Source organism: Triturus cristatus, unplaced genomic scaffold (assembly GCF_964204655.1).
Source record: "Triturus cristatus unplaced genomic scaffold, aTriCri1.1 SCAFFOLD_255, whole genome shotgun sequence".
NCBI classification, from domain to species: domain Eukaryota; kingdom Metazoa; phylum Chordata; class Amphibia; order Caudata; family Salamandridae; genus Triturus; species Triturus cristatus.
The window spans coordinates 375,015-519,193 of record NW_028187355.1 but is presented as its reverse complement, the minus strand read 5'-3'; the positions used below and the strand labels follow the sequence as shown (position 1 = coordinate 519,193).

At 46.7% G+C, this 144,179-nt stretch overlaps 1 protein-coding gene across 1 annotated transcript; it reads right to left on the bottom strand.

Moving 5' to 3' along the window:
- Positions 1-22,876: 22,876 nt before the first annotated feature.
- On the bottom strand, positions 22,877-85,524 carry LOC146771207 (lymphotoxin-alpha-like). Its single transcript, XM_085640298.1, has 4 exons — positions 85,315-85,524; positions 82,933-82,978; positions 77,783-77,848; positions 22,877-24,034 (listed from the first exon to the last, which is right to left on the bottom strand). The coding sequence occupies exons 1-4, from the start codon at positions 85,474-85,476 to the stop codon at positions 23,604-23,606; spliced, it is 705 nt and encodes a 234-aa protein (XP_085496424.1). The 5' UTR covers positions 85,477-85,524; the 3' UTR covers positions 22,877-23,603.
- Positions 85,525-144,179: the final 58,655 nt, after the last annotated feature.

Genomic DNA, 144,179 nt, shown 5'->3' with positions numbered 1-144,179 from the left:
TGGGAAAGTTGTGGCACCACCGGGCTGATACAAATTTCTGACCACTCAGCAATCCCCAAAGTCTACCGATAATAATGGTGCCTCACTCGTGTGGGAGGCCCAAGTACCCGCGACAGGCAACGGCCCAAAACGTATTGTGGCGACATCAAAATTGGCCATCACAAAACGACCTGGTTTTGCAAGGGGGTCACCTGGGTTTTTGGCATCGTGCTCTGCTGCCAGCTAGGGAAACCTACCAAACCCACACTTTTCTAAAAACTAGACACCCATAGAATTTCAGGGAGTTATGGCTTGCGTGGATCTCCCAACGTTTTCTTACCCAGAATCCCCTGCAAACGTCAAATTTTGCTGAAAAAAATCACTTTTTCCACACATTTTTATATGGGAAAGTTGTGGCATCACCGGGCTGACACAAATTTCCTACCACCCAGCGTTACCCCAGGTCTCCAGATAAAAATGGTGCCTCACTCGTGTGGGAGGCCCAAGTACCCGCGACAGGCAAGGGCCCAAAATGTATTGAGGCGACATCAAAATTGCCTATCACAAAACAAGCTGGTTTTGCAAAGGGTGTCACCTGGGTTTGTGGCCCCGCGTTCGGCAGCCAGCTAAGGAACCTACCAAACCCACACATTTCTGAAAACTAGACACACGGGGGGTCATAGGAGGAATGGCTTGCGTGGATTCCCCAACTTTTTCTTACCCAGATTCACCTGCAAACTTCAAATTTATCTGAAAATATCACTTTCCACACATTTTTGTGTGGTAAAGTTGTGGCATCACCGGGCTGACACATATTTCCTACCACCCAGCGTTTCCCCAGGTGTCTGATAAAAGTGGTGCCTCACTCGTGTGGGAGGCCCAAGTACCCGCGACAGGCAAAGGCCCAAAACGTATTTAGGCTTTTTTCACAGTGAAAACAAGACCCTTTTTTTGTAAAGTACCTAGCTGTAGATTTTGAACCCTAGCTCTGCCGGATCCTAGGGAAACCAAGCACACCTATACATTTTTGAAAACTAGACACCCAGGGAAATACAGGATGGTGTGACTTGACTGGCTCTCACCAGGTTCTCTTACCCAGAATCCCTTGCAAACCTCAAAATATGTCAAAAAACAAAATTTTCCTCTCTTTTCTGTGGAGGAAAGTTCTGGAATCTGCGTGGATCCACAACATTCCACCCACCCCGCTTTTCCAAAAGTCTTCCGAGATAAATGGTACCTCACTTGTGTGAGTAGGCCTAGTGCCCGCGACAGGAAACGGCCCAAAACGCAACAAGGACACACCACATTTTCACAGTGATAACCAACCATTTTTTTGCAAAGTGTCTAGCTGTAAATTTTGAACCCAAGCTCTGCCGGCACCTAGGGAAACCTAGCACACCTATACATTTTTTAAAACTAGACACCCAGGGGAATCCAGGATGGGGTGACATGACTGGTTCTCACCAGGTTCTTTTAACCAGAATAACATGGAGACCTCAAAACTTGTCCAAAAAACACATTTTTCTCACATTTCTGTGGTGGAAAATTCTGGAATCTGCGTGGATCCACAAACTACCAAGCACCCCGCATTCCCCAAAGTCTTCCGAGATAAATGGTACCTCACTTGTGTGGGTAGGCCTAGTGCCCACCACAGGAAACGGCCCAAACGCAACGCGGACAAACCACATTTTCACAGTGAAAACGGACCCTTTTATTTGCAAAAGGCCTAGCTGTAGATTGTGAACCGCAGCTCTGCCGGCACCTAGGTAAACCTAACAAACCTATACATATTTGAAAACTACACACCCAAAGGAATCCAGAAGGGGGTGACTTGACTGGCTCTCACCAGGTTCTGTTACCCAGAATCCCTTGAAACCTCACAATTTGTGCCAAAAACCAAATTTTCCTCACATTTCTGTGTTGGAAAGTTCTGGAATCTGCGTGGATCCACAAAATTCCACCCACCCCACGTTTCCGAAAGTCTTCAGAGAAAATGGTACCTCACTTGTGTGGGTAGGCCTAGTGCCCGCGAAAGGAAACAGCCCAAAACGCAAAGTGGACACACCACATTTTCACCGTGAAAACGGACCCTTTTTTTGCAAAGTGCCTAGCTGTAGATTTTGAACCCTAGCTCTGCTGGCACATATGGAAACCTAGCAAACCTATACATTTTTTAAAACTAGACACCCAGGGAAATCCAGGATTGGGTGACTTGACTGGCTCTCACCAGGTTCTGTTACCCAGAATCCCTTGCAAACCTCAAAATTTGACAAAAAAACAAAATGTTCCTCACATTTCTGTGGAGGAAAGTTCTGGAATCTGTGTAGATCCACAAAATTCCACCCACAACAGTTTCCCCAAAGTCTACCAAGAAAAATGGTACCTCACTTGTGTGGGTAGGCCTAGTGCCCGTGACAAGAAACGGCCCAAAACGCAAAAAGGACACACCACATTTTCACAGTGAAAACCAACCCTTTTTTTGCAAAGTGCCTAGCTGTAGATTTTGAACCCAAGCTCTGCCGGCACCTATGGAAACCTAGCACACCTATACATCTTTTTAAACTAGACACCCAGGGGAATCCAGGATGGGGTGACCTGACTGGCTCTCACCAGGTTCTTTTACCCAGAATAACTTGCAGACCTCAAAATTTGTCCCATAAACACATTTTCCTGACATTTCTGTGGTGGACAGTTCTGGAATTTGCGTGGATCCACAAACTTCCACGCACCCCGCGTTCCCCAAAGTCTTCCAAGAAAAATGGTACCTCACTTGTATGGGAAGGCCTAGTGTCCGCCACAGGAAACGGCCCAAACGCAACAAGGACACACCACACTTTCACAGTGAAAACCAACCCTTTTTTTGCAAAGTGCCTAGCTGTAGATTTTGAACCCTAGCTCTGCCGGCACCTAGGTAAACCTAACAAACCTATACATATTTGAAAACTACACACCCAAAGGAATCCAGGAGGGGGTGACTTGACTGGCTCTCACCAGGTTCTGTTGCCCAGATCCCTTGCAAACCTCACTATTTGTCCCAAAAACCACATTTTCCTCACATTTCTGTGTTGGAAAGTTCTGGAATCTGCGTGGATCCACAAAATTCCACCCACCCCACGTTTCTGTAAGTCTTCAGAGAAAATGGTACCTCACTTGTGTGGGTAGGCCTAGTGCCCGCGAAAGGAAACAGCCCAAAACGCAAAGTGGACACACCACATTTTCACCGTGAAAACTGACCCTTTTTTTGCAAAGTGCCTAGCTGTAGATTTTGAACCCTAGCTCTGCCGACACATATGGAAACCTAGCAAACCTATACATTTTTTAAAACTAGACACCCAGGGAAATCCAGGATTGGGTGACTTGACTGGCTCTCACCAGGTTCTGTTACCCAGAATCCCTTGCAAACCTCAAAATTTGACAAATAAACAAAATGTTCCTCACATTTCTGTGGAGGAAAGTTCTGGAATCTGTGTAGATCCACAAAATTCCACCCACAACAGTTTCCCCAAAGTCTACCAAGACAAATGGTACCTCACTTGTGTGGGTAGGCCTAGTGCCCGTGACAGGAAACGGCCCAAAACGCAACATGGACACACCACATTTTCACAGTGAAAACCAACCCTTTTTTTGCCAAGTGCCTAGCTGTAGATTTTGAACCCTAGCTCTGCTGGCACCTATGGAAATCTAGCACACCTATGCATCTTTTTAAACTAGACACCCAGGGAAATCTAGGATTGGGTGACTTGACTGGCTCTCACCAGGTTCTGTTACCCAGAATCCCTTGCAAACCTCAAAATTTGACAAAAAAACAAAATTTTCCTCACATTTCTGTGGAGGAAAGTTCTGGAATCTGTGTAGATCCACAACAGTTTCCCCAAAGTCTACCAAGAAAAATGGTACCTCACTTGTGTGGGTAGGCCTAGTGCCCGTGACAAGAAACGGCCCAAAACGCAAAAAGGACACACCACATTTTCACAGTGAAAACCAACCCTTTTTTTGCAAAGTGCCTAGCTGTAGATTTTGAACCCAAGCTCTGCCGGCACCTATGGAATCCTAGCACACCTATACATCTTTTTAAACTAGACACCCAGGGGAATCCAGGATGGGGTGACCTGACTGGCTCTCACCAGGTTCTTTTACCCAGAATAACTTGTAGACCTCAAAATTTGTCCCATAAACACATTTTCCTGACATTTCTGTGGTGGACAGTTCTGGAATTTGCGTGGATCCACAAACTTCCACGCACCCCGCGTTCCCCAAAGTCTTCCAAGAAAAATGGTACCTCACTTGTATGGGAAGGCCTAGTGTCCGCCACAGGAAACGGCCCAAACGCAACAAGGACACACCACACTTTCACAGTGAAAACCAACCCTTTTTTTGCAAAGTGCCTAGCTGTAGATTTTGAACCCTAGCTCTGCCGGCACCTAGGTAAACCTAACAAACCTATACATATTTGAAAACTACACACCCAAAGGAATCCAGGAGGGGGTGACTTGACTGGCTCTCACCAGGTTCTGTTGCCCAGATCCCTTGCAAACCTCACTATTTGTCCCAAAAACCACATTTTCCTCACATTTCTGTGTTGGAAAGTTCTGGAATCTGCGTGGATCCACAAAATTCCACCCACCCCACGTTTCCCAAAGTCTTCAGAGAAAAATGGTACCTCACTTGTGTGGGTAGGCCTGGTGCCCGCTAAAGTAAACGGCCCAGAATGGAACGTGGACACACCACATTTTCACCGTGAAAACTGACCCTTTTTTTGCTAAGTGCCTAGCTGTAGATTTTGAACACTAGCTCTGCCAGCACCTATGGAAACCTAGCAGACCTATACATTTTTTAACTCTAGACACTCGGAGGCTTCCAGGGAGGTATGGCTTTCATCGATCTCCCAACGTTTTCTTACCCAGAATCCCCTGCAAACCTCAAATTTAGCTGAAAAAATCACTTTTTCCACATATTTTTGTGTGGGAAAGTTGTGGCATCACCGGGCTGACACAAATTTCCCATCACACAGCAATCCCCCAAGTCTCCCGATAAAAATGGTGCCTCACTCATGTGGGAGGCCCAAGTACCCGCGTCAGGCAAGGGCCCAAAACGTATTGAGACGACATCAAAATTGGCTGTCACGAAACGACATAGCTTTGCAAGGGGGGTCATCTGGGTTTTTGGCCCTGTGCTCGGCGGCCAGCTAGGGAAACCTACCAAACCCATACATTTCTGGAACCTAGACACCCAGGAATTATAGGGAGGTATGGCTTGCGTGGATCCCCCAACTTTTTCTTACCCAGAATCCCCTGTAAACTTCAACTTTAGCTGGAAAAAACATTTTTTCCACACATTTTTGTGTGGGAAAGTTGTGGCATCACCGGGTTGACACAAATTTTCTACCACCCAGCAATCCCCCAGGTCTCCCGATAAAAATGGTGTCTCATTCGTGTGGGAGGTACCCGCGACAGGCAAGGGCCCAAAACGTATTGAGGCGACATCAAAATTGCCTAACACAAAATGACCTGGTTTTGCAAGGGGGTCACCTGGGTTTTTGACCCCGTGCTCGGCAGCCAGCTTGGGAAACCTACCAAACCCACACATTTCTGAAAACTAGGCACCCGGGGGATTCCAGGGAGGTATGGCTTGCGTGGATCCCCCAAAGTATTCTTACCCAACATGCCCTGCAAATCTCAAATTTAGCTGAAAAATCGCTTTTTCCACACATTTTTTTGTGGAAAGGTTGTGGCAGCGCCGGGCTGACACAAATTTCCTACCACCCAGCATTCCCCCAGGTCTCCCGATAAAAAAGGTGCCTCACTCGTGTGGGAGGCCTAAGTACCTGAGACAGGCAAGGGCCCAAAACGTATTGAGGCGAGATCAAAATTGCCTATCACAAAAGGACCTGGTTTTGCAAAAGGGTCACCTGGGATTTTGTTATCGTGCTCTGCTGCCAGCTAGGGAAACCTACCAAACCCACACTTTTATAAAAACTAGACACCCAGAGAATTCCAGGGAGTTATGGCTTGCGTGGATCTCCCAATGTTTTCTTACTCAGAATCCCCTGCAAACCTCCAATTTAGCTGAAAAAATCACTTTTTCCACACATTTTTGTGTGGGAAAGTTTTGGCATCACCGGGCTGACAGAAATTTCCTACCACCCAGCGTTCCCCCAGGTCTCCCGATAAAAACTGGAGCCTCGCTCATGTGGGAGGCCCAAGTACCCACGTCAGGCAAGGGCCCAAAAAGTATTGAGGCAACATCAACATTGGATATCACAAAACGACCTGGCTTTGCAAGGGGGGTCACCTGGGTTTTTGGCCCTGTGTGCAGCGGCCAGCTAGGGAAACCTACCAAACCCATACATTTCTGAAACCTAGACACCCAGGGATTATAGGGAGGTATGGCCTGAGTGGATCTCCCAACTTTTTCTTACCCAGAATCCCCTGTAAACCTCAAATTTAGCTGAAAAAACACATTTTCCACACATTTTTGTGTGGAAAAGTTGTGGCATCACCGGACTGACACAAATTTCCTACCACCCAGCGTTCCCCCAGGTCTCCCGATAAAAAAAGGTGCCTCACTCGTGTGGGAGGCCCAAGTACCTGAGACAGGCAAGGACCCAAATCGTTTTGAGGCGAGATCAAAATTGCCTATCTCAAAACCACCTGGTTTTGCAAGGGGGTCACTTGGGTTTTTGGCCACGTGCTCTGCTGCCAGCTAGGGAATCCTACAAAACCCACACTTTTCTAAAAACTAGACACCCATAGATTTCCATTGAGATATGGTTTGCGTGGATCTCCCAACGTTTTCTTACCCAAAATCCCCTGCAAACCTCAAATATTTTTGAAAAAATCACTTTTTCCTCACATTTTTGTATGTGAAAGTTGTGGCATCACCGGGCTGACACAAATTTCCTACCACCCAGCATTTCCCCAGGTCTCCCGATAAAAATGGTGCCTCACTCGTGTGGGAGGCCCAAGTACCCGCGACAGGCAAGGGCCCAAAACATATTGAGGCTTTTTTCACAGTGAAAGCTGACCCTTTTTTTGCAAAGTGCGTAGCTGTAGATTGTGAACCCTAGCTTTGCCGGCACCTAGGTAAACCTAGCAAACCTGTACATTTTTGAAAGCTACACACCCAAAGAAATCTAGGAGGGGGTGACCTGACTGGCTCTCACCAGGTTCTTTTACCCAGATTCCCTTGCAAACCTCAAAATTTGTCAAAAAAAACACATTGTCCTCACATTTCTGTGGTGGAAAGTTCTGGAATCTGCGTGGATCCACAAAATTCCACCCACCCCATATTTCCCAAAGTCTTCAGTCAAAAATTTTACCTCACTTGTGTGGGTAGGACGAGTGCCCGCGAAACGAAACGGCCAAAAACGCAACGTGGATACACCACATTTTCACAGTAAAAACTGACCCTTTTTTTGCAAAGTGCCTAGCAGTAGATTTTGAACCCTAGCTCTGCCAGCACCTAGGGAAACCAAGCACACCTATACATTTTTTAACACTAGACACCCGGGGGCTTCCAGGGAGGTATGGCTTGCGTAGATCCCCCAACATTTTCTTACCCAGAATCCCAGTGGCGTAACGAAACTTGAGGGGGCCCCCTTGCAAAGCACATGGAGGGGGCCCCCCTTCCCCCAGCGGCCCGGCCCACCATCTACCACTTTGCCCTACCACCCAGAAATCTAGCATATTTTGATTTGAAACCTCCAACATTTAAATGAAATGCCTATATATTGTCTTTCTCTAAGTTCTAATGAGAAAGTGGTAAACACTCTTAACATACAAGCTACGCCATTTGTAACAATACTGTCAAAAGCAGATTATTTAACTGAGGCCGCAATCAAAACAGTGCCAAGGAGCGATCCTATTGTCTCAGGAACTGCCTCTGGCTGAAGAACAAAGAATAACTATGAAGGGTCTGAAATAGAATTGACAATACCTTGAAACTTTGAAAGACCAACCCAAACCTGCAATTCCATAAAAACTCGACTGACAATATACATGAGAAGTACACAAGCTATAACTTAGTATCCTGCGAAAGTCAAGAGAAATAGACTGGTGAATTATCTGCATGCCACACACTAGCGACTGTCAAAGGTTGTGCATGATAACGTGAACTGAGGAAGAAATATCAACCATAATGTCTTTATTAGTAAGCATTGCAAAACAGGCAGGCAAACAAGGCTGAGGAAGAAAACTGTTTGGATGCTTCAGAACATTGATGCAGATGTTTGTCTGTTTTAATTTATCATTTCTGTAGTGTAAACAATGCTAAATACCAGATTTAAGGTACACGTATTACAGACAAGTGCAAGCAACACCATAAATAACACTGCATGTAGAATAAAAACAAACCATATCAGCAAGTACCTAATGACAATCTATACAAACTGGAGTTGGTAGAGCAAAAGAAAAAGTGCAAATACTTTCAAAGTGCAAAATAAAGCAATCACCAGTCCAGCAATATACACAAATCAAGCATGTTTTGTAAAACGATCCAACTTTCTTCTTGCATCAAGGTGAAAATACTTTCAAAGTGCATGGTAAAAACAAGTCCAGCAGCTTCCCTCACAAGGACTGAGCTGAACCACCAGACTGGCCTTACTTCATAACAAATAGAGGCCTCAGACCTCAGTGTGTCAACACCGGCGGTATTTACAATTTACTAAGAGTATAGACACGCCTGCTAAATTACAGATTCACCATTGCCTCCAAATGGCTCTATCGTCACGTGTGACACCGCCAGCCAGGCCTGGATTTTAAGCCAACAGCGCCTTGCATTCTGGGAGTTGTGCTGTGACCATCTAAGTAAGGGGTTAAACATTCCAGCATGCAAAGTGTTGTTGGATAAAAGCTACGAATGGACATGACATGGTGCCAATACCACTTGGCAGCTATATTTTATACAAGGGGATGTTTAATTTCCTCAACACAAGCTGCAGAATTCTGGCGTCAAATAGCAAACACGTTGTGCAGAGAACCCAGAAACTTGCTGTGTTTAGCCCCCGTGTATGGACCTGAGGTGTCATTCTCTAAGCGACCCAGTGGTAAAAGTGGTCGAAGTGGGGGAAAAAAAAGTAGGGGAACTGTGAGAGGAGAATCAGAGGATGGAAATAACCAATGGGTTGGGTCAGTGGGCGGAGTGAGAGGTGTGGCAGAAAGAGCAAAATATCCCAATTTTTAGTATTCGTTTCCCATTTCACTAACCGGTTACAGCTTATTACATTATTTAATTTAACCAATAGATACACATGTTTATTTAAGGTTAAATATGTGTTATTAACATTAAAATACATTCACAAAGTGGGATACATTTCCAATCACGGAATGTCCCAAATATCCGTAAAAGTGGAATCGCAAGCCATTTGTCTCCCAGCCATGGAATTTTTGTCATCAGCACTTCTCCTCCCTTTTTCTACAAGAGCTGTTGAAATTAAATGAAATTAATGAAATGAAATGAAATGAAATAGCATTTATAAAGCGCATGGTTACCCGAAGGCATTCCAGCGCTAGGGCAGAAACCGCACTAAGCTGTGGCAATCAATTAGGGAAAAGCCGGGTTTTGAGCCTCCTGCGGAAGACGGTGTGGTCTGGCTCTTTACGTAGCAGAAGCGGCAAGGAGTTCCAGAGTTTAGCGGCGTTGTAAGAGAAGAGCCGGCCGCCACTTCTGGACCTCTTGATTCTGGGAACAGACGCCAGGTGGAGGTCATTTGAACGTAACCGCCTGTTGGCTTGGTAGGGCTGGACAAAGGAAGAAATGATAACCGGTCCCACACCCCCTAGCATCCTATGGGTGGTGCAGAGGGCTTTAAAGTGGACTCTTTCCTGAATGGAAAGCCAATGTAAAGACCTAAGTACAGCTTTGGCTGACTGGTGGCTTGGAGTACCCTCAAGAATCCTTGCGGCACAATTTTGCATGATTTGAAGTTTCTTAAAGACCGCACAGGAAGCACGGAGATAAAGAGCGTTGCCATAGTCCAGGTGGGATAAGACAAGTGCCTGGACCACAAGCTTTCCTGCTTGAAGGGGTAGCAAAGGCAACACTTTACGCAGCAGTCTTAGAATACCGAAGTAGGAGGCAACAACTTTCCTTGCTTGGGTTTTAAAGCTAAGCTCCGAATCAAGCCAGAAACCCAAACTCTTTATTTTGGATTTGGGGACAGGCACAGGGCCCATACATGCTGGCCAGATAGAGGAAACCTCGAGGGGGGGAGGGATTACCGAGCAACATAAGCTCGGTTTTATCACCGTTCAGTTTTAGATGGGAATGGCACATCCACCTCATCACCTCCTCGAGGCATGGGCCAAGACAAGTAGGGGAACTGCTTTTGTAGCTAAATGCCACCACTAATTGAGTGTCGTCGGTATATGTAATTAGATGCACCCCAAAGGGTAGAACAATGTCTGCGAGAGAAGCCATGTAAACCATAAAGAGAGTGGGACTCAGGGACGACCCCTGAGGTACTCCACAATAAAGGGGCCTAGGGCTTGAAATGGCCTCGCCCTCGAAGACCTGGAAGGATCTACCCTCGAGGAAAGACCACAGTCAATTCAGGGCTGTTCCTGTCACACCCAGATCTTTGAGTCGATGCATTAGGATACAGTGATTAACCATATCAAATGCCGCTCTGAGCTCTAACAATATCACGGCTAGAGAACCACCTGCATCAAGAATCCTTCTAGAGTCTTCCGCGACTGCCAGTAAGGCTGTTTCAGTCCCTTGAGAGGGGCGAAACCCAGTTTGGGATGGATGCAGGAGTTTTCCAGCTTCAAGATGTCAAGAGTTGAAACATGAATGGCAAAATATCCTAGTTTGCAAATGTTTTCCACATAACTATGGCTTTGCCATATTTGCCATATAATACATCATCTGCTGCATAATCTGACGATTTTAACTAATTGGTTATAGCTCAAACACATCAAAAGTTATTTTAAAAATGTGACTTGTGCTGTTGTGAAGTGGTGGCCCTTTTGCAAAGGTTGACTGGTCACCCTTTTCATTGCTGAAGTTGTATGTTCCACTAGTACTATAAGGAAAAATCTTTGCAGAGACTGTTAGCATGTGTAAAACTTTCAAAATAATAAAGTATCAGAAAATTTACAGCCCCACTAATACCAGTGTAGGGTATCAGAGCACTTTACCTCACACATATTACACAGAGACAATCATTCATATGTGTGTAAATCACTGTGTAGGAAATGTTACATAAGACAAAGGGCTACAAGGTGTAGGAGTCACATGACAACCATACTAGTAGGCAGCATAGTTTAACGCCTTCCATGCTCAGGACGGCTCCCGGCCGTCATGAGTCACGGTAGTCGTGTGCTCATGATGGCCGGGAGCCGTCCGACCGTTGCCGCTCCGCCCGCGCGCGGCAAATTCCCCGCCTGTGCGGGTGAATTCATTAGTGGGCGGAGTTCAGACGGCTCCCAGCCGTCATGAGCACAGGCCCACCGTGATTTATGACGGCCGGGGCCGTCCTGAGCACCGGAGCGCCACGCCCAGCACCGCCCCCCCCTCGCACCGCGGCGGAATTTGCCGCGCAGCGAAGGGGTTAATAGTGATTGGTCTGCAGAAACACAAACTCAGAATTAAAAACATAATACCATAGTTAGGGGTTCTCTTTAATAATCAGAATTGATTTCTACCCAAATGAAGCCTTTTTTGCAACATTAGGATAATCGAAGACTGGGGAAAAAACATAACGCTCTAATTTATACCTTGGAGTTTGCATGCAGCTCTTACATGACAGTTAATAGCTCACGGTTCTATGTTAGGATTTTAACTTATTAACTGCAAGTAACAATAGGGTCTCTGTGACAAAAGCAGTAACCCGCTGACCTATTCACATTATGTGCCCTATGTGATTGCATGGCACATGTTCTTAGCAGCATGCACATTACACCTCCGCCATTCCTTTTCATGAGTCAAACCTTCCACTAGACAAAACACCATCTCTCTCTACTAAGAACATTAATCACTGGAGTTATCAAGACGTTTTTATTGTTGCCCAAAAATGTTGGAGGCCAGGAAGGAGGCAGCAAGTGCTTTTAAAACCATAATATACTTACAAACACAACGCCCCCACCTGAAGTTAGCGCCCGGTGCGGTCGCACTGCCCTAGAGCCACCCTGCTCAAGGGTCCTGTGACCTCAGTGACAAAGTCACTGCCACTCTATGGTGTGCTGCTTCATAGGTCTGTCCCCAAGACTGGAGTGGAACTTCATGGATAGTGGTGGACAGGCCTTGAAGGTTAACCTACACTTGCCACCGCTAGGGTCCACCTGCTGGTGCTAAGACACCAGGGCTTTTAAGATCTTGCGGCGCCTTCTAAGGTGTAGCACAGGAATGTGCTCCCTCAGGAGAGTGGTCTGGGAGCCGGTCATTAAGGCTGAACCTGGTTCACCAGTTCCACTTCAGCAGCTCTGACCATAGCGCCACATCCTCTCCCCCACTGAACACCATACTGCCCCACTGAGAGAAACTTGCACTGCACTGACCCGCTATAAACACCTGGATGTGACTCAATTCTAATTACGCACTAGACAAGAGCAATATGCTGCCTAAACATCCTAGAAAAAGCAAACACTCATAGGGAATGCAAGATTAAGTAAAGCAAGTGAAATGTAAGCAGGAGCAACATGGTTACCTTTTTCCTTTTACACTCATTATTCTGAAATTAGTGAGTGCTTTTGCGTGAAAAGGTAAGGCCATTACTACAGGACCCGGAAGGGACCCGTTTCAGTGCCCATTGCTTATATTCTTTCAAAACATAGGCAGTATGGTTTAAAAAGACCACATTCCTAAACACACAGTCACTGTTCACATTTTGTTTTCCAATTCACCCATCAAGCAGGTGCACTTTCCCACACAGGGAAAACAATGTTGTTCAAAGAGAGAAGAGAAAACAAAAGTAGCGCTTCACTGGCAAACACTGTAAAGTGGCGCTACTGTGTTTAGGTGTAAATAAATCAATCTGGACACCTTGCAACCACGCCGTCTTTCTTTAATTAGTTATTTATTTTTCACATTTGGAATGTTTTATTTCTCTCCACCCCGAGGCTGCACTTGTGTCAGAAAAAGACAACGTTTCCAGCAAGAATGTTATTCTTTTTTGGATCCATTTCACAGGGGAGCAAATAAACGAAAGGAGGAAAGAGAGGGTAACACCCGTTTCTAGAAGTCTCGGTTTTCACTAAGTGAGGAGCGAGCCAGAATGAGAGGGAAGACTCGGAGGCCTAGAGGCCGTCACCGTGGCGGGCGCGCACAGTTTAATTTATGGGGACTTGGGGAGGCTGAAGAGGCTTGCTTGCAGGCGCAGCCGTCTCCCTCCGCTGAGAGTGAGGGGGCCCCTGGAGCATGGGGGCCCCCCACACCGCGGGGGCTGCGGGGGCCTGTTTTACGCCCCTGAGTCCTTGCTGGTGCCAGAGATGTCACTGCATCGGTATGAATGAATAGATGCCAAGGAGGCAGTCTCTGCCAGTGGAGAAGATGTCACTGCGTCGGTTATAAGTGAAGAGACGCCAAGGAGGCGGTCTCTACTGGTGTCAGAGATGTCACTGTGCCCGTTATAAGTGAAGAGATGCCAAGGAGGCAGTCTCTGCTTTTGTCAGAGAAGTCACTGCACCAGTTATAATTGAAGAGACGCCAAAGAGCATTCTCTGCTGGTGCTGGAGATGTCACTGCAACTGTTATAAATGAAGAGACACCAAGGAGGCAGTCTCTGCCGCTGTGAGATATGGCACTGCGCCAGTTATAAATGAAGATACACAAAGGAGGCAGCCTCTGCTGGTGTGAGATATGTCATTGCACAGTTATAAATAAAGAGATGCGAAGGAGGCAGTCTCTAGGGGTGTGAGTGATGTTACTGCACCCGTTGTAAGTGAAGAGGCACCAAGGAGGCGGTCTCTGCCGGTGTCAGAGATGTCACTGCACCCGTTATAAATGAACAGACGCCAAGGAGGCAGTCTCGACTGGTGTCACGGATGTCACTGCGCCTGTTATAAGTAAAGAGACACCAAGAAGGCAGTCTCTGCAGGGGTGAGAGAAGTCACTGTGCCAAGGAGGCAGTCTCTGCTGGTGTTAAAGATGTCACTGCACCCTCAATAAGAGAAGAGGCGTCTAGGAGGCAGTCTCTGCTGGTTTCATAGATGTCACAGCACCGGTCATAGGTGAAGAGGCGTCTAGGAGGCAGTCTCTGCTGGTGTCAAAGATGTCACTGCGTCTGTTATAAGTGAAAAGATACCATGAAGGCAGTCTCTGCTGGAATGAGAGAAGTCACTGCGTCGGTTATAAGTGAAGAGATGCGAAGGAGGCAGTCTCTCCTGTTGTCAGAGAAGTCACTGCACCAGTTATGAGTGAAGAGACGCCAAAGAGCAGTCTCTGCTGGTGCTGGAGATGTCACTGCAACTGTTATAAGTGAAGAGACACCAAGGAGGCAGTCTCTGCCGCTGTGAGATATGGCACTGCGCCAGTTATAAATGAAGATACACAAAGGAGGCAGCCTCTGCTGGTGTGAGATATGTCATTGCACAGTTATAAATAAAGAGATGCGAAGGAGGCAGTCTCTAGGGGTGTGAGTGATGTTACTGCACCCGTTGTAAGTGAATAGGCACCAAGGAGGCAGTCTCTGCTGGTGTCAGAGATGTCACTGTGCCCATTATAAGTGAAGAGGCGTCAAGGAAGCAGTCTCTGCTGGTGCCGGATAGGTCACTGCAACTGTTATAAGTGAAGAGACGCCAAGGAAGCAGTCTCTCCTGGAGTGAGGGATGTCACTGAACCAGTTATAAGTGAATGGACACCAAGGAGGCAGTCTCTGCTGCTGTCAGGGATGGGATATCAAGAAGCAGTCGTTTCTGGTGTCAGAGATGTCACTGCATCCGTATAAATGAAGAGATGCCAAGGAGGCAGTCTCTGCCGGTGTCAAAGATGTCACTGTGTCCATTATAAGTGAAGGTACACCAAGGAGGCAGTCTCTGCTGGTGTCAAAGATATCACTGCACCTGTTATAAATGAACAGACGCCAAGGAGGTGTCACGGATGTCACTGCGCCTGTTATAAGTAAAGAGACACCAAGAAGGCAGTCTCTGCTGGGGTGAGAGATGTCACTGCGTCAGTTATAAGTAAATTGATGCGAAGGAGGCAGTCTCTGCTGGTGTTAGAGATGTCACTGCACCCTCAATAAGAGAAGAGGCGTATAGGAGGCAGTCTCTGCTGGTGTCAGAGATGTCACTGCACCAGACATAAGTGAGGAGACACCAAGGAGGCAGTGTCTGCTGGTGTCAAAGATATCACTGCACCCGTTATAAGTGAAGAGATGTCAAGGAGGCAGTCTCGGCTGGTTATAAATGTCACTGCTCCCGTTATAAGTGAAGAAACGCCAACAAAGCTGTCTCTTCTGGTGTCAGAGATGAGATGTCAAGTAGGCAGTCTCTGCCAGTGCAAAAGATGTCAGTGCGCCTGTTATGATTGAAGAGACGTCTAGGTGGCAGTCTCTGCTGGCGTGAGAGATGTCACTGCACCTGTTATAAGTGAAGAAACGTCTAGGAGGCAGTCTCTGCTGATGTGAGACATGTCACTGCGCCGGTCATAAGTGAAGGGGTGCCAATGAGGCAGTCTCTGCCGGTGTCAGAGTTGTCACTGTGGCCATTATAAGTGACGAGACGCCAAGGAGGCAGTCTCTGCTGGTGTCAAAGATATCATTGTTCCCGTTATAAGGGAAGAAATGCCAATAAGGCAGTCTCTGTTGGTGTCAGAGATGTCACAGTGCTGGTCATAAGTGAAGAGACACCAAGGAGGCAGTGTCTGCTGTTGTCAAAGATATCACTGCACACGTTATAAGTAAAGAGACACCAAGAAGGCAGTCTCTGCTAGTGTGAGAGCGGTCACTGCGTCGGTTATGAGTGGATAGATGCAACGGAGGCAGACTCTGCTGGCGTGAGAGAAGTCACTGTGCCAAGGAGGCAGTCTCTGCCAGTGTAGAAGAAGTCGCTGTGCCCAATATAAGTGAAGAGACGCCAAGGAGACAGTCTCTGCTGATGTCAAAGATATTACTGTGTCCGTTATAAGGGAAGAGATGCCAATAAGGCAGTCTCTGCTGGTGTCACAGATTTCACTGCGCTGGTCGTAAGTGAAGAGACGCCAAGGAGGCAGTCTCGGCTGGTGTCATAGATATCCCTGCACGTGTTATAACTTCACGGTTCTAGGAGATCTCAACGTCCACTTTGACGATCCGTCAGACAAATTAGCGGTAGACCTTAAGGAAGACTTAACTTCCCTTAACCTTGCTTTGAAAAACCAACATCCTACCCACATCAAGGGCCACCTCCTGGACCCCATCTTCACGAACATTTCCGAACTGACCGCAACCGAACCCCTCCCTATCCCCTGGTCAGATCATCACCTGATCCCCTTCAAGTACCCGATCTCCACGGAAGCCCCAACCAGATCCCCCCCCCCCAGGCTCCATCCCGCCCTTGGTCAAAACTAGATATAGAAGTCTGGACCGGCAAATTATCAGCCTCCACTCCTATCCTCAATCCAGACCCAACTTTGGCGGATCACCAATTCCGTTCCTGGATCGTTAAATCCCTCGATTCAGTTCTTCCCAATAAATCGCTCCCCAGCAAGAAGGAAACATTTAAATCTCCCTGGTTTACACCTGAGCTGCGCGAACTAAGAAAGAGCTGTAAAGAACTCGAACGCCTTTGGAAAAAGGACTGGAAAACAAAGAGTAAAGGAGAATACAAATCAGCGATGAAGCATTACAAAACTTGCTTAAAAAACACCCAAGCCACTTATTACGAAGGTAAAATACGAGCTGCAGCCAACTCCTCCAAAGAAACATACCGGATCATCCGTTCTTTAATGAAAGCCCCAGATCCTCTGCCCACTACCGATCCCTCAGGCTTCAGATGTAACCAATTAGCAGAATTTTTCCCCTCCAAAATTACCAATATTTTAAAAACACTCCCCTCCCAGACTACCTTTCTAGACCTGTTACACCCTCCCACCTGCCCCGACGCCCCTCACCTTGATGCCTTTTCTCCAGTATCCACAGAGACATTACTTACTACCTCAGTAAAGAGCGGAGCCCCTACAGATCCAGCCCCCATGAATAAACTAAAATTGGTCGCCCCCACGATATCCCCCCTACTCACCAAACTTATTAACGCCTCCCTTACCCAAGGTATTGTCCCTACTAACTGGAAAAGAGCCATAGTCCGCGCCCTTCTGAAGAAACCCCACCTCGACCCCTCTGACCTGGCGAACTTTAGGCCAATCTCTCTCCTTCCAGGCATTAGCAAGGTGGCCAAAAAAATTGTGAACCAGCAACTCTCCACTTTCCTAGAATCCAACAATCTCCTCCGTCACTCCCAGACAGGGTTCAGACCAGGGCAGGGCACCGACACCGCCCTTCTAGCCGTGATCGAAGAAGCAAGAACCATCTTGGATACAGGAGGATCAGTGGCAGTGATCCTCCTGGACTTAAGTGCTGCCTTCGATATGGTGGACCACACCATCCTAGTCCACCGTCTCTTCAGGGCAGGAGTCACCGGCACCGCACTGGCCTGGCTCAAAGCTTTTTTGGAACACAGGACCTTCGAGGTGGCCGACGGACATGTACACTCCAGAGCACTCCCCCTCAAGTGTGGGGTCCCCCAGGGCTCCTCCCTGAGCCCCACACTTTTCAACGTGTATATGTCCCCCCTTGAAGACATCGTGTCACCTTTTGGAATAAAGGTAGTCATGTACGCCGACGACACACAACTAGTCGTCTCCCTAAATCAGTCAGCCCACTGCATGGAGAACCTGGCCTCCTGCCTTCAGAACATATCCAAATGGATGTGTGACTCTCGCCCCAAACTCAACGGAGAGAAGTCTGAGATCCTACTACTTGGTGATCCACACAAACTCCCCATTTCTCTCTCATGGCCGCCCTGTATGGGGACCCCCCCCCCACCCCAAAAAAGGAAATCAAGAGCCTAGGCATTTAGCGGGACCAAGACCTTAACTTCAAAGTCCAAGCAAGGAAAACCGCCGGCACCTGTTTCGGCCTTATGCGGACAGCGAGGAAAATCCTCCCCCTAATCCCCCCTCAGTCCAGAAAGCTCCTAATTCAAGGCCTGATTATCTCAAGACTGGACTACGGAAACGCCCTGTACCTAGGTGCCCCAACCTCAGTCATCAACAGACTGCAGCACGTCCAGAATGCAGCCGCCAGGCTCCTGACCAGGACAAAACCCAGATGCTCTGCGAAACCTGCCCTCAAATCACTACACTGGCTCCCAATCCAGGAACGAATTACCTTCAAAACCCTCTGTATCAGGCACAAAATATTCCACGGTAGAGGCCCACCCATACTGAGACCTCTCATCAAACCCCATCAATCCACTAGGCAGTTGAGGTCAAATACCCTTTCCCTGGCCAGAGTCCCTAGAATAAGAAGAGCACGCTCAGGAGGCCGTCTCTTCGCATTCAACGCCCCTAAGCCCCTAAGCTTCCCCTCCCCATTCGGACGGAAACGGACCTGCTGTCCTTCCGCAAGCAATTGAAAACCTGGTTATTCCCTTAAACGACTTCTCTTCTGTATCTTGACATTCTGGCCATTCCCCCCCTCAGCCCCCCTCCTGGATCTGGCAGGTCGAGTATCAGCGCTGGGATGCCCCCGGGTAGCTACGCGCTCTATACATCCGATTCAAATTCAAATTCAAAGAGACACCAAGAAGGCAGTCACTGTTTGTGTGAGAGATGTCACTACACCAGGCATAAGTGAAAAGACACCAAGGAGGCTGTCTCTGCTGGTGTCAAAGATATCACTGCGCCCGTTATAAGGGAAGAGAAGCCAAGGTGGCAGTCTCTGCTGGTGTCAAAGATATCACTGTGCCTGTTATAAGGGAAGAGACGCCAATAAGGCATCTTCTGCTCTGCTTGTGTAAGAGATGTCACTGCGCCTGTCACAAGTAAAGAGACGCCAAGGAGGCAGTGTCTGCTGTTATCAAAGATATCATTGCAGCCGTTAAAAGTGAGGAGACACCAAGGAGGCAGTCTCGGCTGGTGCCATAGATGTCACTGCGCCTGTTATAAGTAAAGAGACATCAAGAAGGCAGTATCTGCTGGTGTGAGAGAAGTCACTGTGCAAAAGAGGCAGTCTCTGCCGGTGTAGAAGATGTCACTATGCCCATTATAAGTGAAGAGATGCCAAGAAGGCAGTCTCTGCTGGTGTCAAAGATATCACTGTGCCTGTTATAAGGGAAGAGACGCCAAGAAGGCAGTCTCTGCTTGTGTAAGAGATGTCACTGCGCCAGTCACAAGTAAAGAGACGCCAAGGAGGCAGTGTCTGCTGTTATCAAAGATATCATTGCAGCCGTTAAAAGTGAGGAGACACCAAGGAGGCAGTCTCGGCTGGTGCCATAGATGTCACTGCGCCTGTTATAAGTAAAGAGACAATAAGAAGGCAGTATCTGCTGGTGTGAGAGAAGTCACTGTGCAAAAAAGGCAGTCTCTGCCGGTGTAGAAGATGTCACTATGCCCATTATAAGTGAAGAGATGCCAAGAAGGCAGTCTCTGCTGGTGTCAAATATATCACTGTGCCTGTTATAAGGGAAGAGACGCCAAGAAGGCAGTCTCTGCTTGTGTAAGAGATGTCACTGCGCCAGTCACAAGTAAAGAGACGCCAAGGAGGCAGTGTCTGCTGTTATCAAAGATATCATTGCAGCCGTTAAAAGTGAGGAGACACCAAGGAGGCAGTCTCGGCTGTGCCATAGATGTCACTGCGCCTGTTATAAGTAAAGAGACATCAAGAAGGCAGTATCTGCTGGTGTGAGAGAAGTCACTGTGCAAAAGAGACAGTCTCTGCCGGTGTAGAAGATGTCACTATGCCCATTATAAGGGAAGAGACGCCAATAAGGCAGTCTCTGCGGGTGTCACAGATGTCACTGCACTGGTCATAAGTGAAGAGACGCCAAGTAGGCAGTCTCGGCTGGTGTCATAGATGCCCCTGCACCTGTTATAAGTGAAGAGACACGAAGAAAGCAGTCTCTGCTGGTGTGAGAGATGTCACTGCACCGGTCATAGGTGAAGAGACGCCAAGGAGGCAGTCTCGGCAGGTGTCATAGATGTCACTGCGTCTGTTATAAGTGAAGAGACACCAAGAAGGCAGCCTCTGCTGGAGTGAGAGAAGTCACTGTGCCAAGGAAGCAGTCTCTGTCGGTGCAGAAGATGTCACTGTGCCCGTTATAATTAAAGAGACGACAAGGAGGCAGTCTCCGCTAGTGTCAGAGATGTCACTGCGACAGTTATAACTGAAGAGACACCGTGGAAGCAGTCTCTGGTGGTGCCGGAGATGTCCTTGCACCACTTATAAGTGAATAGATGCAAAGGAGGCAGTCTCGGCTGGTGATAGAGATGTCACTGCTCCAGAGATAAGAGAAGAGATGCCATGGTGGCAGTCTCAGCTGGAGCCAGAGATGTCACTGCGCCGGTTATAAGTGAAGATAAGTCAAGGATTCAGTTTCTGCTGGTGTTAGAAATGAGATGTCAAGGAGGCAGTCTTTGCTGGTGCCAGAGATGTCACTGTATCGGTATGAATGAAGAGATGCCAAGGAGGCAGTCTCTGTCAGTGCAGAAGATGTCACTGCGCCGGTCTTAAGTGAAGAGACTCCAAGGAGGCAGTGTCTGCTGGTGTCAAGGATATCACTGCGCCTCTTATAAGTGTAGAGACACCAAGAACGCAGTCTCTGCTGGTGTGAGAGATGTCACTGTGCCAAGGAGGCAATTTCTGCCAGTGCAGAAGATGTCACTGCGCCGGTCATAAGTGAAGAGACTCCAAGGAGGCAGTGTCTGCTGGTGTCAGTGATGTCACTGCAACTGTTATAAGTGAAGAGGACCCAGAAGGCAGTCACTGCTGGTGTGAGAGATGTTACTGCGCCAGTTATAAGTGAAGAGACACCAAGGAGGCAGTCTCTGCTGGTGTCAGTGATGTTACTGCGCCAGGTATAAGTGAAGAGACACCAAGGAGGCAGTCTCTGGTGGTGTGAGCGATGCCACTGCACCGGTTATAAGTGAATATACGCAATGGAGGCAGTCTCTGCTGGTGTCAGAGATGCCACTGCACGCGGAATAAGAGAAGAGACGCCAAGGAGGCAGTCTCTGCCACTGTCAGAAATGTCACTGCGCTGGTTATAAGTGAATAGAGGCCAAGGAGGCAGTCTCTGCTGGTGTGAGAGAAGTCACTGTGCAAAGGAGGCGGTCTCTGCCGGTGTAGGAGATGTCACTGTGCCTGTTATAAGTGTAGAGACGCCAAAGAGCAGTCTCTGCTGGAATGAGAGAAGTCACTGCGCCAGTTATAAGTGAATAGATGCGAAGGAGGCGGTCTCTACTGGTGTAGGAGATGTCACTGTGCCTGTTATAAGTGAAGAGATGCCAAGGAGGCAGTCTTTGCCGGTGTCAGAGATTTCACTGCGTCTGTTATAAGTGAAGAGACACCAAGGAAGCAATCTCTGCTGTTGCCAGAGATGTCACTGTGCCCCTTATAAGTGAAGAGACACCAAGGAGGCAGTCTCCGCTGGTGTCAGAGATGTCACTGCGCCAGTTATAAGTGAATAGAGGCCAAGGAGGCAGTCTCTGCTGGTGTGAGAGAAGTCACTGTGCAAAGGAGGCGGTCTCTGCCGGTGTAGGAGATGTCACTGTGCCTGTTATAAGTGAAGAGATGCCAAGGAGGCAGTCTCTGCTGGTGTCGGAGATGTCACTTCACTGGTCATAAGTAAAGAGACGGCAAGCAAGCAGTCTCTGCTGGTGTCATAGATGCCACTGCACCTGTTATAAGTGAAGAGATGCCAAGGAGGTGGTCTCTACTGGTGTAGAAGATGTCACTGTGCCCGTCATAAGTGAAGAGACGGCAAGGAGGCAGTCTCTGCTAGTGTCAGAGATGTCTCTGCGACAGTTATAAGTGAATAGATGCGAAGGATGCAATCTCTGCTGGTGTGAGAGATGTCACTGCAGCAGTTATAAGTAAAGAGATGCCAAGGAGGCAGTCTCGGCTGGTGTCAGAGATGTCACTGCAGCAGTTATAAGTGAAGAGATGCCAAGGAGGCAGTCTCGGCTGGTGTCAGAGATGTCACTGCTGCAGTTATAAGTGAAGAGATGCCAAGGAGGCAGTCCCTGCTGGTGTGAGAAATTCAATTTTCCGCATTACCAATCAGTATATGCAGATGGCTGTCTCTTATCATGTAATATATCTCTAATTTTATACTTACTGGGGCTGTGAACAGGAGTTAGTCTCTGGTCTGGTCCGAGTCTGGTGGCACAGTGGACTAAAGCAGCCACTGCAGGGGCCTGTGTTTGACCCCATGGTCACAGGTTCAAAGCCCGGCGGGTCCACTCAGCCTTTCATCCATCTGAGGTCGATAAAATGATTACCATTGAGTTGGGTAACAATAAACATCTGTTATTCAGCGCCAGGACACCTACGGGTAATCATGCGCTTTACAAATACACCTGTATATACATGTTATTGTATATCAAAGTATCAAGAACAAAAATATTGTGTGAAATAAATATTGTGGCCAAAATGTTGTTTACAAAAATATCTCTCCATTGGGTATAGATTTTCGATGATTAACTGTAAACGATATTCAGGACACAATATTTATGTCAGAATATTTTATCCTCGAGTGGTGTCAAAATTATCCCTTTGTGTCATTTATGAATAGATTGGAGATATGCATTGGTTTGACTTTACCTTGGTAAAAAAATAATAATAATAATAAACAGATAAGGAAGGTCACTGTTCAAAAATATTTTTTATTATCGAATAATAAATAAGTCATAAAATATAAATAAACATCAATGTAATCTTCATTTTGTAATAACAACTTTCAATGTGCATTGTACTCAGCTCGTTCCCCTCTCATTATCTTTTTGTGGCATTTTATAGAGACAGCTCTCATGTTATTGCCCCTGTTGCTGATATGAAGAAATCTGATTGGCTGTGGACCTTCCAAACATCCTCCAGTGCTTTGGCTGGAGGACTGAGCACCGTTGAGGAAGATCAACACATCTTGGAAACCCAATAGTATTTCGCAAATATTACTATCATGTTCCTTGCTTGAGGAATGACAATGACATATTAGCTTCATTTCGTTTTTCAGTACATTCAGAATACTTGTGTAATGTGTAACTCTTCCACAGGGGAAACAGCCTTTACAACGAGGTTTTTACTGCGTTGTGCCTTTCCCACGCATTTTTTAGGATGCATAGTTTTACAGCGAATCTCCCCCCACAAATACATTGTTTTTAAATCTAAAAACAATGCGTAGTACTGGCATGTATTGTAAATGCATTTTCGCTGTAAAAACATGCATGCAAAAAAAATGCGTGGCAAAGGCACACGATGTATTTACATGCGTTGTACCGTCGTACAACCCTTCCACAATGGTAGCTTATCTCACGTGATGCGGAGCACACCTGCACGTGGCACGTTAGCTAAAGCCAAGCCCAGGTCGGATTGTCCTTCCATTTTGTTCTCCGTTCTGTCAAAATAAATAAATAAATTAAGTCATGTAACATAAATATGCGCTCAAACGTGGCTGGTGGCATTTCCTCTGCCTCTACCCTAAGCTGGCTTTTTACACTGCAAACAACCCAAAGTAAGTTGAGTCATAAGAGACCACTAAGTGAGAAAGATGGTGCTCCATCTGCGTGGACAGCTGATCCCGATTATCCAAGTGGAACACCGCGCCCTGGTATATGGTGCGAAACCAGCGGCTGGTTGGCCTCTTGCCGTGTGCTGGTGTTGCTTCAACAAATGTCTTCTGGGCGCTCATCAGGGGAGAGGGCTCAGGGTAGGACTTGGAGAAACGCATGATGATGTGTGAGACGTAGAGAGCCCCTGCTTCGGGGCTGCTGCTGCCACTGAAGACCACCTGGGCGTAGACGAAGTACATCCCTGTAGATGGGATCACCAGGGAGTTGTTCTGAAGTTGAACGTGGCCACGTGTGAATGCATGCGAGGTGCTGTCTGACCATTTCACTGATCTCCCATTCTTCTCAGATATACCTGCAACCAATCATAAAACAGAGGTGAGTACAGGGTTCAATAGTGAATTTTGGGTTATTTTGAGCATAAAAAGCCAAGACAGGCATAAGCAAATCACAGTTATAAGTGGTCTTCAGCTCAACATCAGCACCATGATTAACAGTAGCCTTTAACCCAACATCTACATAGCAAAGAAACTGGAGAGCATTTGTTAAACGCAAAGATACCTGCTCTTGGGTTCCATCAAACCATCAATGCTTGATTTGGAGGTACCTGCCCAAAATTCACACTAAACCATCAATACTTCCCTTGAAGAAACTCACTCTAGTGCCCCACCACTCCATCATTAGATGATGAGGAGATACCAGCTCCTGAGTTCCATCAGTGCTTGACACAGAGATACCCCACTCTAGTGCTTTATGCATAGATACAATATATAATGCCCACTAATCCAACAGTGCTTGATGCAGAAATATTTGCTCTACTGTACCAACAAGCCAATACATGTGTGAAGCACAGATGCCCAGTTATTCTGCATCTCTTCATGACACAGACATACCTGCTGTAGTGTTCCACCAATCCATCAATGTTTGATGCCAGATATCTGCTGTACTGTACCAACAACCCATCAATGCCAGTTGCCCAGATACATTCTGTCCTGCAGCACCAATCCATCAATGCTTGATGCCAAGATACCTGCTGGATTCTGCCACCAACCCATCAATGTCTGATGCCCAGATATATTCTGTCCTGTACCCCCAATCCATCAATGCTTCATGCCCAGATACCTGCTGGACTCTACCAATCCATCAATACTTGATGCCCAGATACCTGCTGTACTGTACCACCAATCCATCAATCCTTGATGCCAGAAACTAACTGTACTGTACCAATCCATCAATGCTTGTTGCCCAGATACTCGCTGTACTGTACCAATCCATCAATGCTTGATGCTCAGATGCTCACTATACCAATCCATCAATGATAGATGCCCAGATACCTGCTGTACTGTACCACAAATCCATCAATGCTTGATGCCCAGATACTCACTGTACTGTACCAATCCATCAATGCTTGATGCCCAGATACTCGCTGTACTGTACCAATCCATCAATGATTGATGCCCAGATACCTGCTATACGCTACCAACAATCCATCAATGCTTGATGTCCAGATACCTGCTGTACTCTACCACCAATCCATCAATGCTTGATGCCCAGATACTCACTGTACTGTACCAATCCATCAATGCTTGATGCCCAGATACCTGCTGTCGTGTACAACAATCCATCAATGCTTGATGCCCAGATATCTGCTGTACTCTACCACCAATCCATCAATGATTGACGCCCAGATACTCAATATACTGTACCAATCCATCAATGCTTGATGCCCAGATACCTACTGTACTCTACCTCCAATCCATTAATGATTGATGCCCAGATACCTGCTGTACTGTACAACAATCCGTCAATGCTTGATGCCCAGGTACCTGCTGTCCTGTACAACAATCCATCAATGCTTGATGCCCAGATACCTGCTGTACTCTACCACCAATCCATCAATGGTTGATGCCCAGATACTCACTGTACTGTACCAATCCATCAATAATTGATGTCCAGATACCTGTTGTACTGTACCAATCCATCAGTGTTAGATGCCCAGATACCTGCTGCACTGTACCACCAATCCATCAATGATTGATGCCCAGATACTCGCTGTACTGTACCACCAATCCATCAATGCTTGATGCCCAGATACCTGCTGCACTGTACCACCAATCCATCAATGCATGGAGCCCAGATACCTGCTGTACTGTACCACCAATGCATCAATGCTTGCTGCCCAGACACCTGCTGTACTATACCATCAATCCACCGATGCTTGATGCCCAGATACCTGCTGTTCTGCACCACCAATCCATCGATGCTTGATGCCCAGATACCTGCTGTACTGTACAATCAATCCATCAATGCTAGTTGCCCAGATACCTGCTGTACTGTACCACCAATCCACCAATGCTTGATGCCCAGATACCTGCTGCACTGTACAATCAATCCATAAATGCTTGATGCCCAGATACCTGCTGTACTCTACCACCAATCCATCAATGGTTGATGCCCAGATACTCACTGTACTGTACCAATCCATCAATAATTGATGCCCAGATACCTGTTGTACTGTACCAATCCATCAGTGTATGACGCCCAGATACCTGCTGCACTGTACCACCAATCCATCAATGATTGATGCCTAGATACTCGCTGTACTGTACCACCAATCCATCAATGCTTGATGCCCAGATACCTGCTGCACTGTACCACCAATGCATCAATGTTTGCTGCCCAGATACCTGCTGTACTGTACCACCAATCCATCAATGCAAGAGACTCACGTCTGAGCATACCCTGCCAACTTATGGCGAACAAAGCGGTACAAAAGGGGGTGGTGATGGACGATCATCTAGCTGAAGACGGCTGAAATGCCAGAAACCGCTCCTAGGAAGCTTGTTTCCGGTCCAGGGAAGGCATGGCTTGGCACTTCGGGCTGGACTGTTCCCATGAGGCACAGGGTCAGACTGATTTGCATATGGCCATATCTGAACTAGGGTGGCAGAGTGGGCTAAAGAACGTTGATGGATCAAACCCGGATCTGTTGACTGGGTGTGAGTGTTTGATTGGTTCTGATGCTCCGTCCATCACCACCCTCTTTTGTACCGCTTTGTTCGCCATAAGTTGGCAGGGTATGCTCAGACGTGAGTCCCTTGCTCACTTTGCCACTGGATTCAAGCAAGCCTGGCTGAAGACGGCTGAATGCCAGAAACCGGTCCTAGGAAGCTTGTTTCATGTCCAGGGAAGGCATGGCTTGGCAGTTCGGGCTGAACTGTTCCCATGAGGCACAGGGTCAGACTAATTTGCATATGGCCATGTCTGAACTGGGGTGGCAGAGTGGGCTAAAGAACGGTGATGGATCAAACCCGGATCTGTTGACTGGGTGTGAGTGTTTGATTGGTTCTAATGCTCCGTCCATCACCACCCTCTTTTGTACCGGGAATGCTAGTGGCACCCATAAAGTTTATTGGGATGATGGACTCCTATACTCAGAGAGTAGAGACCCCAAGCCTGGTGCATCCAGGAGGTTGGTTATACCTCTGAAGTTTAGGGGTTTCCTATTGACACAAGCCCATGATATTCCCCTAGCAGGACACCTGGACCAGAACAAGACATGGGACAGAATTGTTCCTCACTTTCACTGGCCCCACATGTCTGAAGACACAAAGGAGTTTTGTCGCTCCTGTGTAACCTGCCAAGGCAGTGGCAAAGCAGGTGGCACTACAAAGGCCCCCCTGATACCACTACCTGTGGTGGGGGTTCCCTTTGAGAGGGTTGGGATTGACATTGTTGGTCCCATGGATTCTCAGACAGCATCTGGGCACATATTTATACTGGTGGTGGTGCATCATGCCACCAGGGACCCAGAGGTAATTCCCCTAAGGACCACTGCAGCACCTGTGGTGGCAAGAGCTCTCTTGAGTGTGTTCTCAAGAGTAGGCTTTCCTAAGGAGGTAGTATCTGACAGGGGTGCTGTGAGAAGTTGGCCTGGCATATGCTGGTCACTAGTTATAGTGGCCACCTTGCACCAGTCCAATTCGACTCTTAAGGTGATAGGTTTAAAAGACAACCTTTAAAGAAAGCTATCCTAGTGGTAGCTGTGGAGAGCAGCCTTCAGGCTAAGTCTTGAAGGAGTGTTAAGCTTATTGTTTTACCATAGATAACCTCTTGAATGACCAAATGAAAGAGTAGTCCACACAGGTATATATATAAAATATATGTATTTATTCTAAACAGAATCCCACAAGTCTCTTTATGAGGCTGGAGGTAAAGTTACAATTCAAACAAGCATTTATAGATACAATAAATAGCACTGGAATCACAGGACCAAACCATATATTAAAAAAGTGGTATAAGAACCACGACAATTCTACAGACAATGCCTAGGGCATTTAGGATCGCTGGCCCCTTGAGAATCCACCCCAGGTGATGAGTAAAGGGACCAACGGGAGGCGCGTGCAGTGGAAATAGCTGCTATCGGGATCTCTATTAAAGCCTATGGAGAATGTCGCGGTTTGATTTAAACAGATTAAAGACACTTCTAGCAGGAGTTCAAAGTTAAAAACTTAGAGTTAAGCTTTTGAGGAGCCCACTACCACGGGAGTACTGAGGGACCACTGTTACCTGCCCCAGGGAAGCCGGGTGCATAGGTCGTTTTCGATGTCGGGTCGCGGGCTGATTTTCAATGGGAAAATGTACAAAACTGCTGCTAGCCAAAAGCGTTGATGATGCCGTGAAGAATGAAGTTGTAGATCTTGTAGAGGAGAACCTGAAAGCACAGGGGACAGATTCTGGGTCACGGCACAGTGACCAGGGAGCTCAAGGAAAAGAGCCCTTCAATGTCGGGTGCTTCAAGTGGAAAAGGTATAGCTTGGATCTGCAGCCACGGACTCCGGGAGGCTTCAAGGAAGGCCAGCTTCTGGAGGGCGACTGTCCCACAAAGGATGAGGGTCGCTGCGGTGTTAGTGTCTGGATTGGATCCACTAAGCCGTGGCAACCGCAACCCACGCAAGATAAACAAATCAGCTACTGGTGCAGACCCACGAGGTCTGAACAAGGTCTCCTTCAAGGAGACTGTAGAGCAGGACTGGAGCAACTAGGGGAACTCTTAAAAGTAAAGATTGTCCTCCGCTAGGGCCCACAAGTCAAGAGACAAGGGACCGCAGAAGGCAGCAATTTGGAGTGCGTAAAAGGGTGCCCACGGGCCACCGGAGTGAGCTAGGGCACTGATCTTTGGCACAGTTGCTGCTGAGAGGTTTAGTCAATATTGGGCCAAAGCACAACTTCTCCACTGGTCAGGGTCATGTGCTACGGAAGAGGTGGCCGGTGTCCTGGGGTATTGGAGATCTCGGCACCCACGGGGTCCACGGTGCTCAGACTTGCTGGGCACACTCACTAGCCTCTGGGATGCTAGGAAACCCACCTCAAGGTTGAGAGGAGTCGTCAATGTCCGAAGGAGCAGCGAAGTTCCAACCGGGTCACTTGCAGTGTTTCAGGTGCCTGCCAAGCAGGGGGGTAACTCCTTTACCCCAAGGGAGATTTCTTCAGTCAGCTGGGCAGCAGCTCGTCGAAGGTCAAGTCTGTGAAGTCCAAGATTAATCTGATTCTCTGGGGACACGTTATTCACCTTTATCCACAAGATTAGGGGAGTGTCCAGATCAGTGTCCACCAATGGGAGTTGAGGCGGGAAAGGGTGGCTACACCCTCTCCCCTGTGTGTGTTTCCCACCTGGGCGAGGGGCAGGATGCCCCTGAACTGGTTCTAGGCGGTGTATGCAGAATGTAGGCTCTGTAGCCGCCTACGTGCAACTCTGAAAGGCATCCTATGGTGCACCAACCCAGTTCCAATCCACATAGCCTGTCTGGGAAGGTGCTGGAACCTCCATGCAACAGGATCCCTATTGTCCAGCTGCCGAGGCTGGGGTTTTGCCCAGCAACAGGCAGCCAGAGTCGTGTGGGTGGCGAGTAGCATCCATTTTGTGATACGTGTGCACTTTTAAATTGGTGTCTAAATTCTGCCGCTTTTCCCATATCGCCCCTCTAGCAGGGGGGAATCATGCCCTCATGCCCATGGCTGGACTGGGGGTATGATTCCTACATGTTTGACACCAAACACGATATGGTTCTATGTAGCCATTCTCAAGTTATCACGCTATTGCGATATACTTATAATGCGGTTAAGAGTATATGGTATGGCTACACTACAAACAACCCAGCAATGATTTTTACGAGGGTTGCAGAGGGGCCCTATTCAGGTAGGGGTCCCCACTCACACATATCCCAGCACCCTGCCTTGTAGGATTAGCAAGGCCTGCTTGAGGGGTGACCAATGAGAATACATGTGTTGTACATAGGTGGGATACAGGGTGCACCACCTTACCCAGACTACAGTAGTGGTCTGGTGGTGTCATTTGGTATGGCTGTCCCAGGGTGGCACAATAAGTGCTGCAGCCCTGGTAGGCCTCTGAGGGACCCATGCCCTGGGTACCTAGGGTACCATCTACAAGGGGCTGATAGGGTGTCCTCAGTATCCAATTGGAATGTACCTAGGGTACTCACATCAGTTTAGAGAAGAAGCAGATAGGCTGGGGTCCTGGATAGTAGGGCCACAGCCTGGCTAGAGTCATAAAACAGTCAAAACATCAGAAAAAAGTTGGGGGCAACTATGCAGTCGATGCCACTCTCCTACATAACAGCCCCCCCCCCCCCAACGCAGGGACATTAAACTAACCTTGACCAGTTGAGTCTTCATGGTCTAAGTGGAAATATCTGGAGAGGCCATCTGCATTGGCATGGTTGCTCCCAGGTCTATGTTACACTGTAAAGTCCATCCCCTGTAGGGAAATGGACCACCTGAGTAGTTTGGGGTTTTCACCCTTCATCTGTTTTAGCCCTAGGAGGGGCTTATGGTCTGTTTGAACAAGGAAGTGAGTGCCAAACAAGTATGGCCTCAGCTTCTTCAAGGCCCAGACCACAGCAAAGGCCTCCTTCTCTATAGCTGACTAACGTTTCTCTCTGGGGGTCAACCTTCTGCTAATAAAAGCTACTGGTTGATCCTGGCCCTCTTCATTCAGTTGTGATAATACAGCACCTACCCCCACCTCAGAAGCATCAGTTTGAACTATGCATTCTTTTGAGTAGTTGGGGCTTTGGAGCACTGGAGCAGAGCACATAGCCTGTTTTAGGTCATCAAAAGCTTTCTGACAGCTGACAGTCCACTGAACCTTTTTGGGCATCCTCTTTGAGGTTAGATCATTCAAGGGGGTCACAATGGATCCATATCCCTTTACAAACCTTCAATAATAACCAGTCAGGCCCAAGAAAGCTCGGACCTGAGTCTGGGTGGTTGGAGCAACCCAGTCCATGATGGTCTGGATTTTGCTCTGAAGTGGTTGAACCTGGCCTCCACCTACAAGGTGACCCAGGTACACAACCTGACTCTGCCCTATCTGGCACTTAGTAGCCTTGATAGTGAGCCCTGCCTTTTGCAGGGCTTCCAAAACTTTCCTCAGGTGGATCAGGTGATCCTCCCAGGTGGAGCTGACGACAGCAATATCATCTAGATATGCTGCACTAAAGTCTTCCAGGCCTGAGAGGACTTGGTTCACCAACCTTTGAAAAGTGGCAGGTGCATTTTTCAAACCAAAAGGGCATTATAATCAATTGATAATGCCCACCAGGGGTAGAAAATGCAGTTTTGGCTTTTGCAGACTCAGCTAACCGTATCTGCCAGTAGCCAGCTGTCAGATCAAATGTGCTCAGATACTTGGCTGAGGCCAATCTATCTATGAGCTCATCTGCTCTGGGAATTGGGTGAGCATCAGTCTTAGTGACTGCATTGAGTCCCCTGTAGTCAACAAAGAACCTCATCTCTCTCTTACCATCCTGGGTGTGAGGTTTTGGTACAAGGACTACTGGGCTAGCCCAAGGGCTCTCTGAGGGCTCAATCACTCCTAATTCCAACATCTTTTGGACTTCTGTCCTTATGCAGTCCCTGACATGGTCAGGTTGCCTGTAGATTTTATTCTTGACAGGCAGACTGTCCACAGTGTCCACTTCATGAGTGCACCAGGGGGTCTGACTTGGAGTCAGAGAAAACATATGTCTGTAAGACTGAAGAACATGTCTACTGGCTGCTTGCTGCTGGTCAGTGAGGCTGCCTGCCAAAGCTACTCCATCAACTGACCCATCGTCAGGGATGTGAGAGAGCAGGTCTGGGAGAGGGTCACTCTCTTCCTCCTATCCCTCATCTGTTGCCATGAGCAAGCCCATGTCAGCCCTGTCCACATATGCTTTCAGTCTATTAACATGAAGTACCCTGTGGGGACTTCTGGGAGTGCCAAGGTCCAGGTTTGGAAAAGAAGGGAGAGGTGACCTCTCCCTTCTTTTCCAAAATGGTATGGGGTCCACTCCATTTATCTTGGAGAGCTGCTGGGGCCACTGGCTCCAGCACCCATACCTTCTGTCCTGGCTGGTACACCAACAGTACAGCCTTTTGGTCATGCCAGGCTTTCTGTAATTCCTGACTTGCCTCCAGGTTTTTAGTTGCCTTCTTCATGTACTCAGCCATCCGGGAGCAGAGCCCAAGTGCATAGTCCACAATATCTTGTTTAGGGGGTTTGAGAGGTTGCTCCCATCCCTCCTTCACTAGACAGAGTTGCCCTCTAACAGGATGGCCAAACAAAAGTTCAAAGGGGCTATAACCAACCCCCTTTTGTGGCACCTCCCTGTATGCAAAGAAAAGGCAGGGCAGAGGAACATCCCATTTTCGCCTAAGCTTTTCTGGGAGCCCTTTAATCATACCCTTTAAGGTCTTGTTGAATCTCTCAACAAGACCATTGCATTGAGGATGGTAAGGGGTGGTGAACCTATAGTTGACACCACACTCCTTCCACATTGCCTTGAGGTAGCTACTCATAAAGTTTGTTCCTCTGTCAGACAATACCTCCTTAGGAAAACCCACCCTGGAAAAGATTCCCAGGAGGGCCCTTGCCACCACAGGTGCTTTGATGGTCCTAAGTGGAATAGCTTCTGGGTATCTGGTGGCATGATCCACTACCACCAGAATGAACCTGTGCCCAGATGCTGTTGGAGGGTCCAGGGGACCAACTATATCAATCCCCACCCGTTCAAAGGGCACCCCCACCACAGGCAATGGTATCAGGAGGGCCTTTGTGGACTTGCCTGCCTTGCCACTGGCTTGACAGGTACTGCAAGAGCTGCAAAAACTCTTACAGTCCTCACTCATCTGTGGCCAACGAAAGTGAGCGACAATTCTGTCCCAAGTCTTGTTTTGGCCTAAGTGTCCTGCTAAGGGAATATCATGGGCCAGTGTGAGTAGGAAACCCCTAAACTTCTGAGGTATGACCAACCTCCTGGCTGCACCAGGCTTGGGGTCTCGGCCCTCAGAGTATAGGAGCCCATCATCCCAATAAATCTTATGGGTCCCACTGGCATTCCCTGCAGCCTCAGCAGCAGCTTGCTGTCTGAGGGGTTCATGAGTGGGGCAGCTCTGCTGCTCCAGGCTCAAGTCTGCCCTAGAAGGTCCCCCTGCCCCCAAGAACTCAACCTGATCTGGGGCAGTTCCTTCTTCAGGAGCTAGATCTTCTTCTGCTAAAAGAGTCTCTACAGACTGCTCCTGGGGGGAAGGTTCTGCCTTACCCCTGCTACTCCTCCTCTTGGAAGGTCCTTGGTCCATTCTTCCAGGATCCAAGGCCTGTTCAGTTCCTGTCAGCTTTGCTTTTGACCTGGTCAGGGCAAATACTTCAGCTGGTACACCCAACATTGCTGCATGGGCAGTTAGCTCCACCTCAGCCCATGCTGAGGCCTCCAAATAATTCCCTAGCAAACATTCAACAGGTAGGTCTGCACTCACCACAACCTTCTTTAGGCCAGTTACCCCTCCCCAGGAGAAGTTTACAACTGCTAGAGCATGGTTAGTACTAACGTTGCTGGCATTGGTCACTTGGTAAGTTTCCCCAAGTATGATCTGGCTAGGGTCCACAAGGTCCTTAGTCACCATGGGGACACTGGCTCCTGTGTCCCTGTAAGCTAATGACTCCCTTCCGTTTATTTTAGGCTGTTGCTTGTATTTGCCCAGACCACTGGGACTCACAAATAGGGACAAGTCCCCATCACAAACTAAGACAGCCTGAGTAGGAGTTCTGACTAGGCCAGAATCCTCTCCAGATCCCAGGGTCAACCCTACTATGCTCTTGTTCTGTGTACCACCACCTATAGCTGGACTAGGGGGAACAGGTGCCTTAGGGGCAGGTGTGGTACTTGTGGAGTCTTTGGCCTTATTACAATCTGAAGTCCAATGGGTTTTCTGTTTACAGACTTTACACCATGGCTTCCTTGGTTGTTTAGCTTTAGTAGCTTGGGTATTATCAGATGCAGATTTTTGGGGGCCTGTTGAAGACTGCTGGTCTTTTCCCTTTTCCCCACCCATCTCAGAGTTCTTGGCATCTTCCTTTTTAGTTGCACCCCCCAAGGGCTGGACCTTCTGCTTAATCCTGGTTCTGACCCATTTGTCTGCCTTCTTTCCCAATTCTTGGGGAGAGGTCAGATCTGAGTTCACCAGGTGCTCATGTAAGAGCTGATTCTGACAATTATTAAGGATCTGCCCCCTCATTATGAGATTATACAATCCTTGGTAATCATTTACTTTACTGCCAGTTAACCAACCTTCCAGTGCCTTGGGAGCACAATCCACAAAGTCAACCCAATCTTGATTCTGTGCTTTCTGGGTGTCTCTGAACTTTAGTCTATATTGATCAGTGGTTAAGCCAAACCCATCTATCAAAGCATCTCTCAAGATATTATAATCATCTGCATCCTCTTCTCTGACAGAGATGAGCTTGTCTCTACCTTTGTCTGCAAAGGAGAGCCATAAGATTGCTGCCCACTGCTCTACTGGGACCCTCTGAACTTTACAGGCCCTCTCAAGTGCGGTGATCTATTTGTGGATATCATCCCCTGACTGATAGGGGGGCACAATCTTATGTAGGTTCCTATTGTCAGGAGCTTTCTCTCTAACTCTAGGGGTATTACTGCCACCAGGGGTCTCTAGACCCCATTTTCTTGAAGCTTTCTGAAGCTCCAGGGATTCCCTGTCCAATGCTAACTGTTCTCTCCTGAGCTGTAGCTTAGCCTGCTCAAACTGGATCAGTCTGCATTTCCTCTCTTGGGGGGATTCTCTTCTCTGAGAAGAGGCAGAGGTCCCTTTGGATCTCTCAGAATGGTTGGACCCCACTGAGGGGGATCTGTTCCTTCTGTTTGGATCCACCATTCTCCCTTTAGGGATGGAGAGAGTGCCTCTTGGGCCATCACCTCCATGTTGTGAATGGTTTTGTTCATCCAGGTCAAGTTCATCTTCCTCTTCCTGGTCCTCATCAGAGTCCACCCCATGGGTGTCATCTTCTGGGGGATGCCCACCCAACCTGTCTACCCCATCAGACACTAAAGTCTGCTTAAAGTCTGCTATGAACAGGATTTCCCTGAGACGTTGAGTATTGGCACCTTTGTTTGTCTTAAGTTGCCTAGTGGTGCACATCTCCCTAAGCTCAGCAAATAAGAGATGCTCATATTTGTCGACTGGAACCCTATGGGGTCCTTCCAGAGCCTTATGGGCACCTGAACTTAAAGACATTTCTAGTGTAGTGGTACTGGTGTATCTACCCACACTAGGTGTGGCCTACTGAACCCTTTCTTGAGTTGTAGTCAAGGTGTGCTAAACCCTCTACACACAACTTCTAAGTTCAGTAGAACTTATTGTATTCTAGCTTGAATTTATATGTACCTTTAGTACCAAGTGGCTTTCACTTTAGAAATTCAATTTGTTATCTGGTAAAACAATGGCAAGCTTGAATCCAACCGCTGCACACCAATGTGAGAAGTTGGCCTGGCATATGCTGGTCACTAGTTATAGTGGCCACCTTGCACCAGTCCAATTCGACTCTTAAGGTGATAGGTTTAAAAGACAACCTTTAAAGAAAGCTATCCTAATGGTAGCTGTGGAGAGCAGCCTTCAGGCTAAGTCTTGAAGGAGTGTTAAGCTTATTGTTTTACCATAGATAACCTCTTGAATGACCAAATGAAAGAGTAGTCCACACAGGTATATATATAAAATATATATATTTATTCTAAACAGAATCCCACAAGTCTCTTTATGAGGCTAGAGGTAAAGTTACAATTCAAACAAGCATTTATAGATACAATAAATAGCGCTGGAATCACAGTGCCCCGGGGGGGACCAAACCATATATTAAAAAAGTGGTATAAGAACCACGACAATTCTACAGACAATGCCTAGGGCATTTAGGATCGCTGGACCCTTGAGAATCCACCCCAGGTGATGAGGAAGGGGCCCCACGGGAGGCACGTGCAGTGGAAATAGCTGCTATCGGGATCTCTATTAAAGCCTATGGAGAATGTCGCGGTTTGATTTAAACAGATTAAAGACACTTCTAGCAGGAGTTCAAAGTTAAAAACTTAGAGTTAAGCTTTTGAGGAGCCCTCTACCACGGGAGTACCGAGGTACCACTTTTACCTGCCCCAGCGAAGCCGGGTGCATAGGTCGTTTTCGATGTCGGGTTCGCGGGCTGATTTTCAATTGGAAAATGTACAAAACTGCTGCTAGCCAAAAGCGTTGATGATGCCGTGAAGAATGAAGTTGTAGATCTTGTAGAGGAGAACCTGAAATCAGAGGGGACAGAGTCTGGGTCACGGCACAGTGACCAGGGAGCTCAAGGAAAAGAGCCCTTCAATTTCGGGTGCTTAAAGTGGAAAAGGTGTAGCTTGGATCTGCAGCCACGGGCTCCGGGAGGCTTCAAGGAAGGCCAGCTTCTGGAGGGCGACTGGCCCACAAAAGATTAGGTTCGCTGTGGTGTTAGTGTCCGGATTGGATGCAATAAGCCTTGGCAACCACAACCCACGCAAGATGAACAAATCAGCTACTGGTGCAGACCCACGAGGTCTGAGCGAGGTCTACTTCAAGGAGACTGTAGAGCAGGCCTGGAGCAACCAGGAGAACTCTTAAAATTAGAGATTGTCCTCCGCTAGGGCCCACAAGTCGAGAGACAAGGGACCGGGGAAGGGAGCAATTTGGAGTGCGTAAAAGGGTGCCCACGGGCCACCGGAGTAAGCTAGGGCGCTGATCTTTGGCACAGTTGCTGCTGAGAGGTTGGCTCAATATTGGGCCAAAGCACAACTTCCCCACTGGTCAGGGTCATGTGCTACACAAGAGGTGGCCGGTGTCCTGGGGTAGTGGGGATCTCGGCACCCACGTGGTCCACGGTGCTCAGACTTACTGGGCACGCTCACTGGCCTCTGGGATGCTAGGAAACCCACCTCAAGGTTGAGAGGAGTTGTCGATGTCCGAAGGAGCAGCAAAGTTCCAACCGGGTCACTTGCAGTGTTTCAGGTGCCTGCCAAGCAGGGGGGTAACTCCTTTACCCCAAGGGAGATTTCTTCAGTCAGCTGGGCAGCAGCTCGTCGAAGGTCAAGTCTGTGAAGTCCAAGATTATTCTGATTCTCTGGGGACACGTTATTCACCTTTATCCACAAGATTAGGGGAGTGTCCAGATCAGTGTCCACCAATGGGAATTGAGGGGGGAAAGGATGGCTACACCCTCTCCCCTTTGTGTGTTTCCCGCCTGGGCGAGGGGCAGGATGCCCCTGAACCGGTTCCAGGCGGTGTATGCAGAATGTAGGCGCTGTAGCAGCCTACGTGCAACTCTGAAAGGCATCCTATGGTGCACCCACCCAGTTCCAATCCACATAGCCTGTCTGGGAAGGTGCTGGCACCTCCCTGCAACTGGATGCCTATTGTCCAGCTGCCGAGGCTGGGGTTTTGCCCAGCAACAGGCAGCCAGAGTCGTGTGGGTGGCGAGTAGCATCCATTTTGTGATACGTGTGCACTTTTAAATTGGTGTCTAAATTCTGCCGCTTTTCCCATATCGCCCCTCTAGCAGGGGGGAATCATGCCCTCATGCCCATGGCTGGACTGGGTGTATGATTCCTACATGTTTGACACCAAACACGATATGGTTCTGTGTAGCCATTCTCAAGTTATCCCGCTATCGCGATATACTTATAATGCGGTTAAGAGTATATGGTATGGCTACACTACAAACAACCCAGCAATTATTTTTACGAGGGTTGAAGAGGGGCCCTACTCAGGTAGGGGTCCCCCGTCACACATATCCCAGCACCCTGCCTTGTAGATTAGCAAGGCCTGCTTGAGGGGTGACCAATGAGAATACTTGTGTTGTACATAGGTGGGATACAGGGTACCTGTATCCCTGTAAGGGGGTGCAAGCACCACCTTACCCAGACTACAGTAGTGGTCTAGTGGTGTCATTTGGTATGGCTGTCCCAGGGTGGCACAATACGTGCTGCAGCCCTGGTAGGCCTCTGAGGGACCCATGCCCTGGGTACCTAGGGTACCATCTACAAGGGCTGGCAGGGTATCCTCAGTATCCAATTGGGTTGTACCTAGGGTACTCATATCAGTTTAGAGAAGAAGCAGATAGGCTGGGGTCCTGGATAGCAGGGCCACAGCCTGGCTAGAGTCATAAAACAGTCAAACCATCAGCAAAAAGTTGGGGGCAACTATGCAGTCGATGCCACTCTCCTACAGGTGCAAACTTCATGTCTAGTTACTTGACTGCTATGTGAAAGGAGTGTGGAGTGAACTACAAGTTCACCACACCCTATCACCCACAATGCAATGGTTTAGTTGAGAGAATCAACAAAACCTTAAAGGGCATGATCAAAGGACTCCCAGAGAAGCTTATGCGAAAATGGGATCTGCTCTTGCCCTGCCTTTTATTTGCATACAGGGAGGTGCCTCAAAAGTGGGTTGGCTACAGCCCATTTGAACTTGTGTTTGGACACCCTGTCAGGTGTCCATTGTGCTTGGTGAAGGAAGGATGGGAGTTACCTCTCAAGCCCCCGCCGGACGCTGAAGTCTTTGCATCACCAGAGGTGGATTTCCAGACTTCCCCGAGGCTACCCTGAGACCACAGCAAAGCTGAGGCCCGTGGCTATCGTGGGTGATGTGGAACCGTGACCCCTGGACACCGTGAACTTTTGCAGCAACACTATTGTCCTGGTCCTCCTCGAAGTTGTGCTTTGGGCTCCGAGTAGCCCCAGTCTTGAGCACCTCCTGCACCGAAGATTTCTGGCCTCCACTCCATGAGTGACCCATGGGCCAGTTTCAAGTGTGACCGCTTGAGGCTCCTTCGCAATCACTAGCCCATTGGCTAGCAGGTCCCCATGAAAACAACTCCTCTTCTGCTTGGGCTTTCCTCGTTGCTCCAGACGTGCCCTGACTTACACTTGCTGGGTGAGTCCTTCAGACCTTGCTGGTCTGCACCGCAGTCCTTTCTCTGAATTCCAGTGACTTGCTGTTGCCAAGACTTGTTGGGTCCAATCTGGTCACTGACACCGCAGCAATCAACAGACTTCGTGGGACAGCTTGAATCTGGCTCATGGACTCGTTGACGCCTCCTGGACATCGTGGCTGAAGAGTCAAGACACCCATCAACTCACCTGAAGCACCCGACATCTGTGGGCATTGGTCCATCCTGTCCTCGGTCGCTGGCTAGTGACCCAGACTCTGTCCCCTCTGCTTTCAGGTTCCTTCCATCCCAGATCCAGGCTTGGATCTCTTCGGACACTTCTTCTCTTCACGGCAGCAGCAGTTCTTTGCAGGCTCCCATTGAATTCGACGACGCGACCCAACACCAAAAGACACCTATGCACCTGGCTTCCCTGGGTGAGGTAACTCGAGTACTCCGGTGCTCCTGTGGGTGCTAGCCCTAGAACTTCTTAAGTCCAAAAGGGTTTGGTCCTGACTCAATCCTAAGTGTCCCTAATCTTTAAATTTCCAACCGCGACATTGCCCATAGAAGATAACGGGAACCTGTGGTTGTGTTCACACACTGGATACAGTCCCTGTGGGTCCCCTGTGTCACTACCTTGGGTGGTTCCTTGGGGTCCCAGTGATTCTACAGGCTCTAGGCCTTATGTCTAGTCCAGTCGTGGTTCTTATACCACTTTTTTGGTATATGGTTTGGTACACCTCTAGGGCCCAAACGTTTATTTGTGCTATTACTGATGATTGCTCAATTGTAACTTAAGTACTTCGAACTCCAGTCTCATAAAAAGACTAGAGGGGTGTGTGTTAACCTAAATACATATATTTTAAATATATACCTGGTGTGGTTGTCTTTTCATTTGATCATTCAAGAGATTATAGACTGGTTAAACAAGCTGCTTTACATTCCTTCAAGACTTAGCCTGAAGGCTGCTCTCCATAGCTACCACTAGGATAGCTTTCAATAAAGGTTGTCTTTAACCTATCACCATAAGGAGTTGTTTGGACTGACACAAGGTGCCCACTAGAACTAGAGGACAGCATATATCAGGCCACCTTCTCACAATCATTGACTGTTTTTCTGTGAAATTTCTTCTAAGTGTCGATTTCTCCAAACTACAAATATTCTTTAAAAATCATACCAACTGTGAAAACATAATTACTTACCTGTTTTAGATAGAGGTCCCAGTACTGAGCCTAGGAGCCCAACCCTGGATTACAAAAGTAACAAGAACATACTTTACCTGTAACTTGAATTTTCTCCCATAGGGAATCATTGACTGTTTTTCTATGAAATTTCTTCTAAGTGTCAACTTTTAAAATAGCAAAAAATTGCCTAGGAATCACAACAGTAACTAAAACTAATTTACTCACTTGTTTCCAAGACCTGTCCCAGGACTGAATCTAGGATCCAGGCCTGGAATTAGAAAAGTAATCCTGAAAGTAATCTATTGCAAATAACTTAAAATTCACATTGAGCTCAATGTATTATTGTGTTTGAAATTGTGTTGCATATTGCAACAACCTGTAACTATTACCTAAAAAAGTCAATTACATATTGCAAAAGTATTTAACTAAAGCCTCTCATTCTGAGAAAGTACATTTTAATACCTATTGTTGGTTCTAAAATAAAACAACCATATCTTTTTCATACAAACCATTCGCCTAGAGTTCAGTTCTTGAGTGTGTGAGACTATTTGCTGACTGAGTGTGTACAGTAAATGCTTTACACTGTCCTCTGATACTGCCTTACTGCTCGACCAAGCTACCACTTTAGAGAGTAAGGTTATATCTAACTTTAACCTCTGCCAAATCTCTGGGGACTGTGGACTCTGTACACACTGTACCTATTTGGAAACAGTATATACAGAGCCACTTTCTCGCATTGGTGGAGCAGCGGTGGGATACAAACTTGCATTTGTTGGACTACTTGGTTACCATCTGATTACACGACAGAACTCTTAAAATTGCCTTTAGAATTCTGATTGGTCTTTTCCAAAATACTAAAAGTCTTGTCAGGGCCCTGCTTAAGTCCCATTAGAATTTTAGAAAAATAAAAGTCACTATAGTGAGGGTAGAGGATTAGAACTGTCAGGTTAGAATGACTCAAACAAACCCAGCTATTAATGAAAATAATAACATGGACCTGGTGGAGGAGCTCGACCTCACACCTTACTTACACTTGTCTTTCAAGGAATTGAGGTCCCTATGCAAAAGTAAAAATTTACCAATGGGCCTGCATCCAACCAAACTAGGGCTCCAGGAGCTCTTGGCTGAGTATGCTAAGGACAACCCATCTGAACATGGTGATTACCAGTCAGATGAGAAAAGGGAAGAAGAGGAGGAGGATAATAATCCACCTACACTATTCCCTAGAGAGGAAAAGGCCCCCATACCCTCGAATCCAAGAATTAGCATCTGGGAACCTAGAGTTCACACAGGTGAACCAGGTACCAGAGAGATCACTGGGGGACCCACCAGTGAAGAGGGCAGCCTTTTAGCAAGGCTGGCCAAAAGGTTGGATCTAGAGTCCAGGGTCCTGGCTCTAGAAAAAGAAAGGAGAGAGATGGGTTTAGCATCCATCCATGGTGGCAGCAATAATAAAAACCAGGATAGGGAGGAAACTTCAGATCCTAAAATCCACAAAGGGATTGTCCCTAAATTTGAGGAAGGTGATGACATCACCAAATGGTTCACAGCCTTTGAGAGGGCTTGTGAAATAAGAAGAGTAAAGAAACCTCTCTGGGGGGCACTTCTGTGGGAACTGTTCTCTGGTAACTGCAGAGACAGGCTTCTGACCCTCTCTGGGCCAGAGGCAGGATCCTATGACCTCATGAGGAAGACTCTGATTGAGGGATTTGGATTCACTACTGAGGAGTATGGAATTAGATTCAGGGGGGCTCACAAAACCCATACCCAGTCCTGGATTGACTTCGTAGACTTCTCAGTAAAGACACTGGATGGTTGGTTAGGTGGACATGGTGTGCATGATTTTACTGGATTGTACAATTTGTTCATGAAGGAACATATATTAAGTAATTGCACAAATGAAAAGTTGCATCAGCATTTGGTAGACCTAGGTCTAATTTCTCCCCAAGAATTGGGAAAGAGGGCAGACCACTGGATCAAGACTAGGGTGACAAGGACAGCCACTGGGGGTGACCAGAAGAAGGTGGTCACAAAACCTCCCCAGGGGAAAGATGGTGAGAATCCCTAAGATAAAAAGTCTGAGTCTTCCAAAGGGCCCCAAAAACCTGTTCAGGGGGTGGGACCCAAACTACTCCCTATGGGCCTCAACCCTATAGGGGAAAGAACTTAGATCCCTTAAAGGCCTGGTGTAATAACTTTAAGAGGTCAAGACACCTAACTGTAGATAAATCTTGCCCCCACAACAAAGCCCCTAAAGCACCCAGTACAGCTACTCCTGGGGCAGCAAGTTTACAGATGGGATCAGAAGTGTAACCTGAGAAAATCTGGGAACACACTGAGGCAAGTCTAGTCTCACTGAGGGAAGTGGAGTTTGCCACTGTAGCTGTGTGGCCACCCAACTTAAAGAAATATTTGCAGTACCCCTGGGTGAATGGAACTAGGGTAGAAGCTCTGAGGGATACAGGTGCCAGTGTCACTATGGTGAGAGACACACTGGTTTCCCCTGAGCAATATTTGATTGGGAAAACTTACCCAGTCACCAATGCTGACAGTGTCACCACTAGTCATCCCATGGCCATGGTGAAATTAGGCTGGGGGGGGGGTTACTTGCCTGAAACAGGTAGTGGTCTCTCCAAAGTTGCCAGCTGCATGTCTGCTAGGAAATGATCTGGAAACCTCAGCCTGGGCTGAGGTTGAGCTGAAGGCCCATGCAGCCATGCTGGGCATCCCTCAATTGGTGTGTGTGCAAACCAGAGCACAGAGCAAGAGGAAGGGTGAAAAAGTAGGTCTGGAGCCTGGAATAATGGCCCAACCAACCAAGAGAAAAGGTAAGTGTCAGAGTTCCCCCCTACGACTTACCGTCAGCTGGGTGGGATGTTCCTGCAGAGGCGATAAGAACCACCACCCCGTTCCCCGCCTTGCCCTAGTCGGGGTGTAGCTCCGTCTAGGATAAGGGGGTACCCGGGGTGGAAGCCAGATAGATGCACGGTCTAGAAGGCGCTGGACACACGCTGTGAGGGAAAGAATGGAACACCGTTAGCGTTCTGCTCGTTCCTTCACCTTCCTCTGTCCTGTGTCGTGCGAATGAGGCCCTGGTTTACCTGGTACGAGGGTATGCGAGCCGCTGGCCTCCTTAGTCTGTTCCAGTACCGATGGTATGCGAGCAGCTGGCCTCCTTAGTCTGTTCCAGTGCTCTTGGACAAAAAAATGATATAACCAAAACCAGCGCTCCTGCGCAAATAATAAAGAGCCCAATCCAACTGGGGCACGGGTGAACCAAAATTATATAAACAAAACCAGCGCTCCTGCGCAAATTATAATGAGGGTGAAAACCCCCGTTCGACTGCACTCCGTCTGTGCGCCGTGGAAGCAAAGTTACTAGTAGAAACGGCAAGGACCGCCGTTCTTCTGTAGGCGAAGCGCCGTTTGTGAAAGACAGTACCAGAACCGTCGTTGTCTGCTGCTGCGTCCTTCCGTCGGCTGGTACTCGTCTTCTCCGGAGTGGCGTCTCTCCTTTCAGGGCGATGACTTGAATTCAAAGCGATCAGTTGCCGGAGTTCCCGGCTTTTGTGCGCGGTCAACCGGAAGTGAGTCTTTTGGCCTTCCGTTGTCGACCTGCAAGAGCTAGACCGCTGACCCTCCTGTTGAGTAGCGGGTGGCGGAACCATGACAGTAAGAAGATTGGGGAACCAGCTTCTGTACAGCAGAACACTCAGGACCCCTCTCCACAGAGAGAGGACTTGGAAACCCCTGAGGGAACTGAGCCCATGAAGCTTGACCCTTACCAGGTTAAACTCTTGGGCCCAGGGGGACCCTCTAGCGAAGAGCTGTGCCAGGGTCAGCGAGACTGTCCCACTCTTGAAAGCCTGAGGCAGCAAGCTGTTTCAGAAGCAAAGGGAGTTGTCAGTGGTACCCACAGAGCTTATTGAGAAGAGAGATTACTGTATGCTGAGGCAAGAGACCCCACTCCTGGAACCACCAGGAGGGTGGTAGTGCCACAGAAGTACAGGGAGTTCCTCCTAACTTTGGCTTATGACATCCCCCTAGCTGGACATCTGGGGCAATCCATAACTTGGGAAAGGCTAGTTAGTCACTTTTACTGGCCCCAGATGCACCAAAAGGTGAAGGAGTTTATCAGCTCCTGTGTTACCTGTCAAGCCATTGGCAAGACAGGGGGCCACCCAAAGGCCCCCCTGATCCCACTACCAGTGATGGGGGTACCCTTTGAAAGGGTAGAAGTGGACATTGTGGGTCGACTTGAACCTCCCACAGACTCAGGGAACAAATTCATTCTAGTAGTAGTGGATCATGCTACTAGGTACCCTGAAGCAATTCCACTTAGGACTACTACAGCTCCTGCAATAGCCAAGGCTCTCCTGGGTGTCTTCACCAGGGTAGGGTTTTCTAAGGAGGTGGTTTCAGACAGAGGTTCCAACTTCATGTTTGCTTACCTGACACACATGTGGAAGGAGTGTGGAGTGCAGTACACGTTTACTACACCCTACCATCCACAAACCAATGGCCTTGTTGAGAGATTCAACAAGACATTGAAAGACATGATCATGGGACTCCCTGAGAAACTCAAAAGGAGATGGGATGTCCTGTTGCCATGCCTGCTTTTTGCTTACAGAGAAGTACCACAGAAGGGAGTAGGTTTCTCACCCTTTGAACTTCTGTTTTGTTATCCTGTGAGGGGACCACTTTGTCTTGTAAAAGAGGGCTGGGAGAGGCCTCTTCAAGAGCCCAAACAAGACATAGTGGACTATGTGCTTGGCCTAAGGTCCAGAATGGCTGAGTACATGGAAAAAGCATCCAAAAACCTTGAGGCCAGCAAGGAGCTTCAGAAGCACTGGTATGACCAAAAAGCTGCACTGGTTGAATTTCAAACTGGGCAACAGGTGTGGGGTTTGGAGCCAGTGGCACCAAGGGCCCTCCAAGATAGATGGAGTGGCCCTTACCCTATCCTAGAGAGAAAGAGTGAGATCACCTATTTAGTTGACCTGGGCACTAGCAGGACACCCAAAAGGGTTATCCATGTGAACCGCCTTAATCTCTACAATGACAGGGCTGACATCACCATGCTGATGGTGACTGATGGGGAACAGGAAGCAGAGAGTGAACCTCTCCCTGATCCCCTCTCCTGGATGGTGTAGACTCTTCAGACACCCTCTCTGCCCAACAGCAGACTGACTGCAAGCAAGTCTGGCAACAGTATGCTAGCCTCTTTTCCCTGATCCCTGGTCTGACCAACTGGTGTACCCATGATGTGGACACTGGTGACAGTGCACCTGTCAAAAACAAGATCTATCGCCAGTCAGACCAAGTCAAGGAAAGCATCACAGCTGAAGTCAGCAAGATGCTGAAGTTAGGGGTCATTGAACCCTCTGAGAGCCCCTGGGCTAGCCCAGTGGTTCTGTCCCCAAACCTCATCAACAGGGTGGAAAGAGAGAGATGAGGTTCTGTGTGGACTATAGAGGGCTCAACTCTGTCACCAAGACAGATGCTCACCCTATTCCAAGAGCAGATGAACTGTTAGATAAATTGGGGGCAGCCAAATTACTCAGTTCCTTTGACTCTGTTTGTTGTAACGCTTTTCGCCCTAAGTGGGATGGGTATTCCCAGACGTGGGACCCGTGCTCATTACGCCACTGGAGTCAAGCTATCCTGGCTGATGACGGCTGATAGCCAGAAACCGGTCCTAGGATGCTTGATTCCGGTCCAGGGAAGACATGGCTTGGCAATTCGGGCTGGACTGTTCCCATGAGGCACAGGGTCAAGACTGATTTGCATATGGCCTTGTCTGAACTGGGGTGGCGTAGTGGGCAAAAGAACGATGGATTTAACCCAGATCTCTTGACTGGGGGAGAATGTCTGCATTGTCAGCATTCCGTCCATCATTTGTTTGTTGTAACGTAATTCCTTGGATGTGGTAGCTGTTTCTCAGGCTCCCTCTCCGGAATCGAACCCTGATTCCCCGTTACCCGTGGTCACCATGGTAGGGACAGAAAGTACCATTGAAAGTTGATAGGGCAGACATCCGAAAGTATCGTTGCCGTCACGGGGACGTGCGATCGGCCCGAGGTTATCTAGAGTCACCAAAGCGGCCGGGCGAGCCCGGATTGGTCTTGGTCTGATAAATGCACGCATCCCGGGAGGTCAGCGCTCGTTAGCATGTATTAGTTCTAGAATTACCACAGTTATCCTAGTAACAGATGGAGCGATCAAAGGAACCATAACTGATTTAATGAGCCATTCGCAGTTTCACTGTAACGGCCTGTGTACTTACACAAACATGGCTTAATCTTTGAGACAAGCATATGCTACTGGCAGGATCAACCAGGTAGCCTCACCTGCTGACGGGATGGGTTTTGGGGGCCGCGTGCCCATCTCCCCGACCGGCAACCATTACGCACCTCTCCCTCTGGGAGCCTGCTGGGGGACGAAGCCCACCCGCCTGGGCAGGAGGGCTCGCTGGAGGGTGGAGAGGTGCAGTCACATGGGCACTGGCAGGCCCAGCCGTCTCAGCCGGAAGGGAGAGGCGGGCCGAGGCACAGCCTGAGCGAGACGCAGGGGTGCCGGAGCCTGGCAGCGGTGGCACCCCTCGGAACGGTCATTCCGAGCTGCTGTGGAAATGTGCTGGGCGGAGACGGGTGACAGCATGGTGCACGGGGCCTACGAACCTGCTGGGCAGCAGCATCCGATCCCTTCCGCTCGGGTCAGACCACTGTGGGGCACGAGCTGCCAGGGCCACTCGGCCTTTGCTCTGCTGAGTAGGGTGAAGGGCCTCCCGCCAGGCGGCAGGCCCTCGAGTCGGACAGTCCAGGCAGGGTGGAAGCTCCTTGCTTGAAACAACAGCAGAGGCTGGCCAAGCAGTCCATCCTTAAATGGACCGAGAGTGCCCAATCAATCAGAGTACGGCTGGGGCATCCCCTGGCAGGCCTCCCTGTGCAAGGGGTATGCTGGCTTAGCATCCCTGCCTGCTCCCGGGGCAAGCAGGCTCGGAGAAAAATGACCATAGGGAAGGGGCTGAGAGACAGGTGCATTCCCGGGCCCCTGGGAGCCCCGGCGGGCAAGCCCGGGTGCTGCCTTCCCCCCATCTCGACATCGCCGGACCTCACGGAGGTCTGACTGAGCAAACTCGGAGGAAAAGGACCATCGGGAAGGGGCTGAGAGGCGGGTGCATACCCAGGCCCCTGGGGGCCCCAGTCAGTGGGCCCGGGTGCTGTCTTTCCTCGTCTCGGCATCGCCGGACCTCACGAAGATCTGACTGAACAAACTCGGAGAAAAAAGGACCACCGGGAAGGGGCAGAGAGGCAGGTGCGTACCAGGGCCCCTGGGGGCCCCAGCGAGTGGGCCCGAGTGCTGCCTTCACCCGTCTCAGCAGCACCGAACCTCATGGAGGTCTGACTGAGCAAACTCAGAGAAAAACGACCATTGGGAAGGGGCTGTGAGGTAGGTGCGTACCAGGGCCCTCAGGGGCCCCGGCTAGAGCTCCTGAACCCAGCCAAGCAAGGGGAGGCTCCCCAGGCACATCGCAACCCCATCCCAGGTCTTTGGCAGAGCGGCAGGCCAGGGGACAGGGCCCAGGGCCGGAGAACCCAACCCAGGGCCCGGCGGGGCCCCTGTACCTAGCCGTGGCTTCCAGAGGCGCAGGGGAAGCCTTCCCAGGCCCTGCCGGACCCCGTTCCGGGCACCCTGCCACGCAGCTGGACCGAGGACGGAGCCCGGGGTGAGGAGGCTGCACTCCCTGGGCCCCTAGGAGCCCCTGAACCCAGCCGAGCAGGGGAGGCTCCCCGGGCACGACGGAACCCTGCCCCGGGCCTTTGGGGGAGCAGTGCTTATATCCCCCCCAGGTGCTGGGCCCCCTTGGCTTGGCCCCCCCCACTGGGGGGTTTGTATGTATTATGCCTCAGTCCCCATTGGCCGGGGGGGCTGGCGACTATGTGGCGGCTGCAGCAGGGGGGCGTGCCGGAGCTCCCTGCTCTGTGGCGTGAGAAACTGGTTTCATCTGGGGGGCTCAGCGTCGATTATGGCGCCGGCCCTTTAGGCACCCTTCGGCGCCGGCCTCTGCTCTAACCCTTGCATTTGCCCCACTCCCGGCTTTCCATACTTGTATTCCTTATCATAAATAAGCCAACGTAGACTTGTTCTTGTGGTGGTCATTGTTGGTCGCAGTTTATTATGCCTACCCGCATATATATATTCCCTACTGTTGTATATCCTGCCATAAATCATTATTGCTGAGCTGTCATCTTGTGGCTTACTTTGTTTGCATCTCGTTATACATTGTGTTTAGAAAAATCATATGTACATTGGACAAATTGCATATTAGACTGACAGTTCGTTACACAGGTCATTTGCAGACATGTATTGTCTCTTGGCCCTACAGGGTTGTTGCTTTGTTCGGTTGGATTTGCCCTTACAGGGGTGTAGCTTTTGTCCCGGAGTTAGGCCACAACTCGCTACCTTGCTGATTCTTGTTGTGCCCTGCCCTCCGGCGGGGGCGGGGCAGCGAGCGCTGTCTCCGATAGCTACCCCCTTGTGGTAGGCCAACTCACCCAGCTGTAAGGCATCCCAGAGTGAGTGGTCCTAGCCACCGCCCATAGTCCAACTCACCCAGCCGTAAGGCATCCCAAGGTAAGTGGTCCTATTCCGGCGCACCGCCCTCCAGTGTGCCTCCGTACCAACCATTATCCCTGTAGTTTCTCTTCACGCCGCCAGGGAGGCTTCCGTCTTCCTGCGGCTCCCTCCTCCGTTGGCTCCTTTATTTGTAACCCGCCAATGCCATTGCGCCCCAAAGGTTGCTCCAGAATACCCCCATGCCCTTATTGGACAGGTGCACCCCGTCCTTTGCATAGAACTCGGGCCGGCCTGTGTGGATGAGGCCGTGCCTAACTGACTCCAGCCCATTGGTTCTGCAGAATTTGCTCACGGTGAGGTTCAGTTTTTACCTCGAGTTCTCAACTGCGCTCTGTGAATGCACCCCATGCCATCCGTTCCTGCTGATCAGTTCTGACCATATGATGGAGGTGTCTCGGAATGCTCTGCCCACCTCCGTCAGATCTCTTTGTATATCTTGAAGCAGGTCCCACCTACCTCGTTTAGCCAAGTCGTTCCCCCCTAGGTGTATGACCAAGATGTCCGGGTGCCCACTGGCCTCTGCCCTCAGTTCAGCGAGCCTCGCCGGCAGCTGTTCCCATTTCATTCCCGGTTGGCCAAACCTCCTTATGCAGGTGTCCGTCAGCTGTCGTCTTGCCTGCACCCCTCCTGCCGCCACCAGGAATGCATTCGAGTTATGAAAGAGTGGCCTACCACCCAAACCAAGCGCGGTCTTCTTCCTGCTGGAGGAATGACAAGTCATTGAAGTGTTCGGGCGGGAGGGTGTTGTTACTATCTTACATGAGCTGGGGTCTTATGTAAGTCTGGTAGGCTTTTGACCGCCATCTCCCTACCGCCTGTATCACCGCTTCGGACATCCCATTCTGTGCGGCTGTCGTAGCGGCCCCTATCCTAAATGAATGGGACCTGAAAACCAATGGAGGCAGTCCCACTTTGCTGAGTGAGAGGCGTATGATTGAGGTGAACTGGAATCTGCTGAGGTAAGTACCGTCCCTATGTTTGAACAGCGGGCCTTCGCCGGCCGGGCGTATTGCCATGAAAGCAATCAAACAGCACACTGCGCAACACTTCCTGTCTTCGATGCACCGCAATATCACCACTGCCCCTTTGCCAGCTTGGTCTGTCTTTGAACGCTTTAGTAGCAGCTCTATTTCCCCTGGTCTTGGTGTGACATCCCCTGCTTTTAGGCAGCTTTCTGCCGGGCCAACCCTCACGGGTGCTACCAGCTTGCTTACGCGGAACGCCCCGAAGAATGCGGTGGCGAAGGCTGCTCTGAATAGTTGGTGCTCTAAACTGTCGTTCGTGATGTCTTGCAGCACCCCCAGCAAGGCCCTCAGTTTTGCGAAGTCTATCGGGTGTCAGGTATCCCTCCTTGCGCCCTCAGTTCGCCTCCACCCCTTCATCGCCGCCTTGATGTAGTGTGTGGCCACGGGGTCCAGCCCAGTCTCTAACCTAGAGTTGTATGCCACGGTAGACAGGTGGGCTTGTGTCCATGACCTAGACTTCTGGGAGTTTAACGTCCACCGTATGAACTGTTCTGCTGCCCTGCGCGTCGCTCCTATTTCGCCCAGTGACTGCAACGCACCAAGATGGCGACCGGAGAGGAGCTCGGGAATGGAGCTCCGTAGGCTGGGGATCATAACGGACAAAATATCCCTGTATTAGCCCTCGCCAGCCCTTGCGGCGTCAGGCACAGGATTACAGATACGGGATTCCCTTACCGTAGAGCCGCATCACAGAGACGGATACAGGATTTCCTTACCGGAGAGCCGCATTGGCTGGAGCCCCCCGGGTCAGGAGCAGGACGCTGCAGTGCAGCAGGCTTTCTGGTGACGACCCTCCGGGACGACCTAGCTCTCGCCCACATCGTCTCTGGCTGTGTGGAGCCCCCAAGTTTAAAGCCGAGACCGGAGGCACCCCGCGGCAGCATTGGCAGGTCTCCGAAATTTGGCTGGGTTGGAATACAGCGCCGGAGTAAGACTTATCGCGGGAGGCATCGCAGGAGGCAGCTCCGCTCATGCGAGGAGGGATGCGGCTTGGTGACCCACGGATGTGCCTCATGGCGACGATATAAACGCAGGTATTTCCTCCTCCTCGTGCCGCAATCTCAGATCCTCCCCTCGGACGCCTGCATCTCTCTGCTTTGGTTCCAGCAGATAGCACGCAGCGTATTTGGCCCATATCTAACCCGCTCTCTTAAAAAGAAAAAACGCATGAAGATCTTAGCTGCACAAATTCAGTCCGTGAGGCAAAAAAAAAAAAAATTAAATTAATAAAATAAACAACGACCACGCGGTCTCCACTTCGGTTTATGATTATAGACAGAGGACTTTAAATTGAGAGTCAGGATCATGGAAAGAGTGATAGGACAACTCACTGGAACCCTAATCATCACTGGTCTTTCGGCAGCCATCTTGGAATGGCTTTCCTATTAGCTATTTCAATCTTTAGCACTTCCCTATCTGTCACCCTTTGATTACCTAAACTTCCACATCACAGAGCCAGCTCTGGCCATACTTCTCTGACAACCACTTCCCAGCAGGTCTTTTCCCTGGAAACTCTTGCGACACTTACACAATCCCTCTACTAGTACCCCTCTCTCTATGCAAGCCCCTCTTCAAGGGCTCTATTCCCTCTATCTCTCCTACTTCCGATCCTTCCTCCCCTACCTCGACCGTTGTTCCTTTTAGTGCAACACGTCTCTTTACCTCTCACACTCTCGGTCCTCCCCTCCACATAAAAAAAAAAAATTATTAATAATAATAACCTTCCTACCTATCCTTGGCCTCTTTCGACCTCTCCTCTGCGTCCACGCCTCTCCCCTCCCATCTCACCTCCCTCCTCTCCGTACGTCACTCCACTGGGGTGGACGTCATAGAGTGTGCAGGTACACACACCTACAGCATCATCTATCCCCCTAACCTATCTAAACAATCTGCCAAACGCTTCAAACATAATTTTATTAAATTTCACCCTAAAACGCTCTTCGCGGACCCTTATTTCTCACCTCGTACTGGAATCACTACCACAGATTTCATTTTCCACACGAAGAGAAGAGCCCAATGGAGAAAAGCATTCCTAGCCTCTCTCACGATCTCCTCTACTAGGAAAACCACACATGGAACAGCCTTCGTTACTTCCCCCTCCCAACTATTTCATGCGACAGCGACCATCACCATCTACAATAACGGCACCATCCTCATTCAGGCCTTGGATCATAATCTAAAACTCTTAGATACCATCTTCCCCACCATTAAAAACCGTGTGTCTATATCACAGCTGCCCTCTCCTCCCCCCCACCGTGGCAACTCAGCCTGGATTAACCCCCCCATCCTTATTCATAATCTCTCACCATCTCCGCCTGGCTCCAGTCCTTCCCCCACTCAACCTACCCCCATCTCCCACACTCAGCAATTAACCTCACCTTTGCTGGAGCAGAGTTTTCTGTTAGAAAATTCTGGGGCTTTTTGAAGCTCTGGCATGTCTATGCGTTTTATTAATTTATTAATAATTAACAACTAATTATTTGTCTTGTGCAAGTGCGTTCTATTAATCAACCTGTTTGTCCTAACACAAGAGAAGGTTACACGAGGGTTAGCATGCGTGTGCTGTTTTTGTATTTACAATAACGTGCAAGTTTTCATGTTTAAACGTTGCTGTGTGCTATTTATTTTGAGCACAAAATGCTGTCCGAATTAATGCTCTATATGTTGCAAAGCTAGATAAATGCATACACATAAGGGTGTTAGTGGGGTTAACACTGTCTAATCATTATGATGTAGTAATTTTTATTTTGTCTCTTTAATTAAAGATGGTCTATTGTGGCCTATGGAGGTCTTTATGAAATAACTGAGAATAATTTGAAGCCTGGCTGAGCTGTGGTGCAGGCGAAATCTGTGATGTGACAAGGGAGACCCCTGCTGGAATTCGGTTACAGACAACTGACCGTAGTCCTGGTATGGAAATTTCCGTGAGGACATCAGCAAGCTTGGAGGATCTCCAAAAGAAATGAATTGTCCTTGGTGAACAAAGGGCTTCTGAAAGAACATTGTGCTAAAGCCGGTTTGCCGAGGGAAATGAACAAGATGGATACTTTAATAGTTTCTAATTCTTGGTTCCTGTTCCGTAGTTTACGTATTGTGACTTTTCCTGAGCGGAGATTTCAAGATGTTGCAAAGTTACATCCCTTCCTTCTCATTCTGCTCAGTGATACAGTTTTACTTGTCGAATTCATGTGTGTTTTCATTGTATTTTGCATTATAAAACTGCTAGCTTAGGGAGGGCTCTCCCCACTCTTTTCCGTCGCCTTTGCCGCGTGAACTTGCGTTGCTGAGGACTGATGCTGAGGACCTGGTCCTGAAAGACTTTACCAAGAGACTGGTCCTGACCCGTTCTGACACTTAGTTAGAATAGGTAACTATGAGAAATGATTTATTTGGATTTTACTTTGACTAATTTTAGATAAAGCAATATAACTTTTAAACATGGTGTTGAATATTTCTTTTCTTGTCAATTATTGAGTATTTCTGATCATTGTTTATAGATTGTTTATATTATGTTAGATAACCACTAAACTGGTCCTATCGCCTAGATATAGATGCAGGGTGTTTTAGAAGTTTTCTTCCCACAGGTTTGCTGCTGGTAGAGTATTAGAGTGTATGTTAGTGAAATGGGCCCTAGCGTATGATGAATATATGTGCGTGTAACTGTGTGATTACTCTATCCGTGGTAGTGGGCATATTTTAGGTACCCTGATCTGTATCAATTTCTCTGGTAGCAGAGGATGGTTTAGATGGTTGTCTTGATCTGATAAGATAAGATTGCTTGTAAATTAGCTTATTGATTTTTGATTTATTTTGATGTTTTTGGTATATGTACTAATACTATATGTTGGAGTCGTAATGTTGAGTTATATGTAGTGCTTCTGGAATTTGGAAGCTGGAAGCAGTTCCGTAGTAGGGCAGAGGAAGGTGTATATGCTGCTCTCGGGAAAGACGGGATTGTAAGGAATTACGTGTGACAATAGAAGTTGCGCGTTCACATTGTCTGGGTTCGGAATCAGTGACATTGTATGTTACTATTTAGACATTTCTGGTATATAAGGAGTGTGAATTATAGTGAAGGTTATCTGTGAAACTCTGGTCTTAAGTCCCAGGGATCCGTAAGGATTGCCGTTAAAGCTTATTGCGGGAGGAGTAATAGGTATTCTCTGAGCTTGTTTGCAGAACTGGGCGGAGGTAAGCTGCTTAGTTGTTGTGAGTTATAATTCTGTACAGAGGCAGATTGTGCGCTGTTCTCAAGAAGCAGGATTTTGTGTGTATGTACTATATTTTTCTGGTATGAATGTGCGTGAATGCATATACATTTATTGATTGTAAGACTCTTTGGATACGTCCTAGAGGAAACAGTTATGAGATGTATGTAAAGTTGTTGACTCTTGAGAAATAGACACTCTTTTACTATTCTGTGGTTAGCGAAGCAGACAATGGAGATGTTTTTATGTTGTAACTAATAGATTTTGTAGAAATTTTGACACACGAAGTCTACTGAGAGTTTTTGTAAAGGAGGGGTAGACGAGTGACAGAGACAGGAGACAGAGACTGCAGCGGCTGCTGACGTCAGAAGGTTCGCGCACTGATTGGATAGTAACTCAGAATAGGGTTCGCGCTAAGATTGGTGCGTTAGTGTGAGTTGCGCAGGGATTGGAAGAACTGTTTAGTGACGTAGACGCTCCATACGGAAAGAATAGAGAGTTTTGGTAAGCGTTAAAATGTATTACCAAGAAGAGAAAAAGAAGAAAACCTTCTTTGGAAAAGTTAAGAAGTGGTTTAGTAAGGATAAAGAGGTTAAGACAAGAGAGGGTGAGTTGCTACCTCCAGCGAAGACACCTGCATCCTTCATGGTTGCGAAATATGGATTACATACCTGTATATGGTTGCAGAATTGGGTTAGGTATACTAAAGAAGATGGTATTCTAGCATTCCCAGAACATGGTTCATTTAATATGGCCGTGTTGAGAAATTTACGGGAAAAGATGTTATGCTTAGACCCGAAGCCGAGACCTACACAGTTCGAGGCTTTAGTGGAATGGGAAGAGGAAGTTCATGACAGAGAAAAGCAAAGGTCTGGAGGGTATTACAGGTACATGTTTGGGAGGAGACATGATCGTGAGACACATCAGGATAGAATGAAAAGATGGCGAGATGCTTGTATGACAGAGGGATTATATCCTATGAGAACAGTTGAAGCTTCTGCTCCTTCAGAAGAAAGGGTTTCTGAGTCAGATAGGAGAAGATATGGAGAGTATGAGGATGAGATTTTAAATGACATGATTTACAAAAGACCACCTCCATATAGATCAGAACCAGATGAGAGTACACCAGATGTTTCTCCGATAAGAGATACAGTTGAGAAAGAAAAAATGACACCTGAATCAAGAGGTAGTAGTTCTTTCAGAGAGAGAGAGAATCGAGGTAGTGAGGAAAATGCCAGAGCCAGACAATTAGCGAAGACAACAACAGAGCTGACTGAGAAAATTAAAGAATTAACGATGAATCTGGAAGCTGTTACGGTACCTGTAACTATAGGTCCGGTTATGCCTGTATTTGACAAGCAGAAGACAGGTGAGAATGGACTGGTGATTCCATATGTTTGGAATGATTTGACAAATTCAGCTGGTCCTTCAGGAGATTCGGATAAAAGAACAGGGAGAAATGACCTGAGACAAACCAGACATGATACATGTAGTGAATTAATGGATGTTAGTGAACCTAGTTGTTCAGGAATGCCGATTTTAGAACCGCAGAAAAAAGTGGTTCCAGTAAGAAAAACAGCGGAAATAACAGTGGACGATTTAAACGATTGGATGAAAGTTCTTCAGAAAAAGGATAAAGATGCACAAGTTATTGATGTGGTTAAATTACGTATAGAATTAGAAGAGCTTGTGACAGGAACAGTTCCGACAGAAATCCTGAAAAGTCATCATGATGGTGAATTATTGTTCATGTGCAAGAGCATAACATGGAGAGCAAGAAATACACATGATAGGCTGAGAGCGATAGCAAATGAGCAAGGGGTTGACATTGATAGAGTAAAGGCTTTGCAGAAAACGTACAGGATGGATTTCACTGAAAAAGACATTGAAAATGTGAATACTTCTGGTAGAACAGGACAGATTAAAGAAATGGTGGCATTATTGCGTAGATGGGGTGATGTAGAAAAGTGGAAGGATAGGTGGTATAAAAAGAGAGAGGAATCTGAAGATAGAGCAACTGTTTCAGCAGCATTTCCAGTGAGAGAAAAAGAGAAACCAGTGGAGAATTATCCCATGAGAGAAATACCTGGAGGAGGGTATGTACATGTTCCATGGACCAGACAGGATATTTTATCATTTACGAATGATTTCCCTCGATTGAGAGAAAAGCCCGTCGAGTGGTATAGGCAGGTAGACAGGTTTGTGAAATTGTCAAAAGTGCTGTGGGTTGACCTGAATAGTCTGTTTGATATAATTGTTCCAGCAGACTTGTGGACTGAGTGTAAAATAGTTGTGAGTTGGCCTAGTGAGGAATATCCAAGAGATCCAAGAACAGGGGCACCAGATCCAGAAGTAATGAGGAAGTACGATCAGGTGATGGTATACCTGAAGAGTAAAGTTCCTCCAAAAGAGACAGACTGGGTTAAGATAGATCGAACACAACAGGAAGCAAAAGAATCAGTTCATGCTTTTTACGAAAGGCTAATACTGGCATTTAAACAATTCAGTGGAGATGAACACCTGGGTGACAAGGATTTGAGTCATTTTGTATACAGATTTGTATATGGTCTAAGACCTGAAATTGGTGAGAGAATTCGTGAACACACAGTGGATTGGCAGAGTAAGAAAGTAGATGAGATTCTGAGACATGCAAAATATTTCAGTGATGAAATTGAAGCAAAACAAAGAAAGTTGAAAGAAAAAGCAATGTGGGCACAAGTGAAAGTTGCAGAAAGACAGGAAGCACAGTTAGTGGAACAGGCAAATAATCCAGGAAATAATACAGGGAATAGACCAAGGTTTGCAGGAAAAGGAAGGGGAAATCTTGAGGAAGCAAAGAAAAAGTTCCCGTGTCACAACTGTGGCCAACTGGGACACTGGAGATCTGAATGTCCTAATCCACCATTAAATGAGGGTAAATCCTTAAATCAACAGGTGCAGAATGAAAGGAATAACCAGCAGCAACAGCAACAACAGCAGAAAGTTGTGAGACAGCAGCAGAGTCAAGAGCCAAAACCACCTTTACCGCAGAATAGAGGGGTACAAAAGTACAGTCAGGATTCGGGATTCTTCAATGATGAGCAGGTAAACAAACCAAGACGTACTAACAAGGTACAACAGTACTTGTTAAAGAGTGAAGGGAGTGAGTCTGAGGGTGATTATTGACGGTGCCGAGGAGAGGAAGAAGAGTGCATACTTGGTGCAACTCTAGAAATAGACCAGGCAGGACCATTTGTGGATGGGAAAATAAATGAAGAGAGTGTTACTTTTTTAGTAGACACAGGTGCGACAAGATCAACTGTCAGGTCAACAGATGTTAGAAATCTTCCTCTCTCGGATGAAGCAATCCAAGTAGTTGGTGTAGCAAATACACAAATCAGAACACGTCTTACTGAACCAGTGAAAGTACAGATAGGGAAATTTTCAGACATGCACAGATTTATTGTCTGTGACACGAGTCCAGTGAACCTGTTAGGTAGGGACTTATTATGTAAGATGAACTGCACGATTTTCTGTACACCAGATGGAATAGCTTTTGAGACACCAGATGATGATGTTTTCTACCGCATGACTCTAGAAAATAGAGAAAATGAATTAATTGGTGCATTTCCAGTGTTCAATCCGGAGGATCTGCCTCAGGTGCTGAGAGACACAGTGAAAAGAGCAGTTTGGGATTTTACAGGAGAGGATGTGGGATTGATGAATAATGTAGATCCAGTGAAAATTGCAGTGAAAGAGGGAATTGCATATCCTAACATTCCTCAGTACAAAATGACACCAGAGATAATTGAAGGGATAACTTCTATAATTGAGAAAATGATTCAGCAAGGAGTCCTAAGAGAACTACTGAGTAGTCCGTGTAATTCACCGATAATGGGACTGAAAAAGCCTAATGGCAAATTCAGGATCGTGCAGGACTTGAGAAAAGTTAATCAGATTGTGTTGGCATGTTGTCCCATCGTGCCAAATCCATCAGTGATTCTGTATCAAATTCCACATGACGCTGAGTGGTATACAGTGATTGATTTGTGTCATGCATTCTTTTCAATTCCATTGCATCATGACAGCCAGCCGATTTTTGCATTCAGGTTTGGCCAGCGCATTTTAGCATGGTGTCGTATCCCACAGGGGTATACGGAGAGTCCTTCGATATTCAATCAGTTATTGAAAAATCGTTGGAAAGTCTGATCATGCCTGAAAGCTCAGTGCTAGTGCAATACATTGATGACCTACTTGTGGCATCAAAGACACGTGAAGCTTGTGAAGTGGATACCATAGCTTTACTGAATCATCTGGCAGATGGAGGGTTAAAGGTATCCCCAGCCAAATTACAGTTTTGCAAGAATGAGGTGCATTATCTTGGACATAATATTGAGAAAGGTCTGAGAAAAGTGACTACTGACAGGATCAAAATAATTAGAGAAATGAAAGCTCCAAAAACCCAGAGAGAAGTGAGAATGTTCCTGGGTATGGTGGGATATTGTCGTCAGTGGATAATTAATTTTTCCCTGATAGCAAAGCCATTGATTAAATTGACAAAAAGTGATAGGACAGATCCATTGGATCTGGATGCAGAACAATTGGCAGCATTTGAAGAGCTTAAAACAAAAATGTGTGAAGCTCCAGCTCTGGGTATGCCAGACTATGAAAAAGAATTTGAACTGTACTGCAGTGAGAGAAATGGATGTGCACTTTCAGTGTTAATCCAGAAACATGGACAATTGAGAAGGCCTATTGCGTACTTCTCATCGACACTTGACCCTGTAGCTGTGGGTTTACCAGGTTGTCTAAAATCTGTGGCTGCAACATGCAGAAGTCTGGAACAGAGTGAGGGAATCATAATGGGGTATCCTGTAAGGGTATTCGTACCTCACAATGTGGCAATTCTTTTGACAAGAAGCAGAACTCAGCATATGTCAAATAGTCGGTTGACTAAGTATGAAAAGGTGATTCTGGGAGCATCAAATGTGACTCTTGAGAGATGTACGAATGTGAATCCAGCAACACTTTTGCCGGATATTGAGAATGTGGGTATAAAGATGGAAGATGATCATGATTGTTTGGATGTGCTTGAGTACTGTACGAAACCAAGACCAGATATCAAGGATGTTCCCTTGCCAGAAAATGATCATGTGTTGTTTGTGGATGGATCATGTCTGAGAAATGATAATGGTGTGCTATGTGCAGCATATGCAGTGTGCAAAGTTTCAGAAGTTATGGAAGCATCACCATTGAAAGGAGTAAAATCTGCGCAAGTTGCTGAATTAGTGGCATTGACAAGAGCTTGTGAGATTGGGAAAGATTTGAGAACAACTGTGTTGACTGATAGTCAGTATGGATTTGGAGTGGTGCATGATTTTGGCCAACTGTGGCTACAAAGAGGTTTCTTGACATCGAGTGGAACTCCGATAAAAAATGCTGAGCTGATTGGGAAATTACTTGAGGCGATACAGCTGCCTAAGGAGTTAGCAGTTGTAAAATGTGCAGCACATGTTTCAGGAGAGGATTTTATCACTGTTGGCAACAGGTATGCTAACGATGTGGCACAGTATTGTGCGAAATTAAATCAATCAATTAACAGAGAAAGAGAAAAGAAAGAAATGTCTTTCCCTTCTGTGATGTTTACTAATGTCCTAGAAACGTGGGATGAAGTGAAACAGTTACAAGATGAGGCAGGAGAAGAAGAGAAACAAGATTGGGTTAAGGCAGGATGTGCTCCAAGAGAAACAGACCATGTTTGGGTCTACAGAGATGGCAGACCAGTGATGCCAAACTCAATTTTGTCGTCAATGGCAAGGATGTATCATGGCCAGGGACATCTGGGGAGGGATGCGATGATTAGGTCCTTTAAACAGACCTGGTACAATGCAAAGTTTAGGACAATTGCGGAAAGCATCTGTCAAAGATGTTTGATTTGTCAGCAATTTAACACTGGGAAAAAGACAGTGGTGAGTTTAGGGACAATTGGCAGAGAAGGAGGTCCTTTCACAAGAATGCAAATTGATTTCATTGAAATGCCCCAGGTGAATAGACTGAGGTATGTCCTAGTGGTAGTCTGTTTATTTTCAAGGTGGGTGGAAGCTTACCCGACAAGAAGGAATGATGGATTGACAGTGGCAAAATTATTGTTGAGGGAGTTGATTCCTAGGTTTGGGTTTCCAGTTACAGTTGAATCTGACAGAGGTAGACACTTTCAAAATGAACTCATTGGCTTGATTTGTGAAGCATTAAAAATACAGCAGAAGCTACATTGTGCATACCGACCAGAGGCTTCTGGTGTGGTTGAGCAGATTAATGGCACAATCAAAAACAGAATTGGAAAAATGTGCTTAGCCACTGGCATGAAATGGCCAGATGTTCTGCCTCTAGTCTTGATGACTATGAGATCTACTCCAGATAGAACTACAGGATTGAGTCCGCATGAAATCATTATGGGACGTGCAATGCGCCATGCATTCGTGCCTGTGAATAAATTGATGACAATAACTGATGACATGATTTTGGATTACTGTAAAGGCCTGGCTGACGCAGTTCATTCTGTGTTTCACCAGGTTGGAGAAGAAGCTACCACACTTGAGAAGAAGCAAGCCCATGATCTGAGTCCAGGAGACTGGGTGAGGATTAAGGTGCACAGACGAAGAAATTGCTTGATTCCAAGGTGGGGAAGGCCGAGACAAGTTATTCTGACTACAACGACTGCAGTAAAGTGTGCTGGAGTAAGACACTGGATACATGCAAGTCATACTCTGAGAATTCCAAGCCCGAGAGAGGGAACTGGTGAAGAGTATTATGAAGAGTCAGATTCCAGTGATGGTGAAGATCCTGAAGATACGGAATCAGTGAGAAAAGAAGCAGAGAGAGCTTCAAGATATTCACTGCGAGTATCAGAGGGAAGATCAGATTCTGTAAAAAAGCCTGAAGTTTTGAGTAGCAGTGGAGGAAAAAGAAAAGAAAAGAGAAAACACACAGAGACTACTCCTGAATCGGAAGAGGAGGAAATTGAAGAACCACTTGAGATTATTCTTGAAGAAACAGGGTCAGAAAAAGATAGAGAGGGACAGATTGCGGAAGACCCTCGAGGAGGTGTAGGGAACATTGATGAGGAGCTAGGTGAAGGGATAAGTAGACAGCAAGAAGATTGCGTGTCGGAGACCCGAGGAGGGACAGAAGTAGGGAAGTCTCAAACAGTGGTGAAAGAATCTGTGGAAGAAAAGAAAACTGCTAAGAAACGAAAGCAAGAGGCAATTGAAACAGAATCGGATGATGAGAATGAACAAACAGAAGGTCGAGTTCTGAGAAAGAGAACTTCGATTGGAGAAAGGAGTGTTAAAGAAGTGAAGCCGAAGAAGGTCGTGAAAGGAGATCGTTGGCCTAACAACAGAGTGAAAAGACTAAGATACAGGATAATAAAAGCAAATACATCAGAAGCTGAACAAGTGAATGAAGTATCTAGTCAAACTTCAAAAGCTGAAGAAGAAGAATCAAAGAAAACAAAAGAGCCAGTAGAAATAAAAAGAGTTAAAAGACCCAACCAAAAGTACAGATCACCGGAATGGTCTTATGTGACACTGTCTGAAGAAGGAAAAGAAGAAACAGTGACTCAAGATAATCCGGAAGTGGTCTTGAGAGAAGTGGTTGAGGAAGATACTGGTGAAATCCTGAAAGTACTCTTGACTGACATTGGAGAAGAGTCAGATACTGAGGATTTGAATGTTGGAGATCTGATACAATTTGATGTTGAAGAAATTGGAGTGAAAAATGATGAGTATCCAAACTGAGTAAAAGAAGGATTCACTTGGACTGAGTGAACAGAAAGATCTTTGAAGAAGCTGAAGAGTTTGGAATAAACGTTGGAAATTTGAAGAGTTCTAATTTCAGTAGTGGAGTAGTAGAAGTTAAAGCAGAATGGCTAACATAGAGAATAATCAAAATAGATGTGCCTTCTTTAAAAGGTGGTGCAAGATGTGCTGCTGTTGTACTGGAATATTAATGCTTCTATGGGGTGTTTTAATTTTATTAGTTACTTTTAAGGTTGAATTTGGGATGGACACAGAAAATATGACTAATATAGAGAAGAATTCACAGAAAGTAGTTCTAATTAGAAATAGTTACATACACGAAGATAGGTCAATTAACAATTTTTCTAGTAATGTTTTTTCTAAACTGTTATATGAATATGTGAAGACAATGGAAGTGAGGGATTGCTATGTCTGCATGCAGTTACCTGCATCCGTTTCAGAGGGTGTTACTTATCACCATTTACCAGCTACATATGGTATTTCTTGTAGTATTTTAAGTAGTGTTTTTTATTTGTTAGGGAAAATAGATTATAAGATGTCTAACAGAGATAGTATTTTTGGGCATTTGCCAATGAACAAAGAGCTGAATCCAGCTAAAGAAGCTAACACTTTTGGTGAGATTTTTATTGAAGAAAAAGGACTAACATTAGATTACATTTTTAAGAATAATTTAACTTGCAGTTTGAAAGAAGAGGAGAAAGCTTTCCTGGATATGGTAGAGGAAAGGAGAGTGAACATGCATGAGAAAGCAGGGAAATATGAAGTGAGTGAGACAATTTGGGACATTGAAATGGGAAAAGAGTTGAGAAATGGGGCTAGTCCAACTTTGGCTCTAGATGCACCGCAGAAAGGTAAACTATGCATTACCAGAAGGAAATCCCAATATGATACATATTTTGTGGGGACTAGTGAGTGCCATGATACATACTTCGTTGCGACTGGTTGGGGTTTCAGAGGTGGAGAAGATACAATTTTTCCAGGAGTGTACTATGTGTGTGGGAACAAGGCTTATTACAAGTTGCCTGACCATTGGTATGGCACATGTTATGTGGGTTTGGTTTTTCCTAAGATTTTTCATACAGATAAAATAAGTGATGTAGAAGATATTAACCTATTAAAACGTTTTAAACGAGAGACTTGGTCTGAAATAGTGGGTGACATTTTTGGGGTTTTGATTCCAGCAGTGGGAATTTCTTTAAATGCTTATGGAATTCGGAAATTGTCCACAGTGGTTGATCGTTTATCGACAAATACCGCAGGAGGATTTCTTTTGGTAAATACGGAGTTAAGTGCCGTACGTGCCATGTCTATGCAAAATCGACTTGCCCTTGATATTCTTTTGGCTAAGGAGGGTGGAGTTTGTGGAATTTTGAAAGTTCAACATTGTTGCACTTACATTCCTGATGAAAGTAAAGACCTGAAGGTCTATATCAAAAATATTACTGATTTGCATGAAGATTTAGTACCACTTGAAACTGGGAGTTTATGGACTAAACTAGCTAATAAGATGATAGCTGTTAAGGATTTTATTGCAAAAATAGGTAGTACTATTATAGGTAGAATATTGTTTCCCTTGTCTTGTATAATTGTTGCTTTGCTGATACTGAGATTAGTGTGTGTGTGTTGTAAAAACAGGAGAGGGAAAGAGAAATTGAAAAATGAAAAGAAATTTAAGAATTCGAAAAATTCGAAAAGAGAACCAGAAGAGATTGAATTAGAAGAATTGAGGGAGAGTGTTTATTTAGAGACTAAGAGAGATGATGAAAGAGTGACTGGTGTTTAATGTTGTGTAAGGGGAAAAGACATTTCTGATTTTTTTTTTTCCTAAAATGGGACTAAATTTTCACTAATTTCTTTTTTGGGTTTATTTGGTGATAAAATCACCAAAGGGGGGATTGCTGGAGCAGAGTTTTCTGTTAGAAAATTCTGGGGCTTTTTGAAGCTCTGGCATGTCTATGCGTTTTATTAATTTATTAATAATTAACAACTAATTATTTGTCTTGTGCAAGTGCGTTCTATTAATCAACCTGTTTGTCCTAACACAAGAGAAGGTTACACGAGGGTTAGCATGCGTGTGCTGTTTTTGTATTTACAATAACGTGCAAGTTTTCATGTTTAAACGTTGCTGTGTGCTATTTATTTTGAGCACAAAATGCTGTCCGAATTAATGCTCTATATGTTGCAAAGCTAGATAAATGCATACACATAAGGGTGTTAGTGGGGTTAACACTGTCTAATCATTATGATGTAGTAATTTTTATTTTGTCTCTTTAATTAAAGATGGTCTATTGTGGCCTATGGAGGCCTTTATGAAATAACTGAGAATAATTTGAAGCCTGGCTGAGCTGTGGTGCAGGCGAAATCTGTGATGTGACAAGGGAGACCCCTGCTGAAATTCGGTTAAAGACAACTGACCGTAGTCCTGGTATGGAAATTTCCGTGAGGACATCAGCAAGCTTGGAGGATCTCCAAAAGAAATGAATTGTCCTTGGTGAACAAAGGGCTTCTGAAAGAACATTGTGCTAAAGCCGGTTTGCCGAGGGAAATGAACAAGATGGATACTTTAATAGTTTCTAATTCTTGGTTCCTGTTCCGTAGTTTACGTATTGTGACTTTTCCTGAGCGGAGATTTCAAGATGTTGCAAAGTTACATCCCTTCCTTCTCATTCTGCTCAGTGATACAGTTTTACTTGTCGAATTCATGTGTGTTTTCATTGTATTTTGCATTATAAAACTGCTAGCTTAGGGAGGGCTCTCCCCACTCTTTTCCGTCGCCTTTGCCGCGTGAACTTGCGTTGCTGAGGACTGATGCTGAGGACCTGGTCCTGAAAGACTTTACCAAGAGACTGGTCCTGACCCGTTCTGACACTTAGTTAGAATAGGTAACTATGAGAAATGATTTATTCGGATTTTACTTTGACTAATTTTAGATAAAGCAATATAACTTTTAAACATGGTGTTGAATATTTCTTTTCTTGTCAATTATTGAGTATTTCTGATCATTGTTTATAGATTGTTTATATTATGTTAGATAACCACTAAACTGGTCCTATCGCCTAGATATAGATGCAGGGTGTTTTAGAAGTTTTCTTCCCACAGGTTTTCTGCTGGTAGAGTATTAGAGTGTATGTTAGTGAAATGGGCCCTAGCGTATGATGAATATATGTGCGTGTAACTGTGTGATTACTCTATCCGTGGTAGTGGGCATATTTTAGGTACCCTGATCTGTATCACCTTCAACGCCTGGTGCCTCTATCTCCCCTACCCCACTTACTCCCCAGCCACCTCCAACACCACTGCCTTATAGCTCTCCCTCCCTCACGAGCACCCCTCCCCTCCATACCCCCCCGGCACTGCACCTGACCCACTAACCCTACTGCCCAGCACGACTGCTCCAACCTGTGCGCCCCCCTCAGAGGGGGAATCCATTCCTCTGGAGCCCTCCGCTCCTCTCCCCCCATATAATCTTTATCCCTCTGACTCGTTCCCTTCAGCCACCTCCCTATCGCATGACCCGGCCTCATCTGACACCTACTCCCCTCAACGTTGTCTCCCTACTCCACAGAGACTGTGTGATAATAATGTCTCACCTCCCCCCCCTTTTGGCTACTACGCTCCTTTCTGAACAAACCACCCTCCATCCTTTCCCCATTCCTGTACAACGAGCAGCATCCACAACCTTACAACCCCTCACTCAGCCTCCGACAGACACAACACACCCTCCTACATCTCACTCATCCGCATCAGACCCCAGAACAGACGAAATTATGATCACCTTGCACCAAATTAAAGCGGAGTTACATTCGTTCAAGGTGATGCTGTCGAGGCATTCACTGCGCTTCACACCATCTAAGTCATATAAGTCACACGAGCACTTGGACCTCATTCCACCTGCCTCTAAAATGCCCCCTCCATGTTGGAAAACAGTTCCTTCCCACAACGCTCGTACACGCCCTATGCGTACCACCAATTTACTCTCGGAGAGCGATCTCCTCTCTCTTCTGCACTCTTACGAACCCTCCCTCCCCAATTCCCTTCCATCCTCTCAGACTACCATCCCGACTATCCCCCTCAACCCTCGCAGACCCGCCACACACAACAACAGAGGAGTCTGTGCTAATAACCTTAGAAGAATCCTTGCACCTCCAGATCCCTCTTCTTCCATCTCTGCACCCCATCTGAAATGCACTCTTCTAAACTGCCGATCAGCCTCCAGACATGCTGCCGACATAGCTGACCTCATCATCTCCCAGGAGCTTGACATCCTATTTCTTACGGAAACCTGGTTAACAGATTCATCCACCCCAATACTCGACATCCTAGTTCCTCCTAACTACGACATCATTAGACTCGATAGATCTGACAAGATAGGGGGCGGTATAGCTTGTATACATCGCAGCAGCATCACCATAAACAGAGCCATTTCACCCTTTTTCACATCATGCGAATACCTATGCCTAAACATTTGCTGCAAGGGCAAACCTGTTTGCTCATTCCACATCATCTACCATCCCCCAGGAGACAACCTCCTCTTCATCGAACACCTCATGGATTTGATCTCCTCTAACAACGGGCGGCAAAATACCCAAATATTCCTAGGCGACTTCAATCTCCATTGGAATGACATTAATGACTCAGGGGTCAACAGTTTCAAAAACTTCCTGGATGATCTAGCCTTCACCCAATCCTGCAGTAGTCCTACACACATTAAAGGATCAACCCTTGATCTCATTATCTCCAAAGCTGACGTCATCCAGGTGGACTCGATCCACCCATGCGACTGGGTGGGGCATCACATTATTGCCTTTCACATCAAAGAAACCTTTAAATTCAACTCATCGCAACCCACAAAACCAAAGATCTGGAAAAGAGACCTGAAAAAAATCAACCCCAACTCACTTCCCGCCTCCAGCTATAACCTGCTCCAGCCCCCTGTAAACACCTCTGACGTCCATGTTCTCACGAATCACTATCTCAACGCTATGACCTCGATAATTAATGAGGCCGCCCCCCTGCAACTTAAGAGAGCTCCCATTAAAGATTCCAAGCCCTGGTACAACGCTCTACTTAATGAGGATAGAAGAGCCCTCAGATCCTCAGAACGCAACTGGAGAGCAGTCCCATCGGCTCTCCACCTGAAACTCCTTAGGAAAAAGAGAAATGCATACTACAAAAAAATTAAGCGCACTAAAGCGGACTTCTTCAGACACCAACTTGACCAAGCTAAAAACAGGCCAAAAAAGCTCTTCGAACTTGTCAAAAATCAAACCAAGGAAGCTCCCCAACGGGCCCGAGATCTAGATCGCCCACAACCTAACTGTCAAGAATTCTCCACCTTCTTCAATCTGAAGACTGACAACCTCATAAAGGATCTCCTTAATGACAGCCCATTACACACTGCTCCTCATACGGTAATCACCCCGTTATTTACACCCATCCCATGCCACTCCCCCCCCTAAGGCCGACACCAAAAACGAGGCAGCCTGGTCTTCCTTTGAGACGTACACTGAAGACGACCTGGGCAAGATTCTCAACAACCTGAAACCGGCCAATCATTTCACTGACCCCCTCCCGGCTAATGCAGTCAAAGCCCTTTCACCTTGGCTCCTTCCACTCTGGACCAAAATCATTAACAGCTCACTCCAACAAGGCTGCATCCCGGATTCCCTCAAAGTAGGCCAAATCTCACCTATCCTAAAGAAACTCTCTGCTGATCCTACTGACCTCAACAACTACCGTCCCATTTCCAATATCCCCACTTTGGCCAAATTGCTGGAAAAATGTGTAAACCGACAACTGACCAATCACATAGATCACTTCAACCTACTAAATAAACACCAATCAGGCTTCAGAGCGGGTCACAGTCACAGCACTGAATCGGCCATGACACACATTCTTGATGATGTGCTACAAATCCTTGACCAGAATGGTTCGTGCTTACTCATCTTACTAGACCTCTCATCAGCCTTTGATACGGTCAAACACCAGAAACTATTAGATCTCCTGGAGCATAGGATGGGTCTGTCTGGCACAGTGGTAAAATGGTTTACATCCTTCCTGCATAACCGTACACAAAAATTCAAGGTTAACAACGCGCTCTCCAATGCCTCCCCTGTATCTCTTGGGGTGCCGCAAGGGTCCGCACTCTCACCGTCCTTATTCAACTTGTTCATGGAACCGCTCACTGAAATCCTGAAAACTTCCAATGTTCAATTTCATATGTATGCGGACGACACACAACTATACCTCAAGATCAACTCCATAGAGGACGTTAATTTGCTCAACTCCACACTCATGATCACCCAGTCTTGGTTATTAGAAAATCATCTCAAACTCAACGCATTAAAAACAGAATTCCTCCTCATAGCACCACCGGCCAAGATCCCTCTAATGCATGACCTGATCAAACAGCTCTCCGCGTTCAACGTACAACCAACTATCGTGGATTCTGCAAAATCCTTGGGGATCACTCTCGACAACAACCTCATGATGCAAAAACACATCAGTAACGCCACAAAGAGAGCTAATTTCCAGAAAAGTACCCTAAGGAAACTGAAACCCTTCCTGCCACTCGAGGACCTCAAGTTGACAGTACAAGCGCTAGTTCTCCCTTGTGTGGATTACGGAAGCGTCTCCCTGTGTGGACTACCAAAAGCTGCAACAGCGCTCTTAAGAGCGTCTATCAACGCCGCGGCAAGACTCATCACTGGCTCGAAAAGAACTTCACACATTACCCCGGACTTAAAATCCTTGAACTGGCTTCCATTTGAAGCTAGAATCCACCTAAAAGTGGCGTGCATGACACATAAAGCCTTACACCACAACTCTCCCAGCTACCTCGCGCAGAAACTGACAATCTCTGGTGGTCTACGCACTTCCAGGAGTGTCGAAAACCTTTTACTGAAACCTCAAAGGTTCAACAAAAAGAAAACATATAATTGATCCTTCTCTGGGATGGCGCCCAAAATTTGGAACACTCTTCCACCCTTCTGCCTCCCCTTTTTATCCCCCTTGTGGTATCTCTTGCGCTTGCACCCCACCGCTGGGTGCCCCCCCCCACAGGAAGAGCAGATGTGTTGGAACTTGCATGCCGCCCCGTAGGTACATTCATTGGCCTAGAACTTCCAGCAGATAACTGGTGTCCCACTACTGTGTGGCGCCTTCCACGAGCTGAATTGTTTGGTCTTATGAAATGGCCTCCCCTTCCCCTTGTGGGAGGGGCCCTCGAAAGGACTGCTCGTTTCTACCCACCCATGCTTTGGCCTCCCGTGCCACCATCATCTTGTGTATGAATCCTGAAACATCCTCCTTGTTCCACTCCATCTCTGGGTATGTCTGCATTTTTAGCCTGAACCCTTTATCATATTCCAGCCATGCATCACCTGGGAACTGTCTCTGCGCGTCGTGGATGTTGGACTCGTAGAGCCAAAGGTCGGCTGCGCAGCGCGGGAATTTCTCCACTATAATACAGGCCATGATCCGGAATGCGTCAAGCCAATTATCAAAGCTTCTCTACTTACGCTCTTTTCTCCGTTCCATTTTGTCCTCATCCTTCTTATCACAGGTGGTCAAGTCGAGCCCATCTAACTGTATCTCCAGGAGTGAAAAATATCAATGAACTTCTTCCTCCAAATCCTCTCCGTGACCGCCGGTGGTATGAGGCTAGCTAGCCCTGTGGCCCTGGTCGTTAATGACGCTGGGTCCGGTGAGGTGTGCATATATGCATCAGGTACCGCTAGTGTGGGGGGGAGGATGGGCGCCGGGGGAGTACTCCCCCAAGCCAACGTGGGATACCCTATCTCGCTCTGCCCCTCTATGACGCTCTGCCCCCCTAATCGCTGCCAGCGCACGTGGCCTGGGTCTATCAGATGTCAAGGTAGCCCGAGATCTCTTCCTCTGCTTGGACCCCCAACCCATCTGGCCCTCCTATGCCGCCTTGTGCCTGTGCGCCTGGTGACCCTGCTTGCCTGCCTAACCCCTGCAGAAACATTGGTGCCAGAGTCTTGAAATATTCCTGTAAAATTGCATTGATATGCTCACCATTAGAAACTGTGTCCGTTGACCCCCTGGTTGGCCCCGCCGCCGCCGTGCTGGCTACAGGTGACTGGGTCTTCCTTTGGAGGGCCTTCTTAGGTGCCCCTGCCTCCGCGAGCTTGGCCGGCGCCCTCCTCTGTCGTTTGGCCACTGGTGCGACGGGCACCGTCTGGCACTGGTGACTTGGCCCCTCCTCGTCGTCTTCCTGTAGGCAGGTGTGCAGCCAGTCGTGTCCGTGGACCTCTGAAGCCGCCCGGATCCGCCGCATCAAGTCGTTGAGGTCTTCCTGCTTCCTCTTGCCCCTTTTTGCCATCCTTCTGGCCGCTGCCGCTGCTGCCTGTGTGCGGGGTGCTGCCGCAATTAAATGCACCAAAAACACTGTTGCCTAACCCCTTGAGTGGGGTTGGACGCTGCTGGTTATGCTGCGGGGTGCTGCCGCACACGTATGCACCAAGACACCTCCACAGTAGTTACTCTAAGCACACCGCCTTTGAGTAATTAAAGCCCGTAATGTTTTAAGAGCTCCAAGCCCTCGTGAAGTGTGTGCCCTGCGAGCGTTGGCTCCCTTGTACCTCCGTATATGCTGAGTTCACGCCCAGCCTTTGATCCCAGCTGTAGCCAATGCCCCTCGTTTTCTGTCCAAAACAAATCCAAACTTAGTCAAGTCAGTTACCACTGCTTACTCCTTTAATTGTAGAAACAGAAGCACCAGGGATTGAACACATAACCTTGAGAGTAAGAGTCTCAGCCCTTAAACTGGCACAGCTCCTCTTTAAAGCTTGAATCTGTGTGTATAACCTTTTACTTGCCCAACTTCATCTTTAAAAATATCACTGGGTTTCTTCAGAATAATCTCCAAAGAAGACATCAATTGAAATGCTATTGACAGTTAAATCTCTTAATTGAATAGGGCGATCTGAGCCTAGACATAAAATCACACCCAACTTCCCCAAATCAAACCATCCTACTATGTTTTTACCATCAATAGCCACATACATTTTTGTAAGCACCTTGCGGCCCTCAAATTCCAACGTATCTTCAAAGAAGCCTAACATGGAAATATCAAAATTACCAAACGCCTTGGGGTTAACATCAGTTTTCATGAGTTTAACACCCCTCCAATTATTTTTAAAAAAAATATCGGAAAGGATGGTAATCGGTGAACCTAAGTCCACCAATGCTTCAAAAGCTACGTCACTACTAATACAATACCCAAAGGAGCCTTAAAAGGAATGGTAATGTTGTTTACAGAATCATCAAACAAATCATCATAAACAGTAAGAAGTACATTTCCTAAGTCATGCTCTGCACTAGAAATATTATTAACACTAGAGTTTGAAATTTTCTTTGGTGCTTTGCACACCGATGAAAAATGAACCAACTTTGCCACATTTGATGCATTTTCTTTTTAAAGCCGGACAGTCCGAACAATTGGCCAAGTGTGTTTTGGCACCGCATCTGTAACAACTTAGAATACTGTCTCTGTTATTTTTGGCATTTCCCTTATTGGAAGATTGTATGGCACAAACAGGAGAAGAGGAAGCAGCATTTCTAGATTCTTCAGCAGTGATGACCTTTGAGGTCAAAATAGACCTTTCAATTCCTTTCGCCAAATCTAACACTTCACCTAATGTAGGATTGCGACAGGCAAGGAGTCTTTCTTGTACTTTTTTTGACTCACAATTGAACACAAATTCATCTCTAATGGAGAAATCTACATTTGCGCCATACTCACAGTTTGCTGCCAAAACTCTAAGAGCTGCAACACATTCTTCTATGGTTTCATCAGGAAGTTGTTTCCTTTTGTGAGAAGAATGTCTTTCAATTAAAACATTAGGTTCATCCTCAAATTATTTCTCTAGTCTTGCTACAGCTTCCTTATAAACATTCCATCCATCTCCTCCACTACTGGGTGGTGCTATGGGGATGAGATTCTTGAACATTTCAATTGCTGCCGTGCCTAGAAAACTAAATAAATTTGCTTCCAATCTTTCAGGTGAAAATGTAGTGCCATCAATGGCTATTATGTAGTTTTCAAATGATTCAAACCATTTCTTCCATGGCAATTTTGGTTTGCCTGGAATCTGCAAAAATATGGCAGGCTGATTACAAATTTGAGAACGTAAATTCTTTTTTTTAACTACACTGTATAGTGGATAAAGTATTAATCAGTCAGACTTAAGTACACATATCACTCAAATACAGTGTGCATATCACTGTAGAAGAAACATGGACAAATAATTATACAGGAAATGCCCAAGTAATATTATCACAAACGTGTGCAAATCACTGTAGTAAAAGCTAATGAGAAATGTTCCTTATTAAACATGTACCTCAATATGGTACCATTAGAACTTTTCTTAAAACCTCCAACCTTCTAGTAAGTGAGCGAATCACTGATTGTACTCAAAGTGTGCGAATCACTGGATCCGCAAGTAATATTTAAAACACACCACAACTGAAGCTAGTCAGCGCGAAGAACTGAAATGTTCCAGAAGAAGCCGCAGTAAGCCTTGCTGTAACGGATCACAGCGTTTCCGAATGCAAAGCTGGTTATGGAAAATCCAACAACATTAAAATGGCCTCCAGGTGACGTAAAAAGTGCAAAACGTCCTCCCAAGATGGCCGCCAGTGATGTGAGCTGCGTAGAGGCACGTCTGACACGTCAGCGCATAGGTAACTTGGCAACAATCGTCAGGGAGAGACGTCACAAGGATCACTCGCGTGAACAGCTCAGAGCGCGTTGCAAGACTATAGCGCGAGCAATGTCACGAGCGAGCAACAGATCCTTCAAGTAATAATTTCAAATTACAGTACCTTGACTTTAGACGAGGAAGTAGCCGTGAAGAAAGTGTAGAATCATGAAGAATACCTCGACGAATATATTCCAAATTTGTAGAAGAGGTAACTTCAGGGATTCTTTCTCAGGTTAAAAAAAAATGCAGTGGGTCGGCACAGATTATTAAAAACCAATCGTCGCCATTGTAATGAAGCGAGTAATCCGTGGTTTATATAAAAATTATTCTTCTTTATTTAAAGTACCATGAAAGGACCCACTGGTGCAAGAGCGAAGGTATCCAACTCAGTCAACCTCCAACCGCTTCTCAGCCTTTCAAACACAAGCTCTTGCATCAGTGAATTCCATATTACACATGCAAACTCCAAATGACATACACAATAAGGTAGTGACATAAGGAACTCTAAACTCTATAATAGAGATAAAGAAAAGACACAATACCACAAGGTTGCTTGTTTTCTAGTTGTGGGAGGACGTGACCTGGCAGTTCGGTCTGGACTGTACCCATTGAAGCAGGGTTAAGGCAGATTTGCCTATGGCTAGGTCCAAACTGAGATGGCGTGGTGGCAGTGGCGTAACGATAATTGAGGGGGGCCCCCTGCAAGGTACGTGGAGGGGCCACCTCCGGACTCTATCAGGAGCTTCCCGGCCGAAGTGTAGTGCTGAGGGGGCCCCCTGGACCTTAGGGCCCCCCCCCGCACTGCGGGGGATACGGGGGCCTGTGTTACACCCCTGCGTGGTGGGCAAAAAACGGTGGCTTGGGATGCAGCCTGAGTAATCCCCAGTGGCTGAGATTAATTCAAGCATTCCATCCATCACTTTATGTTTTGATGCACCAAGAGGAACGGATATACCCAGACCAGGGACCCGTGCTCACTGTGTTTATTTATTTATTTATTTACGCAACTTTTATAGCGCGACAAATACCCGAAGGTGTCTCGGCGCTGTGGAGCAACTAAAGTTCATCATCCTACCGTCTTCTCACTGGTTAAACAACCATGTTTTCAAAAGCCTACGGAAACTAATCAGATTCGGAGCGGCTTTAATGGCAATTGGCAAGAGGTTCCAAAGTTTTGGAGTGGCCACGAGAAAGCGCCTGTCGCCCCAGGAGACTGATCTTGTACGTGGCACCGGCAAAAGGCTGGTATTGGCCGATCTTAATTGCCTACTGGGGGTATAGAACTGAAAAGCTTCGATCAGGAATCTGGGTCCAGTGCCATGTATGGCCTTATAAGCAATGCAGAGGGCCTTGAATTTAACGCGGCTCTCAACTCTCAGCCAATGAAGCTGACGAATACCAAGGGTGGTAGATTTGCGGCGAGGGATGTTGAGGAGAATCCTAGCAGCCGCGTTCTGAATAGATTGCAGCTTCGTTATGACACGCTTCTGAGTATGGAGGAAGAGAGCGTTCCCATAATCTATTTTTGAGAAGACTAAGGTAGAGACCAGAGTCTTCCCAGCTGACGGAGGGAGATATGGTAGCAGCTTCTTAATCTTTTTCAAGATGTAAAATGAAGATGACACAACCTTATTGATATGGAGGTCAAAGACCAACTTGTTGTCAAAAATCACTCCCAGATTTCTGGCTTTTTCCACTGGGACAGGTGGATGGCCGAGCTTTTCTGGCCACCAACCGAGGGACCATTCAGGGGAAAGTTTTCCAAAGGTCATGATCTCGGTCTTGTCCGAGTTAAGCCTGAGGCAATTCAAGGCCATCCAAGTACTGACCTCGAGCATAGCTTTCTGGAAGTTGGCTGCTACAGTAAGGCCATCCTTATGGATACCCAGCACCAGCTGGGTATCGTCTGCGTACGATGTTAACTGTATCCCATAGGCCTTTATTATCCTCGCTAAGTCCGCTACATAGATGTTGAAAAGCATAGGACTTAGCGAGGAGCCTTGTGGGACTCCACAAGGGAGTGCAGAGATGGGAGAATAAAAGTCTCCGAGCCTTACTGTCTGGGTACGGTTTGCCAGGAAGGATGAAATAAGATCCTTGGCCCGACCATTTATCCCCAGAGCTGTGACACGGTCGACAAGAGTGACATGGTCGACCGTGTCAAAGGCTGCTGACAGATCCAAAAGGATAAGAACAGCCGCCCCTCCCTGATCCATGATCGTCCTGATCTCATCAGAGGCCTTTATCAAGGCAGTCTCTGTTCCATGCCCTTTCCTGAACCCAAACTGCGTTTCGTCGAGAAGTTGGTGGGTCTCGACGAACTCTGAGAGCTGCTGATTCATCAGATATTCGCATACTTTGGCAGGAAAGGGCAGGCACGCAATCGGTCTGTAACTTGCGACAGCAGTAGGATCTAAGGAAGGTTTTTTTAAAAGGGGTTTAATAACAGCCTTCTTCCATATACTAGGAAATTGGCCTGTTAGGAATGGATGTATGACGTTACAACGCACACTTTTACAACGCATGCACTTACAACGCATTTTTTACAACGCATAATCCATTACAACGCATGACATTACAACGCATGACACTACAACGCATTTTTTAAAAATACCTTTACAACGCATTGCCATTACAACGCATACTACCTTTACAACGCATACCATTACAACGCATTATATTAAATTACATTTAAGGTAAGTATTAGATATTATAGGGGTAAAAATTACTATTATAACTCCAGGGGGTGCAACAGTAGGGTAAGTGTTGGATAGTATAGGGGTAAAAATTACTATTCTAACTCCAGGGGGTGCATCAGTAGGGTAAGTGTTGGATAGTATAGGGGTAAAAATTACTATTCTAACTCCAGGGGGTGCAACAGTAGGGTAAGTGTTGGATAGTATAGGGGTAAAAATTACTATTCTAACTCCAGGGGGTGCATCAGTAGGGTAAGTGTTGGATAGTATAGGGGTAAAAATTACTATTCTAACTCCAGGGGGTGCATCAGTAGGGTAAGTGTTGGATAGTATAGGGGTAAAAATTACTATTCTAACTCCAGGGGGTGCATCAGTAGGGTAAGTGTTGGATAGTATAGGGGTAAAAATTACTATTCTAACTCCAGGGGGTGCATCAGTAGGGTAAGTGTTGGATAGTATAGGGGTAAAAATTACTATTCTAACTCCAGGGGGTGCAACAGTAGAGTAAGTGTTGGATAGTGTAGTGTAATATTATGCGTTGTAATGGTATGCGTTGTAATGGTAGTATGCGTTGTAATGGAATGCGTTGTAAAGGTAGTTTTTAAAAATGCGTTGTAATGGTATGCGTTGTAATGTCATGCGTTGTAATGGATTATGCGTTGTAAAAAATGCGTTGTAAAGGTAGTGCGTTGTAAAAGTTGCGTTGTAAAGGTTGTTCCCCGTTAGGAATATATTATTGCAGATTTCCATCAAAGGGAGGGAGATCACTTCTGTGAGTTTCTGCATCACGGACGGAGGACAGGGGTCCAAGGGGGAGCCTGATTTAACAGTGGAGATGATTTTAATCACGTCCTGATGTGAAACAGGTGAGAAACAAGGGAAGGAGTCAGGATTAGGGTGCGACAGTACTTCTTTCCTGCTGTCACCTCTATGTTCAGTTCTGATGTCATTTTCAAATGAAGCGTAAATATCTGCAACCTTAGTGGTAAAAAAGATGGCCAATTCATTGCAGAAAGTCTGTGAGGGCTCCACTCCAGGCCCAATGGAGGGGGTGGACAAGGTGGTGACGACGGAGAAAAGTTCTCTGGCAGAGTTGGCAGCAGTCTCGATTTGTGCTGAGTAAAAAACTGTTTTTCGGGCCAAGATCGCCTTTTTATAAATCATAAGAGCGTCTTTATAAGTTTGTCTAGCTGTGGGACAGTAAGCTTTCCTCCAGCGCCTTTCTAAATTCCTACAATGTTGGCGATGTAGACGGAGATCTTCATTATACCAGGGGGCCGAAGGAGATACTCTATTGGGTTGCGTGAATTTCTCTGGGGCCATTAGATCAGCGGCACTTCGGATCCAGTCCTGAAACTCTGAAGCTGACGGTGACAAGCTATTTCCTCCCTGAGGACAGGAGGAGGCCAAGAAATGCAACATCTGAGGGAGATCTGCAGTTTTCCAGGCCCGGGTACCTATCTTAGTGCGAGGTCTGGGGTGCGGCAAGGCAGAAGATCGTGTATCTAGTTGAAAAATAATAGCCCTATGATCTGACCATGTAATTGGAATAATGTCTGATACAGTAATGTCAGGATCATTAGTAAATAGCCCGTCAAGGGAGTGTCCAGCTTGGTGTGTGATACCCTTGACTAATTGGTGCAGTCCAAAATTGGAAAAATCAGTCGTAAGTTGGGCGGTGTCTGGGTTGTCCTGATCTTCCAAAAAGAAGTTGAAGTCTCCCAATATAGTAAATTTATCTGAACAGATGACATTGTCACTCAGGTCAGAGAGGGTAGAGAGAAAAGAGTTACGGGGGCCAGGGGGTCGATAGAGTATTATACCCTTTAGTGCCCGCTTGGGATTAATACTGATAGCAAAAACCGCTGATTCACAGTTAACCGAGTTTATAGGATCGAGTGTGGTGCGATATTTATCCTTGTAAATAATTGCAAGGCCCCCACCTCGTCCTATAGGCCTGTCATGTCTGGCGACACTATATCCAGCCGGAGTAGCGTTGCAGAAATCCGGGCCACTGGAATTGGGCTATACCTGGCAGACAAGCACATAATATGGGCAAAACTGGTCCTGGGTGCTTGTTTTCTAGTTCAGGGAGGACTTGGCCTGGCAGTTTGGGCAGGACTGATCCCATTGGAGGAGGGTCAAGGTTGATTTGCATATGGTTGGGTCCAAACGGAGGGGGCATGGGTATGAATTGTGATGTGGCCCTGAGCGATCAGCAGTGGCTGAGATTAATTCAAGCCTTACATCCATCACTTTGTGCTAATGCATCACTCCAAAAACCATACGTAAGCACCATGAAAAATCGAAGTCTCGCTCTGTGGAGAAGAAATCCTTCTGAGGCTTTACCATAAAATGTGCATTTCTCAAACTGTTAGCAGAGCATTATTCACACTTGCTTACAGCACTTGAGTCAATTTTTGGTCAGCATAAATAACTCTATACAAATAAAACATCTCCACTTCCCAGTCTGATCCAGTGCTGGGAACTGTTTAGGGGGAAGAAGAGGTCACTTATGTTGAGACCTACCTTGTAGGTGTGCTGCCGGCTTCTCTGGACTGCTGGCTTCGTGTCTCCTTGCCAGGAGGTAGGAGGCTGCGGAACACAACAGCATGATGTTAAACATGGGGTGTCTGTGCCTAACAGATTCACAGGCATCATCTTATCAACAGGGCAGCATTTGCTCCTAGCGCTGGCCGCCACAAACCAGCACCCTGAGCACCCATCTAATCACTGCCCCTACAATGCAATTTAATTTTATTCTCTTCAATTTTTCAAATTGTTTTTTCCCTTCAAATGTGATGCCAGCTTAATCTAGGGTTCCTTGTTTGCCGATATCGATAGACACACATAGGCCCAGTTACTAAATAAATGGAGCGGTATCTGTGAGGGACATCACTCTGTTCATTCATAAATAGTCTGGAGAGGTTTCATGTCAAAATGTAGACCAAAGAAACATCCTGCTGCCAGAATATCATGGCCGAGATATCGAGAACCAAAATATCAAGGAAGTAAGTGCATATAGGTAAGTATAGATTCACTAGTCTTTACATACACATACCTTGAAGAAACATGTATCCTCAAGCTGCAGTTAGGTGGTCCTGAATGTCTTGTTCATGATATTATTCTGGAGTCCATAGAATTCCCATTCCTGGATTATCTGGGAGCGGGAACATTGGACCCGATTTTACAGACTGAAAAATCTGGCTGGTAAAATTGCTTATGTTGTAGCCGCCAGACCCTGGCCTTGGGCCCCTGGTCAGTGGCATAACAATAGCTCCTGTGGCCCTTGTGGGGTGGGGGTCGTGCACTCCAAGGGGCCCTCTCCGGCACTGTGCATGGGCGGCGGGCCCCTGAACTGAAAGCTCCTGACTGGGTCTGATGTATGGGGGCCCCTCTATGTATTTTGCAGGGGGTCCCCTCAAGTTCCATTCTGTTATACTTGCTGCTCAGCCAGTGTGAGTGTGGTGAGGAATGTTGGTGAGTGAGAGAGTCAGTTCGTGTATGGGCTGAGCAGCAGGAAGGCTGCTTCTGGTGGCGCTCTCTGTACTTTCTCTATTTATACTGAGTGAGAGAGTCAGTTCGTGTATGGGCTGAGCAGCAGGAAGGCTGCTTCTGGTGGCGCTCTCTGTACTTTCTCTATTTATACTGAGTGAGAGAGTCAGTTAGTGTATGGGCTGAGCAGCAGGAAGGCTGCTTCTGGTGGCGCTCTCTGTACTTTATTTATACTGAGTGAGAGAGTCAGTTCGTGTATGGGCTGAGCAGCAGGAAGGCTGCTTCTGGTGGCGCTCTCTGTACTTTCTCTATTTATACTGAGTGAGAGAGTCAGTTCGTGTATTGGCTGAGCAGCAGGAAGGCTGCTTCTGGTGGCGCTCTCTGTTCTTTCTCTATTTATACTGAGTGAGAGAGTCAGTTCGTGTATTGGCTGAGCAGCAGGAAGGCTGCTTCTGGTGGCGCTCTCTGTACTTTCTCTATTTATACTGAGTGAGAGAGTCAGTTCGTGTATTGGCTGAGCAGCAGGAAGGCTGCTTCTGGTGGCGCTCTCTGTACTTTCTCTATTTATACTGAGTGAGAGAGTCCGTTCGTGTATGGGCTGAGCAGCAGGAAGGCTGCTTCTGGTGGCGCTCTCTGTACTTTCTCTATTTATACTGAGTGAGAGAGTCAGTTCGTGTATTGGCTGAGCAGCAGGACGGCTGCTTCTGGTGGCGCTCTCTGTACTTTCTCTATTTATACTGAGTGAGAGAGTCAGTTCGTGTATTGGCTGAGCAGCAGGAAGGCTGCTTCTGGTGGCGCTCTCTGTACTTTCTCTATTTATACTGAGTGAGAGAGTCAGTTCGTGTATTGGCTGAGCAGCAGGAAGGCTGCTTCTGGTGGCGCTCTCTGTACTTTCTCTATTTATACTGAGTGAGAGAGTCAGTTCGTGTATTGGCTGAGCAGCAGGAAGGCTGCTTCTGGTGGCGCTCTCTGTACTTTCTCTATTTATACTGAGTGAGAGAGTCAGTTCGTGTATTGGCTGAGCAGCAGGAAGGCTGCTTCTGGTGGCGCTCTCTGTACTTTCTCTATTTATACTGAGTGAGAGAGTCAGTTTGTGTATGGGCTGAGCAGCAGGAAGGCTGCTTCTGGTGGCGCTCTCTGTACTTTCACTATTTATACTACAATCTTAATAAATATAACTTAAGCTGGAGTTGGATCATCGTTTCGTTACAACACATTCCTATACCCACCCTTAGCTCGTATGTACCACCTGCTCGGAGCAAGTGACAAATGTGAGCACTGAACAGGCTAAAGCCACATAATCAGCACAAGCAGCAGCAATACACACGCGCACACACACACACTCACACACACGCATAGGGCACCAGTTTAAGTTAGTCACCAAATTCGAATAAAAAAATAAAATAAAAACAAATGGTGGTTTGCCAAAAACATGATTTGACTATATTTATTAGTTACTTTTAGCTAGACTAGCGCCACCCAGGACACACCTGCACACAGAGCGTTGCAAGTTATTCACATAGCAGGAAGCAGGAGTGCAAGGTGCACATGCACCTGCAGCATGGGAAGAAGTAGTGCAAGCTTCCCTCACACACACATAACAGGAAGTAGATGTACAAGGTGCCCACAAACACACACACACCTGCAGCATAGGGAGAAGCAGTGCAAGCTTCCCTCACACACACATAACAGGAAGTAGATGAACAAGGTGCACACACACCTGCAGCATAGGAAGAAGCAGTGCAAGCTTCCCTCACACACACATAACAGGAAGTAGATGTGCAAGGTGCACACAAATGCACACACCTGCATCGTAGGAAGAGGCAGTGCAAGCTTCCCTCACACTCACATAACAGGAAGTAGATGTGCAAAGTACACATTAACACACACCTACAGTATAGGGAGAAACAGTGCAAGTGTCCCTCACACTCACGTAACAGGAAGTAGATTGCAAGCAGCTCACACGCACACACCTGCAACATAGAAAGAAGCAGTGTAAGCTTCCCTCACACAGAATGGGGTACAACATACATTAGCAGCAGTACAACAACCCTCAGACTTTGAAAATATACAATAGGGGCAAAATAATAAAATAGGGGCAAAAGCTGCACAAACCTTTCCAGAAATATTAGGTACCACACAAAATAGCAGCACTGCAAGCATTCCTCAAACAAGTTCAACACAGGCAGCATCAGCACAAGCATCCCTAATGAATACCCCACTTACAGCGGCAGTGCATTCATCATACAAGTAAAGCACAGAACAAGTCAGTGCAAACAGCTGTAGCACTCTTCTGCCACAGCTCTGGCTTTGTGATGTTGCTGCCTAATGATGTTGTTGGCTTCCTGAAGAGCGTATTTTTTATGAGTTGTGGAAATTCATCCGCCACAGTCAGGAGGGGTGTAGTGTCTGCGCTGTCCAGTTCTCCCCGTGTGTCCTGTAACTACATATAGTATCACCTTGTGCTAAATCTGAGGGTTGATGGAGGGATGAAGTTGTTGACTCTGGAGCCAAGAGATCAGAGTAACTGCCCCAGGAATACAAAGTGAGTCTTATCTGAGGCACTGAACCTGTGTGTCCATAGTGAATATACTCCCACCTGCCTTGTGATGTCTGGCCATGTCCTACTCATGCGTAGATATAGCAGATCAGTATTGTCATGTGGTGACACACTGTGTGCAAGGACCCTTGCCTCCGTCTTCTCCGACCACGGTACTCATTTTAGCTACTTCTAGCCTCAATCTGGCGCCCCCTGCCTGTGGCTCTTCAGGTGGCTAGTACCCAAGCGAGCGACAAAGTGTCACTGACCGACAATTGGAGCACCTCTAAGGTCCACTTTGAACACATAGAACAAAACGCATTTAGGAGTGGTGGGATTACATCATGGCCACCCCTGAAACCCAAGATGTGACCCAAATCCTGATCCATGATCGTGTATGTGTCTACCTGGGAAGTCAGTGCTTGGGGAGGTAGGTGTCTCATTAGGGACCTCCAAATGTATATTTATTTCATTTTATGTACTTTGTGAAGTGTAGACAAGGCTTAGTAAGGCCAGAGCGTTGAGCCAGAAGAACTTAGTACACGCCAGATTTTCGTGATATCCACATATTTAGGAAACAATGAATAAAAAGGCCTCGTTATGTAACTGTTGTGATACTTATTGCACCTGATGAAATTTGCCTTTGCTGGGACAGTAATTACCACCCAATTAAGAGTTTTTTCCCCTGATAATGAGGAACAACATGCTAATTTTAGTGCTTACTGCACCAGAATGTGCAGGTTCTGGTATTTGCCAGTCATTGTGCTTCAGATCAATGTTGGGGGGGTTTGACCTGCCAAGATTCATCCGATGCATGCGATTTTTATTGCAATACTAATAATTCTGATATGTACATTTACAGGAATTACCACACATATCAGAAATGAACAGCAAACGTGCAATAAGGGTTTAAATGGGAATCCCTTAAATGAGTCACTGATTATCCTGAAAGCCTGGCAAACGTCCAGCCCTGAAGACGCTCTTGATCTACAGTATCGATACACATCTGGGAGAATGGCCAGGGGACCTCTAAGGCCAACGTCCAGCCCTGAAGATGCTCTTGATCTACAGCATCGATACACATCTGGGAGAATGGCCAGGGGACCGCTAAGGCCAACGTCCAGCCCTGAAGATGCTCTTGATCTACAGCATCGATACACATCAGGGAGAATGGCCAGGGGACCTCTAAGGCAAACGTCCAGCCCTGAAGATGCTCTTGATCTACAGTATCGATACACATCTGGGAGAATGGCCAGGGGACCTCTAAGGCCATCCTTTTCATAATCAGAGCTCCATTAAAATGCCAGAACATGGTGTGCCCTGAATAAGAAACTCAGGTCAGAATTGCCATATGGGGCCGGAAGCCTCTAATGTCTATGGGATCTGCCACACAGGAGAGCAAGCAAAGTGAGGCATTACAGGAACAGAAATGGCGTCAGCACCTCAAGGTGGGGGACTGACGGGCTGGCTCAAACTTCCATGAATACCCTTCTTTTCATTGATGGTGACCTCAAGAATAGGTCTTAGTCTTCAAATGTTGCCTAAATGGGAGTATCAGAGGGTGAGGGAAATTCTCAGTTCCACAAGTTTTGATATGTATCATGAAGTGAGCATCAAGGAAATGTAGTTTGGTGAGTCAACCTACCTTCCGAGTGGGCGTGGGCGCGTAGAGCTTTGTTGCTGGATTCTTTCTGAAAGAAATGAAAAGAATGCAAATGTTAAGTACGGGCATTAAAGGGACACTACACCAGTAAATTAGCCAACAAGATGCACGCAAAACATTCAAATATGTAGTGTAAACTAGTGGTGATGCCAACTTTAGCTGCAGAATGTTGTTTACATGTAGTGTTTTCTTGCATTTCAACTGCAGCTGTTGTAAACATTAGCTGAAAAATAAAGGTAGGTGCCGAGTCAATGCAAATATATAAATATATGTATATATAGCTCGCACACCTGCTAGAGTAGAGACATCCTTCCTACTCCTTTTATCACCATTCTGAGCTTTTTTGGCAGGAGGAGACACCTGCCAAAGGCACATCTGCCTCAATAAAAGTCATAACAAATATCAACTGTGTGATCCTGCAAGAACTCCAGTAGAAACTGGAAAAAGCATGCCTCCTGAACTCTAAAATCCTGCAGGAATTCATTCTTTTTGTAGCAGAAGCAGGAGAGCGGCCCTGCCATCAGCACTCTGAGACCCTACAGGAAGTCCAGCATTCCAGCTTGGGAGGTAGCCTGTCTTCTGAACTCTGAGGGGACTCTTCCTTCACTCTGGGAATCTGCAGGATGCCCAGCCTTCCTGCTGGGGATGGAGCCTGCCTTCTCAACTGAGATCCTGCAGGAATGCATTCCATCCTGCTGGTGAGGGAGGCTGCTTTCTGCACTCTGAGATCCCGCAGGAACTCCTCCTGCACTCTGAGATCCTGCAGGAATCCCACCTTCCTGCTGGGGAGGGAGTCTACCTCCTACACTCTGCGGTCCTGCAGGAACGCCTCCAGCACTCTGAGACCCTACAGGAAGTCCAGCATTCCAGCTTGGGAGGTAGCCTGTCTTCTGCACTCTGAGGGGACTCTTCCTTCACTCTGGGAATCTGCAGGATGCCCAGCCTTCCTGCTGGGGATGGAGCCTGCCTTCTCAACTGAGATCCTGCAGGAATGCATGCCATCCTGCTGGTGAGGGAGGCTGCTTTCTGCACTCTGAGATCCCGCAGGAACTCCTCCTGCACTCTGAGATCCTGCAGGAATCCCACCTTCCTGCTGGGGAGGGAGTCTACCTCCTACACTCTGCGGTCCTGCAGGAACGCCTCCTGCACTCTGAGACCCTACAGGAAGTCCAGCCTTCCTGCTGGGGATGGAGCCTGCCTTCTGAACTCTGAGGGGACTCTTCCTTCACTCTGGGAATCTGCAGGATGCCCAGCCTTCCTGCTGGGGATGGAGCCTGCCTTCTCAACTGAGATCCTGCAGGAATGCATGCCATCCTGCTGGTGAGGGAGGCTGCTTTCTGCACTCTGAGATCCCGCAGGAACTCCTCCTGCACTCTGAGATCCTGCAGGAATCCCACCTTCCTGCTGGGGAGGGAGTCTACCTCCTACACTCTGCGGTCCTGCAGGAATGCCTCCTGCACTCTGAGACCCTACAGGAAGTCCAGCATTCCAGCTTGGGGGGTAGCCTGTCTTCTGCACTCTGAGGGGACTCTTCCTTCACTCTGGGAATCTGCAGGATGCCCAGCCTTCCTGCTGGGAATGGAGCCTGCCTTCTCAACTGAGATCCTGCAGGAATGCATGCCATCCTGCTGGTGAGGGAGGCTGCTTTCTGCACTCTGAGATCCCGCAGGAACTCCTCCTGCACTCTGAGACCCTACAGGAAGTCCAGCCTTCCTGCTGGGGATGGAGCCTGCCTTCTGAACTCTGAGGGGACTCTTCCTTCACTCTGGGAATCTGCAGGATGCCCAGTCTTCCTGCTGGGGATGGAGCCTGCCTTCTCAACTGAGATCCTGCAGTAATGCATTCCATCCTGCTGGTGAGGGAGGCTGCTTTCTGCACTCTGAGATCCCGCAGGAACTCCTCCTGCACTCTGCGATCCTGCAGGAATCCCACCTTCCTGCTGGGGATGGAGCCTGCCTTCTTAACAGAGATCCTGCAGGAATGCATTCCATTCTGCTGGGGAGGGAGCCTGCCTTCCAGCACTCTGACATCCTGCAGGAACTCCTCCTGCACTCTGCGATCCTGCACTCTGAGATCCTGCTGGAACTCCTCCTGCACTCTGTGATCCTGCAGGATCCTGCATAAACTTCTCCTGCACTCTGCGATCCTGCAGGAACTCCTCCTGCACTCTGTGATCCTGCAGGAACTCATCCTACACTCCGCAAACCTGCACAAAATTCTCCTGCACTCTGCGATCTTACAGGAACTCCTCTTGCACTCTGCGATCCTGCATTCTGAGATCTGCCGGAACTCCTCCTGCACTCTGAGATCCTGCTGTAACTCCTCCTGCAATCTTAGATCCTGCTGGAATGCCTGCCATCCTACCTTGGTGTTGCGGTGCGCGAGGACCAGAAGCGTGGTGGCAGTGCCTAGCGCCAAGATGCACATGAGGCTGGTGAGCTGCCAGCAGCGGTCCTGCGCCCTGGGCTGCACGCGGAGCCGCCCCTGCTCTGAGCCCGTCACGGCGTGCTCGGTGACAGGCTCCATGGTGGCTCGTGCGAGTGTCTCCACGTAGCGCCTGGTGCCGGCTGGGTTCTGGCCTCCGCCGCCTCTGCGCTTTATAGGCAACCATCCCTCTCGGAAGCTGTGAAGTCTCAGAGGGGGAACCCCGCAGCTAGGAGGAAGCCGGCACGCCAGGGGGCGGGGCCGGGCACTCAAAGTACCGGGAAGAGGATGCTGCGAGTTTCAGAGAAAGTGCCAAAAACGGAGAGAGTGTTAGGCCGTTGAAATACGGGGAAATGCAGGGGTTGGGGCGGTGTGGGAAGGTCACGACAAAGAAAAGCACCAATATGGAGGGAAAAATTGCTGGGGGGAAAACGGGTGTAATTGAGAGGAGAGGAGAAACGTGCACTGCCCGAGAAAGGTAGAGAAGGGAGAGACAGGGATGAAATAAACAGGAGCTGTGCACAGAGGTGGAGGTGGGTTTGTGAGGTCAAGTGCCATAGGAGTGGTGATAAAAGGGCAGGTTAAATGCAGCAGGAGAGGGGCAGGTAAAAGGGAGAGAGATGGTGATGAAAGATCTAAAACCCCTCTAATGGCTCTCACAATGTACCTCTATTCTGACCTGCACCATGCACTGCTGTCTGTCCTGAGAGCTCTGTCACTACATCTCTATCTTGACGTTCAACAGGTACTGAAAAATCTACCCCTTTCCGCAATGCCCCTTTGCCCTAGTGCCCTAATAGGGTGGGTTGCATTTTTTCACGCCTAGCGCTTGCAATTCATGCTAGAATTTTGTGTATCACTGTGAAGTTTACTTAAATGGTCCTCTGCGTGGAAACTGAATGTGCAGTATCCCCTCGCTCACGAAAGGCACGCGAGATGCCAGCTGCTGGGCAGAAACCTTATAAAGAACTGGGCGAGAGGTCAGACCCTGGGCCAGTGCACCGGCGACCGCTTCCCATCGTTCAACCTTTATGGAAGATGTCATAGCAGACTTGGGTTCGAGTGACCAGCTGGCATGGAGACAAAATCTGGGCAGTGACTGTAAAAAGTTCCGGAAATGAGGTCAGAATTCAGGCAATAATTCAGGACAAAAGACCAATTTCACAGACACATCTGAGGAGGAGAAGCAGCAGTCCCTGCATATAAGTTTGTGAATAGCATTTTGTAGTATGTGAGTAGTACTCCCTTATGCACTACAAAGGCAGTTTGGATTAGAAGAGAACAAGAGGAATTAAGGAGAATAGATTAAGGGTGGGTATGGTAAGGGAGAAGCATACTCCTGTGTCTGGCTTTGCACGTACTCCTAGGAAATCACATGATTCTTGATTACACCTATTTACTACCTGCCAGAGGCCAGGTAGGGTGCGTCGTGCTTTACTTATTTGATTGCGAGGCCTGGGTCCATTGGTCATCGCCTTGTCAGTCCATTGCCAAAAAACCAAAGGGAGGCCACAGGCAGCTTTCGATGCCCTGAGGCACCCCAAGCAAAAACAAGGAGCACAGAGCTAGCTGTGTGGAAATTGCTGTGACTGGCTGGGCAATTTATAACCCAATCGTAGGTCAGCTCTCACTCACACTGGGCTGCCATTGGATGATGTATATAGCAACATTATTGGCTGTCAAGGAGATGCTCTGAAATCATGTTGTAAAGCCGTCCATAATGCACTCAATTATGGACAATGGACATTCTCCTGCAATAATGGATAGTCCATGTATATAATGGACAAGAGGTCCCCATAAAAGTATGTGTGGGGGAGAAATGGGTCGAGACTCAGAGGCACTGGGGGGGGGGGGACAAGTGGTGAAAGGCTCAGTTGACCTCGTTTTTGGAGAGTGGCCCTTATTTTTCGTCATGAGACTTTGACTCCGAGCAGGAAAGTGAAAAACACACAAAGTGAAAAAAAAGGCAGAGAAGCAGCCCTGATCCTCCTCGACCTTTCGGCAGCTTCAACGCCATATCTCAATAAATGCTGATTAAAAGACTCCACCACATCTGCATCCAAGGAGACGCACACAGATGGTTCACTTTCTTCCTCCCTTCCTTCCTTACACAGAGGGTCTGCCTACCAACTTTCACCTCTAAACCAAAGCATATCTTCTGTGGTGTCCCCCACAGGTCATCCCTAAGCCCCACACTCTTCAACATATTTATGACCCCGCTGTCCAACATCATAAGAGCTTACAGTCTCAATATAATATTCTATGCAGACGACACCCAAATAATTTTCTGGTTCACTGATGACCCCACCACCACCAGGGCTAACTTCCACAGGAGCATGACAAGCTGACCATAGACAAGACGGAAGTCCAGATCTTCAGCAATGCATGTGAAACGACTCCTGGTGGCCATCTAACCCAGAATCTACACCCACACCAGCCGACCATTCCAGGAACCTCAGATTCATCCTCAATAACAAGCTTACAATAAAATCAAAGATAAACTGTGCCATCTCCCCCTGCTTCCTCACCCAGCGCCTACTACATAAGACCTCTAAGTGGCTATCCCTACACACAAGATCCACGTGACACCGGCCCTAATCAACAGCAGACTGGACTATGGCAACACTCTCTATGTGGTAATTGCCGCACACCTCCTCCAGAGACCTCAAACCATACCAAACTCTGCACCCTGGCTCATTCTTGACCTCCCCCGATGAACCCACGTCACCCCTAACCTAATGCAATTCCACTGGCTTCCCGTATAGAAGAGATGCCAATTCAAGCTACTGACTCACGCACACAAGGCTCTACACAACCAAGGACCCACCTACAGCAACCACCTCCTGAACTTCTACCAACCGTCTGGAAGACTATGCTCTGCCACGCTATCACTTTCCCACATTCCCCGTATCTACCGGAACAGAAGTGGGGGACACCCTTTCTCCTACATTGCAGCAAAAACCTCAAACAGCATCCCCACACAGCTCCAGACCACCACATCACTTCCGGAATTCCAAAGGGTCCATAAAACCTGGCTGTTTGAGCCTTCCGGTACCTGAAAGTGCCTGGATACCCTATTGGGGGATTAGCAGCGCTATACAAATCCTGATTGATTGATTGAGGTGGAATCAAGATTACTTAGCCCTGGTATTCGGCAAGGTGACATGTAATGGCAGTGCCCGTGGGCTTCTGACCAAAACTTCTGCCACAGTGCTTAATCTTTTTCAAATTAAGAACTGATCCCACCCACATCAGTGCAGGAGAACAAGCTTGCATTTGGATGAGGATTTTTTATTTTATTTAGTGATTTAATTTAGTAATGAAGAATGTGTGCTTACTTTGCGGTTTACATTTTTGCAGGAACCTGGTGTCCAGGTATTAAGTCCAACAAAGGTGGGGGGCACTAGAGAGCCCATGGCAAAATGGCTAGTGTAGCTCTGCCGGCCAGGAATTCTAATCCGCCAAAAATCCGTCCATTTGACGGCCAACTGTCCTCTAAACAAGGGGCATACTATCTACCATGCTTTTGGTGGCGGCACAATGATCTAAAATCAGCACCCACGACAGACATAAGGCCGAGATACTGCACGAGATCTGTGACACTGTGTGGGCTGAACCGGCTAAAAAACTGGCTTTGGCCAGCTGGCTATAGAGCAGAGTGCAGGGCTGTGAGGCGTATGGGCGCGGCCCCTGGTGCTGAGAGGTGCCGCGGTGGAGGTTTCCACCTATTACACGTTGTGGTACCCAGTGCTGAGGAGTCGAATGAGACGGAGCAACAACGCATAATCCCTGAGCGCATTGATGGCTGCCGGAGGTACATCCTGTAGCTTCGAGGCTCCGCCTGAACCTTCAGCGGGCTGCAGTGGGCAGTTAGGTGCGGGCGCTGTGGACCTCTACTGCCGACAGTGCATAGTATGGCTGTGAGGCTCTGGGGGACCCTCTCATGCGGCACTGGGTCGTGAGGGCCGCAGTGGCCTGTTAGGATCAGCTAGAGCCCTCCGAGTGACGTTTTCAGGTGCAGCGCCCAGGCTGCCAGCAGTGAGTGCGATGCTGCAGAGATAGGCACATTTAAGGCAGAGTGCTGGGAACAATGAGCGGGCAGTACGGAGCCGCACCTACAATGTGTCTGTATCCCTGTTCAGCGGTACTTTGATGAAGCGCCTAGCGGGGGGCCCTTGGCTGCCACGCAGTAAGTGACTCTCTCTGTAAGCTGCCGGGGCCAGAGCGGTGTGTGAAGTGCTGCCTTTATCAGCGCATTGGGAGAAGAGCACTAGACAATAAAGGGGGCTCTGTGGGGGCTGTACCAGTTATGTAGGTCCAACCCTGGTCACTGAAAATCTAATGGAGTGTGCACGGGTGGCCCAGGGGCCTGCATTATACCCGCATGGGCTAGGAGAGCCGGGGCCCACAATTTGATGACTGCAATGAACACTGGCATAATAAATACCAGAAATCTAGAGACTAAAACATTCTGTACCTCATTATAAGCCACAACTTTGGAGGTGCTATGAGTGATTGTTGCTGGCCCCCAAAGCTCCCTCTGTGGATTGGGACTAACTATTTACTGTGCAGTGCCTGCTGCACATCAGACACATGCGAGACCAGCAATCTTTGCACTGCACAGTAACCTAGTGCCGCGGGAGACTGAGAAGGACCTTCCTAGATACTGGGGAGACTCCTCGCGGAGGCTGGGCTCTCCAACGTGAGGTGTTTCTGGAGACTCTAGCTGCCTATTGACCTGTACCTACTTAGCTCTCCTCACACTTGTGCATGTTGGAGCCACTGCATTAGCCACCATGGTGAAAGCGGGCAAGCAGCGGTCCCGGCTCACCTTTGAAGCCAGGCACCTATCCAGACCCCAAAAACATGCTCCATCAGACTCCGAACAGGAGCTACAAACTCAGGCTGTTACGTCATTACAGACCACACCCCTTGCTATGCAGCAAAGCCTACAGTCAATCGATGGGAAAATGAACCCATTGAATCTGAGAATGGATCATATGACAATGAAACTTGACAAACAAGCGACATGAATCACAACTGCAGAACAGCGAATATCAGCCGCTGAAGATGACACACAGTCAGTCGCAGCTCTGGGGCTTATTAAGATGTAGAGCGGAAGCCTCTGCCCGACACCAACTTGGAATCAGGACCGACTGATTACGATGCGACCGAACACTGTTCTAAGTCCCATTGTTCCCTATGAGAGCTCGTGTTCCACCCGACAACCGGCTTTCACACAGGCTCCCATGGGGAAATGGGGTGAGTGCGGAAAACCATGCACCCTGTCGCAGGCACCCCGTGATGCCTGCCACACAGTGCAGGGCTTTACAGGGGGGTCCCTTAGGTACCTCCTCTGCCAACAACAGTAGACTGCGGGGGCTAGAGGCCCTGCCAGGGGCCTCCAAAGTCACTTACCGACAGAATTTCCATGTCAGACAGGCCGACATGGAAAGGCTGTCGGAAATCAACATCATAATCCCGAGGACGGAAATGCTGTCCATAGGGGTGTACGATGCTGTTGCGACCAACACGGATTCTCTGAGAGCCGGTCGGAACAGATTCGGAATGATTGCGCAGTTTATGATCCGACCGCGAACATTGTAATCGGTCAGATGGAATATAACCTGACCGAGTTGGTTGGAAGGGCACTCCCTTATCTGGACAGTCATCATGTGCAAGTCGCACTCTTTCACAAAACGCATCTCACACATTACACGGAACAGGGTATAAGGGCAAGATGGTCTGCAGTCCGGGTAGCTTCATCCTACTCATCATATTCAAGGGGCTCCTCCTATTGATTAAGAAGGGAGTTCCATTCACGATCACACATTCCGAGATGGATGATCAGAGACAATATGTTATTGCGCAAGGAAGTCTATGTGGCACTGCAGTAACTATTATAAACTTGTGTGGCCCCAATATAGATGAGCCTGAGTTTCGGATCTGGTTCTGATTGCACACTCTGAAAACTTCTGCCATATGGGGCGGGGACCTCAATACCTATCTAGATCCAGCACTGGACAGGTCTGTTACAGCAGACTGGCAGGGCAAACAGTCCGCCCGGGTATTGTGTGAGGGTGTGGAAGCTTACAGGCTGATTGATAAATGGAGATTATGGCACCCAGGGGACAAGAAGGCAGTTTCACATCTTCGATACATGGAACATGGTTCAGACTAAACTACTGGTTGGTGACGAGGGAGGACATGGACAAGAGAAGTACGCCACATGCTGAGAAACTCTCAGATCATGCCTCGGTGATATTGGAGATTGCAATCCCCACACACACCCATGCAGTGTCAGTGGAGGCATCTGGTCACAGCCCTGCAAGATCTAGCATTTCGAGAAGGAATATGTACGGTGATCACTCAATCTTTTGAAGAAAATAAGGGCTTTGCAGAAGGGGCAGATACACTGTGGGAAGCATTCAAAATCACTATCAGGGGAGCATGTCTTGGGTTACAGGCAGGAGTTTTAAAGTCCATTCAATCTCACTTACAGTCCATACAGAATACTCTGAGGAACTTGGAACATGAATATGAGACCCAACCAAACCCCAGAACCTTGGCAGAAATTAGAGAGCAGATCATTGACTACAATGACACTTGTACCGTCGAAGGGTTGCAGCATCAAAAATAAAAACCATGGGCACATACACATGCTGTAGCCATAGAATCCCAAGACGGAGACTTATATCATTAAACGCCAACTATCCTGGTGCTATTTGTAGACTTCTATGCATCGCTATATGGGGCCCTCGATTCTGAGACAGGGGTAGAGACAGCAACAAATGTAGATGATGTGGCCCTAGAATGGCTCTCACCAGGGCAAAGAGGCAAGATAAGCGAAGCTGTACTGATGCTCCCTAATGGAAAAGCCTCAGGCAGCGATGGGCTCCTAAGTGAGTTTTACAAAGAATTTGCAGACATACTGGTACCCCACCTACATGGAGTGTACACAGAGGACTATGATCAAAAATACAGCCACCGTCCCAAAGAGAAGCTCTGACAAACCACCTTAATGGTGCAAATCCTATCAGCTGCCATCGTAAATTAAAACGTATGTTCAGATTTTGGCAAAAATTCTAGCCGCTGGGCTTCAGCCACTACTCATCATGATGGTCTTACCTGACCAGTCAGGTTTTATCCCCACCCGCTCCACTGCGCAAAACCTACACACACTCGTCGCGGTCCTACACCAACTAGACCTATGGATCCGGGCGGCGGTGGTTCTACTGGATGCCTCCACAACGTTCACTCTACACAATGGGCCTACATGTCCACGGCTTTCCACCGTATGGGAGTGCCACAGGCTTTTGTGCAATGGATCCGCTTGCTGTGCACAGACAGTGAGAGTTTGTATCAATGGTAACACATCAGACACAATAAAATTATCCAGGGGAACACGACAAGGGTGCCCACTGTCATCAATCTTATTTGCTTTGACGCTGGAGCTCTTAACGTGTTTCATACAACATAGACATGTGGAAGCAGCCCTACGATTCCACCAACGACCTCTGGCCATATACTTACATGCCTATGACATGGTGCTATGTGTACGCAACCCAGCTAAGCATCTTGCACCGGTTATCCATGAGTATGTTAGATATGAGCTATAGTCTAGATTGACTCTGAGAACTGAGCCCCATACATTGGACTTCCCTCTAGACTGGGTACGGAGCCTATCAAATATTTAGGTATATGGGTACATAGAGACATGGAATTAGTCATTAGACAGAACTATGGCAGTGCGGTCTTGAAATTAGAAGATCAGGTGACCCAGTGGTCACAACTGCCCTTGTCACTTGCTGACAGAGTGGCGGTCGTGAAAATTAGTGTTGCCTACATTTTTACAAATTGTCATCAATATCACCCTCACTTTGACACAGTCCTACTTTAAGAACCTCAGCTCCTACATGATAACCTTAGCCTGGCAGGTAAACAGCCAAGAATTAGCTGGAGCACACTCACTCATCCATATAAACAAGATGGCTTTGTAGCCCCAGAATTGCACCTCAATTACTTATGCACTGAGGTGCAATTTGCCCACTACTGGTCTAGCTCTAGAAAGTGATGATGCACCCCCCATACCTCTCATGGCCATTCTTCCACATGCGTGCACAGACATTACACAGGTGAAAATCAACACCATACATAGCACCATGAGGGCTTGGCATGCGTAGGAAGCTGGCTCTGTATATACTATACCAAAGTGAGGTATAGTGTGCACAGAGTCTAGTGGACCCCAACGGTAGGCAGAGGTAAAGTTAGATAGCACCTTTCTCTCTATTTGTGGTACTGTGGTCGAGCAGTAAGGAATTATCAGAGGCCATTGTTAAGCAATTGTTGTACACACTCAATCAGCAAATGAATTCACCCACTCAAAGACTGAACTTCAGAGCAATTGGTCTTGTAGAAAAATATTCTTTTAGTTATTTTATTTTCTAGAACCAAGCAAGCCTAGCACAGGTAAGCAATACATACTTTACAGTAGTAATGCAGTTTGAAAACAGTTTGAATTACAATTGTATATGCACTTTGTTTTGATTACAGTAGAGCTACTAGTAACGCAATGCTTTTGATATACTGGACATAAACTTTGTGGTGGCTTTTGACTAGAATGTTGAATAAATTTCTTTGCAGATTACTTTTCTTACACAGTGTAGTATACCTGGATACTGCACTGGGACATTTCCTGTAAACAAGTAAGTAAAAGCGTTTTGCTTATTTACTTACAATTTTAAAGGATTTCTTATATTTTTCAACTCCACACTAAGAAACTTTTCATGGAAGAACAGTGAATGTTAGCCTACAGAGAAATATAGGGTTATTGGTTCACAGGTAAGTATTCGGTTTGGGGAGTCGGTATTCCGGCGTTAGACTCAGGGGTCCCCCAGGGACAAGGATGCACTCTTGTTACACCCTCACCCTAGGGCAGCCGGGTGCAGAGTGCTGAGGCTCAATGTTATCCAATGGGGGAAAGGGGCCTCCGGTTGGTGGCTGCTGATGAGCAGGCCACTGAGTTGTGGGAGCAAAGCTCCTGGACTTAAGCTCAGGGCAAATGGGTGTTCAAGCCAGCACAAAATGTGCACCCTCAGCGGTCATGGGGTGGCCGGGTGCAGAGTTCTGTTTTGGCGTCGGGTGCCCTGTAGCTTTGAATGGGGATTCTCTGGTTTGCAAACACACTGCAGGCTTGGGGACGAAGGTCTTCTGGGTGCGACCACCACTTAGAGAGGAAAGTTGAGATGCTGGGGCTTGGCTAGGCACCATTGGTTGGGCCACCCAAGGCCATGCGGTGTCAGTTGCAGGGGTGCTTTTTAGGGTCAGATCTTCTTACCAGCTCCTGGTCGCAGATGGGGGGACCTTCCGGTTTGAGGCTGAAGGCGTCGGCTGGAGGTTTGAGGCAGGTCAGGGATCACTGGATCTTGGGTCACGATCGCCGGGCAGACCTCCTCTTGGTGTTGGGCCACTTGAACACGGGCCATGGGCATCTGGTGCAGAGTGGTGCAGACTCGTGGATCCTGCCGGAGCTGGTCTTGACTTTGGAAGGCAGGGCATGTCCTCAGAGTTCTGAAGGCAGGACACACCAGGGTTTCGCTTCTGCAAAGTTCGAGGTGGGGACAGGCCAGTAGGGCTGGGGCCAAGTCAGTTGGCGTCCTCCTCTTGTTAGCTTTAGCACGGCTGTTTGGTCCTTCTTCTTTTCTTGTTGTAGTTTCTTGTCTGAGGAAGCAAGGTTCGGGGGTGCCTCTAAATACTAGATCTAGGGGCGTTACACGTAAGTAAAAGGTTGGGACCAATGGGTCCCTTCCTTGGGATGGGTACACCCCCTATTATGCCACCCTTCAGTGGGAGGGGTGCATTTGCTTCACTCTGGTTGGCTGGGTCCCCCATCTGCAAGATGGCGGGGACTGAGAGTTGTGCTTCACTTCGCATCCCCAACCTGAGGGGTGGTGTTAGCAAAGGTGAGCACACCTCTCTTCCTAACTTGTTTTTCCCGCTGGTTCTCCTGCCCAAAGTGGGGGTCAGAACCAGTGGTGATCAGTTGATGAAAGCAGTAAGTGGCCTGGGGAAGCTCACAAAGGCGGCAAGCATTTGAAGCTTCCCCTTCGTGGACCCTGCCCAAACTGGGGGAGGAGGCTTGGCACCTCGTCCTAGGATGTGCATTATTTCAGGCCCCCGAGAGAGGCAGGCTCTTGACCCAGGGGTCCAGAAACATGTCTGGTGGTGGCAGCTGGGAGCAGCCACTCAGCCCACACACTAGTGTTGGTCATTTTCAGGGGACATCTTTAAGATGCCCTCTGTGTGCACTTTTCATTAAATCCCATACTGGCATTAGTGTGGGTTTAATGTGCTGAGAATTTTTATACCAATCTTCTCAGTTTTCAGAGTAGCCATTATGGTGCTAGGGAGTTTGTAATGACAAACTCCCAGCACCATGTACTCTTAATGGCAGCACTGCACTTACAATGTCTAAGAATGGACTTAGACACTGTAGGGGTACAGGGCTCATGCACCTATACTCTCACCACTGGTATATGGCACCCAGCAAGAGGGGTGGCTGATCTAGGCCACGGCATTGTGTTGTAGGCATGGCACACAGAGATGTGTGCCATGGCGGCTCTTCACTTTGTTCTGCACCAATACACGCAGCCTGCAAAGGCAGTGTGTGAGTGTAAAGGTACAGGGCCTCTAAGGGTGGCACAATAATTGCTGCAGCCCTTAGAGGCCTTCCGTGGTCACAGGGCCCTGAGTACCTGCGGTACCATTTACCAGGGGCTGACCTGTGGCCAGAGATGCCAATTGGGTTTGGGTACAGTTTTGGGGGAATGAACATAGGCCCTGGGAACCTGCTTAGCAGGAGCCCAGGGCACACTCAGTCAAAGAACATCAGCAGGTTAGCAAAAAGTGGGGGCAACCGTGCAGAAAGAGGGCACTTTCTAACAGCGTGCACTTAGTATTCGGGCGAACAAGTTCCCTCTACACACACTAGCATTTCCGTTGCTCCACCACCTGACTGTCTCACTTACTCAGGAACCCAAGGCGCTGTCCACACTAGCGGAGGCAGCATTGAGGACAATGCAAGATATGTACGCGGTAGTGAGTTTTATAGAACTCAATGACATATTGCAAATGCAGAGTCGGGCCCCACTGCGGATTTTTATGTATCATCGACTTTGTTAGGCCATGAAGGCACTTTACCCACAATTTCCAGATGAACCGCCAACATTGTGGGCACTGCAGACACTACTTACATGTAGCACATGAAAAAGTCTTTTTACCAGATTATACAATGCCTCCCAGAAAGACAGAACTATAGGCCTGAACACCACACTAGAAAACTGGAAAAACCTCCTGGAGACCCCACTCCCTTTAGAGGACTGAGGCTTTTGCTATGCAATAGCAAGCAGACTAACGTCTAATTGCAATTTAAAGATTATACATTTTAAGTACCAGCAAAAAATGTATTATACTCCTCTACAGTTGCACAAGTATGCACTATGCACAATGCGTTCACTGCCGAGCAATGGCGGTGGACTTCATTTACTTGCCCTTGGGCGTGTGGCCTCATTCATTATTTCTGGGTGCAGGTGACCCAGGCACTGTCGAATATGGTGATGGAGAAATTAGAATGTTTCCCCCACATGTGTCTCCTTGGCCTTGTTAAGCCTCTGCAGTCGGCAAATTGGAAGCTGGTGGAAGTAGCTTTATTACTAGCAAAAAGGATGGTGGCTATTCACTGGGAGATGAGAGCAGTTCCTGATTTTTATCCGTGGATTATGGACATGGCTTACTGTAGAGATCAGCTGGACTTCTACGTTGAGGAACTCCTACAGCCCTCAAGACCAAAGCTTAGATAGAGTCCATATACAGCATACCTTTTGTCAACAGCTAGGTGCTCCAAAACAATCAATCAAACAAACAAACAAAAAAACACAAAAAATCTAAATCCTTCCCTATTATCTCTTCACTATCCTTTTCAATCCAAATAACAGACTAACATGTCCACCACTCAAATTAATTTCATATTTCACTATACTAATTCACCACTAATCCTTTATGGGTTCCGGAGTAGCATGCTACTCGCTGAAAAAGCACTTCAGCACCTCATCAGGGGTAGCAAGAGCTATATAAATGCAAACCATTTTACCTCCTCTACCCCTTCGCTATCCTTCTCAATCCAAATAACAGACTAACATGTCCACCACTCAAATTACTTTCATATTTCACTATACTAATTCACCACTAATCCTTTATGGGTTCCGGAGTAGTGTGCTACTCACCGAAAAAGCACTTCAACACCTCATCAGGGGTAGCAAGAGCTATATAAATGCAAACCATTTTACCTCCTCTACCCCTTCGCTATCCTTCTCAATCCAAATAACTGACTAACATAGCCACCACTCAAATTACTTTCATATTTCACTATACTAATTCACCACTAATCCTTTATGGGTTTCGGAGTAGCATGCTACTCGCTGAAAAAGCATTTCAACACTCCATCAAGGGTAGCAAATGCCAGTGCTTAATTTGTAAACAAATAAGTGCTGGGGCCTTCATGATGAGGCCACCGCAGTTTTCACCAAACATTGCCAGTACCAGAGCTGCCAATAACAGAACTTACACAACTACTAACCATCACACTGCTACAAGTGTGAGAATTCAGACTGTTCAAGGACCCCAAGCTTTAAAAATGGTTTGGATGGCTGGTATTAGTTGTTTTAGATTTGTATTGAATTATCAAATAACTGTTTTCCTGGTCATCTTTAAATGAGCAGCTGTTCCAAGTGCCGGTGCAGGCAATTAAGTGCAGGTGCCGAGCACCGGAAAGCACCGGCTCAAATTAAGCACTGGCAAACGCTATATAAATGTAAACCTTTTTCCCTCTTCTTTCCCTCCACTATCCTTCTCAATCCAAATGACTGACTAACATATCAACAACTCAAATTACTTTCATAATTTCACTCTACCAATTCACCACTAATCCTTTATGGGTTCCGGAGTAGCATGCTACTCCCCGAAAAAGCGCATCAACACCACATATGTGGTAGCAAGCGCTATATAAATGCAATTACAATACAATGCAATACAACATCAGCTGAGCTCTTAAATATTATGGACATTACCCCTTCAAAACAAAGTAACGCATCAGCAGTATGTTTAATTTTACTGGATGTGGCACTGCGTGATGCTTATGATATGGAAATTGTATTGGTAACATGATGACACTGAAGTTGCATTTGTTATGTATACCGGGAAAATCTAATAAGAAAAAAAAGTCCACGGAAAGTTCTTCAGGAATATGACAGGAGCCACTCAAGTGAATTGACTTTAAGTACATCTTAGGCCCTTAGGTACAGCGCCATCGGTATAGGCCCAGTCAGGGTGTTTTCCTCTCACCAGCTTTCTAACCATTGGCTTTGATGCAGGGCAACGGCAAAATTTTCACATTCTCCTTATGTCACAGATTCGTAATCACAACAACTCATTCATACATTCATTCATTGGTGGGGCCCATAACACCAACATGCACTCGCCATTCGATAAATCTCACTCGAATCTGTACACAGGAGAAAAGCGCTGGACATGTGGGTACCTTATTACCTATCAGGATTAATTTGCTTGACATTATATACATTTTATACATATACATCTTTAGAATCCTGACCTTAACATCAAGGCACTCAACCAGTTGGTCGATGGACCAATTAGTTGGACTGGTTGATGGTGAATTAGAACCAGCTAAAACACAATTAAAGCCTAGGAAACATTTGGTATTTTTCTGTAATTAATTAAAGAACCACAAACTCATTTCCTATTATTCCAATAATTGTTTATCTAATAATAAATTCTCTGCATTAGCATTTACTCACTACAGCTCATACTATAAATGTAGTTTTATTTTAAAGAGAAATAAGATATTTAGGAAATAAACATGAATTTAGAAAACCCAGTCAATTAATTGCCAATTTGTCAACGATGATGTGTTCTGATCAAAGAGAGAGTCATCCGCATTCTCAGGTACAACTCCCAGGACAGACTGTCTGATTCACGGCCAAGGATCAAACCGTTAGATAAAATATTGAATGCACCGCAAACCTCTCCCAGGAGCCAAATAAACCCAAGGCAAACCATTAAATCGCCACCAGCTCAATGCTGACCCAACGCTATGAAAGATCAAGCCCGATGACCACCCCCCAATGGCGGATGAGGTCTTTATATACCCTTTTTCCCTCTTACTTCATATTAACATGCAACATTTTAGGGGTAGAGAAAATGTTCTGATTGGTCAGTTCGGGGTTATCTTTAAGGTTTTCAAAGTTTCCCAGGGCAAACTGGTTCTTCATGATGACTTGGCATAGGAAGGCGCAAATTAGTAAGTTTCATTTAGCTCCCAGGCGAAAGTAGCGAATGTAACAGTTCGAGGAAAATAAGTCATCTTTCACAGGTTCAGTATTGTCCTTCCCGCTGTTCCCACATCGACAACTATTGGCAGGCGAACAAGTCCCTATCCTTAACAGGGAACACAGTGTCAAAAGTTTGGGTCGCCTGGTGATCTCCAGAGCCATCCGGTCATGCGCAGAAATAATCGCGCTCACATGGTGGCATCTGTTTCAGAGAACGCCATCTTGGGTACTGCGGCCTAGTAGGCCCGAATGCCAACTTAAGCAAAAACAGACATAACAGTAATTAAAATATAGAAGTGAAGATTCTAATGTTTAAACCCACACTAATCCCAATGTATATTAGTATTTCCCTAGCTGTAGAAACATTTAAAGCGATAATACTCACCATTTAATGATTTTCAAAGGCACAAACATTCACAAAGCAACATAAATCATGCAATTTTCTATTTCACCACAATCTATGTTTAGTTTGCGTACCATAATTAATTAATTGTTCTGCCATGCAATTAGCATTTTAGTCCCACGTGTATCACATGTTTATCAAGGTGCAAAAAGTTGGTCAATAATTTTCACTGCAAACAGGTTATTGGAATTAAAATTTAGAATGATTACGTAATTAGTTTCATGCAATTTAAAGGAGGTATACAAAATGTTGTTTTACCTGCTCCATCAGCTTCCATTCTGCAACCAGACCAAACATTCCTTTACACCATTCACTCACACCATTCGAGATACAAGCTCTCACGTAGTGGGAATTTTCACTTTACTACTTGGGCATAAAGACCTCTGGAAAAGGTAAAGTTGCAGTTAGAAAGTCTGCAAAGTTTGCCAACCTGCAGAGAAAAGCTTTACAAAAGATGAACTTACAGAGAAATACTCTGCATGCACTGTTTTTAGCTGGACTGAGTTTGGCTACAGTGAAAATTTACTTTCTGTGCTGTGAAAACTCTTTTTCAATAAGAAACAAGCATTAAAAATGCAATGCTGAATGAATGAAATGAAAAGCTTTAATTACTTCAATGAAACCGTGCAAAATAATAAGAGAATTTATTGCATTAAAATAATTTTGATTAAAATCAACCAAAAAGTGGTCAAAAGTGAACTTGTTTAATTCAGTTCATGGTTAAACTCTTTTGTAAGTTTAGTGCAGCACTGGCACTCTCTCTGTTTTGTTTAGTTTATATGACTTGGCCTTGCTGCCATTGAGTCAAAACCCAAGCTTGTTTTGCTAGTTGTCTGGCGGGTGCATACCCGCGAGGTTTTGTTAGATGCCAATTTAGGTTAATAGGTTTTTTTTGGTTTTCACATACGGTTAGCAGTAGTTGACTGCAGGTTTCAAAACTACTCACGGTGTTTGTCTCAGTAAAGAGACGTTTCTAGTATTAGTTTTTGAGCTTTGTTTCTACTATCTCTATTCTGTCTTTTTTTCATTATATCATGTCCTCTAGCGACACATTTGCATACAGTGAGGAACACATACTGAAACTGATCAATGACCCCCCATTATTTTCTTCCGCCGCCTTAAGCACAACAGCTAAAATTAACAACGAATCTGACAAACTTATAAGACTAAAGAAAAAACAAATCAGGACAGACCTACATGGGCATTTTCTAATCGAACATCTGCGGGCAGGAACCATCCCAGGAGGCCTTCAGATACGCAACGTCCCAGTCATATTCACAGAGGATCCTATCTATAAAAAAGGTTACAGTCAGATCGAAACGAAATGTAGCAGAGATCTAATGGTCCTGACTGTGGAGACAGCACAAAGACTCTCAAAACACCAGTTGGAGGAAATTGCCGGTCTAGAGACTGAAATTAAATCTAACCAACTCATTACGGACGCTAAGGCACTTCTTGAAAAAGTCGAGAAGGAAATTCTAGAATTTAAGGACTATACAATCAATCAAAAAGGTACCCAGTTTGAGAAAGATAGGAAGAACTTCTCATTGGAAAAAGTCTATCCGTACCTTCAATTGGATTTTTACACTAGACCAGAATCACGCAGATTCCTACCGGATTACCAAGGAAGATCAAGACAAAAGTTCATCACCTTTTCCGATACCACTTCATCATCAAGTGGGAGTGATACATACAATACCAACATAAGAGGTGAATCCAATAGGCGCGGCAATTTCCAACAAAATTACCAACCGAATTTCCAACAACCGTCTTTTTTAGGACGGGGCCGACAGAAACAACGCGGCAGGGCGAGATTTACCAACCAGCCATGGGAAATGTCCACAAGACGCCAAAATTACAAAAATTGAGGACTCAAGAGGTTGATTCCATGTATGAATCCTTGGAACAGAACACTTCGCCCATTTTTAATCTCTCAGACAAAACTCTGACACAGGACGAATTTAGTGTGTTGGAGAAGGGATTACCATCTAAAGCAACTAATTTTGTTCAACTTAAGACGGAATTTATCGAATTCTGCCGTAAGATACGTCTGATTACTTTCTTTATTGACAGTCCATTAAAAGAGAACACAGAAACAACGGGATTGAAGAAAAAATCTATGTTTTGTCCTCCAACGGCAAAAACTCCGAAAGAAGTGATCCTATTTGAGAAAGTAGTCCTATCAGCTATCACTGAAGTTGAACATCAAAGGAAGAGATTTGTTAAATCTAACATAACTAGAGCTCAAAAAGAAGCACTGTTTGCCCTAAAAAATGATCCGTCCATAATAATCAAACAAGCCGACAAAGGCGGATCAATTGTCATCTGGGCCACTGAACGCTACACAACGGAAGTGATGAGGCAACTTTCAAATGAACAATGCTATCGGAAATTGAACAAAGATCCAACTGCTGAACTTCAAGGGAAACTCTTCAATATTCTACAAAAAGGTTTTGAACAAGGGTTCCTGGGAAAAAAAGAATATGATTTTCTAAAAAACAAAAATCCCCGTACACCGATCTTTTATGTACTTCCAAAGGTGCATAAAGACGAGATGTGTCCCCCGGGACGCCCGATAGTCTCGGGTTGTGAGTCACTTAACTAATCAATATCTAAATTCGTGGACTTTTTCCTTAAACCATTCATGCAAGAGGTTAAATCGTTCATACAAGATACCACAGACTTTTTAACTAAACTAAACACAATGGAATTCGAAGAAAACGTACATTTCCTTGCTACGCTAGATGTGACCTCACTCTACACGGAGATCCCACAAGATGAAGGTTTGGCCGTGTTGGAGTCATTTCTTAATAGCAGACCCAAACCTGAAAAGGTTCCGACGCAATTCATTATGGAACTAGCCACATTTGCCTTAAAAAATAACTACTTTTGTTTCAAAGAAGACTTCTTTTTACAAATTAAAGGCGTCGCAATGGGGTGTCCTTTCGCCCCAGAGCTGGCAGTCCTTTTTATGTCCAAATACGAGGACCGATTCGTATATAATAACAACCCCTTCGCAATTCACATCGGGAATTGGGTCAGATACATCGACGATGTCTTCCTAACTTGGACTGGAGATGAAAACCAACTACAAGAGTTTGTTCACTGGCTAAACAACAGAACACCAGATATAAAATTCAGCCTGAACTATTCCAAACTTAAAATGCCTTTTCTGGACGTTGAGATCTATCCAATCAATGGCTGCCTAGTTACCACACTATATAAGAAAAAAACGGATAGGAATAAAGCACTACATTACTCAAGCAACCACCCACGCAGTTTAAGGGACAATCTGCCGTATGGCCAATTTTTGCGAATCCGTCGGAACTGCACATTCAAGGATGAATATTTGTCTCATGCTGAAAATTTGAAAACCAACCTACTATCCAGGGGCTATCCCAAAAAACTATTGAAGAAAGCCATCAAACGAGCCTGGTGGACCCCACGTGAAGCACTTCTGGAAAGAAAAGATAAATCTAAAACAAACAGGATTGTGTGTGTATCCACATACAGTCCCACATCGAATTGGCTAAAAAAGACCATTTCCCAAAATTGGCATCTGGTCAAAAATCTTGATGTCTCACTCAAAGAACCTCCGTTATTTGCTTTTAAAAAAGACAAGAGCATTGCCAACCAGTTAGTGCGAGCTGCACTTCCAAAAACTAAAAGTCCGAACATAAGAAGTTTCCTAAGCCTGCCTCCAATTCAAGGCCATCATAAATGTGGGACATGTGTATGTTGCGATTCTACCATGGAAGGCAACCATTTCACCCACAGGGGAATTCATTGGAAACATAACACTTTTTCAAACTGTAAAACAAAATATGTAGTATACGGAATTCTTTGTCCATGTGACAAGCTATATATCGGGAAAACAAATCAGGAGATAAGGCTAAGAATTCAACAACATAAATCAAGGGTACGCAAGAATGTGCCTAATGCCCCGCTGGTCAATCATTGGCATCTTAACAACCACACAGAAAAAGATGTGAGATGGACTGTGATCTCAAAATTCACACAAGATAGCCGAGGAGGTGACTTGGACGCCAAACTGGTTAAAAGAGAGGCTATGCTCATTATCAAGTTTAACATGTCAGTATATGGCTTGAACGAATTATCCAAGATTTTTAATCTGTGAACCTCTTAAATTGTTCATATGGACACTCTCAAGCTGCATAAAGTGACCACGGCTCTGTCTCCTGGCATCCAATACGGTGCTGAATCAAACATATACAGTCAATGCGGCCGTGCGGATTATGAAATGTAGGGCGCTTGTTGACAATATACTTTCCACCATACCTCCCATTACTCTTGGAGATTTAGCCCCGTCATTCTGGGACTGTTGTCGGGTCAATTCTCGTGCAGGCGACTCGTAGAAATCTACAGTTGAGATCTTCCTGAGCCCTGTGAATGCAATTAATCCTATGCAGCCCAAACTATGTACGCGACAAGGATTTGTCCATCAGTTTGATCCTTACTAAATATAATGATTGTGGAACAGCTATATATTGTCGTCTCCACACAACTGCCTTACATCGTGATCATATTGTAGTGTTTACATATATTGCACAATAAAGTTTTTCAACATACACATTTTCATTAAACTACATCCCCCTAATCCCCCTCGACTCTGATTGGCCAACATGACGGGCCTCTGGATACATCACGGGCATTTATGTGTGATACAAAATAGACACAATCACATCAACCGTTGCAGGTCCTAGTAAGTATTCTGCCTTTTTCCGCGGAGAAATGTCGATTTAAGGGACACAAACCGGTCTAAATATACTGCTGCAACTACATATCCCAGAATGCCCCAGTGCTCCGCCCACCAATCTGGGTGGCGTCACGGGTGAACAAAATGGTTACCACTTCCTCGTCTAAGTATTCGACTATGGCGTTGATTGCACGGTTCGCGATGGCTCCGCTGGCGTTGGAATAAACTGCTGAAGAGGTAAATACGTCTCACAGATCGTTAAAGATAGCGTGTTTGAGAGTAACCGAGATTGTTGAAATAGTTCAAACACCCGAGTTCTCATGCCTTCGTTTGTTATCCGCTCTTAGGACACAGTCGTAGAGGGATTGATACAATCAGCACGCCGCTTTAAGATAATCGGGAGCACAGTCAACTCCTACCAGGAGGAGCGAGGATTTAAATGTGCCTGTGAGACATCTTTTTTCCTGACAAGTAAGATTTCGATTATTAGACAACTGCACCTTGAAGCCGTTAGGCATCAGCCTAGACTTTCCATCGTTTCCCTTTTCCTCTCTCAACCTTATCCTTTCTGCTGTCCACAGGAATCCCGTTGGACTCTTGTTTCATATTCAAAGCCTGGGTTGCGTACTTTCAAGTTGTAGGTAAGGTTCCCAAATAAGGTGGACGGTTAATCTTTAGATTCTTGAGGGGCCAATTGGTCTAATTCAGTGTTGTGTCCGTTTTTGTTCCCAGAGAGTGTTGGTCCTGATGAGAATCCCCGGTGAAGGGATTCGAAACGCGTAGACCTATCTTCGCCTTTGGCCAATCATCTGCTAAACAACTAAAAATAAGCTATTAGAAGTACTGCAAGTGTTATTTGCTGATGGCCTGATGTATTTTGTACATACAAGTGTAAATCGTTTGTTTTATGGTGTATAGTTAGTATGTTTGTGAATTTTGAGTGTTGTTGTCCGAGTGATTGAGGTACGCTAGTGGTGGTGTCATTTATATGTGTTAATGTAATGTAAATATTAACGATGTATAGTTTGATTATTTGTGAAATGCTTTAATTACTTCAATGAAACCGTGCAAAATAATAAGAGAATTTATTGCATTAAAATAATTTTGATTAAAATCAACCAAAAAGTGGTCAAAAGTGAACTTGTTTAATTCAGTTCATGGTTAAACTCTTTTGTAAGTTTAGTGCAGCACTGGCACTCTCTCTGTTTTGTTTAGTTTATATGACTTGGCCTTGCTGCCATTGAGTCAAAACCCAAGCTTGTTTTGCTAGCTAACTATACAATACCATCAGCAAAGCAAATGGCTTTAACTTAATCAAAGGCGAGACCAATTGCATTTTCAATGCTTGTTTAACACATGCAGTGGCATTACTTCACATGGGCGCATTCTGTCTGAAGTGCAGGCTACTTTTTTTGCCTGGAAGTAGTGCTGCGCTACAGCCTACAATGAGGCGCTTTAGTTGCAGCGCCGGAATTCTGGAATTGCCTAAAACAGCACGTTCGATTTTTGAGAATAAGAGCGCCGGCATCAGAAACGAAAACATCGCCCCTCAATAAATGAGGCGGTGGGAGGGGCATGTGCAGGACTACCTGGATAGGGTACGTGGGTGAGGTCCGGGGCACTAGGAGGCAAGTGTGTAACCCCTGACTGTAGAAATTGGAAGTGACAGTGTTCAGAGAAGCGGGGGAGGGGCCCGTTGCACTTGGGTAGAAGTGTGGTCAGTGGGAAATGGGCATTCAGGCGTGTGCGGGAGTGCAGAAAAAAGAGGTAGCGCTTATTTTCAAAGGAGATTCCAAGCGCTTTTGACCCGAGGCAGGACATACTACTAGTCTTTGCCCACTACATAGGCAGTAGAGAGGGGAGAGGAGGAAGCGCGGTGCTTCTAGTTTTGGAGTGAAGGGGCTCCTTGAAACCATTGGACACGGTGTATCTGGCTTGCACCTGGGGGGGGGGGGTCGAGGGCCACCAGGCTTGAGGTGCACCGGGCTTCATGCATCCATGCGTGCCCTGACTTCATATAACTATCCCCACTCCAGGCTATCAAATGCTTTTTCTATATCTACAGCAAAGATTGCCGCATCCCTCGGTCCTCCTGGTCAGTCATTGCTGAATATCACCTGCTGTGCTACGGCTCGGGATAAACCCAGCTTGATCTGCGTGTATCAGCATTGTCATTAAAGGCAACAATCGGGTGGCCAAGATCTTGCTCAGAATTTTATAGTCGATATTAAGCATCAACAATGTGCAGTACACTGACCTGTCATGGGCCAGTTTATTTGGTTTCAAAATAGAGACTATTACCGCCTCCCTAATAGTATACGGGAGAAAGCCAGCCTCTTTAGCTACCGTATAAAGGCTTACCAGTCGAGGTGTCAGCTCAGTAGAATATGCAGCATAGAACTCTACTAGGAGCCCATCTGTGCCCAGAGTTTTATTGTGCACCATATGTTTGATGGTGGCTGCAGTCTCCTGCGCTGTGATGTCCTCTCCCTGGTTCCTTGCTTCCTCCTCCGTGATCTGTGGCAGCGGAAGTGCCGTCAGATGTGCTTGCATCTCTTTTAGGTCTCACGTGGGGGAGCTAGTATATGGTGCTGAGTAGTAGTCAGCAAATATGCCGTTGATCCCTACCTGCGAATGCACCCTGGTGCCCTCCCCACCCTCCAGCTCCATAATTGGCGAACCTCATTTATCTGGGTTCGCCAGCCATGCCAATAGGGAACCAGATTTGTCCCATTCAGCGTGTGTCATGTCTGTGTACTGCTTATAATCAGAGCTCTGAAGCAGTTCTATCTGTGTCGCTACTGCCTCTCTGGCTACTAAAAGGTTGGGTTGGAGCTCAGGGCGGCCTGACCGGCAGGTCTCTACATCGCACAGGAGCCCTTCAGCAAACTCCTCTTCTCTGGAAGTTATAGTTTTTAAGCATGAACGTAGAAACAATAATTGCTTGCCCGCCTCCAATAACAATACCATTATGTTTATGTTTTGTAAAGCGCATGACTACTCCAAGGCTTCCCCGTGCAGCTGAGTATTGTGCTGAGAGATGGACCTTTGGTACATTAATGGGGAAACAGCCATGTCTTAAGTTTCTTTCTGAAGGAAAGTTCATTTTCCAGTGCCCAGAGACTGGATGGAAGATTGTTCCACAACTTCATTACTATGTGTGCAAACAAGCTTTCTCCCCATCTCATCATTTTTACCCTGGTTGTACTGAGGAAATGAAGATGTGAGGATCACATGTGTCTAGTTGGAACATAAGTGCACTTGTCACTCAGTAAACTAAGTGGCAAGTCGCTAGTCATGTAAACCTTAAACATGGCCTAGAATAGATTGAAGAACATTGATAGTCTATTAAAGCAAACATACGAGGTGCTTAAACAGCGCACATCCTGAACTCAGGTATTTAAAAGTGCTCTCAAATGTGATAATAAGAAAAAGCAGGCTCTGTGAAATAAAATGTTTGCCTAGGATCACACATTTTGGACAAGCAGGGAAGCCAGCATTGATTTCAGGCTGTTTGGTTTCACATTTTGAAATTCAGGCACCAGATGTATCTCACTCTCCCTCTCTACATGAAAGGTCACACTTGTTTCTTTTAGTCTTGGAACACAAACAGAAGAAATTACACAGACTAAGCAGACCCGACTAGGGCCCCCCTGACCCAATTGTCAAGCCATGAATGCATTTATTTGAGGGATGTCCCACCCCAAACAACCCCACTATGAAGCAACGCCTGTGTTTAATTGAATGCTTCGTGGGGTCACTCCCTCCATAGCAAGTGACCCCACAAAGCAGAGAGTACTCATTCAGCATTCAGGTGCTTTTGCAAAGTAGTGTGCAACTACAGTGTTTTAGTATCTTGGGTGCTCATAGCATATGGAGGTGTAATGATGGAGCTTTGTTGTGTCCCACAAGCAGCCCACTACACTTTCCAGGGAGGTGAGGTCCTCATGAGTCGAGCCAGTTTCATCACTATTATAGAGACCAGCGCGGAGGTGCATCAGTAAAGCTATTCAAGGTGCCCTTTGTTGCACTAATACAAGTCACCAGGCTCGGCCTGAGGTCATTATGCTCAGCTCTGCATCCGGATACATCCCATAAATACCAAATAAGGGTAGTACCTAGATGCTTTTGTTTCAAGTGACATTCCTGGGCTGGAGTTTAGATTTCATCCCTAAAGACGCATGTTCGAGTCATCCATCCCACAATATTTCATTTATCTTGACCAGAGTTACGTTAACACAAGAGGCATCTGCAAGGAACCGGAGGATGAAAACGTTTCTCCTGAGGACCCTCTAGTTTCATGACAGCAGAGGTAGGAATACCGAGTATTTTATCATGCCAACAATTAGTGTTGCATAGTTTGCATTTCTCTCAATACAAGATGAACATACCTGAAGAGTCACAGAGAAAACGTCCAACCTATGAGTCAGCTATGAGTCAGCCGTCAGCTTTGGGTTCGGGTGAGAAGATTTGGCAGCGGCAGCCATCACCTGCTGCACCCACTCTGTCACCCAAAGAGACTGGCTTGGTCCCTCACATGGATTACAACCAACCATGCATGGCCCTCTTAACAGATGACAGATACTACAGAATTCTGACTCAAGACCCAACCCCACGATTGAAACAGACAATAGAATCAATGCTAGAAGAGGTCGAAACAAACTACTGGATATCAAAAAATGAAGCAGACTTTTTCAGAACCCAAACACCAAAGATACCATACTTCTATTCACTACCAAAAATTCACAAAAATAAAACACCACCTCCAGTACACCGGATCATCTCAGGTATTTGTTCCATACTAGAACCATTATCCCAATTTGTCAACCAATACCTAGTACAAAATACTCCTATATACCTAAAAGACACACGGGATCTCCTGAATCAACTTAAAGACCAGACATTTCAGGAAGGGGCAACATGCATGGTAGGACTCGATATAGAGAACCTCTACACGAGCCTACCACAGGAGGCCACTAAACAAATCATAGAAGATATCCTTTTTAAACAACAATGGAGTCACAACACCCCAAGACACTTCATCATGGAATGTTGCCTTCTAGCGCTGACAGAAACCTATTTTGAATAGGAAGGCACCCTGTACCTCCAGACCCACAGCACATCTATGGGCAGTACATTTGACCCTAGTTTTGGCAGGCCTCTACGTTAGTACCTTCCAGGAGAAACACATCCTAAACAACACCAACCCCTTCAGAAACAAGATTCTATTCTGGAAGCGCTACATAGATGACGTACTAATGATTTGAAAGGGAACACCGAATTCTCTACCAGAATTTCATCAATGGCTCAATACACAAGACCAATTCCTCAGGTTTACCTACACAGCGAGCGAACAGCAACTAGACTTCCTGGATATCACCATCTATATAGAAGGCGGTAACATCAACACAAAAACCTTCTACAAACTCACAGAAAAAAATAGTCTGCTGTCCTATAACAGTTTTCACCCTCGTCATCTAAGAGAGAATCTTCCTTATAGCCAATCAGTCGAAATTGCAACAATATACAGGATTACAAGGTACAAGCAAAAGATCTGAGCCAAAAGCTAAGGCAACAATAATAACCAGACAAAATCATACGGAAATGCCAGAAAAGAGCACAACACCGACATAGGGACAATCTCCTAGAAGCGAATACCAAAGAAAATAACCCAGATGTCCTGACGTGTGTCACAACCTACAGTACAGTCACTAACCTAGTGAAAAAAGCACTCAAAAAACACTGGCGTATTGTAACATCAGGAACATTTAACTGGCCAAAACCAAGGTTTGCCAACAAAAGAACCAGGAGTATCCAGGACCGGGACCTGCTAGGCCACACAAGACAGCCACAAAAAAGTCCCCCAAGGAGAAACAGTGACTTAAATGTGATACTTACCACCTATCCTTGGTCATTACCTATGTGGATCCTGCTCCGTTTGCAAACTCACTAAAACTACCAAGAGGCTAAAACTAAGTGTTAATTTTGAATGGACGATCAAATACCACACCAATTGCAATACAACTCATATTATTTACATGATTACCTGTGCCTGCAGTCTTAAGTATATTGGTATGACCTGCAGGAAAGCAAAACAGAGGATTGTGAGCACCGGAGTAACATCAAATACGGAAATTCCACCACCAGGATGAGTGCTCACTTTCTCAATATGAAACGCATTACCGAGAACATACAATGGGCCATTTTGGAAACCCTTCCCACAAAGAACTACAATGCAGAGAAGATCCTCTTTGAAAAGGAACAGCTGTGGGTGGTTTCTATGATATTATACCCTGGCTCTCTGTAATACATTGAAAGTCCCAGTTACAAAATAACAAAGAGCACAAATCAGAATAATAAAACTATGCATAACACAACACAAAACCATGTCATCCCCAGACGTTAGACCAAGCTTTATACTTATAAGAGGTACACCACCTCTAAGGAATGTCAGTGGACGCACCATATAACACACTATAACATTCGGTGCCATCATTTATTGTCACTGAACCACCCCGTCAAGGTGACCACTTTCAAAATAAAGACAGGTGCTTCCCCACTGGTTTTGACCTTGGCCAATCCGCTTATTAGAGGAAAATTATTTTTTAGTTTTTTGTGACGTGCTATCTGGAATTATCAACACAAATTCCTTTCTAGAGAAAAACATTTTTGGTTGTGATTTTAAAGATGCTAGTCTTTTTTCATAACATATCACCAAATAGCCATCTTTTTTCCATCTCTACTACATTCTTGAGGTTAAATAAGCAGGGAAACGGCCACTACAACGCGGACGTTTCCACGCTTGACCATAACCACGCATGCATTACAACGCATGCTTGGTTACAACGAAAAGCCTTTACCACGCATACCTTTACTACGAGATTCGTAGTAAAGGCATGTGTGCTAAAGTTAAAAGGAACAAAAAGCGGGGTTGGGCGGTCTCCCCCCCACCAAAAAAAGCGTGGGATTAAAAAAGGGGGCTTGTGGGGGCTCCCCCCAAAATAAAATATGAAAAAAACGCACCTGTTTTCGTCTTTTAAAGAAAGAGATGTGGAGGCAATCGGCGTCGTTAGGGGAAACGGAAGGACACTTCCGCTTCCTCTTAACGACGTGCAAAGTCACTAAGGAAGATCGAGGGAACCCTGGTCAAAAAGGAAGATCATCCTGGAGCCATTCTGAAGTCATTCAATGACTTCAGCTGAGCTATTCCTGCAATTATCTGGGGACGTCATCCCAAACCATCCTGAAGTATGCCTATAGGGGGAAATATTTAAATGGAATGACACTTACTGTAATCACAAAAACTACTCTAGGATGGTGTTCTGATGACTTCCACTGGCAGGGAGTGATGACCTTTTACAACTCCACGAATACTAATTGACAACTTTGGGATGAGTGGGAATTACTACAGCATGGGCTCCAGACAATTTAAGGATGAGTGTGGATTATTCCTGGATGATCCTATTACCGCTTTAGGATGGAAGTTGATTACTCTGGAATGATCCCATGATAATTTCAGGATGAGTGTGGATTACTCCAGGATGATTTAATGATAACTCCAAAATTAGCATAGATTATTTAGGATTATATTAGGACAACTACAGAATGAGCGTGGATTACTAGACAATGACTACATAAGGTCTTTAAGATGGTTATGAAATACTCTTGCAGGATTTTATGCCAACGGCAGGCCAAGTGTAGATAGCTCCCAGGTGATTTAATGAATAAATCAGAGTGGCTGTGGATCACTAATAAATCATTACGGGCTGGATTACACCTTAAACTTTCCATGTTACAAGCACATTAGCTGACTGCCAGTATTCCCTTGCAGGGTCCCACTATTAGTTTAGGAATATGGATGTGCTGGTAGGGAAATATTTAGAGGATCACCTCCGCAATGAACCTTCCTGTCAAAAACAAGCCTCTTGAATGCAATATGCCTTCTTTATACAATACCATGAATTGTTTGCAATTCCATGAGTTCTAAAGTAAGACCTAGATTTATAAGTGTAACTTAACGCAGCTCAGCACCCACATTTGCTGCGTTGCATCACAGGGTGAGAGCAGGAAAGTGCCATGTCTACCCCTCTCCCTTGCAACACTGCACCATTAGGCAGTCGAGCACCATGCACACACATTTGCACTATGGTGCAAAGGTGTTTGCGAGAGTCTAGCTTTCGTTTTGTACTGGAGGGGCCCACTTGGAGTACAAAAAATGCTATGCCTAGAAAAACCTGAAAATGTTTCCCATTGTGGATGAGTGTTGTAACAAATACCAGTTTGCTCTCGTTTATAAATCCTGAAAAGATTTTGTGTCAAGTCCGCATTATAAAACTTAAGCAAACCAAAAACAAAACTTCCATAAATCTGGTCCCAATAATAAGAGCAATATTCTCCTACTCTGGAAAGATTACTTTTTAAACTCTACCATGAGATGTGGGCACTGTACAAAATAAATCTCAGAAACATTTCTTTTGGCTAGCTTTGTGCTGTAGAAATACCATATGCATACAAAAATAGTGGCTTCAACAATGTTATACTTTGCATTCAGATAAGATTAACAATTTGTGCAGCTAATCCCATACTCCTGACTCACTGGGACTTGCCTTACTTTGAGGTACAGAGCATTATCTGAAGCTGTTTAATGTGGTGACCAGTGGCAAAAGACTGAAAAAAGTAATAGTTAAATGAAAAAGCACCAAAGGGGATGCGTTAACATGTAATTTTATTGATCTAAAACACACCTTTGGCCCCATAGGAGCCAGGATACTGAACAAGAGAACATAAAGAAAGTCCAGGACGCTCTTCAAGAGGGGAAAAATGCCAGAATATTACAAAAAGAACAAAAGGGCTTAATGAAAGCCAGCAACTTCAATGTTTGTTTTTAGATTCAGAGTTCTCTTTAGTCCTCTTCCAGTATTGCAAATCTTTATAGCCAGCTTCCTTCTCATAGTTCTGTTGTCCAGTGATGGCCAGCCTTCATCCCTGCACATAGACTTCATAGAGTCTGGAGGAAAAATAAATTAACACACATCAGTATCATGTTAACACCACTATTTTAGGTTTTTAATAGGACTTGGTTGCCTTTAAAATGTTCCAATCCTTTTATTTCATATAGTGTGCCCGCTGAGATATGGTTACAAGGGATCATAAGTTTAACATTAAGGTTACTTGGTCAAAGAGGTAATGGTGAGAGCAAGGCATTGATGAAGAGGTGGGCAGGAGGTTAAGAAAGAAGACTCACCTGTCCAGGTGAAGAAACTGCCGCTGTTCGTCAGACGCTGTCATGCTTCCTCTGCAAACAGAAAGCAATCACTACCAGATTTCATTTACAAAACCATCATGGAGGCAGCCATGTTGAGCCTGAACTCTACCTACTGTATTCTTATTTGGAAAACAGTCTAAAAAATTACCATACTGACCAGGGTTCAAACATTTTTGTAAGACTGAATCTCAATGCACAGCCACGGTTTCAGTGGCTTTCACATGGCCAAGTGATAGTGCAGGTCAGAAACAGACGTCTAAGACATCCTGAGACAGGAGAGAGATATCCTGTGTGTTCTTTTCCAGCTTGGGGAAGTGACAAGTTCGGCATTTAACAGTTGACTGATTCAATGTTGTCCCTTTACAGTTGCATGACTGTGGCACCAAGCCCCTTCACCACTCATTCAAACAAATATGCCTCTGGAAATACTATCAGGGCAGTGTGATAGCTTTCCAGGATACCAGTGATCTATCTGTTCCATAACTATCAAAGCATTTCAAATTCGTTGAACCAGGATCCATTCTACATCCTCCTTTCAGCGTCTAAAAAGGTAATACTGAAGATGGCCATAATCTATGACACAAAAGCTGGTTCACAAAAAACAAGGCCCTAAACACCCAGCATTAAACAGAACAAGGCTCAAGGAGAGCAAGGTGGGGGCATTGTCAGTCACGCCCGCTCCTATTGCTGACAGGGAGCTGGGTGGAGTCAAGTGCGGATAAATTGGCGGTCCGTGACAAGAACGTGGTTCGCGTTCAGTCACAGATCTGCCTAGCATTTCCTGCACCCCCTTGGTGTTGTCGACTTACCTGCCCGGGTCCTGTTGTCCTGCAGTCGGGAATTTGTGGTACCTTGATTAGACGTCTCTGACATGTTACAGCTCCGACACGCGGGTCTTCCTATTACAGGTCGTTGATCTCTTCTTCCGGGTTCCTGTCTGCATCTATGTTCCCTCGGCGGAAGTACCTGCTTGTGTAGCTCTGTTTCTTCGCGCCGGAGTTTCTTCAGCCTCTCGTCCTGTACAGAATACAATTAGAGAAGAAAGATATATTTAATCAAAGAATCCTCGCCTATCAGGTATATGGTAGGATGATGATGTTATATATGGTTAGAAGGACATCGTTACTTATCTGATTTATCTGATCCACGGAGAGTGGAAAAACGGTTATTCTTTTGTTTCCCTTATTTAACACGGGCTGGATATAAAGAGAAAATAGATGTAAGTTAGTTTCCTGATTTCTTAAGGAGAGGCTATATTCTTATCTGACCCAGCAACTTGTGTAGATTTTTCATATTACATCCCATCTAGGAAAATATGTGTTTTGCCTAGTATTAACTAGGATATATATTTTTGGGGTCTACTTGAGTGCTACAGTGGCATTTGTTAAGGTTAGTCTCTCTCATTGTTTTTGGCAATTATACATATAACTTCTTTTACCATAAGGTGAATAACTAAGATCACAAAAAAAGGGCCACTGCCCACTCTGCAGAACCAGGCAAACAAAGATGTGGGCTCTCAGCCATGCTGCAAAAGCAGGGCCCTGGTTGAAGGTGCATAACATTGGCTCAAATACAATATAACAGTGCATAGGATAGCTGCATAGAACACATTTAATTCATGCTACATACACTAGATGTGGAGCACTGATCTGTGCCAGACACAGGAGCTCACATTTATAAGGGGTCACTGGTCCGTGCTTCATACTCTGGCTTCACCCACATACCTAGCCTATGTTGCACAGTAGTGTTTAGGGGGACAGTTGTAGAGTGAAGTGGTATATAGTAGAGTGGCGTAGAATACATTGGCATGGAGTCCAGGGGCCTAGAGGGGGGAGTTGAGGGGTGCTGAGAGCAGTAGTAGCAGAGTGGTGGTGTCATGGATTAGTGGTGTCCAGTGGTAACACAGAGTAGTGGTGTTGAGTAGAGTGGTGAAGTGTAGAGTGAAGAGGACTGGCATAGAGTTGTAGAGCAAACTTAATCTACCCTCCTTCTGAGACTGGTAAATGGAGAAATATGAAAGAGTGTAATAGTAACAACTGTAAGATATAGCGCTTAAAAGAAGGAAGTAAAGTGTAAAAAATGATTTATACTTTGGTGATAGCAGACCTTTAATGTAAGAATGAAGAAAAATCACCATATGGTACCCTCACTGAACTGCAGAATCATTTGCAATGAGAACGGCGGCCCGTGAAATAATAGGACTCCTTGCCACCAAATGTGATTTCAATACAAGGCACGGAGCCTACCTGACTCATAGCTTTATTTTAAGTCTTGTATTTTATATATACACACACATATATATATATACACACACACACACACACACACGCATATATTCACACACGCATATATACACACACACACACACATACACATTTAGATATATACAACTTTGGCACCGTTTAATAAATATTCGCAAACTTTTCCAAAAAAGGTTTTCCAGTGATTCTTGTTGCACATGGAAAGTTTCGGGGGATTTGTAAAGAGGGGGCTGAGAAAAATGGCGTTGGAAAATAGGGGGCGTTTGCAATGTTAAGTCCCATCGGAACCTGTCAACACTACTACAGTCCAAACTGAAAAGAATTACACCAAACTTGGTAGAAAGGTAGATGTTGTTATGCAAATTGTGCTTTTTGTTATTTGGTGCCACCAACCACCTGCTCGATGCTCATTACAATAATATAGGGGGGCTATGAAGCCCCCCAGCCACCCATACAGGTACTCAGACAACCTATCAATCACCCATACAGCCACTTATGTACCCACTCACACACACACACATACAACTACTTAGACACCAACTGATAGACTAATACAGACATTTACACAACCAGTCACTCACCCCTACATTCTCTGAGACAGCTAATCACTCACTTATACAGCCAATCACCCACCCACTGAATCATCCAGACAGGCACTCATATACCCAGCGATTCACCAAAACACCTTGGAATATATATTTAACACTCAAACTCTATAAAACAGTCAGTCACTGGATGATGTCATGAGTGATGTCAATAGAGATGTCATGAGTGATGTAATATGTGAGGTCATAAGCAGTGCATTGCGGGGGGGCGTGAGTTATAGTGATCTCAGCTAACTATAACTGCTGAATTTCACAAGTTTAATATTAGTGAAACCTTAGCCTAACTATAATGGCCCTGGAACCTTTGTTTTTTTCATTGAATATATATATATATATATATACGGGAAACCTCACCCGGCCCGGACAGGATTGACAGATTGATAGCTCTTTCTCGATTCTGTGGGTGGTGGTGCATGGCCGTTCTTAGTTGGTGGAGCGATTTGTCTGGTTAATTCCGATAACGAACGAGACTCCTCCATGCTAACTAGTTACGCGACCCCCAGCAAGTCCCAATGGGTTGAACATTACTAAAGACATGTATAACAATTTATAAATACTACATAAGAAAGTTATCAATGATATAACGAATGAATAGTATTATTGCTGTATTGAGTGTGTAGTGCTATACATCTATTCAGGATCACTAGACAGGTATTAAGTACATTAATGAGTCAAAACCAAGATAACTGTATCTTTTATTTATTTTTAGTCAGCATCAAAGAAGTTGAGTACCATAACATTCTTTCCCGAAATTTTTTCAATTTATTCCATTTCTGAATTTTGTATATGACCATTTTGCACATTAGGGTATTTTTTATAGTAACAGTAATGGGGGTTGTATATATAAATTATTTAATTGATTACACTTATAGAAGATATACAAAAAAGATTTCCTATTTTCATTTTTTGGAAGGGCATTTTTAGCACTTCGTTTATAAACTCACTGTTTAGATAGTACCTAGAAAAAACAATTCAGACATTTTTTTAGAAATTTGAGCCCGCCAAAATACGTTGGATAATGAGGTCTATGTGGTCACATTTGTTAAGCATTTATGCAGAAATAAATTGTTGGGTTGAGTAAAGAAGGAAGCGTATTGCTATACAACAGTAGAGATACTTGTGATTTAACTTTGCAGAATTTGCACATATTGCTAAATTTTCACTATAATTTGTTTACATATTTATTGATATTGTAATTATGTTTACATTAGCAAAGCCCCATGAAGTACTTAAAATTGGTTTTAGAAATATTTATATAAGTAATTATATATATATCTTTTAGTGTATTTATATATCTATTTAACCTGCTATGGTATACTTTAATGCATTTATGCAGTCTAGTAATTCCAATAAATAATCAACCACAACAAGGTAATGGATTTGCAAAATGTAATGTGACATCTTCCTCGAAATAACGAATGTTCCATTCAGCAGAGTATTTCTTCTATGTCTGTTGGTGAAGGTCATGTGATTCACGATGTTATATTTAAAAATAATGGCGGGCGTGACATTCTTTGTGTGATCAAGGGCACTCAGTGCTCGAAACGCGTTGTAGAGGGGAATTTTCTGAATAAATATCTTCCTGCCAGAGCCGTGGGGGTCCGTCTCTCTTTTTTCCGCTTGGAAGCAAAATCGAAGTGGAATTGTGGAGAGTATATTTGGTTGATATATATATATATATATATATATATATATATATATGCACAAGAAGCTGCCTCCCCCCTGGAGGGAAGGAAACGGAGGGACACAACGAGGAGCCAAGGAGAACACCTTTATTGCATAGTATAGGTGGCATGACGCGTTTCGGCTGGAATGCCTTTTTCAAATGCCAAACACCAGAGACTGCAACCTGCCGCCTTTCAAATAGTCCATTTCGCTCCCATTGGTGGAAGCCCAGCTGAATTGACCAATAGCATGAGCGCCTCATCGCAGTCACCCTTCACGGACTACGGCTCCCAGAAAGCACCATCCCGGCTTACAGGTAAGTATGTATGCTGTCAACTCGTTGTAACTCTCAATGAGTGCTGGTGATCGATGAAAAGCGTGTATAGGTGCAGATTAAAATCACAAGTGTCCTCGCCGCACAAAGTTCTCTCCCGGGCCCCCTTTGACGTCTCACCGCATATACTCAGGTCCGCGTGGGATCGGAGATCCAGCTACAATGAATAGACCTCTCCGTGCAGTCACGGACTGCACTCTACAGTGATGTGTCCAGTGTTCCTGAATGCGGGGGCCGGAGCTCTTCAATCCCTTGAAGTCCAAACAAGGCAGTGAAGCAGTGCCCTTGTAGCTCTGGCCACAGTCGAGAGGGGTCCCCCAAGCGTGCTCAGGGCATAGCACGCAAAATATGCACAAGAAGCTGCCTCCCCCCTGGAGGGAAGGAAACGGAGGGACACAACGAGGAGCCAAGGAGAACACCTTTATTGCAGAGTGGGTGGCATGACGTGTTTCGGCTGGGAGGCCTTTTTATATATATATATATATATATATATATATATATATATATATATATACACATACACACACACACACATATACATTACACACACACTTAGCTATAGAGGCTTTCAGCCAACCCTCTCATCAGTTGGTCTATTATCGTGTCATTCTCATTTTTATCCATCCACTGCAGCGTACAGCTTTGGACAGGACAGTGAGCTAAGCTATTGGCTAACTTTAACGGCGAGTGATGCAATTTTTCCCCTTCACAAGTAGTAAATCCATACACAAAGTAGTCCCCTTGAGAGTCAGGGACTACTATGGCAAAGTGTTGTTTTGAGATCAAAAATATAGTTGCTTTTAGACAATTTTTAAAAAAATATTGATGTGTGGCCGATAGGTTCCACATCAATAAAGTTTTGCAAAAACTGTGAGAAAACAAACCATAACAAAGCCAAAAGGCCTATTAGCTTTGCCATTGTTTGTTTCATATTCTAGAACATTCAGACCCAGTCAAGATCACGAAATGTACTCAAACAGCTAAATACATGTCAATATTTAAAAAACAAAATGAGGGTGACGTCAGTATACAACTGAAAACATTATCAGCATGTCGCACAGTTGAGGGGGAGTCAGGCAGTGATGGTAGGTCTGACAAGCTTTTTTTTTTTTTAAATAAATTTCAAGGGATGGTGCCAGTGCAAGGGACACGAGATTCTGCAAGCCTTTCACTTTGTGGCCTCACGGTGACCGTTGCTGAGCAGTAGCGTCATCATAAGAGATTGATCCTACATTTTGTGGTCTATGCTGGCTGGGTGAGGATGGCAAGATGAAAACTGTTTTCAGTTGCTGTGTTCACTGTCTGGAGAAGACTGTATGCTGCGGTTTGCCAAGAGTCTGAGTGAGAGCTGGACTGTGCAGCTGAATCTTGAACAAACCGTACAGGGTGATACCAGTACTGCACACACATTTTAAAGGCATCTCCACAATGAATAAGCCGTCGTTGTACTAGTGTACCAGATTACAGTATGCAAAGACTCTGTAAAATGGAGGAGCAGGGAACAGCAGAAACAGAGGTGGAAACCATGAAAGGTAGCCGCAAGATTGACACGCATTTGCAATGTAATAGGTCTCACATTTACAACAGTTTGAGCTATTGGCATTCTAAATGACAATGCCTTTATTTATGTGTTCAGAAAACCTGGAAAGCACAAGGTGTGTAATAAAACAAAACACATAACTAAAAGGCAAGATCTATTGCATTGCAAATGCTTCTTTTGGAAGCTTCTCGATTTGTTTGCTTTCTTTGTAAACTGATGCCGTGACTTGGTACTCTTTACTTTTGGCAATCTGCACAGGCCCCCTTACACCTGTGTCAGGGAGAGCGCTGTACCCTACTGCTGCTGAGTCTGTCACAGAGGGTAGGACAGCAGAGAAACAGTGCAAATGAGAATAAGTAACAGGGAGAGACAGTGAGGGAGACATGATGGAGGAATAGGTGAGGGAGGCAGAGAAGGGGAGAAGTGCACCGGGTGGTAATGGGAAATGAGAGGTGGGATAAGGGCGAGAGGGGGCATACACTGCAGGGTGTGTGAGAAAGGAAGGATGAGGTGGGCATGTGGGTGTAACAGTAAGAGATATGGGAAGGGGATACACATCTGGGAGGGTGGTGAAATTGGAAGAAAGAAAATAACATAGTGCAGGAGACTGAAAAAAGGCTGTATGGCTCTGCTTTAAAACATAGATGTCTAGAAATAAAATATATAAAGTTCAGGGAGAACAGGCCTGTATCATTGCTGGGCTCACCTAATGCACAGCTCTGCTGTCCAGACACACAATAGTGATTCTTTCAAAGTGACAGGGTTTTCTGACATGAATATGTTTTACTCTATTAGTTAATTGACTCAGGGAAAACATATGAAAACCTCCACCAGGAAAGGCAAAATAGGCAGAGAGAATTATATTTGTTATCATAATTGTCTCTGCCTATTTTTTTCCTTTCCTGTTGATGTTTTCATAAAATACAATAAAATCCAGATGAATGGTTGTGGATGGGGAGGTTACAGGTAGATTAAGGCTCTTGACATGCTTTGCAAAGTTTTTATGTTGGGAGCCATTGCCTATTTAAAGCCCAGAGGGCCCCGTGGAAAAGAATTCTCTGAAGCCATCTGCTTCCTGTTATCAAACTTCAGTGACCTACTCGGTGACACTGCGCGCATGTGGCAGGCAGCAAATGAAAAATAAACGTAGCCATGAACAACTAGGTTTTTACTGGGCTACTGAAACAGCTTATCATATCATCAGAACTTCCTTGCATAAGTACCCATATTCAGCTATTAAGAGATTTGCCCAGAATCACAGGCTGGAGAACCAACGCTAGGACTCGAACCCGGGCCCCCAGTTTCAAAAGCTGCAGGTGTGACCGTGAGGCCATACCATTGACTAGGTATGGCGATAAAAAAAATCCCACCTTAAATCGCTACCACACATGCTTTTTATGAATACAGCATGTAATTGATCTGAGGCTGAAGCATCAATAGCGTTTAAAAGGCGAGCTTATAAACACTGCCTCAATTGGAAGTTCTACATTCAATGCCTGCAGCGTCCCAAAAGCCCACAAATGATGGGATCCTATGCCCATCTATCGGAAAAGTGCCCACACTCAGTAAAGTTCGCTGAGAGACAGAATCCGATCCAGCTCTCTCACATAAAGCACTCCATCACAGCGCCTCATCTTAAAGAAAGGCGGGTTCCCGCCTTACAAACAAAAGCGCGGCAAAGTACTCCAAAGTAGAGGAGAGGCGGGAAATCACACCCACCTCACTTTCACATCTCACCAGCACCCTCACGAACAAAGGGGCATATCAACAACAACCGGCGATAATTATCTCTAAGCGCACTTAGCGCTAGGATAATTATCGCCGGCTAGCGTGAATTTGTATCGCTGAGATAGCGTGCTATTAGCAACGCTTATCTCAATAGCGATAAAAATCCTCACGCTAACAGGCTAACGTGAGATTATCGCTGGAAACCCAGCGATAATCTCACGTTACCTTGTTGATAGGGACAGGCAAACTTAGCCATGATATCCTCCTTCCATAGGATATCATGGCTAAGTCAGAAAAATACCAGACGTAAAAAAGCAGCGTTAACCGCGGTTAGCGCTGCTTTTTTTGTCTCTAACAGGGTTAGCGACATTCTTGATAATAGGAGAAATGTCGCTTAGCGACATTTCTCCTATTATTTTACTCTGGAACGCCCCCTTTGCATCTCATTAGAGATGCAAGGGGAAGCGTAGAGTAAAAGGGTGCTAACATGCAAATTTGCATGTTAGCACCCTGTTGTTGATAGGGCGCTAGTTTTATCTCTCCTTTTTTGGCTTTTAAAAGCCAAAAAAGCAGAGATAAAGCCCTTGTTGATATGCCCCAAAATACCAAAGAAATTGAGCACTTTCTTCCTCCTCTCAGTCTGATCCATGTGCACACTGTCCGGTGCAGCAGCACGTTAATCTCCTCACTCGGCCACGGCTACGATCATACAACAACCCGGCTTCCGCTTCCGGTCCAGCCAGGGACGGCTGCGGCTTGGTTACCCGGACCCTCCCAAAACGAGCCCAAAGGTAGCCTGTAGTGCTGCTCCGAGGCAGGAGGGGCTGGGGCAATTGACGCAGCCAAGAATGAAAGAGGATGTGCCAAAACAGAGAAAGCGGCTGACTATGAAGCTGGGGACAGTGTTTGAGTCTCCGCGGGAGTCGCAACATCCTGTGATTCTGTGCATATCACTTAATTTCACCATAACTAAATTTAAAAAAATCAAAGTGTTTGTCCATAATTCCACTGGTGTTTATGTAATTGTGTCTACAAGGCTGCAGACTTCATTTACTTAACATTATACAAATATTCAGCGAAAAATAGTGGATATGGGGTAACAGCTACAAATACAGCAACTAATACAGACCGATTTACAATTTACGGCAGCCATGGCTATCCTTACAGTTAAAGCTAATGTACTTTTTGACAGTGGCGGCTCGAATAGGGCCAGCCTCGTATTCACCATCCTCCAGCACACCTAACTCCTTCCTATAGCGCCCAGATCCCTGCAGCAGAGCTGTGAACGCTTCAAAGTCAGATAAGGCGCAGGAGGTCGCCTAAAGGCTTGAAACCGCGCAAGGGGGCTCTTTACCAACCTACCCCGCCCCTTTTCACCCTGTCTACTCCAAACGGACTTTGTGTTCAAAACTGTAATCGGATGAGATATCTTTATTGCTTTTGTCACCATGTGTCAGCTTTTTTAATGTTTTGTATCAACTTGCATCCAGAGAAACTTATGTTTCGTATGTTTGCATAGAGGCAGCCTCTGTCAATTTTTTTACATGTATTTCTTTCCTATTGATGGAGCGGGTAAAACAACATTTTGTATACCCCCCATTCTGCATGTTCATACTAATTAGAGTAATCTATTAATTATAATAAGTATTAATGTGTTTATTTGCTATCTAATCAACCCTACTAATGTATGAATTACCAGCGGGATTTGCATTTGCATGGCTAAAATAATTTGTAAACTAAAATACGAATGCATACTAACACTAGAAAAATAGAATATTACGTGGTATGTGTTGCTTTTGCGATGTAAATTTAAGTTGCACCAGATGACATCATTGGGTGAGTATAAATGCTTTAAATGTCGCCAATATGCTAGATAATTACACACACATAAGGGAATTAGTGAGGGTTAAACAGTTTATTCACCATTTCCATGTTTTAATTATTTTTTGTGTTTGTTTTGCTTAAGTTGACCAATTTGGCCTATGTTAATATGGCCGACCTACGGACTCGACGAAACTGCTACCATTCCACGAGGTTTCCGACTAAATGCGCATGCTCCAGGCTCCTGAACAAGTGGCCTCAAGATGGCCTGTGCCACTGACAAGGTCGTGACTGGACTACTGCCAAGAGCTTTAACAATGGACAATCTTTGTAAAACCGGATGGATCATGTCTGACAGTGTGACATCATGGACTATGGGAAACTGGAACGGACGATCTTAACCATCCAATCAGAAGTGCCTAAAACTGACTTTTGCTACATTTTGTCATTAATTTCATTATAAAAAGACGATAGAGTAGTGGGTTGTGTCGCTCTTTCCTAGTTCCTGATGTTATGCTGACGGAGAGGACGGTGACACTGCAGGACAGCTGTTTCCCGAATCTTTGACAGATTAGATTGCTGCCCATTTTTCTGATGAATAGAGGACACTTGCTGATGGGCATTGATCAATGCGGACACGTTTATGGTCCATACTAATCTTTGGGACTGTAGCGGGTTGCATGACGAATCGATTGACTTAAGAGGACGACTAATAGCTAGATTAGGTAACTATGATGTTCTGTGGATTGATTAAAATTCTTACTAAAGGACGTGCAGTGTAAGCCTTTTATCTGGCGTTCGGTCTAAGCAGGGTAGCTGTCAAGTATACTTACACTGCACGTCCTTTAGGAATATCGCTATCTTCAATGCATCTCATCATTTGGATCGCATGAGGGTCCATTGTGTATTAATTGATATATGAGATGACAACACGCAAGGAATGAAATATCTTTCCAATGGCTTATTAATTCTGTTTGAGACGAAACGAGTTATAAAGGAGCACATACCGTCTTAGGAGTACTTTACTTATTTTCTACTCTCTTTGAAGAGCCCTGATGAAGTTCCTGTACGGAACGAAACGCGTTGGCTGTGCATTGTTCATGTTTGAATCATCAGAATAAAAAGAATATCAAGAATAAAAAGAAAAGAAATACTATACTATTTGGACTATTTGATTTAATGTGTCCAAACATAATGAGTGCACCTTCCATCTTTGGATTTATGCTTTGATTCGTTTCACATCTTTGAATGACGGATGTAGGAAGTGTTTATGCACCTATTTGACAGATTATTAATAATACCTGTGTATTGGTTGAGCTGGACCTTAGTCGGTCATTCTGGTTGCTTTTGTTTCCTAACGTCGCTGTGTCACCATGTTGCACTCACAAGAAGCAGATCCATACACAAAGTAGTTCCCTTCAGTGGACAATGGTAATGTGTGATTTTTGAGACCAAAATATATATTGGCAAGCCTTTTTTTTGCAGTGTCAAGTGTACCTTGCCACATCCATCCATCCTCCCTCCCTCCCTCCTGTCCTTCCTCCCTTCCTCCCTATGTGGTAGCACTTGCTTTGGAGTTGACAAGAGAAGAGGTTGAAGAACAACCCATAGGGATGGGCTTTATGCAGCCAGTAATGCTACATACAGTGAAGTTTCCATCAAGAAGCAACCCACAGGAAAGTGCATTATACACAAAGACATAGTATAATGTCTCATAGGTCCAATATGTCAGGAACAGGGGAGCGCCCATTGTACTAGGAGCCGTAATATCCCATTTGACCGAACTTACCCAACGTAGTGGGCATAACCAGCCATGGCGTAGACTTGAGGAGTCCATTCTCATGTGGTAGAGATAGTTTCATAGTCATCTGCATTATCTTGCCATATTTTTTATCTGAGCAGTTGAGGAGTGTCACAGGAGCGATTCAAAAATGATCAAACGCACAGACATTCCCACACATACATGGGTCTGTGGCGAGTGTCTGAAAAGTTTCAGCGCTCCGTCCATCATCTCCTTGTGTTTGCTTTGTTCGGCCTAAGTTGGCAGGGTATGCCCAGATGCGGTATCCCTTGCTCACTTTGCCACTGAATTCAAGCTAGCCTGGATGGTGAAGGGTGTTACCCAGAAATTGGTCCCAGCATGCTTGTTTCTAGTCCAGGGAGGACCTGGCTTGGCAGTTCGGGCTAGACTGTTCCCATGAGGCACAGGGTCAAGACTGATTTGCATATAGCTGGGTCTGAACTGAGGTGGCGAAGTGAGCTAAAGAATGATGTTGGATTCAACCCAGATCTGTGACTGGGGGTGAGTGTCTGAAAAGTTTCAGCGCTCCATCCATCATCTCCTTGTGTTTGATTTGTTCACCCTAAGTTGGCAGGGTATGCCTAGACATGGGTCCCTTGCTCACTTTGCCACTGGATTCAAGCTAGCCTGGCTGATGAAGGGTTTTACCCAGAAACTGGTCCCAGGATGCTTGTTTCCGGTTCAGGGAAGAACTGGCTTGGCAGTTCGGGCTGGACTGTTCCCATGAGGCAGGTTCTGTTTTTCATTCCCTCTTTCCTACTTTGTGTTTTTCTCTGCCTCCTTCTTTGTACCTTTTTGTGTTTTTCTGTCTCTTGGTCTGGATCAAAGTCTGTTGAGGAAAACTAATTGCCGGTCACCAAAAATGAGCGTCAGGGACCCACCCTGCAACCACCAGCTCAAATTAAGCACAGAGCATGGGGCAGTGGGTCAGCTCATTTCAGCCATCGGCTAATTTCACTGTGAGCGTTAGCACTCTCCCGTTTCACAGAGAGCACATACACACACACAGTAGTTTCCTTCAGTGCTAGGGACTCCTAAGCAATGTGTACTGTTGGAAACCGAATTAAATAGTTGTGCGTTTAGCCATTTTTACCATTGGTCTTGACTTAGTGAGCTTGACCCTGGACCTGTCTGCTGAGGATAACCACCTAACACCACCAGAAGCTTGTTCCATCAGTATAGGAGTTGACTGCCCTGAACAAGAGGATATGTTCATTTCCTGAGCAGAAGTCAAAATGTGTTGCAATCCCATCAAATATGGATGGCTCCAAGCTAGACCAATCATGTGCGGCACAAGGTGGCATCCCTCAGACCCTCCTGACTTTAAAAATCTCTCATCTCAAGATTGGTCAGAGGGCGAGAGGTGGGTGGAGCTTGATAGGTGGTGGCTCTCCCAGTTTCAACAGGCCATGGGAACTTTCTGTCACAGACACAATTGTTTCACATTACTGCTGCTCAGTTCTGGGATCATCACTACCCCCAGACTCGAGAGACCCAGGCATTAGGAGAAGAACCTTGATGGGGCAATTAAGTAGTTTGTTTAGAAGAAGGATATGAAGGCGGTGCATAACAAGAGCTACATTTAGTGATCTTTCTTCTTCAGAAGGTATCGTCAGACTACCATTCCATCATCGATGTGATGGAGTCTGTGAGGCACTGCAGAGTATCCTTACCATGATCTGTCATGGAGAATTTTTGACATAGATACATTTTCAGGGTGTGCCGGACCATATTCCAGTCAGGTCTGACCACCAGAGGCTCCCACAGTTGTGCCCTGGAAGAGCTCCTGGTTCTAACATTCAGAGTATTGTCATTACCCAGAGTGTCCACTGAGATCTGAAGATTGCTGGCAGATGAGGTGTTGAGAAACAGGGGGGCCAATGTTGCATCCATTCTAAGAGAACTATCTGGTGACATATCCCTATTAAGTGCTAAGGTGAACCCAGGGCACAAAGATAGTTTGTCAATTAATTGTGTCACAAGACCATCCTTGCACCTAGTCCTGCCTCCAGTACTTATTTTGAACCGGTGTTTCCAGGTGCTCAGTGGCAGCACTTAATTCTTAGCACCGGCGCTTGTGACAGTCTGCCACATTGTGGCGCTGTCTACCAAATTTGGGTAGGAGTCCAACAACAGCATTAATTTAATATACATTAACAATCACTAATATGTGCCACCCAAGCCATTCTTATAGCTTTGGGGACCTGGAAGGAGTCCCTCGGCTCCAGCACTCTTCGGCGGTGAGTGGTGCTGCAGTATGCCTGGTGGTGAGGGAGGCTGCTGAGCGGAGGGGCCCCAGCTGGGGGAATCTCAGCTATTACCCTGCTGCACTGTGCCCTGCCTTGGCGCGAATCTCCTGTAAGGGACACGGGAAAGCTCGAAGTTGAACACTGCCCCTAAGAAATGACCTCCGCAGCGACTGCATATCCTGATTGAATACCTGGCCACCTCCCTGAGCTGCTTCTGCGTGGGGCCCGCCTGGGACCTTACCCGATTGAATCAGACATATAGGGCCTCGCTGCACTGGACCGCATGGTTGTGAGAGAACGGGGCTGTCCTCAGCGCACCTACTGTCCGGAGGAGGCCTCCCCAACCACGGACCGCCTGGGCCCTCTTAGACCTGCTGGCTGGGGGCATTGCAGAAGTTACTCAGCATCGCTGCGGCCCTAGTGGGCCTCTGCTTTCCAGTGGTGGCTTAGGGGTCCTTGTGCTATCCCGGCTCTGGAGCGGGACCCACAGCATCTTAAAGCATCTCAAGCGGGCGGGCTGGGCGCTACATCCCCCATGGTGACGCTGCTGGAAGCTGCAGCCTGGCCCCGCGCCCTGACTCAGACAACTCTGCACTGGCCCCTGTCCCCAGGGGGCCACAATTGCTCCGCATGCTGGGACGGCCTTGAACTCTGCAGCCCAACCACCAGGGCCTGATCGCCCTATAGACGTGATCCCGGATGCACCCAGGGGCTCCACACTGCGGCCTATTCTCCCCCTTGCCATATTGACTGTGGGGTCTTCACCACCTGAGTTGGAAAGGGTGCAGCTAGTGTCCACACTCATTTTTCCTCTTGCAGCCCCTCGACCACCCCTGTCTGCACCGTTTGGCGTTGGTGGGTGCTGACCCCAGCCTGGCACTGACATGCATCAACTTAGTGAAGGACGTAGCTGCGCCCCAAAAGGATAAGCTGCCGTGACCATCGTCTTAGACCTCATCCTCCTCCCTGGTCCTGGCGTGAGGCGGGGAGCTGTGCGCATGAGTCTCTGAGGCGGCGGCCCCATCCCACGTCGGTTGGCTGGGCGGCAAGACAAAGCTGGGGCACGTCTGGTGAATGCAGGCACCTGGAGGACTTGGCGGCGCCCCGGCGGTGATCTGGCCTGGCAGTGGCGACTCCCCGGACTGGTGGGCCTGCGGACCGGTGTGGACCTTTATCCCTCCTCACCCGGCATACCCTGCTCTGATACTGGTCCCTGGCAGCACTGAAGCACGGCGCAGGTGAGGTGTAGGGGGTGGGGACGCTCTTTGCTGAATCACCTTCCCACGTATCTCGTCCTGGCCTCTGCATCTGGCTGCCCCACATAGCCCCACAGCCTTGCACCTGCCCGAGGTCTACCCCAGCGGACTGCCCTGTAGGTAACTGAAAGCTCGATTGGCCCGACGACAGGGGGCCACTAGTAACTGACTTCCCTGCCACTGGTGGACCTTCGGCGACTGTACGAAACTGGTCTCCACGGCCCCACCTGGGATGCTTGCATGACCCACAGCCCCTGTTCCCTCTCTTGTTAAATCTCGAGGTCAGGTGCATCTAGGACAGTAAACCCTACGCTCTGCGCCATTTCCCGGATGCGGGTGTGTGGCCTGCGACCACAGAGGCTCTATCCGGCCCAACCCCTGTTGACTGCCTCCCCTGCTTTGGCACCGAGTAGCCTGTGCAGCCCTGAACCTTGAGGGCGAGCGCATCCAGGACGGTGTACCCTTAGCTCGGTGCATTCTCACAGATGCGGGTGTGAGGCCTGCGACCATAGGGGCTCCATCCAATCTAACCCCTGCTGACTGACTCCTTTATTGGGGTGCTGAGAAGACCGCGCTGCATGCCCTGCCAACATATCGACGACACAACGTACATCCTCTAGCGCAGACGGGACTAGCGGACGAGTGGATGAAGCTGGAAACCATCGACCATCGGTGGGGTTGACCGTGCCCACGTGGGAACCGGTATCTAGGTGGAGGCCTCCCAGTCTAGCGGGCTGGTGGCTGGACACGCACTTACACCTCTCCCTGCCCTGCACGTACTGCTCCATGCCGGACTCCTGGAAGGCGCACCTCTTGAGCAGGTGAGGAGCGGGGGCGAGTATATTCCTGTGTTCGGGAGATCCTGAGTACCTCCCCTGGCCTACGCCCCACTGTTAATTGCAGAGCCCAGTGTGACGCGCTTTGACCCCCGTTGACTGAGGCAGCACAGGCACTCTGAACATCCAAACCTACTCTTTAGCGGCCCCTTAAACGCTCACTAGCTAAGCCCCTTGGCACTGTTGTGAGACGGTCGCACTCAGGAGATGACGTCCACCAAAGTAGGGAAGGACTCCACGGCAGCCCCAAAAGACAACCCTGTTGCTGCGATGTGGGGCAAGGCGGGTGCACCATCTGTTGGGGAGGTGGCTCCGCAGCCTGGAGGGGACTCACCACCTGTCACCCAGGCTTTTATGGCTACCTTCATGGCGGAGCTTAAAACTGAGATAGGCTCCTTGCGTACCGAGGTCCACTCCTGTGTCCGGGAGCTTAAGAAGGATGTCACGGATCTAGGGGAAAGAGTGGATGGCCTGGAGAAGATCGTGGATACCTGAACCAAGGACCAGGAGCAACTCTGGCAGCGCCTTGCCACCCTGGAGGAACAACATGTCGAGCTGCAACTGAAACAGGAAGACCTGGAAAATCGGGGTCGCTGAAACAACCTCTGCATCCGGGGGGTTCCTCTCGGAGGGGGGCAACATCATTACCTACGTGGCGCAGCTCCTGCACGAGGTCTGGGGAGATGACAATGCCTCTCCGCCGGCCCTGGATCGGGCCCATCTGGTATCTGGCCCAGCTGGCAGACCGGGTATTCTTCCAGACATCCCGACCCAGGTCCACTTCTTTACAGAAAAAGAGACTATACTTAAGGCGGCATGTTCCAAACCGGACCTCACTTACAACGGAGCCAAGATTCAGATCTATCAAGACCTTGAACCCAACACCCTCCGGAGACGTCGAGACTTTAGGCCTGTGACGGATAATCTACAAAGCCTAGATATTCCATATCAGTGGGGTCACCCATTCGCTCTCCTTTTTCAGTGGGAGTCCAAGTGCAGGGTGGTATGGTCTTTTAAAGAAGCGGTGCAGCTCCTTCACCTTTCCTCAACGCCGCCATCCAGCCCAACACGTCTTCCGCACCTTGCGCGGGCTCCTGCCAAGCCTTCCTGGTCTACCGTACGCCCTGATGAGCAATCGTCCTCACAAGTCAAGAATGACATTATTCAACATATTCGGTCCCTGGAGTGGGACAGGTCTGCAGTGAACTCCTGACCTCCATCTCCTTGACTGATTGAAACCACACCTCTGCAAATGGCAGGGTACACTGGCCTCCGATTTTTTTTCTCAGAACCAAATGGGGTTGGCGCTCAACCTCTGGAATCGACCTTACCCCAGCTCCCTAACTGCAGTGTTGATGGTACTGGACTATCCACCCAGATGTCTTCATGAACGGCTGACGACGTGCCCCCTACCTGTTCTTGGGAGAGTGACTTCTCCGGGATCACCCGAGCCTTAAGGTCTAGGCTGACCCACAACTGGAACAGGATATTGTGGCCCGGTTGGCCAATGTTGGTTCTATATTCTTGGTCTGTACATACTTGTATTTTTTTCTCCCTTCTTTCCTACTTTCTCTATACCCTTCGACATGGCGGGCGGGGAATCCCCTACAGAAGGTGCCCTCTCCTTGACAAGGGTGACAAGCCCCTGCGTCTCCCTCCCCCATCCCACCACACTTCCTACAGTGGCATGAAGGACTACACCAGGGTTTGACTCAACCATGGCTGCTGCCTGCCCCCTGAAGATTGTATCCCTCAATGTTAAGGGCCTTAACTCCCCCAACAAGCAACAGCAAACATGCCGCTACCTCTTGCAACACAACCCAGACATCATCCTCCTTCTGGAGACCCATCTTCTAAAAGCTGCTGTCCTGCGCATGGCACATCCTAGATACCCTCTCCAATTCTGGGCTACGGCGCACACTAAAACGGCTGGGGTGACAATCCTTTGCAGAGCTGGCATCAGGCGGGGGGAATCTAGGGTCTACCGTAGTCCGGATGGCTGTTTTCTCAGAGCTGGGGTTCAGATTGGACGAAGTCTCTTTACACTGTGCAATGTGTATGCACCCAACCGGGCTCAAGACCTCTATCTCTGGACGATCTTGCGGGAGTATGTCCCACAAGACGACCCCTCGCTAATCGTAGGGGGAGATTTTAACATGGCATGGGACCCTAAAATGTACCGCAGTGTTGCCTCTCCCCCATGGGACGGGGTCTATGTCCTTGGCCCTCCGGAGGCAAATAACGGACATTGGCATACTGGGCACCTGGAGATACCACTCCCCTGAGGTGCGCGACTATTCGTACTACTGGCACGTACACCGCTCGTATTCGCGCATAGATTATATTTTTATCTCTCAAACTGATCAGCGACACGCTCTCGGCATTCCATGTCTGCCATCTTGATCTCTGATCATGTGCATCTCGAACTCCTACAACAGATCCAGACGCTTGCTCCTCTCGTACGCCGCGATGGCGGCTACCACCGCATATTCTGTGGGACCCGGTAGATGTGGAGAGCATACGGACAGCTATCAACTCCTATTTTGAGATCAATGATATTGCCGAAACTCCCTTCCCTGTAGTATGGGATGCCTCCAAGGACACGGTCTGTGGCCACATTACCTCTCTTGCAATTGCACGGGTGCATGAGGCCCGTCTTCCAGAAGATAATCTTTCCAAAGACATTTAGGCTTTGGAGAGACAGGACCACTAACATCCCACACTTGCACGCAAACGCCGCCTCGCTAATCTTTGGGGGCAATTTCGTTCTCTCCGAACATACAAGGCTGAGAGAGCCCTGTTAACATTGAAACAGTGACATTTCGAGGGGGGGGGGGATAAGGTGGGTAAGATATTGGCGAGACGCTTGCGAGTGCGTACTGCAAAAGCGCACATAGCTAACATTCAGAGTGCCTGTTTCTGCCGCAACTCCAACCCTACCTCCTACGACTGTTTAACTCCTTCTCCGACACGGAGGGGCCGTCGTCCTCTATGGGATTGGCGGAAGTAGCCCTCATCCCCAAGCCAGGTAAAGACCCCACCCTGTGTTCCTCCTTTCGTCCTATAACCCTCTTGAATATGGACCTAAAAATCTACACCAAAATACTGGCAAAGCGCCTCAACCCGCACATGCCCGGCCTTGTAGAGCCGGACCAGGTCGGCTTTATCGCCAGGGAGAAGACAATGTGCGCAGAATTTTTGCCCATCTTGTGGGGAAGGTACAACATTGGAACATACCGGCATGCCTTTTATCGCTCGACGCAGAGAAGGCGTTCGATCGAGTTGACTGGACCTTCCTACGAGCTGTGCTGAATAAAGTCGGACTAGGCCAGAACATGATAGCTAGGATCATGGCCCCCTATCTCTCCCCACAGGCTCGGGTGCGAGTCAAAGGACAACTCACAAACCCCATCTCCATTCACAGGGGAACGCAGCAGGGCTGCCCTCTATCCCCTCTGTTGTTTGCCCTCGTGGTAGAACCTTTGGCTATGATGATTAGGCAGGATACGGAAATTCATGGTATCCGCCTCGCAGGACAGCAGAACAAAGTGGCACTTTTTGCCGATGATCTTATACTCACATTATCTCGTCCGCATGTCTCCCTTCCGGCGCTACACTCCTTGCTGCAATCCTTTGAGCTGGCTTCAGGTCTTAAAATCAACCATGAGAAGTCCTGGGCACTGAATCTTATGATCCCTGATGAGAAAATACCAGCCCTGCAAGTCCTCCTCCCCTATCAGTGGGCCACTAGCTCCATCCGATACTTGGGGCTTCAGTTGAGCCCTTCACTTGCCACATAGACTCAAACGAATTGGCGGGAGTGTAGGAGAACTGTCTTGGATGACCTGAGGGGTTGGAAATCTCTGACCCTCTCTTGGCTGGGCCGCCTGAACGCTGTCAAAATGTCGGTACTCCCAAAAATTCTGTACCTGTTTCAATGCCTACCCACCCCCATCCCGCAGCGCCAGATTCAGAGCCTCCAGCGAGACATCACCGGCTTCATTTGGGGCGGGTGTAGGCCTTGTTTATTCAACAAGGTTCTCATGTTTCCGCAGGAAAGGGGAGGACTAGTGTGCCCCAACCTGCTAGAATACTATTGGGCCTCCGCATCGTTTCAGAGTGGACAGCGATTGAGAGTGAAATGGTCTGGTTCCATATGGACAGGGCGGTAACCGGACAAACCATTTGGGACCTTTCCTGGCTCCATCGGGCTGCATGCTCTCGCAGCGCCTATATTGCAGTGCCCACCAAGACGGTGCTGGACATCTGGGACAGAGTAGCTGTGCTCAAGGGCCTCACGACCTTCCCTTCCCCTCATACCCCCCTAGCAGGTAACCCGTTATTCCCACCGGCTCTCAACCCGGAAGCGTTCTCCAACCGGCTGGAGGGCGGATGCAGAATGATTTGGGATCTGTACACCGGGGATACGCTCAAAACCTTTGCCCAATGTAAAGAGGAATTTCAACTCCCGGAGGGAGCTATGCTCCAGTATGTACAGCTACAGCACTGGCTGTCCACGCCTGAGCTGCAACAGGCTGCCACCCGCCCATTCACCCCCTTTGAGCGACTGGTATGCTCCTATGACGAGTCAAGGGGACTTATCTCTCGGACCTACCAGATTCTGCAGCACCCCCCGCTGGTAACCGCTCACCCGTACCAGCGTCAATGGCAGTTGACGTCTCCTACTGAAATTACACCTGTTCAGTGGAGCCGCCTGTGGAGGGACATACCAAAGGTTTATCGTAGCATATCAAAGCCAAAAACCGTGTATAAGATCATGACGCAGTGGTACTATACACCCACTCAATTGCACAGGATGTTTCCTACATCCTCCCCGCTGTGTTGGAGACGTTCGAGCGCTCCGGGGGACTTTATACACATTTGGTGGGCATGTCCGCTCCTGACCCTGCTCTGGAAAGATGTCCTTAGTCATATCAAGGAGGTACTTGGCTTCCCTCTGCCTGATTCCACCACTACGGTTCTGCTTGGCCTTAAGCCTGATAATTTAAGTGCGCTCACCCGTAGTGATTGGTACATGGCTCTCCCTATGCTAGGGGCCGCTAACCAACTCATAGCACTATATTGGAAAAAAGCAGAACCCCCCCCCCTCCCATTGCTGCTTGGTTCGTGCGCCTATGGCACATAATGGCTATGGAACTCTTTACAGCGCGCCTGCAGTCCCGCGATACCCGCTTCACCAAAATTTGGAAACCATTGGTTCAATATCTCTGTAAAATTGAACATGTGCGTTTCCTGCCCCCGAAACTCCGAGCCCTACGCCTCTTCGAAGATGCTGTAGCCCCACCTTAACCCGACAGACTGATTGTATCACCATAATGGCCCTGCTCATAGCTCCCCCTACAGCACGCACTGGTCAATGGACGGATTGGTGAACAACGCTGGCTCCTCTTGCCCCCTCCCTGCTCCCCATCCTTCCCCGCGCCACCACTGTCTTAACATAGCTCCCTTGTACTAGAAACCTGTCTTCCCCTTGGCCCTCTAGCCCTTTCGACACTCTCTATCTGTTTATTCTTTACTTTCCCCTTTTTATAGGCCTCTTGCCTGCCTCTTTTTCCTCTCTCCTCGTTATGATACTGTATATGTTAACCATGGGTCTTGAACTTTCCCCACGATTGCAATCCAATGTTATGATACATGCAACACGCGGCCGGCCCAACAAGGGTTGTAGGTGACATGCTGTGTAAATCTACCTCGGTATGCTATAACATCACCAGTACCTCCCCTAAACTATGCGGCCGGCCCTACATAGGGTTGTGGGCCATGTGCTGTGTATACATAGACCCTCTCTTTGTTCTTCGTATGAAAATAAAACAGATTCACACAAAAAAAACTGCACTTAAAAGTTAAGACCTCAAGGTCCTTGGAGGAGCAAATGCACAAGCTTGTTCAATAACCCTCCCATCTGAAGTGCTGCGGCCTCCATTCCAGGTGTGTTGGATGGGTTTATAGAGGAAAGGCTGAAGGAGAGATTTTGCATTAGGTATGTTTGTATTGTATGTGATGGTACTTATACCAGACAAATCTATCTGAGAAGCAACAGAGCTCAGAACAGGGCAAAACCCAAGATGATCCAGTAGTTTCAGGAGAAGGCAACGTGTGGTTCTGGTGTATTGGGGGTAATGCTCCTTGAAGAGACATGTCTTCAAGTTCCTCTTAAATTACAGGAGGATTGGTGTCATTCTAATATCAATGGGAAGGGCGTTCAAGATCATGGGTACTGAAGATGAAGAAGGCCATGTCACAATCCCTGCTGCTTTGTCGTCTACTGTGGGAGTTAAATTCTTGGCCATGGTGGTCAAGGTGTTATTTATGATGGATCTACCACAGCAGGGACTCAAATGTGGGTTCCTCCTACACTGGCAACTCTACTGTTGAAGGCGTTCTGTTCAGAAGGATCATGGCCTGGTATTTCAATCTTTTGGAGGACCAACACTGATATGTAGGTGGTTAGGCTTTGTCTGTAGAGGAGCAACCGAGGTATGGAATGCAGCCTAGAGTCAAGACTGATAGCTCTGTTTGATTTAGTCACTAAACCCACTACGTTTTATGCTGTGTAACTCTACCGCCATGCCACTGCGATGGGCCATCCTGTGGGGGCCATCAATGGACCAGTGACTTGCAGTGATGCAACACTCATTCCATTCTCAATATTGCAGATACAAATCTTCAGAAAATTAAATAAGAAATATATAACTCTTTAACGGGATGGGCTTATTTACCTTTGACTCTAATTGGTAGAGTTATTTTAAGAAAAATGATGGTGCTTCCTAAAATAATATTTTTATTACAAAACAACCCTCTGGAATTTAATGAAGAAAGTCTAAATAAACTCCAGACAAAAATAAATACTTTTATTTGGACCTCAAAAGGTATCAGAATATCGTGGAAGAAATTGCGTAGATTGAAAAATAAAGGAGGGCTATGCCTCCCAGACTTAGTTTTGTACTCAAGAGTTTTTCTATTGAGAGCAGGGAAAATGCTGATGGATTTACCAGATAGCTCAGCTATTGGTAGAATGATTCAAAGAAATGCTCTCAGATCTTGAGGGGGGTAATCAGGGCTTCTTGTACAAATATGGAGACCCAAGATTCTTTAAGAAAGTTTGCTTAAAGATATTAAATGGTTTAGTTAGTACATGATTTAAAGTTAAGAAAGTTTCAAAGATCAGTTATTTTAGCGCACTAGCACCCATTTGGAATGCTCCAGGCTCACCAGGATTTACTAAAGACTCTTTGGTAGCTCCTTTGATAAAGGCCGGAATCTTGCTTTGAGAACAACTGATACCGGAAGGGTCATTGCTGACTTGGAATGCTCTGAATATACTTACAGATAACGGGCTGTCCAAATTTAAGTACTGGCAAATAAAAAGCTGCCATCAAGCCGTCAGGACAGCTGTGGGCAAGTCCAACAAATTGGAAATGACACTGAGGACAAAAAATCTCAAAAAAGAATGAGGTGGCGATCCTTTATTGGCTACTGCCGGACCAGGCAGAGGGTGAATTTAGACTACCGTCGGAGCTGTGGGGAGAGAACTTGCCTGGCGTCCATATTGAAGATTTATGGCAAGTATCTCAAGACATGTTGTATAATCTAGTTCAACCTGCAAATTTAAGAAGAAACCATATCTTTTGTATTCACAGGGTGTACTAGTCTCCCTTAAAGCTTTCTACATTTTCGAAAGTTCCAGCACCAAAATGTCCAAAGTGCTTCCAGATCAATGCGGATGATGTCCATATGTTTTTAACCTGTCCAAAGTTGCATCATTTTTGGTCGGCTGTAAGTGGAGGTATGGAAAGTATTTTTGGTGTAAGCACACAGGTAAGCATAACCTTGGTGTTTTTTGAGTTGTTTTGTTGAGTTGAGTTGTTATGAATCTATTTCTCGGTTTGGAAAATAAGTTATGTTTATACTTGAGTTTACTTGCCAGAAGAGAAATCTGCAAAATGTGGATTAAGGATTCACTCCAACGTTTTTAGATTGGATAATGTCCATTAAATATACGATGAAGCTTGACAGAGTTAAATTAGAAAGAGACAAAAATAACATGAAAGATTTATGGGCTCCGTGTGAGGAATGGTTCGGCACTCTTTGACAATAGGATAAATTAGTCCGATAATTATGCCTTTACACTGATTTACTTCACCCCTCTGGTTTCTGTGAGGAGCCCAGTGTGATACAGAACAAGCCAGCAGAGAGGCTCTGTGTAAAGCATTTCCAGCTAGATACAGAGTTTCTTCAGTTGGCGCCATCTGAGATGGGGGCCACAGGAGTTAATCGGACGGCTCTGAGTTTATCTGATGGCGAATGAGGACAAAAGAGAGAAAAAAAACACTCAATCCATTCTCACAAGTCAATAATACTCAGACATCTTTTTGTAACCTCCAAGTCAAAGGCTTGACTCAGTGCCGACTTACTATCATTTTACCCTGGGCATAAAATAAGCACCAGTAAGCCCCATATACCAATATCACTTAAATATGGCTGAAAATGCTATTCTTAAATAAACAAACCATACGTAGATCTATTGTTGTTTTCCTTAAGGGTTTGGGGTTTTCCACTCACTTTGATGTGAATTTGAGTGAGATAAGAAATAGGCTGTATCCTTTCTCAGGCCAGGTCCACTACCAACTGGTAGGTGGGAGGCGGAATCGAGGCCAGCACGCTCATCGGATGTAACCCATCAGTCAGCCAACCACATCAGGAAGCCACAAGTTTGGTTTCAGGGCAGAGTAAACAAGCAGCATGCTCCATGATGTAGGCCAGGAAGCTGTAGCATGGCTGGTTGTGGAGACCAGCGTATGCCTTACCACTCATTATTCAATATTTCTGGCCTTCAGCATGTTCGTCATATGCCTTTGAGGCAGCTTCATCAGGAGGCATGGTCACCAGTATATCAAAATGCAGAAGAAAGTAGAAGTGACATCGCACACTCTTTAAACCCTGATGATATCACAGTGTTGACCTCTTGTTACAACTCTAATGCCTCACCATCCCCCTGTTTGGTGCTGAGTGCCTAGTGGAGGGAAAGGAGAGGAAACTACAAGTAGTAAGAGTGGATAACGAGTCCTTGGTGAGTTCTCAAAGGCCATGATTGGTCTCGATTATCACAGTCCTAGAGGTGATGATGGGTATCAGGAGAGTCAATGTTTAGAGAAGCCCTGGAGGCTCTCAGGAATATTTAGGAACGAGACCTGATTGAGTCTGAGTAAGGTTCATATGTTCTCAGCGGCCATGGTGAGTCTCTTGATGTTCTATGATCCGAGAGGTTAAGAAGGTTCACAGGAGAGTCGATGGTCAGAGAAGGCCTGATGGATCTAAGGAAGGTTTGTGTGGGCCTCATGAATGTCTATGATTGGGGAGACCCAGATGGATATTTTAAGGATGCACGATCAGAGAGTTCCTAGGGCTAGTGGGACTTCCAGGGTCCACACTTGGAGATAGTATGTTGGGTCTCAGGAGAGTCCACAATGCAAGAGGTCATAATGTTTCTCGGCATAGTTCATGGATAGAGATACCCTTGTAGGTCTTATGAACATTCATGGCTGACAAGGTGTGTGTGCGAGTCAAATATGTCTGATTGTGGTGACCTAGAAGGATCCCTTAAGGGTCCTTGACCAGAGAGTTGCTAGGGTCCCAAAAGTGTCCACATTTGGGGAAACCCTGTTGGATCTCGCAAGAGTCCACAATCGGAGATGCTTTTGTGAGTCTTAATAAGATTGGTGGTCTGAGAGGCTGGGTTGGGTCTCTAGACATGCAGAGGTGGGTAGGTTCATGCGAATCTCAGAAAGTCTGTGATCGGCACTAGGGGGCAAATTTACAAAAAAACTGTTGCAGCGCAGAGCTCCACCAAAATGAGCAATGCTGCGCTCAGACATTTTTTAAATACAGTAATGCAAGGTATTCACAAGTAAACTGCACACCCCTGTGTTTCCCATAGTGCTGGCACAAAAAAGCTGCCTAGTGCCCGCACAGGCACCCTGCCGCCATGTCATAAGGGTGCCTGTGCTACAGGGGCAATTGTTTATGTGCAGGAACAATAAAGATCAAAAAAACGAGTAGAAATTAAAAGTTTCTCCTCGCCATTCTAACGCCTCGCAATCCATGGTGTTAGAATGACACTGTTTTTGGCATTGCCTCAGGCTTGTAAATCTGGGGCAGCATCAAAAAGCAATGGGTGTTGCGGTGAAACGCCCACAGCAACACCCATTGCATGCCCCTTTACAGCAGAGGACTACAGCAGAAAGGGCATATTTACAAGGTGGCGTTAAAGCCACCTTGTAAATATGGCAAATGGCGCTTCACCACGGAGCGTAAAAAATAATGATGATTCAGTGGCGATTGGGGCTTGCACTAATGCCCCTAAGTGAGGTTAGAGATGTCCTAGTGAGTCCAAATAACAAGTGTGGGAGGCTGTGGTGGGCTTCATGAAGGCCCACAATAGTTGGGAATATGGTGAGCCAATACAGTAAATCTGTGATTATAGAGGCCCTGGTGAGTCTCAGAGATAAGTGAATCCCAATAGGCCTTCATGGTACTTTGTGGGACCTATTGTTGGGGGAGGGCTCATCAAGTCACAGACAAATCTACAGCTCAAGAGGCATTCCTAGGACTACTTGAGGTCTGGTTTTGGAGAGAATAGAATCTGAGTGGCCGTGGTGGGCTTCATAAAAGTCCACAATAGGGGAGACCATGGTGGGTTTCAATGAGGCCAATGATGAGAAAGGCCATAGTGGATCTCTGAAAAGTCTATGGTTGGTGAGTCTCCTGAGTCTCAATAAAATCCACGGTTGGAGAGACTCTGGTGGCTCCTACGGGGGTCCACTTCCTCTGGGACCTACTAAATGGAGGCCTCAGTACGGTCCCATTGAGCAGGTCCCTGGTCCAGTTCCCCCTTGCTGTCCTGAGAAGCAGGTCTTCGCTTCTACTGTTAGCCTTTTGCCTGCTGTTTTCCTGTATTTCTGTACTTCGTGCTTGCCTAATTTTCTTTGTATTTCTTTGCATTTGCCTTAATTGCCCCTTCCTTTGTTTTGCCGCTTCCGGCTTTCCTGCCCATTTTGCCGTCATTCTCACCCCGCCACCCGCAAGCCCCCACCCACTGCCCCTCCCTCCCCCAAAGATCTACTTAATGGAGGCCTCAGTGCATCCACACGCAGTAGGTGTGCCGCCGACGAGCTGAAGACATGCCAAAGGCAAGCCCGTCTGCCCCTGTCCGCACCTGGACCTCGGCCACTACCATAAACCCTGGTTCTCCCTCCTCATGCAGATATACTGCCACCAGTCTCCAAGTCCAGAACCTCAGACCTCACAACCACAACTGCTGCCGCACTGCTTCACAATCAATGGTAGGACCTTTCATCTGCCGGTACTGTCTATTTACCTGCAGCACTGAAGCACCTGCACACACAACAACCACCACCACGCCAACCACCACTGCTTCGAAGCTATGCACGATCACTTTGCAAGCAGGCCATCGAGATCTGGGACATTACCACCACCCTCAACCCCGACATCATCTTCTTCACCGAGACATGGCTCACCCTCACATCTGTTCCTGACATCGTCTTAACGACACCCGACAGTTACAAGATAGCACACCAGGACCGTATCAACAAACAAGGAGCCGGGATTTCCATCATCCACAAAGAAAACATCTACTGCACCACCACCGTAGACGACGACACCCCGATCATTGAGCTCCTCAATTTTAAACTCCAAACAGACAGAAAATCTCCCATCAGGGACACCCTCACTTACAGATCTCCAGGACCATGCCCCAGCTTCTGCAATGCCATTCCCAACTGCATCTTCCTCGGAGTCCTCAATTTGCACCACAATGACCTCAACGACACCAACACCACCATCTTTCTTGAAAGCATGAGTAACATCTGCCTCACCCAACTAGTCACCAGCCCCATACACAACACATGTGCGACCACATCTTCATGACCAATGACAAAGTCAAGTACAGTCATGTCACCTAGCTCACCTGGACAGACCATTCCATCATCCACTTTGTCATCACCAGACTCCACGGCACCGCCCGAGCCACCCAGTGCCCTCTACCGCAACTGGAGCAGAGTTGCAGAGAACCCGTAGACACCCTCAACACTTCACACCATGACACCATCCCCAACCTGGAACAGGATGTCAAAACTTTACCACCTGGATCACCGACAGCACTGACAGAGTCGCCCCCTTTGGAGCTCAGCAAATGTAAAGGATTCACCAAGCAGGACAGATGGTACACCATGGAGTTGAGAACCGTAAAACGGAACTGCAAGCGACTAGGGCACCAGCAAAGACAGAGCCACCATCAAGACAGCCCTCAACCACTATCACGAGCTCTGGAAGGAGACGAAAAAGAATTTCCTGATGGATCACATTGAAGCCAGCTCCAACCACTACAAGGAACTCTTCAACATTGTCAGAGAGTTCTCCATCCCCTCAGCCATGAAAACATCACACCCCTTCCCAGGAACTTTGTGACATCCTGGCAGACTTGTTCGACAACAAGACCTTCCCCATCTACTAGAACTTCGAACCCAGCCCACCACCTCTGACTTCCTCGGCCACCTTGCCTCCACAGAACCAAGCCCCGACCACCTACTCACCACCTGGAACACCTCACCACACAGAACACCACAGCTATCATGAACTCTGTCCACTCAGGAGCACCTACGGATCACTGTCCACACCACATCTTCAACCTCAGGAGCTTGAAAATCAGCAGTGAGCTCACTACCCTCTATCACCACTGCCACCTTCCCCAAAGAATGAAAACACGCAGAAGTCAAACCCCTTCTCAAGAAACCATCCGCAGACCCCAGTGAACTTTGAAAACAATCATCCCATCTCTTTGTTCCCCTTCCTCCCGAAAACTCCTCTAAAAAGCCATCAAACAACAATTCACAGAACACCTGGAGAACTACCATCTTCTCGACACCTTCCAATCTGGATTCTGCACCAACCACAGCACCAAAACCACCCTGATTGCTGCTCTTGACGACATCAGAACCCGTCTCAACTGAGGAGAAATGACAGCCTTGATCATCCTCAACCTCTCCGCAGCTTTTAACACCATATCCCACCACACCCTGATTAAAAGATTACATTGCATTGGAACCCAAGGAGACACCCTCAAGTGAATCGCATCCTTCTTCACCAGAAGAACAGAGAGAGTCCACCTACCACCATTTACCTCAGAACTAGGGCTGGGAGGAGTTCAGTAAGCGTACCTCCGCAAGAACCAACTCTGAGTTCCACAAGCGGTGAATTGCAGTATGTTTCGCTGATTTTTATCACTGGCTGTTTGTCCTGTGCTGTAAAATCAGTGCAAATAGCACCAAGCTCAGCACAAGAGAGTGCTGCTTCTTTCTGCCACTCGAGTAGATGTTCTACTTGAGTGGCAGCTTCCTCAACACAAGCAAAAGGTGTCTCAATGCGAGCGCCAGTGACCTGCTGTGACCACCCGAGTTGAGAAATCTTGCCAGGACGAAGTATCGAGTAAGATTTTCCGCGCTCTCGTTAACGCTTAACGTTGGTGAGCCGCAGGAGAGGAAAAACTCCAATCCGCGCTGCTATGCACAGTTTTTCAAAAGGCCGTGCTCTACGCAGAGCATAGATTAGGAAAAACTCAGCAAACTCCGCAAGCGGATTTCATCGCCCACCCCTACTCGGAACCCAAGAACATAATCTGCGCCATTCCTCAGGGCACGTCCATCAGCCCCACACTGTTCAACACCTACATCACATCCTTGGCCAACATCATCAGAGCTCATGGATTAAACATTATTTCCTATGCAGAAACCACCCAGCTCATCCTCTCACTCTCAGAAGACCCCACCACCACAAGAACCAACTTCAACAGGTGCATGACAAGTGTTGCAGACTGGATGAAA

What these genes read in the sequence shown, in the direction of transcription:
- LOC146771207 (XM_085640298.1), bottom strand. Translation starts at nt 85,476, where the DNA reads ATGGAGCCTGTCACCGAGCACGCCGTGACGGGCTCAGAGCAGGGGCGG. An exon ending in CGCCCACGCCCACTCGGAAG is followed by an intron (nt 77,849 to 82,932) that starts GTAGGTTGACTC and finishes TGTGTTCCGCAG; the next exon opens with CCTCCTACCTCCTGGCAAGG. An exon ending in GCCGGCAGCACACCTACAAG is followed by an intron (nt 24,035 to 77,782) that starts GTAGGTCTCAAC and finishes GATTGGTTGCAG; the next exon opens with GTATATCTGAGAAGAATGGG.